Genomic DNA, 144,179 nt, shown 5'->3' on the forward strand with positions numbered 1-144,179 from the left:
CCACATTCAGTGACATGATTGACTAAATATAAAAGTGTTCTTTTAAGATTTATGGATATATGCAATGAAACAATAAACAGTATAAATTCAGGACAGTTACGCCTGCCTGCCAATGAATGTAATTTACAACTACATGGGTCATAATGGGTGTTAGGAAATATCAAAATATTAATAAAATGTTTTAAATGAAATGTACAGTAAATTTTAAAAAATATGACATTTGCCATGACTGCTGGTTGATGGTTTTTTTCCTGCTGTTTTTCTTTTTTTTTTTTTTTTCAGTTCTGTCTGTCAATTACACTAATTTTTATACTATAATTTTACATCCCAGTTTGTAATTTGGCTGAGTTTTGCAGCAGACACAGGACATAGATAGGTTCTATCTTGACATTTTAGTTTAGAGATACTGAATCTTGGCAAATACTATAGTTATTTGTTTATTTGCTTTCAGCATTATAGTGAATATATATCCATATGGCACAGTGAAATGTTTTAAACACCTTTTTCTCTGATAGGCAGCACAATTCAAAATATAATTTTGAAGAAAAACTCAGTATGTTGAACAGTACTATTTCACCATTTGTACCATCTTTTGTGAAAGTTTTTCATCAATAATGCTATTGACTTTCTTTTGCTGAAAAGTGTCCAATGTCTCTTATTGAGAACCTTTAGCAAAATCCCAAAGGAGCCTTGAAGGAGGAACAAGATTTTGACAACTGGACATACATGTTTCAGGATTCCAAAGCTGTATTTTATCTTGGCAGCTGTCCTGATTAGTTTCACTGGAAAATACCTTAGGTTGTATAAGTGAGGAAGAAGAATGTGACTCTGGACTATGCAAGAGCTTTGAATTTATTTATCTATTTACATTTTATTTTATTTTATTTTATTTTATTTTATTTTATTTTATTATTTTATTTTATTTTATTTTATTTTATTTTATTTTATTTTATTTTATTTTATTATTTTATTTTATTTTATTTTATTTTATTTTATTTATTTTATTTTATTTTATTTTATTTTATTTTATTTTATTATTTATTATTTTATTTTAATTTAATTTAATTTAATTTAATTTCATTTCATTTCATTTCATTTCATTTCATTTCATTTTTTTCCCTCTAGGTTTGTGGCTTGCTGGGGGCTTTCACAAACTGTTTTTGTAAAATGTAATATTTCCAAATTTTTAGGAAAAGATATATACACAAAGAGAGGAGAGTGGATTCAACTACCAAAATAAACTTTTTGTTATAATAAATACTTTGATTTGCTTAATCTGTAACCTACAGGGAAATACCATTCAGTCAGTTGTCAGAGTTCACATGATTCTATATGTAATTACCTTGGTATTATAATTGCCCTCTGTAACTGTCTATGCTGGAAATGATGTAAGTTTCTGACCAGGGGGGATGTTTTTACATTATTGCATTATTCATGTTTAAAGCAAGTTGGTGAGGAATATAATTGGAAAGAGAGAAAACAAGGAATTTAGATTAAAGCCCTTTATAGTAAAAGGAATTTGGGTCTGGAAGGTATTTTCTGAATGTCAGAATTTAATTGTTTTGAGGCACATTAGCATATTCTCTATCCTACACATTTATTATTTCTGCTCAGAAAAAAAACACCACCACCACCACCAAAATAAATAAATATATAAATAAAATTTAAAAAAATCAAAAACTAATTGTAATGATTTAGGAAAAAGTCTTGACCTTATGGCCACTTTCTGAAGATAATGCATTTTGAAATGAAATGTAAGTATCATTGGGAGAGACTCTAAACTTATGTATTACAATGCAAAATAACAATAATTTAGAGAATGAGATTATAACACTAATCAGCATGCCATGTAGTTAGATGTGGTTTCACTATGGTTGTGGACTCATTTCTCCTGCTTCTCTGAGGGAAGGGAATCTGCTTCTTCAAATTTCAGAGGAAAGGTAAAATTTGTGAGATTAGAAGTCTGCAAATTCTGCACATCTACACTAGCAGACCTCCCTGTTTTAATTACTTTCAAGTATAGACATAATTTAAAATAGCAATTATTCTGACTTTTTGTCATCTTTTCTATTAAAGTTCATGAAAAGGAATCAAAAAAGGCTTATAAATGATCAACAAAAGTTTCAATACACAAATTAGTAGTTGTTGTACAACAAATTAACATGTAGATTTTCATTTGAAAGTTTACAATCTTGAATTTTCTCCTGCAGTAGCCTAACTTATTTGTACCACACACAGCTTCTGTCAGCTACATAATTCTAAAATCTATCATTCAAATTCTGAAATGTCAAAGATATACATGAATTTCAAAGCACTTAAGCACTGAATCCTGAGAGTTTATTTTTTAAAATTCTGATTTACAGTTTTCTGATGTTTCTTTATAAGCGGAAACAGTTATCCAGTCTTTCAACTATTTTAAAATTAAATGCTGATGACTGTAAAAAATGGATACGGTATTCTAACCACAATAAGACAGAGATATATTTAATGTTAATTAAAGATAACATTTTAGATTTTTTTTTTGTCTCTGTGAAGGAAATAAAGAACACATTAGCTGCTTTAGCAGTCACAGCAAAGAAATCAAGAATTGAGGAGAAGAGGGAGGTAACTGTCATATTTTAAGCTCTATATAAGATTTTGTAATACTAATGATATTGTTCTCATTTATACATCAAATATTTATGTTAAAATAAAACTAATAGTCTGCTCATATAATTTCCTCTTCTTGCAACATGTCCACAGGGGTCTAAATTAACTATTAACATAATTTATTCTTAAAAAAATATATTTTATGGCTTGACTATGAACAGGAGTATATGATACGGAGTATTTAATCTGTGTGGAGTAACTAGAATTGGTCAGAATTATGCTCTGGACATGTTTAAAATAATTGTAAGCTCTCTAAATCTCTCAGGAAGAGGCAGTAGTTTAGAGTTGAAAAAATATCATGGAATTTTATAATAGTTTTAATGCTTTGTGTCTTGGCTGCACTGGTTTAGCCCACAGCATCATTCCTGAATATATTAAGCTACTGAAAGATTTAACGACTGAGTGAAGATTTTAGATTAAATTGTGTTTTATCACATTCATGTGTGTAATTGTGTGAGCATGCACAGCCTTGGTTGCAAAGAAGAGCTCAAAACCACAGCTGAGTCATCAAATGCCTGTCTATTAGGACTTTGGCAAGGTGGTTGGAAAAGAACAGTGTCCTATTCTGAATGAAGTTACCAAATATATTGGTTAGTGTTTTTTGTTTGTTTGTTTTTGTTTTCTCTCTAATTTGCATTGCCGTTTTTTTTTTTTTTAAAGACATTAGCAATGCTGTCCAAAATTGATCATGAGTCTGAGAACTCTTCCAATTCAAAATGGGAATAAGAGAATTCATCGGCTTTTTATCAGCTTTTTTTTTTTTTTTTTTTTTTTTTTTAACAGTACTAGTATGAACTTGTGAAGTGGTCTTTGTTAAATGGTTCTGTACTTGAATCTTCTGTATTGAGAACACTGTCCACCACCTGCACTAGCTGTTGACATAAAACAGCAACATGCTTCTGCTTGGTCTGGGCTGCAAAATGCATGCTCAAATTCTTGCTTGGCTTACTTAGTTACTTCCACAGATATGATCTCTGGAAGAAAACTTGCCTTTGGTTTTACCTGTGAGCATATACTACCATTAGTGTGAATACTTCAATACTTCAAACATGAACTTAAGCCCTACTTTTTTTTTTTTTTTTTTTTGACCAAGAGGGTGGAGCTCTTAGGATCCAGTGGCAAGTCTCTGCTTCTTGTGAATGATTATATTCACTCTGTACGTGAAATAAATTCAAACAGCTCCTGCAACACCCCATTTTATGCCTGGTAGGCTCAGTTTGCAATAGATAATATACTACTAAAGAATTTCAGGAAAGGAGCACCCACTGGATGTCTTTTTTATCAGCCTGTGCTGCATTGCATATCTCTTTTTTATTGCGTGTGCTGAATTGCACTTGGTCCACTGCTGCTATTTTCTGTACTTTGTAAACTCGTTGAAAGGTGTAGAAGAGCAAAAAATAGATGAGAATGTTGCCTTGCTCATTTATTTATTTATTTATTTATTTTCCCTTATGAACACCTGAATGTTCATAAGTGAATGGAAAATGAATGCAAAAGTAGGCTGAGCATGACTGAAAGCAAAACGAAATACCCATAGAAATAGTTTTGGTGTTATTCTCCTAATTCAACACTTCTTCATATGCTTATTGAAAAAATGATGAAGATGCTAATTTCCAGCATTCCCTTTCTGTGATACTCCTTAAAGAAGAAAAAGAAGCAAATGTGCTTGTGATTGTTTTTCATTTATAATATAAAAATAAAAGATAATAATGAAAATATTTATTTGATGTTTTATTCATGAGATAATATTATGAATTGGTTGTTCTAATAATATAGTTATATATCTTTTTGTTTGCTTCCAACAGTTTCCTCTATTTATAGTCAAGAAAAGTAAAATATAAAAATGCAAACAGGAATGATCGATTAGAATAATGGATGTACTGATCAAACTTTCTTCAGAAATTTTGTCTCCACTGTCAACAGCTATAATTATTTTTTATTAAAAGTATATGGCAATAGCAGAAAGAATATCCTTTTGGTGGCTTTTGCATTTTCTTTCAAGTGAAATGTTTGTCAATAAACAATGTTACTTCCCTTTGTTCTTCTTTATTAACTACAAGTGAGTTTTCAGACTTCTAATATTTCATGGTCATTAAAACAATAATTTTTAAGAGGTTTAGAAAAACAAAGCTTTTAACCAAATTTTATTTTCATGTGTCATCCAAAACTTTATTTTCAAAATGATGTCTTATGATTAAAATAAAGGAAAACTTTTTCTTTACCCTAAAGCATTTTTGAAAATAGCATGAACATGAATCATAACTATCAAAATAGAAAGATGGTTAAAAATTTTTTTTTTCCCTCCCCAAAATTCACTTATGAAACAAAACCAGTGTACAGTAACAAATTTGTTTTCCAAGTTGTATTCCTACTATTCATGTGCATGGTCAAGATTCACTTTCTGTTTAAGCTAGTAGAAGATGAATCCATTCATATTCATTGAAATAAGGAGAAGAGAAAAATCAGCCTCATATTTCCACCAAACCTCCTTTAATACTGACATATGATAAAATACAACTCAAGGAAAAAGAAAAAAAAACACACTGAAAAAATGCTTTTTTTTATTGAGGATTTTATTTCCTAATTGTTGCACAGGGCCACTGCACAGCTTGATTTGTTATATTCAAAATAATGCTTATGACATTCAAAAATAAGAGTACCAGAGAAAAAGTGACTTATTATTTCCAGTGACTTAATTAAGAGGAAAGTCTTTTGATTTCTGCAGTTTGCTTTTAATATCCCCCTTATTGATGCAGTACTGAAAATAAGTTATAATGTCATTTTTCCCTGTATCAGTCATAAATAAGCTAAGCAAAAAAATGTGCTGAGAGGAAGGCAGGGAATCATTACAGCATATTAAAAAAAAGAAAATAAAAAAGGGCAGACTTTCTTATAAAATTAATTCAATAGGATTACTTGATTCCTGCAGAACCAGATCTATATGGTCTTAATGAGGGCCCAATATTAAAACCTTTATACTAAATTGTGCCTTACATTATATGTACTTCTTTTAAGAAAATGAAATTACCTTCATGTGAACATACAATTTGACAAAAGCAGGAGTTCTAATACCTGGCTTTAATATCTTGCAGTTTATCCTTTTATCCTAAGGATTTATGGGTTAGAAAAAAACTAGCATCTCGTCATTGCAAGTCATAGCAGATTATAAAATTTTCAATACAAAACTTGTTCAAGATGGCTTCATTTTCCTTTTTGTTTTTAAAAGACAAAGTATCCATGGTCATCTTTTAGCATCTGAAACTCAGTCAAATTGTCTTGGATGAATTAGTTGGAAACATACTTCTTCGGGACATAGTTTATCTTTTGTCCTCCATTTCTCTAATTTAACCTTGAGTAAGTTCTTTTCCATTTTGCTACCTCTTTTCAGGTTAACAAAGTCGTTTCTGTTCTTCTGCCAAATAGTATAAACAATCAGAGAGTGTGTAAGAATGTTGCCATCCTTATGCTTATATTCCAAAATAATGGAAGACTTCCCAGGATATTAATTTCTCCTACCTGAATTGTAAATGAAATTCATAATAGTATAAGTAAATCTGTTTTCAGAAATATTTTATTAATTTCTTCTATTGTAATTTTATTTTAAAAACATAACATGGTAGCATTGACGAGTTCTATGACTTTCCTTTTTCTAAAGATTCTTCTTATTCAACAAGAATCTCAGTTTAAACAGATAATTTAAAAATGCCTATGTGATTAAGTAATGCCTACTGTGTCAATATAGTCCAACAGTTAAGGCAGAGACTCAGATGACCTAGATGTTTTAGTTTAGGCTTGGGCCCACAGTGTGTCTGTAGGCTATTTACTTTTCCTCTCTGAGTCAGCTTTCTCACCTACTGGAATTTATGTGTTCTTCTTTGTGAAATCATTAATAATATACAAGGGAAAGGTATTATGTAAATGATAACTATCTAGTTACAACACTATACAATAGGATAAAGTTACAGAACCACATTTCAGCCTTCTTATTTGTAGTATACAAATGAAAGTATGGTTGTAGTATCCTATCAATCTGTGATTTATTTTCCAATCACACATACAAGATAGATGATCTGGAGGTATTGCTCATAAACCACAAACACATCTGATGAAATATGCTGCAGTGTTTCCCACACTGGCAGTGTTTTGAAATGGCATTTACGAATTGAGACTACACAAAATCAATGCGAGTGAAACAGGAGAAAGAGGAATAATACTCTGATGAATCAGAATTTGTATGGATTCTTCACCATGGTGGAAAGTCTTTAGAACTTCTCCATGGTTTCCATGCTACTAACTGAACAAACAATTTTTTTAACAGTGTCTTGATTTTCTTAATTAAAACTTGGTATCTGTAATTGTGTATATAAGAATATATACACATACATATCTTGGTGACATATAGATATGGTTGAATTTGATTTTTTTAGACATTTCATTACCATAGGAATTATCTGTCAAATTTTTAAGCACAAAAAATAATGTTCATTGAGCTTCATGTCAGTGATTGAAATAGAGTTTCTTTCTCTTGTAGTTCACTCCATATTTTGTCTGATCTGTTAAGGGAAACAGAAGAGAAACTTGTAAAAAACTTTATAGGAAATCCATAAGGAGAGGAGTTACATGAAAAGATTGAATGGCTGTTTCTGTTGGAAGAACAGGATCTTCAGTCCAGACCTCACAGATCTTTATCAACAACTTGAGAACCCAGGCCATAAGTTAAGGTGGCTGCCTTTCTCTTCATGCTGGACCAAAAGATTTATGTCCTCCTCAAGTGACTGTATTACACTATTGAATTCTTTTTTCTTGATTTTTTCCTCCTTAGAGTCCAAACTCCTAAGGTGGAATTCAACCAGCAGATTGTGGTTCATTAAGCTCTGAGTGGTATGATCTCTCTCTTAATTCAGTGAGTCACACACATCTCTCTCTCTCTCTCTCTTTTTTTTTTTTTAAATCCTGTATCTCTTGGAATCTTTCACTGATCAAATTGGTTTTAGCTTTCTAATTCTGTTAGAGAGGAAATGTGGAGGGTCTCTGTGCTGCTTGCATGCTGAAGACACAACACTGCCAAGCAAAAGACACACCCTTTCCAGTGGAGGTTTAGCACAGGCATGTAAAAATCTGCTCATCAGTTCTGACTGGAATGTTATGTGAGTGAAGATTGCATTTGTTTGCTTGCCTTTCAAAAAGGCTAATGAGCTATTATTAGCTTTTCTTGTGAGAGAGGTCATAATGGGAAAAAAAGAAGGGGGAAATTAAATGTTTTGGCACTGATTTCAATATAGTGAGAATGGTGGTTAGATCACAGTACTGCTGGAAGGAAATTCAGGAGGTTACCCAGTCAATGTCCATCCACCTGGATGGCAGGATCAATTATATTTAGATAGAGTCTGATAGATATCTCTACAGCCTAGTCTTAAACACCTTCAGCATTGGAAATGTCAAAACTTCCCCCAAAAGCATGACCCAGGCTTTACCTTAGAGCTCTATCATCAGTATGCATTTGCTAATATTGTATTCTTTGTAATTTAAGAAAATTTCTCTTTTTCACATTCACACAAATATGATATTAGGTTAATTCCTTCCCCTTCTCTGAAGTATTTATTTATGTATTTTGTTCCCTCTCCCCTTGTATCTCAGTTTCTCCCCTTCAGACTAGACTTGTCCATCCATGTATTCAGCATTCCCGAATAAATATTTGTGACTCTTCTGGACTCCCTTCCTCTTACCTTTCTTGAAATATATTGCCTCAAGCTGGACACAAAAAGCTTTCTCTTCATCCTTATCAGTGGTGTCCAAATCAAACTTATGTTTTACTGCTTATTAAGAAAACTACTATATCTATCTCTCAGAGTGATTTCCTAACCAATTATTTCAGATCCTGGATCTATCGATCTGTCTATCCTTTAGTAAGTTCTACTTCTCAATTACTTTTCAGGCCATATCTTCAGTTTGTCACATTAAATTCTGTATTTCAATATATTTGTAATCCTAATTTCATGAGGTCACTGCCTGATCTGTTAATTAAAATATTGAATAGGTACCAGGACATGAATGCACGAGGATAGAGCTCTGCAGAAATCCATTTGCCATTTAGTTCAGAGTGAACAATTAAGAACAGTTCACGGAATATTGCTTTACTCAGTTCTTCACCTACACTACTCATCCAGATCATGTTTTCACGGTTTGCATAAGGATGTTACATGTAAAAAAAAAAAACAAAACGTCTTGAAGATGTCGTTTCATCAGCCAGTTCATTAAGTTCCCATGTTCATCAGGCTAAGATATTCTAGAATCATGAAAATTATTTAAGCTGTCTCTTATTTATTCTTTCCTTCCTTACCTGAGGACAAGATTTTACTCTTTTATCTCTGGTATTATTTATTATAGTCAATTTATCAAAGCTGATCTTTTCAGTGAAACACTGAAAAGAAGTTCTCCTTTTCTGCTCAAACTAATTCCACCCATATTCTGCCTCATGGCATTAATGTTCTCACAGAAGAATTTATTTTGATTCTTCACATCTCTATTTAGTTTGTGTGTGTGTGTGTGTTTACTTTTCTGATTTTATCCATACATAATTTTGTCTTTATCCTTCATGACCTGATCTAGCTTTCACTCTCTGTTAGCTTTCTTCTTGTGTCTGAGGTCCAAAAAGCTAATTGTTTAGCTTTTTTACTAAAACATTTGTCTTTTCTCCATAGTGGGATAACTTGTATTTGTTCCCCAAAGGATGCTTTGTTGAAGAACTGGCTACTCTTTATCTTACCCACCTCCTGACTCAGGTGTCCCATTTTTTAGTTTGTCAAAATCTGCCTGCCTAAGTTAATGGTTATTTTTTCTGCTAATATTTTCCCTCCTGTCTTGAAGAGGTTCCTCTTTTTATTCATTTATTTATTTTTATTTATTAATACTGTTTTCTCTTAAGTCATCTTTCCTCTGCATATTTACTTATTTCATTTTACCAGTTGAGAGTAAAATCTCAAAGGAATTTCCTGTAGATACATTCTGTGTATCTTTTTTATCCTTTATAATATTGCATCAAAAATGGTTTATAACAACGGAAAGAAAGTAATTGTGTTGTTCTGGTTTCCCTCTCTAACATCTGTGTAGGTAGTTAGTATCGCCCATTCTCCCATTCCTGCCTTCTGCAGAATTTGACTACTGATCATAAAAACCTTTGGTCACTTCTTCAGACTGAAGGTTTATAGCATGAACGTTCTTTTATTTTACAGTCACTACTCAGCATTTCATGAGCCTTGTTTCTTTTTACAGTCATAGTGGAGGGACACATTAAAAATTTTCACTATGCCCTGCTAAAAATGGAAACTGACCATATTCAAAATTAAAGCTCTGTTAAACAGAGACAAGGTTCTGAAAAAAAACCCCAAACTATCTTTCTCAATGTAGTTCAATGCCATTTTATTCGTTTATTTATTTATTTCAGTTTCATGTCTCATCTTGAATTTTGCTCATTTATATTATTGCTTACGAGGAATGTGTCTGTTAAAGTAAATGTGCTTTTTATTCTTACTGAAATATATCTAAGGAAAAAAATATTTATTAATTTGATCTTGAAATCTTAATTGGCTAAATGTATTATTTAAATATTCCACTTAGCTCTCACTTGATAGAATTTTGAATTTTATTTCCTATTGCTCTACTCACACTTCGATGTTCTTTCATCTGACAAACTGATTCAACTCAAAAATTCCAATGATTTTTTTTTTCATCATTTAAAATAGGTCAAAGCTTATAAATGTCATAATAACTCACTTGAAATAAATAGCTCAGGTGTTTACTTCTGAGAAAAGGGGAAGGTTAGTTTGCTCTAGTGTATTCTTTTATACTAATAGAATTAGCTAATTGATACCTTCTGTATGTGCAAAGACTACATTAAATGATGGAAAAGATAAAAATCTCCACGTAAATTTCATTTGAAGTAAGACCCTAATGATAATAATGTAAGTTTATAAGCTTGGTTCAAGAATCAAGTACATCGAATGATGCCCTTGATGTAAAAGTGGTGTTAAAGAGAATGAGCTCCATAAAAGATTAGAAAAAAACTCTGTAAAAAAGTTATGGATTTTTTTTTCATTAAAACCAAAACATTTTTTTCCTCCAAAATGTATCAATTGTTTCAAAATATATAGAATATAGCTCATTTAGAAATTGTGTTCAAGATGTATCTGGACAATGCTCTTAGATATATGGTTTAACTCACGCAGTTACCCCGCATTGAACGTACAGGAGTTACTCAGTACTCAAGGAGTTACTCGCAGGGTAACTCTCAGGTTATCCTGCATTGGCAAGAGTTGGACTTGAGGATCCTCATGGATCCTTTCCAACTTAAGATATCCTATGATTATAGAGTTAATTTGCAAAACAATTCAAAAATCCAAGCATCCTTATTTTATACTGATTAGTGGAAAAGCTAATTTTTAGAGAATTTCCCACTTTTAAAAATCATTCTAAATTGCAGACCAGGGCTGGAATTAGAGTTTTCACCACTGTGAACCAAATTAAATTTTCCTGTCCTGGGAATAAGCGAATAGTTCAGTCTGGCTTCTAGAAGTCAAAGAAGGACAAAAAGATTGGGAATTCAGGTTAATCAAAATAGTGGATGCTCTTTAAACAGATAATTAATTACCTATACAGTTAATATGGCATTCTTCCATGACTATCATTTTCTGTTATGTATCTATCAAGAAGATGCCTAGTGTCTTCATTTGTACATTCAGTGATTATACCAGTTCCAGTCATGGTAATGGAATTGTTCAGTTTGATCTACACCGTTTTGAAATGCTGCATTTGGATGTTTCTCTATGATGGTGACAGGCAGCTTACTGTTTAGTTTAATGTTTTATCAGCCTGAAAATTCTGGTGCCATTTTTCAGAAATGCAGTACTAGGCCAGGGGTGAGTGCAGCTACTGAAGGGGCTTGGAATTAGCCAGGTCCCCACCACTGCAACACATGGCCTTGTGATGGGGTGGCCCTGAGCTGGATGGGGAGCTGCTGGGTGTGGTCATCAAGGCATGGGTCGGGCAGGTTGCAACATGGCTAGGAAAATGGCTGGGCTTAGACACATCTCCCCAGAGACTGATATTTAAAAATGAATCACAAAATAACACTATAATGGCATTACTTGTTAAAAAATAAAATAAAATAAGAAAGCTTTGTTTTTTCCTAAACCCTTTGAACTGGAGAAGCCTAAGCCAAAATTGATCAAAACAATATGAGAGTTAACTGCATCATTTTTCAAAACAGATGTCTTCATGAAATCTATTTAGGAATAAGAATGATAATTAGTCTAGCAGAGTAAGTATATATAATTCATGGAATATTGTAGTTCAATTGTTTTATTTTGTAAAGTACTAGATCAACATCCATGGAAACTAAATTTTATTTACAGAGTAGGCCTGACAGTCTGAATTTTCTCACCATTGTTTTAAAAAACATGTTCAGATTTTAGCAAAGGTCCCAGTAGTACTAACAACAAATATCTTCAGTTTCTATACATTAAATATGCATTATCTATGAATATTTCCCCTTCTTCCATAAACTCTATCAGTCTATTAATGTCCCACTCCACTGGTCCGATCTGCCTATCTCTGTGCCTAAATTCACCGTGCTTTAAGCTCCAGCACTTTTTGATGATACTTTAATTGGTGCCTGAATTTGGCAGCATTTTGCATGGCTGTAGATCTCAGTATGCATTAGTGGTGCATAGTGGTTTATATTTGCTCTTTTGGAGGGGCAGATATTATGGTTTCTTAATTGTCTGTCTAGAGAAAAAAGAGAACAGTTGGGGCACAGAGGTAGCACTGACACAGTAGCTTTCATCTAATTAAAGGCTAGGATCAGGAAAATAGAAGTTTTGTTGTTACAGAAGGTCACTGGTAGATGCTGAAAATCCTCACTGAGTTCAGCAGAGGCTTGACCTTATTGCAAGTCCTTCTGTTGGAGCAGCTGACGTGATATGTATGAGACCATGATGGCGGGAAAGGGGAGAAGTTTTTTTTTTTTTTTTTCCTAGAGATGCTGCTCTATCAGAGTCAGATTTCTTTGGTGCAGCAGTTGGCAAAAGTCTGCCTGTTTACAACACTTTTTTGATATTAGAGAGTGACACAATATGTAGAGTTGTCTTTCACATTTTCCTTCTGCTTATTTTACCCCTGCTGTGTGAAAACACAAGCAATTCCATTGCAAACACTCCAGTGTATACAAGACATGAGAAAGGAAGTTAACAACATGTTTTTGGGAACACATGAGAACCCTGTATAACCTTCTTGACATACAAATATGCCTCTTTGTGCAGTATTCCTTCTTTTGCAGAAGTGTGTTGCTTCTTATTTCCATATCTGGAGATAGGACAGGAAAATTATCAGTTTGAAATTACTGGTTTTTTTCAGCACAATTTCAGTGAAGTGATGGGCTTCAGATTTACCCTGTCTCTCCAACTTCTAGCTGTATAACTTAGAGCACTGTTGAGAACCAAACCCTTGAACTGAATTTGGTTGAAAAAGGATGTGCTGGGTGGCCCTTCAAATCATCAGATTCTAACTTCATCCAAAAGCAAGGTTAACATTTAGTTCTCCCAAGTGGCTGAAAAGAACTCTCTGACATTAAGCAATGATATGATGCCTTTAACTGTATGTTCTAAGTTCTTGTTTCATTGTTGATCCTACAAAGACAAAAGAAGTTTTCAAACATAATAATTGTTTTGCACGGTAGCAATAAATTATGAAGAGTTATTTATAATAGCTATGATATCTTTTTTCCCTTGTACCATTTGATGACTAAAGTAAAAGCTCTAATTAAAATGCTACAGATGGAAGATGCTACCTTACTTCTTTTGATCCTTCCGGTGACATAATTTTGTTTTCTATTCAATTTTAATCACAGATAGAGTTATTATGGTTCTGGATGTAGTGCTACGTATCAATTCAATATTGTATAGCATGGACTAATTTTTGTGATGCTAACAGTAATATAGAAATTTTTGTAGTAAATATTTTTTATTTTTATTCAACAAGGGTAAAATGAAGCTAGCTACACAAGAAAGAAATATTGTAAAAGGCTGAAGATAGTTTAAAGATGGGAGAAGGCAAGTTTAGAGAGTTTAAAATCGTGTTTTATACTCATTTAATCTTAATCTCTGTCAACATATATTTCAATATTTATACAATCATATACAACGTGATATAGACTTGTTAAACATAATTTCTGTCTGAGACACTTCCACATTGTAATTTATCCTCTGTTTCTTTACAAAATCTCTAAATTCAATGATGTGGTAGCAACCTTTTTATTCTTTTTAATTTATTTTTTATTTTTTTAACGATACAGATTTTCTTTACTGATTATTTTTTTCAGTAAAATTCAAATTTCCTCAGAGAAAGAACTGGGGGTGGTATAATTGCTCTAACTGATTTTGCTGAGGTAAATTTGAGCTGTTAGTTAAGACTGTGACTAGAAAGACTATCTTCAGGATTTTGTAATTATTTTCTTCTCATCTTAGCAAGTGTACTGTTATATGACTCTTCTAAAATCATGTGCAACTGCTACAACTGCTGTTTCTCATGTTTTTCTTTGGCCATCACCTGAGCTATAAGGTAGTATGACTTCTTTATGTTCCAAAGGTCCAAAAAGTTTTCAAGGGTACCACAAGTTTGAAAATATGAAGACCTTCATATTTTTAACTGAGTTGAAAGTTAAATTTAAGTTTTAACTGAATTGAAAGCCTGGAGGCCAGAAAAGTTGTAATGCCTGCCAAGATTGGTTGAAGATGACTACAAAAGAAGACCTGTCAGATTGAACAAATTTGTATTCCAGACCAATCTTGTTTTGTGCATGTCCTTTTCCAGCACCAATTGTATTCATCCATATGCCATTTTATAGGGCTACATAAACATGGCTACATAGCTGTTGACTCCCTGCTGTGAGTTACTTGAGATGCTCTTTTCTTCCTGAGCCTGCAGCTGTCTCTTGATACCTTCCAGGGATACCTTTAGGGAGGAATTAGTTCTGAAGAAAGAAGTGATGCAAGAGAAGAAGACTGAATATCAAGAATTTATTGGAGCTTTGTGCAACCAGTGTAAGTAGCCAAGAATGGAACTAGAGGAACAGAACAGGAAAAAAGCTTGTCAGATAGAAGAGTGGAAAGTGTTGGAGGCTTGGGAATGTTTGACTTGTTTTTACTCCTGCCTTGTGCCACCCCTACCCCCAACCCCTGCTTTTTCTTTTTCTTTTTTTTTTTTTTTAAATTTTCACGTGCTTTTCAAATGGTTAGCTTTTCCAACATAAGAAATATATGCTCCAGCATTCAGGAGGGGAGAGGGGAGAGTGTGTGTGTGTGGGGGGGGACATGACACAGCAGTGGAGTGGATTTGATTCTCTTTCCAGTTATAGCAGAAAAAAAAATGTTTTGAGCCCTTTCTTTTTTAATACTTGCAGAACAATTTTACAGACTAAAGTGATTTAGACAGAATTCTTGTGAAGGTTCTGAACTTATTCATTTGAGCCCCCTGGGGACTTTAAAACTGTCTCAGCGCTTCTCTGTCAAACTTCTATGTCTTCAGTCCTCTAAGTACGTATACAAAAAAAGCTTATGTTCATTTAACACTGTAATGCGTGGGCCTTATAAGCCTTACATGTGTAGGTGTACATGTGTATTATATATGTATAACTTTAGAAAGTCTCTGAGGGAGTTTCTTTCTCTGAAAGGTCCCTCTGGGGTAAGAGGATGATTTTATTTACAACATCCATTGTCTCTGAAGTTCTTACTGTACTTTTTTTTCCCAATACTGTCAATAATACAATGCTGGTTTCACAGCCATGATACAGACAAAGCTTAATGAGGAGCACTTTGAGAGCACTTTGAGAGCACTCTCCCTTCACAAGAATTTTAATGCAGCCCTAGAGTAATTAATTAAAATTTCTTTTGTTATTCTCCATTTCACTACAAACCAAGAAATTTAAAAGCTATTTACTTGCTTCTGGACTGTTGTGATCTCTTAACTGAATGTCATTCATGATGTCACAAGAAGGAAAGGCTTCATGGACATTTTCATAGAGTTTTTTTTTTTTCTTTTTTAATGGGAGTCTCTGACTGCTAGTCACTTTCTGATTCCTTGAAGTTGCTCGTGGATTGCTGAATGTTTGCAGCCAACCTGTGTTGATCAGAATGTCAAAAGTAAAAGATCCTCTCCAAGAAACTTTTGAGGTGTAGAAAATGCTTTTAGACTTGAGCTATGTTGTATTCCTACAAAAAAACTATCATTGTGAAGGTGGCGGCCAGAAGCAAGGGAAATCACTCTACCTGTGCTGTGCTTACCTTTGTCAGGAATGGACAAGATACATATGTGGAGAGCTGGAAACCCTGAGCTTAATATGTTAGTGAGGCAAACCTACAGTGGTGTCCCATATCAGATAGATGATGATTTCTCCCCCAAAGCACAAAGCCACCTGTGGCTCAGGAAATGTGGGATGCATCTCAGAGAAATGTTTAACTTTCAATTGTAGCTTTAAAGTTGATATTAATACGAACATCTGAATTATATACAAACTTCTGATAGATAAACTCCACTGTGGTTCGTGTGCATACACAAATCTGTACATTGGTCCACGAGCTAGCACACTGGTGTCTCCTGTAGCATAGCTATTCCTCCTCTGTGTGTTTTCAGGATTCTTGACAAATTCTGGCATTTTAATCATGTGCCATATTCCTGTAGCTATGAAACTGGCTTTCCCTAGAAAGCTGAGTCTTTTCACATCGTGTTCTCTGCTCACACTGGAAGCAGATGGACGAATCCTATGGAGAAGAGATATTATCTTCAGCAGTTCTGACACTAAGGTGTCACTTGTTCTTTTTTTCAAATATGAGCTGAGTGCACTGTCATCAGAGGATTCATTGTTGTACCAGATATCAAAGGTCCAACTTTTTAAGAATAAAATATAAATTGAAATAACTAAGTCCAAACTGAGAGCTTGGAAAGGCATAGTGTCAAAATTATAATGCAATTAAACAAAAATGGTGAAGAAATTTAGTTGACCTAACTGTTGTTTATCAAGCTGTAAAATGTGATGCTAAGCAAGTAAAACAACTGCAGTTAGCTAATTAGCTTGTAATTATTTACATATGAGGATATCCAGCTCAGTAACTTTGGTTTCCATCCCTAATCACTTCCACTGCGCACAACTGCTGTAAAATGAAGTCCATGCCACCTAATAAAACCACCCAGGGAAGGGACAAGAAAAATACACCAATCAATAGAGGGAGCTTTTAGCTAAAGGTCAAACAAAATTATACTAGAAACCTTAGGAATTCTTTCAAGCAATTACTAAGAAAATTTGCCTTTTGAACTGATGTTTACTATGTTTTATTTTGCCTTTCTGCAGAACCAATGTAGAGGTCACTTAGAGCAAATTCTGAATGAAAGGCCTTCCCACCCTCTATATTTGTAATAATTTTACTCAGAAAAGTGGCTGACACTTGAGAGGTGGTGGATCATCACTGCAGTCAGATGTACCTAAATAACTTTAATGGTATGTGTTTCTTTGAAAAGCTCTAATACTTTAAAAGCAGTTTATTAAAAACATTGGCTTTCTATGTCTTATTAATCAACTTCAGTTTTTCTGTTACACAATAACATTCTTGTGGACTGATTAGGCTTTTGGACTTTTCATATTCAGCTACATCTTCCTGTGTTTGCTAGGCAAAGCATCGAAAATTCCCCCACCCCTTTTCATTTCCCTTTCTCTTCACAACTAAATTCCTTTCCCAATATCTAAGGGAATTCCTTTCCCACTATCTATCTTACTTTTCTTATGTGAAACATTTGTTTGATGTAGTAGGCTCTACATATGATATGAATTGGAATATATTTCCCTGTCTTGATAAATAAGAATAGCACAGATGAAGACAAGTAGATGCCTGTGAATCAGATGGTAACAATCTTTCTATAATGACTCTTTTGAGGTCCCTTCAAAGCTAGACTGTTCTACGACACTTTTGAGTCTCAGGTCTTCCTGGCATTTGACCACAACAGGTTTTATCTAAGGACGTCAACAGTTTAAAATAAAGCCTTTCCATAAAAGGGTTCTATTTTCTATGAAAATTAGAAAAAACATACTCCAGTAAGGCAGTTGTTACTGCTCACTTGTGATAAAAAAATTACCTTTGTTATCATTGCTTCCTTTGCCTTTAGGAAATTTTATAATAGATTCCTATATATATACTACGTTAATGTTAAAATCTAGAAAATATACCGGTTTGTTCCTTATCTCATCTGAATAATTTTCTGCACAATTGGAACAAAATGACTTGCCATCTTATGTTGCATTTCTCAGACTTTGTTTGAAGATAACTTCGTATGTACCCTACTTGCCTTTTCATAATTTACATGCTTATTTTGACTTATATTTTTTCTTACAGTGTATCCACACTGGATGGTAAAAAGTGAATTGTGGTTTCTGGCTTCTAGATTAAAAATTTGAAAGAAAAAAGAAAAAGGCAAACTCAAAGACATCTTTATGCTAAAATCCATAACTGGATGGTAATACAAATATGAAATGGTGATGAAGTAAGCAGTTCGGTTTTTCACGATTTGCACGTCCTCAGATAAAAACATCCATAATAGCTCATAAAAAATCACTGGACAAGCCTGTGCTTTTTGAATACTGTGTCACTTACTACTAATTGGAATCACCCACAGTATTTTGTCACACAAATGAAAAATGACTTAATGTTATTTTAGTTTCACTCCTGGCACCAAAAATTGTAATTTCACTAGAAAAAAAAAAAAAAAAAAGTATTCAGGCTTTTTTAAAGCACTCTTTCTACCCCTTACCATTTCCTTTTATACCTCAGCATGGCCTCTGAGCTAAGTTTTGAGAAAGTCCTCATCTAGAGAAGAGCATTTGGGGTACTCTTTTACCTATATTTTCCCAAGATGCACATGGGAGTTTTTAAGGCTGCTTTATACTGATGTCCTGGTTCCAGTTAGGACAGAATTAATTTTTGCTCATAGTAGCTGGTAGGGTGCTATGTTTTGGATTAGGATGAGAAGAGCGCTGATAACATGCTGATGTTTTAATTGTTGCAGAGCAGTGTTTACACCAGGCCAAGGACTTTTCAGCTTCTCGCTCTGTCCTGCCAGCGAGCAGGCTAGGGGTGCAGCAGGAGCTGGGAGGGGACAGACCCAGGACAGCTGACCCAAACTGGCCAAAGGGGTATTCCATACCATCTGACGTCAAGCTAAACAATATATAGGGGTGGCTGGCCGGGGTGGGGGGCCGGCTGCTCGGGGATAGGCTGGGCATCGGTCAGCGGATGGTGAGCAATTGCATTGTGCATCACTTGTTTCTTACACATTATTATTATTAATACTATTATCATTATCACTATAATTATTATTGTTATTATTATATTCCTGTCTTAATAAACTGTCTTTATCTCAACTCACCGGCTTCACTTTCCTGTTTCTCTCCCCCATCCCAGAGAGGGAGGGGAGAGGGTGAGTGAACGGCTGTGTGGTGTTTAGCTGCCAGCCGGGTTAAACCACAACAACTGATATGGTATTTTTTATGTTTTTCATGTAGTACAAGGGCTAAAAAGGGTGCAGCACAACACGGGCAGAAAGGGGATTAAAATAGACAACTCTCTCACAGTATACTTAAAGTACTAATGAAAAAATGTCTTTTGGCAGAGCATGATCAGTAGATCACTGATTAGGATATTCACCCCCATGCTCCCAACCCCGCCTGACCCCCCTTTCCCTTCCCTTCCCTTCCCTTCCCTTCCCTTCCCTTCCCTTCCCTTCCCTTCCCTTCCCTTCCCTTCCCTTCCCTTCCCTTCCCTTCCCTTCCCTTCCCTTCCCTTCCCTTCCCTTCCCTTCCCTTCCCTTCCCTTCCCTTCCCTTCCCTTCCCTTCCCTTCCCTTCCCTTCCCTTCCCTTCCCTTCCCTTCCCTTCCCTTCCCTTCCCTTCCCTTCCCTTCCCTTCCCTTCCCTTCCCTTCCCTTCCCTTCCCTTCCCTTCCCTTCCCTTCCCTTCCCTTCCCTTCCCTTCCCTTCCCTTCCCTTCCCTTCCCTTCCCTTCCCTTCCCTTCCCTTCCCTTCCCTTCCCTTCCCTTCCCTTCCCTTCCCTTCCCTTCCCTTCCCTTCCCTTCCCTTCCCTTCCCCCTTCCCTTCCCTTCCCTTCCCTTCCCTTCCCCTTCCCTTCCCCTCCCTTCCCCTCCCTTCCCCTCCCTTCCCTTCCCTTCCCTTCCCTTCCCTTCCCTTCCCTTCCCTTCCCTTCCCTTCCCTTCCCTTCCCTTCCCTTCCCTTCCCTTCCCTTCCCTTCCCTTCCCTTCCCTTCCCTTCCCTTCCCTTCCCTTCCCTTCCCTTCCCTTCCCTTCCCTTCCCTTCCCTTCCCTTCCCTTCCCTTCCCTTCCCTTCCCTTCCCTTCCCTTCCCTTCCCTTCCCTTCCCTTCCCTTCCCTTCCCTTCCCTTCCCTTCCCTTCCCTTCCCTTCCCTTCCCTTCCCTTCCCTTCCCTTCCCTTCCCTTCCCTTCCCTTCCCTTCCCTTCCCTTCCCTTCCCTTCCCTTCCCTTCCCTTCCCTTCCCTTCCCGCTGTGTGATAGCATTAAGAAGGAAGAAATTTAACTTTTCTTTTTGCTAGTGTGTTGAAAATGTGTTATGGAGGGTGCTGAAAATGTTACCATTTTCTGCTGTACTATTAGAATAACAAATATGTTTTTGATGTTCTGTTTACCACTCTATGACATTACATTAACAGATGATGGTGTTGGATTCCAATAAATAAATATTTAAATATGTCTGTCTAAATACTCATACAAGGCTGCTCACAATAGTATCAGAACACCTTACAAAGGCTGTTTCAAGTGAAGCTAATTAAGCAGGTAATTACTTTCAGCTTTGTCAAAATAAAGTGCAATTTGGAATCTGAGTGAGTTTATTAAAAACTCATTGCATTTTACTTTTGAAGTTCTGTTTACTTGGCATTGTTCCCTTACTCATTGATGTCTGCAACTAGTGTTGGGCTTCTCTCACCCAACTGAAGACAAAACTCCCATTACAGTGAGATTGATGGGCTGTTGAAAACTGTGCATTAATTTCCCTATGGGGTAGTTTAGACCAATATCTGAAACTAGGAGATAATGTACTACACCTGATAGAAGTCTGCTGTTCCCATAGATGAAACTGTGATAGTGAATGTTTATCGAGGTTGGGGTTTTGTTAGACTTCCATTTTATTGTAAGCCTTTCAAATATTTTGGCCTTTATACTCTAGTCCTGTAAGAGTATTATATTTTACATAAAAAGCATTTAAGCAGAGGTTTTGAAATCAGTGACATTACAGTGATGACGGACAGGAGTACTAGGCCTGAAAGTATAATTCTACTGGAAGCAGACAGTGAAACACTAACAATTCTCATTATCTCAAGGTAAAAGACGTAGAGGGGGTTACATCTTATAACAGTACTGCACTGCAATTTTATGGCAGAAAACCAGACAGTGCAAATGAAGAACAACTATGCATACTGAGCTTTTCACTGATCTGAAGACAAGCTTTAGTGTTCTCTTCAGATCTGAGTGTATCTAAACCATATAGGCCTTCATTATATTGTTTGTTTGTTTGTTTCATCTTGTGCTCACTTTTACTATAATGGGGAATGGAGTGGAGGTGGAAATAGACTTGAAATTTATAGTTAAACAATTATCTCCTAAAATGTTGTATGAAATCAATGACAGTTAGGTAATGAGTAATTATTTTAGGTTTTGTTTTGCTTTGGAGGCAGTGAAGATGTGCTTTTTCTAGCACTTAGAAGCAATGACATAACTGTCATTTATTCTTGTCTCCAGCATAACCTCCATCTGTAACACATGAAAGTATTTTGACAGCTGAAGAAACACATGGCATCCTTTACAAATTTAAAAGACTTCTCAAGATGTGCCATGGGATACTGACTCTTTTCTTTATTGTATAGAGAAGCAGTCCCAAACAGGACTTGGTTTGTAAGGATGAGGAATGTCTACAGGCTTCTGGAAAGGGCACATTTTTAATTGTAAATAGTAAGCTAAGTCTCTTCATTATATAGATATTGTTGTGTATGTTGTCTTCTGGCCCTGCAAAAAAAGGGGCTGATTTGTATTTTTTCAGGACATCGTTCACTTTGCTTTGACATTGTTTTATGCTCTATGAAATGTATTAATGGTGCAACTGAAGCTTCTTCCTATCACCACAAATCCTTAAACAGCCAGCTCTATTTTCACTCGTCTTCTCACATTTGGTGTAAGAGAAAAAGAAAGATAAAGAGACAGTATAGAAACCTGGTCATTGAGCTAGAGTTACTCTAAGCTAGGCCAGGGGACAAAAGCAAGCAATAATGAATCAGAGATTGTTCTTGATCTTCTGAGTTCTCCTGCCTTCCCAGCCTAAGCCAAACTTAATGGATTGTAATGTTGAGTCCAGTATATTCAAACTTTCATAAACATTTGTGTTACTGCATTTGGTTCTAAATATGATTTCTACATGTTAAATTAATATTATTAAAAGGCAAATACCTATATGCATATCAATACCCATCCTCTGATTAGTTGAATAAATCATGTAACTTAATATATGTAGTATGTGTATAGACACAGTGACAGGAACAAAATGAAACAAGGTACAGAAGCTCTTATATTTGGAACATGACACAAATCTTAAAATACTCAACAGTTTTCAATGATCAAAGAAATGCACTTTATTTATAAGCAGAAATGAAAGAACCATCAATGTAGCAAGAAGGCAACTCTGGATAACTAGTTGCTATGCTATGATAAAAACAAAGCAAAACAAAACAAAACAAAAAAAACAACCCTCAGCACTCAACACTCGGGGGGATTTTTAAATTAACAGCCTGTCTGGTGCTAAATGTTCCAAGTACACCCAATTGCTGAGCAGATCTGTAATAATATGCCATTGATCATAACAATAGGTGATGGCAATATAGTGGTGCAGTGAGTTGTTGAAAAAAGCCATCAGCTGTCAATTGCTTTATTCATATTTTCTAGCTTTTATAGTTCTGTTTGAGACTCTTAGAAACATACTAATTGTTTTTCCTCTACTTTTTTTTTTCCTTATTTGTCAAACTGCTTTCTCTAATCTACTAACTCTCAGTGCAGCTGAATTTAACATTCTGCTTCGTACACATCCTTATCTGTACAGAAAATTCACTGATGTTTCACACATTGCTTTCTTGGTTATTCAGAAACAGTTGTTATTTGTTAAGCTTAAGTAATTTAGCAAAATCTTAAAAGTTAACAATTTACATCATACTCCTAAAATCATTATATTTCAATGAATCTTTGTAGATTGACTGCAGTTGTAAAACTTTAGATTACTCTAGAGTAAATGTATTTTTGGGATCTAAATTAAAGACTTATTGTTTTCTTGAGGTGATGACCTTAGTAGGTTTGCAGGACTGCAATGAATATAATTGGGGAAACAAGTTTCCTTACTATTTCACAAGTAACAGGTTTCTCCCATTGAAGATCAGTAATTCTGATTGCTGCTACTGTATGAATAATCTAGTGCAGGGTAACAGAACTTCCAATGAAGCCATTTTTATTGAATTAATGACTTGACAAGAAAGGTCATGTGGGTCGTGTTTCTACTGAAGGAGCTCATTGCTCCTTAAAGTATCCCAACATAATTAGAATTTTCCTCCTTTAACTATTTGAAAATCTTTTTAAAAGCTTTGACTGAATGCAGTTTTACCTAGTTTTCTTCATTCTTATGCAATTTATGATCTTAGTCTAGCTAAACCTTACTCTCTAATTACATGGATCACGAGGTGGTAGGTCCTAAGAAAACTTCCCTGTTTTTAAAAACCTCTTTTATCCTCATTTGTGGGTTGCTTCATCGTTCCTGCTGATTATCATAATCAAAATAATGTCTGATAGATCCAGATGTGGGCATGATTTGAGCACCACATACTTCCCACATAAGAAAGAAACTATTCAGACTTAGTTTCCTGAATCTATTTCTAAAGACAGTTTGGCTCCCTGCAGAAATATAAGGCTTTCATAATATGGGAGGTATCAAGCCAGAACTTATGTTTTTACTATGTCAAATTTAACTACCCAAGAAAAAGCTTGCGCTATTATTGTTTGGGAAAAAAAAAAAAAAAAAAAAAAAAGCACTCACTACACATCTGTCAAACAGATTGGAATATTTATTTTGAAAAAAACACGGTGTGCTGGATAGCAGTTTACCATGTAGGAACCTCAGTCAGGTCTCTGCTCTTTCTTGATCAATATATGCTCTACTTTGCACAAGGGACTTGCCTGTAAGTCTCTGCCATCTTTGGCCCTGACTCCATGACACTTTCTGTCTGGGTGTGATGAGGACCAGCCAGCTACTCTTGAAGCTCTTGCTTGTTCAGGCATGATTTGCCCTTGGTGAAGCCATGCTGGCTGTACCGGATCACCTCCTTGTCCTGAATGTGCCTCAACATTGCCTCCAAGAGGATTTGTTCCATGATCTTCCCAGACATAGAAGTGAGGCTCACTGGTCTGTAGTTCCCTGGGTCTTCCTTTCTACCCTTTTTAAAAATGGGAGTGATGTTTCCCTTTTTCCAGTCAGCAGGGACTTCACTTGACTGCCATGATTACTCAAATATGATGGAGAGTGGCTTGGTGACTACATCAGACAATTCTCTCAGGACCCTGGGATGCATATCATCAGGGCCTATAGCCTTGCATCTGCTTATTATGACCTCGCTTGTAACAGAAATCGCTCCATATATATGAGGCCTATTTCACCACAAGGTTTGACGAAGACTATGAAAGTTTTCTTTTCCACAGGTGTGGAGCATTCCAGATTTCTTGTTCCATGATGTAACCATGGACTCAGTGGATTTATCTGTAGGATCTTCCTGACACCTGGGAGATCTGGTGACCACAGCAGCTAGAACACTTGCAGGTCCATGTTATCTCAGCCTCTCACAAGACAAATGAGAGCATTTTCTGCTTCATGTACTTCCACTCAGACAAGATCTGTTGTTTTCATCACTATCTCCCTACTCCTTTGTTAGCTTTTATTAGTCTGATAGCCTGCTGGAGTTGGAATTAAAAGTATATGAAATTTGAGCTATCTAGACCAGCAAGAGAGTATCTGCTGCTTTTATTGGATTTTACTGGTGTTATTGCTTATTTTGGTAACCAAACTAAGAAACTTTTATTACTCAGGTAGATATATCTGATGCCCAGCATTAAAATGTGTCCCCTAATCACAGAATCATACAATAGTGGGTTTGGAAGGGACCTTTAAAGTTCTTTGAGTCCAATGAAACATCCCTGCTCAAGAATTCTAAGTGAAAGCGGTCAGTCATGCTGAGGTAGGTCAAATAAGGCATTCAAATTACTGTGAAGAACTACTAAGGCATGTCTAAATTTTCCCCTATACTTGCTTATATCTTGTTTGTAGACCTATAGTAGAAAACGGAATATGCTATAAACATCAACACATTTCCAGAGTTAAGCTGATATGGGCAAGATCAACTTCATCTTGAAAGACAGTGAAAAGGAGATTGTGATCATAAAACCTACTGAACTTAAACATGTACATGAATGGAGAAATTCTTGATTAAGCTCTTGGCTTGTTCATCTGATTATCAAGGTGCAAACATTTTTCCTGTCACGAAAGATAAGACAATGGAACAAGAAGACAGCCATTTTAATGCTATATATTTGATGCTGTTATCCTTTGTTTTTTTCTCTAAATCATCTCTTTCTAACTGATAGAGATTAGAAATTGTTCTATCACCCTTAGTATCCAACCTATATGCAATGAAAGAGAGCATCAAGAAAGTAGGAGTGTTTTCAGGAAGCAATTTGCTCCTGGTATGTATTTTATAACCTCAATGCATTAAACATTCAGTTTCTTGAAAACAAAGAACTTATTTATTGTCTCTATTTTTTTTCCATCCCATATTCCAAGGGCTTAGGCTTCTTGTTATCCTTGATGTCTCTTGCTAAATTTATTTCTAACTGGGCCTTGGCCTTCCTCATTGCACCCCTGCATTCTCTGACAATGTTCCTATATTCCACCCAAGCGGTCTGTCCCTTCTTCCACATCATGTACAGTTTCCTCTTATGTTTAAGTTTTCCCAAGAGCTCCTTGTCCATCTACACAGGTCTCCTGTCCCCCTTGCTCGACTTCTTTCTCATAGGGATGCACCAATCCTGAGCTTGGTGCTTGAATATTAGTAAACTCTCCTGGATTCCCTTTCCCTCTAGGGCCCAGGGGATTCCTCCAATTAGGTCCTTGAAGAGGTCAAAATTATCTCTCCTGAAATCCGGGGTTGCAGTCCTACTTTTTGCCCTGCTTCCTCCTCACAGGATCTTAAATTCCAACATCTTGTGATCACTGCAGCTGAGACTGCCCTCAACCTTCATGTTTACAACTAGACCATCTCTGCTAGTACCGGGTCCAGCAGTGCCTTGTTGGCCCATCTACCACCTGCATCAGGGAGTTATCTGCAACGTTCTGCAGTAACCTCCTGGACTGTTTGTTCTGATCTGTGCTGTCTTCCCACCAAATATTGGGGTGGTTCAAGTCCCCCATAAGAATCATGGCCTGCTAACGTGAGGCAACTTGTAGCTGTCTGTAGAAGGCCTCATCCACTTCCTTTTCCTGATTAGGTGGCCTGTAGTAAACACCCACCACAGTGTCACCTCTGTTGGCCTGCCCTTTAATCCCCTTTATCCATAGGCTCTTGACTTGCACTTCGTCCTCCCCTAGGCAGAGCTCTGTACACATTCCAGTTGCTCACTCTCATAAAGAGCAATGCCACCACCTCGCCTACCTGGCCTGTCCTTCCACAGGCTGCCTGTTGGCCTTCTGCAAGCAAGTGGCAAATAATGTGAGCTGTGGACTTCAAAGTTGGTGTCTGGTTCTAGGATGTCAGCAAAAAATGTTGATCCCTGAGTCACCAGTCTTCATCACTTAATGACTCATATACAAGCTAATATTTATTAATATTTTTCAAACCTCTCAAAATACTTTATAATTTTGGTCTAATTCCAGAAGATGTATTTTCATATGTATAGATACAAGGTTTCTTTGATACCTATAACGATAGATATTTGTTTTGTATCAAATAACAATAGTATAATAATAATAATAATAATAACAATAAGCTATTCAGCAGAGTGTTTCTTGTTTTATCAGAATTCTGCATTGTAAGAACAAGTTCTTGCAGTAAGACTGTCATAAATTATCAATAAATATGTCTGAAAAAAGTGTAGCCTTCTTTTGATGAGAATTTCTGGTCAATAAAGATAGGCTTTCTTTTTGGATACGATGTAAATGTTCCTTAATACTTTTTAATTTTACCAAAATATTAAAAATGGTTGTTCTTTTCTGCTCTGTTTCAGCACAAAGTTTTCTTCAATAACTTTTTAAATAACTTGAATGCCTTTTCTAGAAAGTAATTTAACTCTGAGAGTCAAAGTCAAATGAAATATTCTGAAATCACGGAAACAAAGTGTTACATTTGGATATGGCCTAGTGTAATGAGATATCAATTCTTTATCCTATTCAAGACAGGAGCAGTATTTGAAAAAATGAGCTATCCTGGCATGTGAATATATTTCTAATTGAATAGAGTTCTAAGATCAGAGACCATTTCGTGTGGTTTTTTTTTTACCATGCAATTTAATAAAATACTCTCAATTGGGATTTTCTGAATGCCAGGTTGTTTCATTTGGTCCTGAAGAGCGTACTTCTAAGAACAAACTAGACTAAGGAAAAAAGAATTACCAGTGAAAATTGCTCCTTATTTTCACTGTGATGTCATATACATATGGGTGTGCATGGTACGTATACATGCACACATTCCAATAATAATAATAATAATAAAAACTACTTACAAATTTACATACATAAAAGATTTTTATCTGGCATGACTGACAGAAATGTTACATTTCATTTTTCTGTTAAACGGACACATGATGTCCATTCTTGAATAACTCTGTTGAGGTTACAACAACAAAGAGAATCACCAGCAAGTAACTTTTCATAACAAAGCAATGAAAAAAATATTCTATAGAATAAATAGGTACATGGATGTTTCCTTAACCCTTATTTAACAGGTTGGAAAAAAGCAATATGAAATGAAACATTCCTATACATCCGTTTCACACTTTTTCCCTTTGCACTTTGTACTTTTTAAATGTGAAAACATAGAACAGATGTCTTATGAATTATGTATATGCCATAACAGAAGCTCATTGTCACATGTGTATTATGATACTGAATAATTCATGTGTAATCTGATACATGTGCAGAGGGACTGATCCACTTCTTATTGTAAGAGACATTTAGATGAACAAAATTAACTGAGTTAATTTCGATTTACCCTTGAGATATTTTAAGCATGAAGCATAGTAAGAATTCTGATTCTGTCTTCAGAAGTCACCAGGGATCAGTAGATCTCTTTAATAAAAAACTTAAGGGATTTCTTATGCTTATCCCTAGCATAAGGAATTTTCATGAGCTTTTCTTCAAAAATGGCACATTTTAGAGAAATACTATGTGGGAAAACATGTCAAACATGAGTATAAATAAAAACTGTATGCCAATGTTCTGGGGTGTCCTATGGTTGATAGATATTGAAACAAAGTTAAAGAAATAACAAAGGTCAGGCAACTATTTCTATCAGGAACCTAGAAGAAACTCTAGTAGAAAATTGGGAAGGGTGCTTGGATTCTTATCTGTCAGATATAGGAGAATTTGAAATCGTAATCACCTTCCCTTGGGAAAAAGAGTTGAAACCTCCAATGTAATGGAGAAAGTATTTTAAAGAAAATGCAACCCTGAGGAATAGCTATCTTAATAGAAATTAGATGTTATTAAGCAGATAAATATACAATATTGCATTTGTGTCTGAAAAATTATCAAAAAGAATCTTATAAACTAAGGGCATCTTCAGATAATCAAAAATGATTGTCAGCTGAGTTAAAGAAATCACTTAAATGGTCTCTTGTACTCATGTACTCATTTACTCTGTGATTGTCAATCTTGCTCTTTTTGTAAATAGTTGAATGGAACAGTTGATTTCACTGTGACATTAGACCGGTTTAACTCACTTTTTTACTTAGGAATGTGGACAGTTGTGCTCAGGCATGCAGTGTAATGCAGACACTCATTACAAGATACAGAATAAAATAAAAAGTAAATGATGGGCAGATAATACTTGTTTGTATCTAAATATATTTCAAATATATTTTCAAATATATCTAAATATATTTCAAAGAAGTGGATCTACGAACAAGTTTAATGCCAGCAGTGCAATATAAAAAAAAAAAAAGATAAATTTTACTACAGAATGTAACTTGTAGTACAAACTGTACAGAAATACAATTCATGAATTTATAGTTAACAATCAAATAGTTTTATTTTCTAATATTAAAAATTGCATAAAGAAGATAGTAAGACAGGGACTGACATGAGTATTAACTTTCTAGCCAGTGGCCAGTGTCTATAGCAAAGGCATTTTCCTTTCATTTTATAGAGAATTCCCCAAGATACTTTTTGTTGTTGTTGTTGTTCTGAACACAGAATTTGCTTACAAATATTAAAAGCAAATCATTCAGTTACAAGTGCTTTTGTAAAACTGAGATATTTCATTAAGATTTTGACATATAATAAGAAATAAAGTTTGACTTTATTCTGAAAAGGGAGAGTACAGTACTTTTATAGAATCGGAAGTTTTTTTTTTTTCTTTGAAAACAACCTTTAGCTTCTGTCTGATTTTCAATGCTGATGATTCAATGCTTTCTAAGAGTAACGCCTAATACCTTTTCATATTGAAAAATAAGATCTTCCTAACCCTACTAGTCATTTGCCAAGGCAGAAATGTTTTTGAATAATTTAAAATGTAAATAGTTTTTTCCAAAGGTACTTTCTAAACTTCAAAAGATATAGCACTGTCCCTTTGCGACAGCTGAAATGCAAATATCTCATCATCTCCTTTCATCAGTTTTTGGATTACGGTTTATAGGTATTTGGCAATTTACCGTGGTAATGAAAATGCTGAAGGTTGGGAATGTGCCATGAAATTGCAATGGAATGTATTATAATTGCTTTTAATGGGTATAATAATGACCAAGAATGAAAAATATATTTTGAATCTACTAGAAGTTAGGGCAAAATTATTATTATTATTATTTTCCTCTCTCTTTTCTGCCTGTTTTTCCTTCCAACTCATTTTTGGGATAGGAAACTAATTTGTCTTCCAGCTAGTAATCAGACAGAACTGATTTACTAGCAACGTGCTCCATGCAGTGATGTGAGGCATTATAATGCCAGAAACAGACTTCAGTTGTATCCTTTTGACACATTAATTTTATTATGTTTATATTTTTGCATATTATATTGCTTATTATATTTCAATACTTTTACTTAAATAGTTCCCTCTTTAACCTTCAGTACACCAGTCAGAATTTTACACATATGCTGTAGCATAGGTAAATCAGACTTGAATACATTGATTTACATATTTTCATTTTCTGAGGCTTTTAAAGATTTTTGAGGACAATCAAACTCTTAGCAGTTCCTTTCTTACATTAGCGTTTTTTATGGAAGAACTGTTGCCTGTGGAAGAGCATTCAGACAATGAGAGACGGAAACAATTAGATGCAAAGTCAGGAAAGTACTGGGCTTAGGGTAAAAAGGTCATTTTGTCAGGTGGTACACCAACAAATGATATGTTTTACTTGTTTCTCTCAAACAGTCTTTGACCTCTTGTCCCATACTCTGGTTACCACAGTTTAAATGGCAACATATACAAGCAACAGAATGATTTTCCAGGAAAAAAAACTGCACAGTAATATCACTATTCATAACAATCTAAGGTAAAAATCACAAATTTCACTGTTTTTCTAAGAACACATTATACTTACATACTATGTAGTATATGCTTTATGAAAGAGGCTAAGGGAAGAGAGCTTGAAGAAAAGAAGATTTCTGGGAGAACCTAACAGGCTCTATTCCAATGTCTATGGAGATTTTCAAGAAGACAGTAAGACTCAGAGATGACAAGAGACAAACAACATTGAAACAGGAGAGATTCAGACTGGATATAAGGAAAAAACTGTTTTGTTATGTGACAGTCAGAAAGCTGAAGAGGTTCCTAAAAATGGTAGCAATCTTCATCCTTGGAAGTTTTTAGTACCGTACTGGATAAAGCCCTGAGCAACCCAGTCTGATCTCATAGCTGACCCCATTTTGTGCAGTAGGCTGGAATAGAGATCTTCTGAGGTCCCTTTTGAATTGTCTTTTCCTATGATCCTAAGACTATAGGAAGATTCCTAAGATCATAGGAAATTCCTAAAGCAGGGAACAGATCACAGGAAGTCTCTTCTACAGTAATAATAATATTAATAAACCAAACCAAACAAAATAGAAAGGAATAATATTCTTCTCAAATTTTATCAATTTTGGAATGTTAGTCCAGGGTTACACTACACTAATACAGATTTAACAACATGCCAGATTGTAATTTTTCTGCCTATAGACTTCTTTATTCTTCTCTTAACAGGAAGTCTCATAATAGAACAGCTAACTTGCAAATGCTAAGATTCCAAAAATTATGCCTTTCCATGCCAATTAAGTTTTAAATAATATATTTCAAATAATGGCTAATGTAATTCGTGTGGGAAAGAAAGCTTGTTTTATTTTTCTCCAATTATATTTCATCTTATAAAAGATACTACCTCTCCCTCTAAACCTTGACTTGCTTATATCTCCAGACCATTATTGGTATGGATACAACACCACTAGCACTACTTGTTTCTCCTAAGTTCAAAGACTGTTAGTTATGATCTTGAAACACAAAGATTCAGTTTCAGGGTTTCTGCTTGATTACTTTAATAAAGTATAAGGACATATTTCATTAATCAGTCATATACTAGACAGTGCATAGATTTACATCTGGCATTTTCTATTGCACACCTCAAAAGCAAGTTTTTTTTTTTTTTCTTTTGGTATTCTTGAAAGTACCTTTCTATCTAAGGGGAATTCCAGTTCTCCAAGAGAGGAATTTTGTAATTGAAAGAACAAAACAGAGTTGGCAAGAATGAATAATTAAAAAAACAACAACAACAACAAAAAAAACCACCTTCTCTCCTAATTAGATAGTGTATACTGTCTTCTTAACTTTGTTAAAATTTAGAATTTGCTTTGTGAAGTGTAGGCTAAACAAGGTAGAGTTGCATAAACAGAGAGATGTTATTGCCTGCTACTTCCAGAACATTGGCTGCAAGCCCTGTGTTAAACTGCCTCAGAAGTCTGACCGCATGAAGCTGGGAGAAAAAATGAGGACAGGTAATCTCATTTTTTTCCAACATAACATAACATCTGTGCTTTAAATTGTGGTCAATAACAGGAACAGACTATAAGAGACAGGTCAACTCTAAAGTAGACAATCCCCTTGTTTACTTTATTGTTTTCTGGCGATGAGGGGGGTAGGGGGTAGAGCCTTCCTGACTCAATGGTAGGTTTCAGATCACAACATCTAGAAGCCAACAAATCGAACTATACTTTTGAACCCACTTACACTTCTGGATGGAAAAAGATCCTTTCCTGGCAATAAATTATTCTGTATATTCTATATATATAATAATTTTGTAATGTATATGTAATATGTATCTCTCTCTCTCTATAGATATGTTTGAATACATCATATTAATTTCCAGAGCTGTTTACTTTAAATCTGGACCTGCAAATTGAAATGGAATGTGGGGAATCATACATGAATTCAATTGCCATTAGAGAACGAGTCTGTTTTCTAAATGAGATACTTGTGCAATAATGAAATATGCTGTAATTAACTCTGTTTCTTCAACTCTGATATGATGGAGAGATCCAAATCCTAAACTGGGTTTTTCATAACATCAGAGACAAAAGTCTCTGCATTTTGTGATTTGTTTGGTGGACGCAACACCTTTCTGTTTTCTCTGATATCTTCATCTCATTATGACAAATTAAAGTTTCTTTTGTTGATGCATAAGTGCAAAGGGCAACATCTGCTATGTAGTGTTGAAGCGCATGGAGCACAACACTTGCAGCATCTCCTTTCCAACTCTGCAGTCCATCCTGTCTTATGCATGAGAGTCTAAGGTGGTGGACACCCAGTAGAACCATGTAGTCCAGTAAACCCCATACAGCTGTACTAGTTAACATTTGAAAATAGTCTCAACAGTGGTCTGCTGTTGATTTATCTGCATCCAGTTCAGGTTCAGACATTTTTTTTTCTTCTTCATAACAACAGCAATATGTTTTTTCTGAAAAGGGAAAATAACTCTGCATTTTTATAAGTCACTTTGATATACAGTGACAAAAGGTGATACATAAGAACCTGACTTTATACCAATTATTCCATTAAGTTATTATCATAACAACCTTTGTATTGGATACACAACATAGGTTTTGCTTTTTTTTTTGTACCAAACATTTCTTCTGCATGTATAATTATACAGTGGTTATCTCAGTCTAACTCATATCTAATTATGTAAATAAGTATATATGCCCTCCAACTGCTTTTTGCGTACTGTTCTGACCTAGGAACCATGCCTTTACTTGCTCATATTCATGGCTTAGAAGTTTTGGCCTAAAGCTTCTTTACATGCAGTTTTATAAATAAAGATCTCAGGGAAGTCTTCTTCTTCTTTTTTTAAACATATTTTTACTGCCTTTCAAATATGAATTACTGGCAAATCGAAAGTGATTAAGCTGGCAAGAATATTACAAAGGCTGCAGTAATTTTGTACTAGAATTCAAACACATTTTCTGGAATTTTATAAAAAATGAGATAGAACAAAGGAGAGGTGCATACATTTACTTTAGTTTGGTGGGTAAGAAGCTGGCATGTTAAGACAAATGTTTTTGTTGTGTAAGAACATTTTTTCATTAAAAAATCACACCAAACCAAGCAGTTCCTATGGTCATCTTTTCCACAGACCACTAACTATCTTGCCTGTCTTTATGTGTGCTTCTATATTTTATTTTTTTCCTGTTAAAATGTTAGCAAGTCTAATCTTTTTTTTTTTTTTTCCCTGTGTTTTTCTTTTCTCTTGCCCTCACAGATGAAGGGATGATCCCAGAAAGATCCCAACAAATGATTCTTTCCAAAATTATGTTTCTGAGGAATATTTAACCATACTGAAATAGAAATTTTTGGTTAAAATTTTTCCCAGTTCTAACTATTGGGTATAAAACACAGAAATGTGACATTCCTAGGTGATGAGGTGATGTCTAGCATAATTTGTGTTTACTGATTGAATGAATTAATACCATGCCTTTGTATGGAATCAAGTATTCCCATAAACCTTAACAATTTAAGACAGAGAGGAGTATTTATTATACTTCCAAAGATCACTATACTTGTATGATTACACAATCATAGATGAGGTTGGAAGGTTCTTCTGGGAGCCGTGTAGTTGAACACCCTGTTCAGAGCAGGGTTGACTACAGCAGTTTGCTCATGTTTCTAATAACTCCAAGGATAGAGACTCCAAAACTTCTCTGGGCAACCTGTTCAAGTGTTCAACAGTCCTTACAGGGAAGAGGTCTTTTCTCTTATGTTTAGATGAAATTTCTTGTATTCCAGTTTTTGCCTGTTGCCTCTCTCTCTTTTCCTTTCCCTGGGCACCATGGAGAGGAGGACAAGGAAGTGAGTTCAAAACAAAACAAGTCAAGCAAAGTATTTATTGTAAATCAGATTGTCTATTCAGGTATAGAATAAAAAATTAAATGCTCATTAAATTACAGTCTGTTGTTCAGATAGATCACAAAGAACTGTTAAAAAAAAAAAAGAAAAAAGAAAACAAAACAACAACAAAAAGTATCTCTTGCTCCATCTTACACATGGAGCAGTGTCCTGTGCATTGTAGCATCTGAATACTTACCCAACTGGAATGGCCTGACTCGTGCAATATTTCTATTGAAACAACTGGCAAAATTGTCAGAACTTCCTCCTTCTCTAGAGACATTCTACAGTTTGATTCATCCAAAAAAAAAAAAAATCGGCATCTTATCTAACTGTGTGTGGCCTTGAAGATTTTGATGTGGCGATTAAACAGACAAATAAGAGCAAATTAATTGTCTGAATCATGTAAGGTTTGATACGGGTTTGTAAAATGACAGGTGCTTTTCTTTTGGTTCCAATCCAGAAAGTTTTCAGGTGTTTCATTAAGATTATTGATTTGTTTTCCTTAGTCGCAAAAACCCCACACAAATATTTGGCAGTGCTGAGTCCTTTCTTCAGAATTCCATGCTGAAGTGATTTGTAGTGAAGGTTATGAAAAATGGCATTCTTTTAGATAGATGAAGATTCATTTGTTTCCATACTCCCAGCTTTTTTCTTCAGTCTGTACAATTTCCAGCTGCCTGAGGGGTTGAATGATAAAGTAGGTGATCCTTCTCAGTTATTTTCAATGCCTGTATGTGACACATTGTTTATGATGTTTTCATGGTATTTAGAAGGTCATAAACTATCAAAAGCCACAGTGAAATTTCGCTGTAAAATAATTCACGACAGAACAAAGCTTTTAGAGGATACTCAATTATAAATTAGATAAAAATGGTAAGGCTTATATTGAACTATACTTCTTGTAATTGTGTTTGGCATTGAATTTATTTTAAATTTTTATTGCCTTAGCTTATAGCAAGAATAGGTTTCCTTGAGTTGTCTGAATACTAAGGCACAGTAAGGAAGAAATTATTTTTAATCCAGCTAAGTTTTAAAAGAGGGCTTTTCAAATCAAATAATTTAACAAATGGGAATGCTTGTATCACCTTATGTTGAATAAGAAGCATATCAGACACTTTTTTATAATTTACAAATATGATATATTTCAGAATTGTCAGGGTTCTTCAGTGAAGTCAAGATTCCATGACCCACCTTTTGGTCCAGAAAGTAAGAGAATTGTCTTGGCTAAAAATAAACAATTGTCTATGATAAAACATATGGAAAGGAAAGTATTTAGTGATTCTACTACAGTGTCTTGAAGAGACACACTTCTGCATGTCAACTGCAGCCAGTCAAAATCCAACAGCTAATCAAATTCATCATGAATGGATGTCATTATTGCCTACTTGTAGGTTAGTTTTTTGTTTGTAATGAATTACAATTCAGTGAAAACTGACATGTTTGCTGACAGGTAGAATCTGAACATGGAAATATTTTTTGCCTTTAATAAACTCAGCTAAGCTATTGAACAATTTATCGATCAAACCTTATGAGAAGACTAATGTAATTTTAGAGTAGATTGGTTAATACAGAAACATTTTTCCTTAATTTCCATATATAATTGTACAAGCTGATTATTGATGACAGAAACATGACAGTTGGTCAAAAAAATATCAAAGATCTTAAAGAAATCTGAGCCTAAATCTGAGCCTCTTGACCTACATTATTAAAATTAGGAAAAATATTTATTTTTTTCTTTAGAATAAAAGATGAGAAGCTCCTTTGTTCATGAAAAGCTTGTATACAGAATATGATATGACTTCCTTGTGATTTTTTTTTAGTAAGAAAGACTTCATATACATTGTAGTTCAATCACTTGCTTCTTTTGAAAAAAAAAATTAAAGTAGCAAAACCCAAATAGAAATGAAAATAACAATACTAACACCTCTTTCACTAATTTAGTTTGTCATTTAACCTAGAAAGTTTATTTTCCACAGTTTTGTTGTAGAATTTGTTTCTAGAAATTATAGTGTTTTTTTACTCAATCCTAAGCATAATTTCCTCCCCAAAACACTGAAGCAGGCTAAGAAGCAATGAATGCAATGATGCAATAGATTTTTTTTTTTTAATTTTTTTCTGGAGTTTTAGCTGTGCAGAAGAAGCAGGAAAGAATAGAGAAACTGAAACAAGGTGGCAAACAATCACAAGTTGCAGCCTGAAAAAACACTTAGAGCACAGCCCTGAAATATAGTTTAATAACATATATTCAAAGCTGAGGGCAGATGGAACTGTAAGCCATGCTAACTATGTAACTATGCTTCATGTTTTGATAATCCTATATCTGAAGAAACAAGACTGTACATTTTCTGTTAATGAAAAGGATGATGTAAACCCACCACCTGTTCCCCTTTTCCTCTGGAATAATAATCACATCTGCAATATTAACTAGCTTGTTGAGTCAAGAGAGATAACACTAGTGGTAAATGTGATGGGAAAGGAGAACATAAATTCTGAGACGTGGTTCAAGACTTTTCAAATGAACCACCAGTCTGAAGTCAAGTTTTCAAAACAGCTAGCTGGAAGAGCAAGTCAACAGTCTGCAGCATACCTCAGCTGTGTCCTCAGCTGTTTTTTGAGGACTGTCATAATGTACAGATTAAAAACTATACACTTCAAAACTATACACTTCATTGCTAGTAATCCATTCTATTTTTTTTTTTAATGTAGTTCACCCATTGATCAGTACAACACATAGACACCAAAATTAACTGTGTTTCTTGGAACACAGTGCTTTGTCATAGTGTCTAGTCTTTACTAAAATGTCTTTACTTTTCAAACAAAATAATTAATTTTTTGATGTTGTGACTTTAATACACAATCAGAAACAACATCAGCTCTGTTGATCAGCTCCCTTCTTCCAATGAAATTTTGTTAGATGAGTGAACCATTTGCATGGCAGAAGCATGATTTAACTTAAAAAGAGGCCTCCATATCTAGTTAATCAGACTCTGGAGATTTTCTTCAGGCTAATTACCTGAGGAGCAGAAAGGATTTACTCTTTGATTTTAATGCCTAAAGGGATTTCTGTACATTTTCTCTGCATACAAGGAAAATATATCTATTGCATGTGCAAGGCATAAAAATTATTAAATGAATCTGCAGTATACAACTTTTAAATAATAATTGAACCAATTGAGAAAGAGATCTAAAATTAATTCAATACGATAAAATGTTAGGTAGACAGTTAAAATATTTTGTTATTGTAGGCAGAAGTTTGACCTCCTTTCTCAAGGCTCAAATGAAACAATTGGAAGACTAGATGGAAGGAATCTGTGTACAGAGATCAAGAAGCTGATACATCACTTCTGACTTATTGCTCTATTCTCTTTTATTCCTTTGGATAGTTTACTAATAATGTTACCTTTTTGACAATCAAGCAACTATTCTTTTGTTTCTTTGGGCAGAATTTTAACAAGATTATTTATAATCAGTAGATTATAATCACTTTTACTGGCTACAGAGAAAGAATAGTAATCTCCAAGCTGTAACAACTGAAAATAACACTCCTTCATATGCTAGTGGTTGAGATCTCATGTACAAGGTCTCATATTCAGCTTCAGCAGACAATAAAATATGAAATGAAAATAAAAATGAAAATTGCAGTATATTCCAAGTCCTGAATTGGCTAAAGTGAATCAGTCTAAATATTTTCATGATTTTTCTGCTGTTAACTTGATTTATTTTTCTTCCTCATGCTTCTCTTTTTGCTGCATTTTCATTTTATCATTATCATTATTATTATTATTATTAGGAAAAAGTCATTTTTATACCCTTGTTGAAATTTGACTATTGGTTTGACTGTGATTACTGAACTCCTAATATGTGATTCTTACTTCTTTCTAATACCTTGAGAGCTCAAAGTAGAGGCACCTCCACAGTCACTCATTATTCTTAGTCTGTGGTCTTTTGAGGCAAAGAAAGTAATGGTACTTTGCTTTAGAGAGATTTCATTTGGAGTGAGGCTTGGAGCATGTCTATGCCTCTCTGCTATTATCTTGAAGATTAATAGAGAGCAGAAAACTCCTAGCTAAAAGTATACTCAATACTGTCCCAGATTCTAACGTATTCATTGAAACAGAATGTTTAAGTTACTTGTGTGGGTTCCACTTGCAGTGCTCATTTCCATATGAAATAATTGACATTAAAAAGTACTGCTCACCACAAGATAATGTGGAATAATCCCATGTCTTTCTTTGCATCAGATAGCACTTGTCTTGATTGCTGCAGAACAGCTTCTTCACCTTTGAAAGGGAAAACCTCAGGCTGAAAAATAGTAGCTGGCATACCAGTAAGTGCACTAATAAGTTTTGGCTAATGCTGGTGACAGTGGCCTTGAGAAACGTAGTCACATTTGTAGGATTGATGTCTTCATTACTTTCAACCTGTACAACATAACAATACAATATATTCTCTTCATGACCTTTCAATTATTGATATGTCAGTTGTGCCTTTTTTAAAAATGAAGCTCATAAGCACTTGTGTTCTTCATAATAAAAATTAAGAGTTTTCACGACTAGCTAAAATAGTCGCATGGTTTTATCAGCTACTGTCATCTTGGGTTGACAAAGAAACAGTCTTGATATTGCAATTTTTTGGAATGTTTCTTGGTTTTTGTCCTTTTCAACATGCTCAATGTGTCAGTCAGTACTGTTATGTCCTGTATTCTCTGTTGGAAAATGGACAGTGAGATATGAGGGCTGAGAGAAATAAGAATAGATGTAACCTTCACTGAGTTCATTGGAGTGAAGAATTTGTGATTTTTTGTGTCTTATCTTACCTACATTGACTATTTATCTAGTCAATATTAAAAAAGACAAAAAGAAGGGTAATTGTGTAAAAACACAAAAAATATCACTCAATAAAAAATATAATAAAAAATATATGCTTTAATACTGATCAAAATAGTTCAAAAATTATTTATTTCTGTATTAAAGCAGAAATAATGTGTCCAGAATACAAAGAACATTACAATCTGAACTATTTATAGGCACAAATCATCAATTATCCAATGAAATTATTAACTCTATTATTAACTTAATCTTAGAGAATTGAAGATGACTAATTGTCATATTTTTCCACACAATTAATATGCAAAAGATCTCATAGAGTAAGTATTGTTGAATTTTCTGTTCCTTTTTGTTATACTTGCAAGAAAATATTCTGTGTGGTTACTGAATATAAGTGAACTTAAAAGATATTTAGAAAAATAAATCTAAATTTTAAGCATCTTTCATTTATTTTTATATACAAAGTTGCCATGAAAGTATCTGTGAGTACAAACTGCACTAGATAAAAGTGTAAAAAAAATGTGTCCTTTGCAGTAACAGAAATACAGTTTTGGGTATAATTTGAACCTCTTCTACAGGAAAACTGATTATTCTGCTGATGTAGCTTAAAACTTTATTTGGAACAGCCAAGATAAAAGAGGAAAAGAAGTCTTGTACAGTTTCTGTCCATGCTTCTAAAACAAATCTAAAATGTTAAACAAAGGTACTTTCTATGAATATTTACTTACGAGCTAGTAATTACCACAGAGACAAAATTGTCTAGGCTTTTCTGTCATAATAAACAGCATAGCTGTACATGAGCCAGTCAAGAATTAAAACATAAACTCAATTGCATGCTTGGACATTTTTTCCTAATAATGAGCATGAATATCCACAGATTCCTCATGCTGGAACAATGAGAACTTTACAAGAGGTGGAGTAGGTCCAGCAACAATGGGAATAAGAAGCTGTTTTAGTACATTCTCATCTTGAAACTATACATATTTTTTTCTGCCCTCTTCAGGGAAATACAGAAATGTAAATTAGTAGAACTTATCTTCCAGAATGCTTAGCCTGCTGATGAAGAATATGGCAATGTATGAAATATATCCATATATATACACTCACAAACTTGTATATACATGCATATATATGCATATAAATATGAACACTTGTACATATATAGTATATAAATCCATATACATACTTGAACAGAAGGAAATTATAGTCCTTTAGCTTGACCTCTACGTTTCAGGAAAGAACAGAATTTCTCATGGAATTTTTACTTCTGCAGAATACTCTATAACTTGTTGCTGGCAACAGGTATATCAATTATGTTTGAAAGGCATAAGTTGTAAGTCTGGGAGGCAGAATGAAAACTATTTGACTTTAAATGAAGGCAATTCTTGTTTTCATATACTGGAACTGGAATACAGAAATCCATTCTTTCTGCAGTCTGTTATGCTTTCCATCATCATATATACACTTGAGAAAAGTATGCACTTAAAAATGAATCATGCATAGAAGGGAAAAAAAACAGATTTTCTCACAATAAAACAGAATGCTAATAGAAGAAAAATTATATTTGATAAAATTCATGCTTTCATTTCAAGGAAAAGCAACAGAGCATAACCTAAAGCATTTATGACTCAAATATTTGTTTTGGCAGAAGCATCAGTTCATTTTGCCTTATATCACTATCACAGAACTTTAAACATTTGCCGTATAAGGAATTAATTTGCTCCCCACCCAGAGAACATTTTTAAAACATCTGATGTGATAGAAAATAAAGCATTAGGTAAGGACAAAAATTAATATGAAGGTCTAATATATTTCCACAATGACTTACTACACTATGACAATAGATCTTCCACAGATCTTCCACAGTTTTGCAGAATGTGGGGCAAAAAATGGAATGCTTTGAAATTATGAAGATTTTCTCAGATCATTATCAAGTGGATAGGCTAGAACAGAAAAGAAAAAAAAAGAGAAAAGATCAGAAGAGAATACATTATAATTTATTTTTGTAGGGCACCTCTCATATTTAAGTACCTTGAAGTGCTTTACAAAGTAATGAGTTAACTACTTGTAGCAAAGCAACCATTATGAAAGGAGTAGGTATTATGTGCCAGCATTGCTAACAGGTCCCTACAAGCCTTCTGATTTTCAAGCGTAGTTCTTAGGCTATGTTTTTTGTACCTGGGAGTAATTGCACTTGGAAAGTTGCAGGTGCAAGTAACTCAAAAACAAAACAAAACAAAACAAACAAACAAACAACATCAATAAAACACAACAAAACCACCAAACCCAACATACATTATTTCATTATTTTTTGTAGTTTTTTCTATAAATGTAGCTGTTTCTACAAATTTGCAAAAGCACAAGCTAAACAGTTTAATTATTTGATTTTGTGGATTTTTTTTTTTTTTTTAAAGGTGGAGGAAGGAAGACTAAGGGCAAAGACTAAAATTAAGGGCTTTTGTGAGGTGGCAAAAATGTATTAACCAGAGGGAGGATAAGATTAAGTCTTAAAATTCAATTTGAAATGATTAGAGACTGAGGAAGTTCTGGAAGACTGTAAAAAGTTTAATCTCCTTCAGTTTGCATTCCAAACTTATGCTCAGAAAATGTTGAAAGTCACAGAAGAGATACTGAGGTTCTTGTTCAGGTTTTGATTGGTAAGATTGTCATGATTAAGCATTCTTCATGACATCAAGCTGTGTGGTGCAGCTGGACATGTTGGAGGGAAGGGAAGCCATCCAGAGGGACCTAGACAGGCTTGAGAGGTAGGCCTGTGCGAACCTCATCAGGTTCAACAAGGCCAAGTGTGAGGTCCTGCACCTGGGCCAGGGCAATCCCAAGCACAAATACAGGCTGGGTGCAGAATGGATTGAGACCAGCCCCGAGGAGAATCACCTGGGGGTGCTGGTTTATGGGAAGCTCAACTTGAGCCAGCAATGTGCATGTACAGCCCAGAAAGTGAACCATATCCTAGGCTGCATCAAAAGAAGCATGGCCAGCAGGTTGAGGGAGGTGATTGTCCCTCTCTACTCTGTTCTTGTGAGACCTCATCTGGAGTACTGCATTCAGCCCCCAGCACATGAAGCACATGGACATATTAGAACAAGTCCACAGGAGGGCCATAGAGATCATCAAGGGGCTGGAGTACCTCTCCTATGAAGACAGGCTGAGAGAGTTGTGGTTGTATTCAGCCTGGAGAAGAGAAAGCTCCTCGGAGTACCAGAAAGTACCCGTATCCAGAGGTTAGCAGACCTTAAAATATTCACTCAGAATACCTTCCCTAGGGAAATTTCACTATATCTGTACACAGTAAGTTTTGGATATTAACTAGAGAGACTCATCAAAGAGAGAAGACAATAATAACAATCAACTGACATACAGGTTCTACTTCAGCATTTAAAATATTACCTCTAGGATGACCATTTAAGATGACCAAATGGTTCAGGGAGGTCAGCACATAATATTCTCTAGATACAGTATATTCTAAGTGTAAAGGAGAATGATTATATGTGGCCTAACATCTAAAATTAAAGATGAAATATTGTTATACACTTGTAACTGTTGAGACAAGCATAGAGACAAGGATAGGATTCTCAGGTTTTAGATTTACTGCTTTCAAATACATGTTAATCTTATCTCAAGATGCATTTTTAAAAAATTCATGATTTCTCTAGGATTTGTATACTTGCCACTGTAGTTTTTGTGATAGATTTTACATTTAACTTGAAGTATTACAGAAAAATATTTAATGAAGTTGCCCATCCATATACTACTTTCTTAAGTTTTATAACACTAAGAAGCTTAGTTAAGCACTTCATATTCTTGTGAAATGTTGTTACTTCCACATACACTTTTACCCTTATCAAATATTAGCAGTGATATCTCACTTTTAGTGAAATGAAGTTACCATGAATTAAATTGCTCAGCAGAAGTCTAGGACTTCAACATGTGAAAATGGAAACTGCAGTGAGCACAATAAATTTAAGGTGATTGACTGGGAAAAGGTAGAAGAATACAGGGAAAGTATAATGGGGAAAAGAGAACATGGTAAAGAGAAAAAAAAATACACAGGTTTTCCCATGGAAACATATATATATGATTTTTATCACTACCCCTACTACTAATGATTCTTTCTTTTCAGTTTACTTCTCTAGTGCTAAATGTCATCATAAGTGTCACCAAATCTGATAACTCTAGAGACTAAGGTGTGCAGAGTTTGATGATGTTATTATGAATGCCAGGATGGTATGAATATGGAACCACAGGCTTTCTAATTCTTCAGGAACTTAGTGAGAAGCCAAAAAGTGTTTTCTGCATATATTCTTTCTTTAAGCATTCACTAGAATATACTTTTAAGCTTTCAAAAGAAATTGTACGCTGGTTCTAGAAATCTACGAGACATATAAAACAATAATAGAAAAGAAATCATTCTGTTAGTAAATGCCCTATTTTGACTGATTTTTATAGAACTATTTCTATTGATTGGTGTTTTCATTTACCTTGGAAAGTTGCTTCCAAGTCTAAAATGACTTGTGAAAACAGTTAAACTTCTCCAGCAGATTTTTCTAGTACTGCTGACATTTCTACTTTATGCCATTTCTGTAATTTTCTGCTTTTATTCTCATTCATTACTTTATTCTTATTTTTCTAGTTAAGCTGCTAAATAATACATAACCATTTCCATCCTATTTAATTGTTACTGTTGTTCAGAAAGATACATGAATATCTAATTGTTTTTGTGTTTTACAAAATACCACAAGGATTTGTATTACCAAATGTAATGTTTCATATTCTTTCTATTTTAACAGTTCTGAATCTCTGACTGCTGAGTGATTTTATATTTGCGACTACTGTGTGGATAACAGCTTAATCACATGCTTAAGTAGTACAAAAGGGCCAAATACGCCAATAAATAGGCAATATAATTGCCCTAACAATTAAAATACATTAGTTTTCACATCATCTGTATTCCTGAAATGCTAAGCTCTTCTGATGGCTCAGTGAAGCAATTGCTTTATTATACTGACTAGCAGAACTCTGGAACAGATTCCTGAAGTGAGAGAAGAGATTTGGAGATTACTTTGCAGGTTTAGAGCTGTATATACAAGAACATTCTAGTAATGTCATTTATTATATCATTAAGCAGTAGTGATCAAAATTCAGTGCATTTTCTGAAGAAAAATGAATGATGGAAATAATTAATGGTCTAAGGTGAATGTGAAACCCATTAATGCCAAATGGTCATTAATTCTTTAAGAAATGCCCCAATATAAGATGCTTGTGACTTTCACAACATAAACACAATGTCTGAAAAGAATCAGAAGTATTCTCCCTCCTTCTTTTCTGTCATGATTTCTAGTACATCATGAGATAGTATTAAATTTATATTTTATTTCTGTGAGGATAATTAAATTAAAATTTTAAGGAGGGGATGTTTTATGCACTGTTTTATACATATAAACTAAGATTTTACTGTACTGAATGTCTGTCTTTCATGATGGAGAAAATAAATCCTATAATGAAATCAGAACATTCTTGAAAGTGAGCAATTATATCACGTGAGAGAATAAGAGAGAATGAAGGAAAAATAAAATGAAATAGGTAATACCATGTTTTAAAATATTGCCATATGGCTTCAAAGCAGAAATGAAAAAAAAGTGAGAAGGAAAAAAAAAAGGACATGATGAAAATGGGCAAGAATTTTTAGTGACTTCAGTAGGCCTCTATAGAATTATATCTACTTACATATACATTAATAAATTATTTAGAAAAAACTAATGAAATCCAAGATAAAATATTATAATGTACTGAAAATGAAATAACCAAGAATTCATGAAGAATTCATTAAAATGAAACAAGAAATGAAATATAATTCTGTTCTGTGTCAGAAGTAGTGGAAAAAGGATTCTATTCCATAGGCTGTATATAGTAGTGGGACCTTATCATGCAGTTGAAAGCATTTTAAGAGACTGAAATACATAGCAGACAGAAAGCAAGCATCTGCAAAACATATTATCAGTAAAAATAGAATTAAAATGCGCAAAGTTTAAGTTCTCTGACTCACACTTATTTTCTGCTTCAGGTGCAAATAATTGTCCACAGTCAGGGTTTTTATCCCCTTCCTAGTTCTCAAAACAAGCAATGCAGAAAATGGAGGAAAGGGAAGAAATCCTTAGTACTCTGTTGAAAAATAGAACAAACTCCAGTGAATTACTGCTTTTTCCATATAGATGGACAAGGGGTAAATTAAGAACAGTTGAGAAAAGCAGAGTATTGTACATGTCTGCATCAAAGATATAAGTGGTCACTTAAACATAGTAATCTTCTGGTACTAGACAGTACGAGATCACTTCTTTACTTAGACTACTCCTGAAGGAGTGAAGGTATATTCTACTCCTTATTTAAGTCTAGAATTAAAGTGACAGTTTACTTCTATGTAACTTGAATTCTTCTGATATAGCGATCCATGTTCTTTCATCTTCCTGTCACTGTCACATTTGGAAGAAATAAAGAAACATCTTAAGTCGGTAGTTTTACATATGCCTATATTTTTTCTCCACAATCCAAAAGCCAGTTAAGGCAAAATAAGACTGCTGTTAGTTTAGGATGAGATTCTTTCTTCAAAAATTTAAAATAGCACATGCTTTGCAGTGTTATTATTTTGTTGTTGTTGTTTATTTAATCTGGCAGTACCCAGATCATATAAACAGGAAAAAAATACAGTTTATTTTACAGAAGTAGAGAACTTTTGTCTTTTTAAATGAAACACAAACGAGGTGCTTTTAATTAGAAATTATTTTATGATAAGGGGTTACAAGATAGTAGTAACTCCTGCTGTGAAATAGATTAATGCTAGGTTATCATTTACACTGTTCATACGCTGTTCAGTTTTAGTTATCTGAAACTAATGTATTGAATATTGAAGATCACGTTTTCTTTATTTACCTCTGAGATAAGTTGCAAACATAAGGTGCCAGTGAAAGTGTTCAGAAACTATTAAATGGAATGATTCATTCTGATAGAAACTACTTTCTGCTCTAATTCTTTTGGAGGAACATGCCCATTTTGCTATTATTCTGATAGAAAACTGTTTACTGCTTAGTTTTGTCTAGGCTATTTTCTCAGCAGGAAGGATCATAAGCTTGGCAGGTAAGATGCTGAGAACCTAGAAGCTCATTACAGTGCACTGTAACATACCCATGTTGACTATATAGAAGAAATGGTGAGAGGGTGATCGTGCAGCTGTGCAACTATACCTTGTGATCTAATGATCTTGTGATCTCCTCTCCTCTTACTCTTCAAGCATTGTGCACACAACCTAGACTAACCTCCCAGTCAAACTGTAGGATTTCAAGTTGCTTGTATTAAGGCTGCTTATACTTCACCAAATTTTCAATGTTCATTTTCCTTACCAGCCTGCCAGGTGGTTTGTCCCTGTCTCTGTGAGCAGCCGGGTAGGCAGCATGTCACTCGGTTGCACCATTCCATGGTTCTGATAAGCAAAAGAATCCCTAGGAAAGATTAGCATGATACTAATTTGAGAAACATACCTTTAAATTCCACTTTTCAGTGCTAAATATAGAAATACAATTTATATACATATATATTTTATTTTTGAAAATAAGAAATAAATTTCTTACAAAACAGATGTTTAAATTTCCTATCAGGACAGAATCTGATACATGGTTTGGATATCGTAACAAAAAATATTTATTCACTAATGATATTTTCTCTTATGATGAAATGTGATGATGTAAGGAGAAACAGTCCATAATTTTATTTATACATATATACCTATGGACATATACATGCACAAATTTATATATGTAACTAGAGCAGAGCTCAGATAAAACTTGACAGAAGTGCACTAAATTTAACATTATATTCCTAAAATCATCATCAGTCAATGACTGAATCCTCCCTCTTAATGATTAGCAGATTTTATTCTTACAGTATTGTGTGGGAAGGAGAAGCAATAATCTTCTTTTATAAAGTGGGAAGCAGAAGCAAATGGCCAACTAAAATAATACATATTCACTTTCTCTGGAACTCAGTCAGCAATTTGGCAGCCTTATTCCACAAGTGCAGGAGTAAAATTGAGTTATCACAGTCTAGCAAATTGTCATATATCATCTGAGTTATAACTTTCCAGGAGCAAACTGTCAGCCATCTGTAAGGGCAAAGTAATAGAACTTACCTTAACCTAGAAAGAAAGGAGGTTACACTAATTTTGCATTATTAAACACATGCTATGGGCTAAAAGCACATATGTGAACACTTATACTAGCAGTTATGCAGAGCATTATTTCAGCTGAAGATTTTTTAACTTGGTATATACAGGCTCAAGCCAGTGATTCACAGATGTCCCATGTCATCATCCAGGCAAGAAAAGTTCAACAGGCAGCAATATATTTACTAAAAGAGTAATATTCTGTTACTTTTATTTTGTATATCTATAATTCCTTTCCTTGTGTATGAGTTGAAGAAGTTTGTTTTCTAAAAAAGTTTAGGATTCACAAGTTAAATAACCTTGTGTGTAAATCCCCTCTGGGTCCAGTTCTAGCAAACGTGCTCAAATTATGCCTAATCCACAGTAAAACCACCTGAGTTACGCCCAAAGCAGAGCAACATTATCACTTGAATTCAAAAGCACACTGCTGGAACCCCATCTTCTATGATGATGGACTAGGAATTTCCGAGGACATAGGCTGATGAGTTCAAAACTGTATATTCCACTCCACAGGTCTGTCCCTCCAAGGTAGGGCCACCATTAATTCTTCCATTTTTGAACTGAGAATCTTTGCAGCTTGAGAGCAAGCAGCAAAGAGCCTGAGTTTATAGATTGCTTATTGCAAAGTTGCAGTGACAAAAAAGACAGGTGATATAGTTCATATTCCTGGGTTTCTTTAGACAGTGAGTTCAATGCAGGGCACAAGATGCAGAACCTGAATTCTGTACTGTGGTGAAAGTCTTAATTTTTCCTTCCTGGTCTCGCTCTATGCTGTTCACAGTCTCATCAGTACCACCAAGACTTCCCTCCAGCTCATTGTCCGCAGCAGGTATCTTCTACCTATACTAATCTCTGACTTCATGGGTGACAGTGCAATCCTCACCATGGCTTCAAGGTGTATTTGAAATTGATAAAGAGATTCTCCACTTTCCAAAAGGATAATTTAAAGACTTCAGTCAAGGATGAAGTTTCTGTCTCTGAATACCAGCCTCAAAGTTTTACCTAACTTAGGTAGGTACAACTTAAAAAAAAAAAAAAAGACTAGATTTCAAAAATTGCCTTTTTTTTTTTTCTCCTGATTGCATTAGGTATCACATCATAAAAACTGTTGCAAACCCATTTCTCAAAGAAGTAACTTTTAGTTGTAGTGCCACAAAGAACTTAGATTTCTAACCTATGCTTAATATGACTCAAAGAGCAGATTGGATCTTCCACACACTCTTAAGTAACAAGATATATAATGAATGTATATACCTGCCCTCTATAAATTAGCCATTCCTATTCCTACACTGGCATTGAAGAGTTCAAGGTCTGTTTTTACATAATATATGAATTTCTATCCTTTTATCTTTTTCTTTTCTACCTTCTTTCCTTCTCTTCAAGGATATCTTCAATTTTCTTCATTAAATGAGGCATTCAGGAATGAACTGAATGCTTTTCAATTTAATACTGGCAGGTTAGATTTAAACCTCTGACATTGCTTGCAGGACAACAGAGAACAAAAATAGTGTTTTACTCTACCAGAGTGGAAGCTAAGAGTCAGATGAACATATCATATAATATCATAGTCTGTTCCTAGACTATTCCTCCAACTCTCCCATGAATTGCTGAGCTGAATACAAAAATATGTAGATGATAACCAACTTCTTTAAAGGCTAAAGGAAAATGTTTAACTTAAAATGCATTTTTCTAGCATCTTAAAATTTCCTTTCCTTTCCTTTCCTTTCCTTTCCTTTCCTTTCCTTTCCTTTCCTTTCCTTTCCTTTCCTTTCCTTTCCTTTCCTTTCCTTTCCTTTCCTTTCCTTTCCTTTCCTTTCCTTTCCTTTCCTTTCCTTTCCTTTCCTTTCCTTTCCTTTCCTTTCCTTTCCTTTCCTTTCCTTTCCTTTCCTTTCCTTCCTTCCCTTCCCTTCCCTTCCCTTCCCTTCCCTTCCCTTCCCTTCCCTTCCCTTCCCTTCCCTTCCCTTCCCTTCCCTTCCCTTCCCTTCCCTTCCCTTCCCTTCCCTTCCCTTCCCTTCCCTTCCCTTCCCTTCCCTTCCCTTCCCTTCCCTTCCCTTCCCTTCCCTTCCCTTCCCTTCCCTTCCCTTCCCTTCCCTTCCCTTCCCTTCCCCCTTCCCTTCCCTTCCCTTCCCTTCCCTTCCCTTCCCTTCCCTTCCCTTCCCTTCCCTTCCCTTCCCTTCCCTTCCCTTCCCTTCCCTTCCCTTCCCTTCCCTTCCCTTCCCTTCCCTTCCCTTCCCTTCCCTTCCCTTCCCTTCCCTTCCCTTCCCTTCCCTTCCCTTCCCTTCCCTTCCCTTCCCTTCCCTTCCCTTCCCTTCCCTTCCCCTTCCCCTTCCCCTTCCCCTTCCCCTTCCCTTCCCCTTCCCTTCCCCTTCCCTTCCCCTTCCCTTCCCCTTCCCTTCCCCTTCCCTTCCCCTTCCCTTCCCCTTCCCTTCCCCTTCCCTTCCCCTTCCCTTCCCCTTCCCTTCCCCTTCCCTTCCCCTTCCCTTCCCCTTCCCTTCCCCTTCCCTTCCCCTTCCCTTCCCCTTCCCTTCCCCTTCCTCCCTTCCCTTCCCTTCCCTCTCCAGAACCTTTAATCTAATTCAAAGTTTTGTTCATTCTCTCCACAGAAATACCATATTTTTCATTTTGAGATTGTTTTAAGAGAGATCAACATGCACTTCCTATTAGTAACAGCAGTGTATCATGATGGATAAATAAAATTATATATTATAAAACTTTATTTTGTTTATGATAAATGTTGTTTTATATCTGTAAGTTTTTCTTCTGAGCTGTTATGAGACCAGATGAAGAACCACTACAATCAATTTCAAATATTAGAATACTAATGGAAAATCAAATGCAATGTTTTACCCTGATATAGTTTTGATATATTTAGCTCAACACTCTCTTCTCTCTGTAAAGAATCAAGTTTTTTTTTTTTTTTATTCTGCTTCTTTTTGTGTCACTTCTTCATGACATGATGCAATTGGATAGACATCAAATTCAGATCAAGCCAGTAACTTCTGCCCCTTAACTATCCTTGTTAGAAATGGTATTTAAGTAGTTTATATTTCAAAACTGAATTTCAGTTCAAATATCTGAAGGTCTTTAAAATGGAAAGTGTGAAAAGAAATTATTTTGTATCACATCTCCACGAACTAATTTAATGCAAACAAGACTTTTTTTTTTTTTCTTCTTTCACTCTATTTAATAATTTCTCACAACTGGTTTCTAATTTTGCTAATCTCATGCATTAGAAACATGAACCACTAGCATCAAATTATTAAGTAAACAGATTTAGAAGCCTTTTAGATGTTCTAGAATCATAGAATGATTTGGGTAGGAAGTGACCTTAAAGATCATCTAGTTCCAACACCCCTGCCATAGGCAGGGACAACTCTCACTAAAATAGGTTGCTCAAAGCTCCATTCAACCTGGCCTTGAATACTTCCAGGGATGGGGCATCCACAGATTCTCTGGAAAACTTCTTCCAATGCCTCACCACCCTCTAAATTAAGAATTTATTCCTTGTATCTAATCTAAACCTACCATTTTTCATTTAAAGTTATTACTCCTTGTCCTATCTCTACACTCCCTGAAAAAGTGTCCCTCTCCAGCTTTCCTGATGGCTCCCTTTAGGTACTGGAAGGTCACAGTAAGGTCTCCCCAGAGTCTTTTCTTCTGCAGGCTAAACAACTCAAGCTTCTTCAGCCTGTCTTCATACGAGAGGTGCTCCAGCCCCTTGATCATCTTGACTTATTTTAATATGTCCATGTCCTTCTTGTGCTGGGGGCCCCAGAGCTGAATGCAGTACTCCAGATGAGGTCTCACAAGAACAGAGTAGAGAGGGACAATCACCTCCCTCAACCTGCTGACCACACTTCTTTTGATGCAGCCTAGGATATGGTTCGCTTTCTGGGCTGCACATGCACATTGCTGGCTCAAGTTGAGCTTCCCATAAACCAGCACCCCCAGGTGTTTCTCCTCGGGGCTGGTCTCAATCCATTCTGCACCCAGCCTGTATTTGTGCTTGGGATTGCCCTGGCCCAGGTGCAGGACCTCACACTTGGCCTTGTTGAACCTGATGAGGTTCGCACAGGCCTACCTCTCAAGCCTGTCTAGGTCCCTCTGGATGGCTTCCCTTCCCTCCAACATATCAACTGCACCACACAGCTTGGTGTCATCAGCAAACTTGCTGAGTGTACACTCAATTTCACTGTCCATGTCAAGAACAAAGATGTTAAACAGTGCCAGTCCCATTACAGACTCCTGAGGAAAACCACTTGTTATTAATCTCCAGCTGGACATTGAGCCATTGACCACAACTCTTTGAGCCTGACCATCCTGCCAATTCCTTACCCACCAAATTGTCTACCTGTCAAATCCACGTCTTTCCAGTTCAGAGACAAGGAAGTCATGTGGGACAGTGTCAAATGCTTTGCACAAGTCCAGGTAGATGATGTCAATTGCTCTTCCCCTATGTACCAATGCTGTAACCCCATCATAGAAGGTCACCAGATTTGACAGGCACAATCTGCCCTTTAGTGAAGTCATGTTGGCTGTCACCAATCACTTCTTTATTTTCAATGTGCCTTAGCATAGTTTCCAGGAGAATCTTCTCCATGGTCTTGCCAGGTATAGAGGTGAGACTGAATAGCCTGTAATTCCGTGGGTCTTAGTTTTTTCTCTTTTTGAAAATGGAGGTTATGTTTCCCCTCTTCCAGTCAGTGGGAACTTCACCAGACAGCCACAACTTCTCAAATAAGATGTAGAGAATCTTAGCAGCTACATCTGCCAGTTCTTTCAGGACCTGTGGAGGTATCTCATAAGGTCCCACGGACTTGTGCGCCTTTAGGTTCCTTAGAAGTTCTTGAACCTGATCATCTTCTACACTGGGCATGTCATCATTCTTCCAGTCCCTGCCTTATCACCTTATATCACCTCATTCAATTCCCAAGGGGGAACAGAATAGAGAATATGAAAAAGACAGAAGATACATGACCTGGTTCCTGAGTTTCACCTTAGAAGGGGAGAAATAATCCTCATTATCTGTTACTTCAGAGTTTCTGGACTTTGTGACTTTTGTTTTTTTTTTTTAATGTCAGGACATCACGATGGTTCACTCCGTGTGCTATGTACATTGGACATCCCACTGGCTGTCCTAAAAGTTTACCTAAAATGCTTAATAGAATTTTCTAGAGTACAATGAAAATAAATCTAGAAGTTAACTGAATGATAGGTGGAAAATTATAAAAAAATGGAAATCTAAAATAACAATAAAATGGAAAATTGTAAATTAATATTTTAACTCTAGTCTATTTCTGTTTTTTTTTCCTTTTTTTTTTTTTTAAATTGGCATACGATTTCTACCCTACTTATTTAAAAATAATCTTTTCTAGTCATCCAATTTCTTCACTTCTGTTGCAAATTAAAGAAAAATGGTCAGAAAACAGTTTGTCTCAAAAATACATCTCTTCAGTCATTCTTCATCTTGTAATATCACTATTAGCTTTTTTGCTTGCAACGTTAATCAATTCCTTGCCAACATTTTTTTTTTTTTAAAGTTTGTCTTATTCATTTGGTTGTTATCAACATAAAAACCTGAAACGACAAACTGCACCATTTTTTCCCCAAGTTTATATTATATTGAACAAGCCTGATTTAAATTGTATTGAACAAAATCCAGCCACTAACAGCCCTTAACTATTAGTTAACTAATAGCACTTTCATTAGTGATCAGAGAAAGAGACGTGGGGAATGTTTCTCTAAGTCTCATCTCCTGTTGTTATTTTATATAAGGTATTATTAGTTATGCGTTGAAGAGCTTAGTAGTATTCACTAGTGATTTGGCTCATGAGTTTGATTAAGGTAAATGTTAAGCAATCTAGTTTTTGTTAATATAAATGGAGCAAATTACACCTATAAATACAAGGGCAGTTACACCAGAGACAACATCCAAAATATCTCAAATCAGTTGCAGCAGTGCACTTAAAGGTTTGATTTTTATTTCTCCAATAAACTAATAGGAAAAATGTACATCACCCCAAAACTTGAATAATCTGCATTAGATGGGGACTTCTTTGTAGCGCAGTCAATATACATACTTTTATCAGTGGAATAAGAGTGGGAGAGCATTTAATGTTATCCCAAATCATTGACATTATACATGCAAGTGCTTCAGCAGGCTTGCTCATTCTGTTATAGCAGCAAAGAACAGTCATATTTTTTGTCATCTTCTAGCTCTTCAGCTTGCCTTTATGCTGTTTTCATGTGCTCTGTCATTCCTTTGTCTCTGTTTCTCTACATTCTCTGTTCTATCCAAATGGGAGTTTCAGCAGGTTTATTCTGCTTACTGTCCTCAGAAAGAACATACGGGAGCAAGCAACCAATAGATATTTCATGACTTTGGATTGTATTAATTCCAGTCAGGATTTTCCCGTACAGCAGGGCTACTGAGTAAACAAGAATATCATCTTAGAAGCATACAGAGATTTTCAGAATAGAGGGAGAAGGTTTTTTTTTTTCTCCCCCTTTTCTTTTTTTCAGCTATTAGTGAAATATTAAAAGTACTGTTAAAGTATAATTGTCCTAACAGAAACATTGAAACACAGAAAAAGCCCTATGATATCTAGTTCTGTTGTCTCTAAGAAGTGCTCACCTTTTTTACATCAAAACATAGAATGCTTAAGGCTTTTATGTTCTGGATTTCTCCTTTGCATAGGCTGACTGAATATTGTTACATGAGATTTTTATGTATTTGGTTTAACGTCAAATAAAATAGATTCACCTGGAAGCTACATCTGGTGTATATTACAATCAGAAAATGTAGCAATTTAAACAGTAATTGAATTACAACAACCAAGATCTAGACTAAGGAGTAGAAGCATTTGCTGACTGCTATAATACACTGTAATAAACAAAAAGTAAAGTATAACTGTTTATGTGCTTGAACATTCTAGGACATCTGTCAGGATAAATGTATGTTCAGCATCCAAAGTTTTTCACAGCTGGTTTTAGAACAAAAATGCAAGGGCTACCTGCAGGGTGGTCCATTCCCTACATGTTTGGAAAGGCCTGAAGTTTAACCGAACAAGTAAGCATGTCTCTAGGCTAAATGTAAATAAGATTGCAAATACTGTAAAGAATATAACAGTACGTGCATTCCTTAGGAAATTTAAACCAGTGGAAACACTGAAAACCTCTCTTCTCTGCACAGATAAAAGCGAGCACACTATGTGGTTTATTCCTTATTCCACTGCTCTTTCTAAATGTGTGACAGACAGAATACTGCAAATTGTGAATCAAGTAAATGTGTTAATTCATCTCATTTACTTTAGTATTTAACACCTTCCAAATGGCCATGAATGTGTACTGGTTTGTATACTATTTTGAATAAATCCTGCTAGGGTTGGGGTTTGCACCTATTCCCAAAGGTCTGGCAGTGTTGGCCTGAACCTTACCAACAGGAGTGGCTGCCGTTGCTGGAAAAGTGCAAAGGAAAATGCAGGAGAGAATGCAGCCTGCAATTCCCACTGGAAGGAGAAGGCGCTTAAGTGTACAGTTTGCCTAACTCAATTTAGACTAGGTGAAAAGCACACTAGTTACAGATTTTATTCTTTGTTTCTATATAGTCAGTGAATCTACTGTATGGCAACCCTGTCAGGCATGTTCTCACAAAACTGTGAAGATATTCTAGAATTAAGGTGTCCATTTTGCTGTCTTACAGGGACAAGTATGGGGAATAGCGTTTCTATATCACCTGAATCAGCCTCATAGAAATTTTGGTCTCTTTTGATAGGTGTTAGCCAATATCCTGTACATTACCAATAAAAATATTGTGAAATGCTTCTGTATAGAGAATATGCACTCCAGTCATCATTTAGCTCCTCATTAACTTTGAAATTTCTTGTGTGTGTGATATGACATGATCGTCAAACCATAGCCTGTGCTTGTTGAGATGGCACATTTTATGGAGAGGAAGCTGAAGTCAGAGTAGTTCTGGTATCAAATCCTCAACTTGGAAGTCTGGATAACATTTTGAATTCCTAAGCCACTGCTTTGTTGTCCAGCTAGGGTTTAGGTTATTGCTGGGAGAGATGTAAGCCAAATGAATAAAGCCAGTATTAATTCAAGAAATATGTTATAGCCCAACTATTGTCTGCTGCATAACAAAGAAAAATAAATAGCCACTGAACCATGAACAAATACAGCAAAATAAAAATGTATAATAAAGGAAAATAAAAGAAATATTACATATGCTATGAAAAAATGAAACTGAGTAACTTGTTCTTTTTACTTATTGCCCAGTTTCTGTTGAAAACAAAACAAAACAAAACAAAACAAACAAACAAACAAACAAAACAAAGAAATAGCTGACTTGCCTCATTGTTTTTCTTGGGAGTCAAATCAACTGTGATTTTTTTTTTTTTGTTGTTGTTGTGGTTAAAAGTATAAGTAGTAAGCTCAGACTATTAATACTCTTTTATAGAAAATCCATAATTTTCAAAGTCTCAGAAACTGTTGAAAATATTACTGGCATTTAATTACAGATATTACCTTTCAAAGTGGGAACAAGAATCTGAATTGTATAACAAATAAAACTGCTACAAGGATCCTTGTGTAAATATACAAAATTTCAATGAGTGTGTACTTGTATTTTATAGTACATATCTATAAATTAATATTATGATAGAATAACTCACTAAAAGCTGATGCTTCATGCATTAATGTTATAGTTCATGAGCTTCTACAGGCAAAATCTCTTACTAATTGGCAAAATGTGAGGAAAGATTATTTCCTTTCCCAGAACTGTAAAAAAGCGTGAAATTAGGTCTTTCAGTGTCCACAGTGAATAGACACTGTGATTTTTCTGACAATATATTTTTGGTTATTGAATTAATATTTTTCCCTTCAATTTTTCAAAATTTTAAGTATAATACCCATAAAAAAACACTTTTCAACAATTTCTTAGCTGAAAATTCTCTTGTATATTAGAGGAATTACTTCTTTAGTGATAAACTCCCTTTACACCCATAAATGCTTGTCATTTAACCTTTCAATATGGACATTATATGACAAACTTGTAAAAGCAAACCAAATTGTAAGTCCATTTCTTCCTCTGTGTTGCACAGGATTCTACAACACTGAGACACTGGTTTCTCTTTGCAAAGAATGAAGAAAAACCAGAAATCTCAAAATGCAGCCATTTACCATCTAATATTATTGTTGCTATAATATTAATCAAAGCTGGTTGTGCAAGCTTGCATTCTTCTACTTTTCTCTCCCTTGTGGCTTCAACCTTAGTATTGTCTATCCATAGCAGATCAATCCCAGCCAACTTCAGTGTCAGTGTTCTCATTTGATAGTATGTCAAGAGTAATTTAGCTGAACAATGTAATTTTGAACTTAATATATTATATCCCAGCTAGATCTCCACATGCTTTATTACTGTACAAATAGCTTTATATGGATCAGTTGCACTCATATCAAAAAACAGTTGCTAAAGAAATAGATGATGTAGATGTGGATGGGTTACTTTCAGAAAATTATTAAATAAAAGAACTTGCCATACACATTTATTTTTAATTATCATTGAGTAAAAATACATTTTCTGACTGAATAACTGATATACTTCTTATTTTCTATTCTATAAACATACAAAAGTAAGCATGGGATTAACACTTTTTGGCTATGTTCATGGTTAATGCTTAAATAATAACAGTATTAATATTGGTTTCATTCAGTACCAGGCATTTTGATTGCCATTGAAATCCTTCATAAAGAACAGGAATGATACAGAGCAAAACACTGCAGTTTGCTGACAAATAGTTTTCTCCAAATGCAAAGCCCACGCTGTCCCCAGGATCTTATAGTCAGCAAGACTATTTGCAAAGTGGCTACAATTGGACACATGTAGAAAATTAAATCTGTGTACATAAGATCTGATAAGAGTCATAGCAGGGTCTTGTAACACTGTAATTTATTTTAAATTCTGGTAGTTGCAATGGAAAGTTTTAGTCATATATATATTTATACTTACTTTAGAAAATATTTAAAGTAACAAACAGCTCACTGATTTGGGTTACTTTAAACTTACCAAGTAAAATGTTTCACATTTTTTCCCATAGCCTGTTCTCCAGTAATCTGAAGAAATAAATGTTCCTTAGTAAAGGAACCACAATGAAACAATTCATATGTTTCAAAGACTTAGGATGTCTGCCAGAACTTGCTTTAATGTATATGTTTTGTTAATGTTAAGCATAGGACAAAATATATATGCCTATCCTATGATTATACAGTTTGTCTTTTTAAAATGATTCTTGGGGCTAGGTATTTTCAGAGCTATAGACATGTTTATAAATTAGATTATGAAGTGATGTTATGGATCTAAATTTGCTTAAAGCATAGGACTAGGAGTCATAAGCACACAGACTTGCTCTGACTTCACTAATGACTTGAAGAGAGGAGCCTTTCTTCAGGATTCAGGTTTAAACATTCATGGAAAGAAGAAGGCAATATCATCAGCAGTGAGGAGAGGTCACATAATTAGATATGCTCCCTTCAAACAAATTAGATATGCTCCCTATCTCTTTTAAATTGCAATTATTTCTCCTCTGTATTATAGTTGACCAAGATCCACAGAGTTGCTTTTCTGAAGAAACAAGGACTGAAAACTCGAGCTAACTTCTCCAGCTATGACTCAGCCAAGGATGTTGACAGAAGTCTTACTGTGAGTTATAAATGACCAGGGTTACTTAATGTAAGCCTTCCTTCACAGGTCAGTCTGTTAATGCCAGTTTTATTTTATCTCCTCATTCTTTCCTAATGAGACAAAACAAATAGGAAACGATGATATAACACAAACCTGTTGCTGAACTAATGAGGATGTTGAATCTCCTTAGGATTCCTCTTTTGTTCCATAGACTGTGACATGAACACTGGGATGTGCCAAAGACTGGAGTCATTACAACTTGATTGTATTCTGGGACATCTAAACTCAAAGTGCTTGATACCAGTCTGAGAATTCCTTAAATAAGAGTGACAACACATAGTCTAGGCTTATCTGGGATTTTGAAATATTATGTATGTTTTCACCAATAACAACCATATGACTGGAGCATTGCTGTCAGAAATGAGGTTTGCTACACGTTATGCAAATCACTGTCTAGGCAAACTGCCTTTTAAAAGGGAGGGTGGAAGTACACAGCAGCATGTTGTTTTCCTAAAGGTATCATCAAGCAGAGAAATGCAGTGAACATTTATCTGTATTGATCTCCATTCTCGCTGCATGGTCACTCACCAAAAGCCTCTCCCATTGTCTGAGCCAGACCCTCCTCATAAATGTCATACTCCCCCCTCCATAGATATCAGGATGCCAATAACACACCCACCTCACATTCTTCTTGCTTCGAAAACTAAATTTTCACCCTTAGGACCCAGAGGGTTATCAGGAGGGACAATGAACCGTTTTAACTAGGACAGCAGGATAACACATTTAACTGTATTGTTAACAAAACTTTCCTATGTTAATTTGGACCATGGGTGTTATTATTGCATAATTTGCACTATTAAGTTGTTAGAACATAAATTGGAATAACACGTTAGAGGATAAATCTGTCTTGGCTCTAATTTCAGTGGGGGTTTACACACGACGGTAACCCAAAGACGGTCTTGCATTGTGCTAATGCAGAGTGACCTGGAGGTGTAAAGGCAGTTACTCATAATGAACATTTCGCTGAAGATTTAGTAAAATAAAATCATGACTTTCTCACAGACCCACAGGGGTAGACTCTCACCTGTAGTTAGTGCACCCATACTGTCTCCGCAGTGGTGAAGAAACGATGAAACTGTTCTGTTGTTTCATGTAATGGATATATAGATACACCAATATGCATATATAGTTGTATATATATACACACAGACACACAAACTCTATGTACACAAAACATGGAGGAATGAAAGATAATGGCTCAGTGGTTCCAGTATTGAGCACTGAATTTGTTTAAAAATCTTTAAAATAAAATACTACAGAAAAACAGAGGATATTCTCTGTATCATAAAATATGATTCATGCTGAATGCTTGCTTCTTCTAAAAACAGACTGAAATAGTCACAATCTATATCCTATTTTTCCCTAAAGTCTAATGTTAATTTTATTTTCTTATGAGTCTATATGAATATATATCTGAAATATCAGAAGAGTCTTCTTAAAAAGTGAAGTTGCTTGAAGAGCACTTTAGAACCAAAGGTGTGCATTTCAGATAACAAATGGATTTTTTTTTTTTTTAATTATATGCTAGACTACAGCACAACATGTCCTTTAAAGCAAATGTTGCCTGCAGATCTGAGCAAAGACTCACATTTGGTGGAGTTTACAGAATGAAGTTCCCCAGACACTGAAGTTCTATTTCTCACACATTCTTGTATAGCATCTTGGCATTAACAGATGAGCTTCTCTTGGAGATATTGAGTATACTGCTTGTCTCACAGAACATTTTCATGTACAACTCACTAAGTATGTTCATTTTTTTTTTAGGTGCAACTGTTCAAATACATCATATGCTTCAGCATTTTGACTTTGCAATAAAAAATATGGCCATTAGAGGTATTTCAAGCACTAGTTTGAAATTTTTCCCATGGATTCCAAAATATATAAGTATGTATGTATATATATGTGTGTGTGTATATATATTAATTTATATTCTTGATTTTCCATTTTCTCCATATGTCTATGTAAGCCCTTGAAATTCTTCATGTGTATTTGCATTAAGATGCCAGCTAAAAGAGAATTATTTACAGCTCAGCACCTTACAATAGTACTGACTGGTCTGAAGTTATAGACATCTGTTCACTTTATTGATTAACACATGTACATTTACATATAAGGAACAGATCCACTGTCTGTCACAATGTCAGTTCTAGAAGGTTGTATCAATTGTGCTTACACTATGAAGAAAGTTATCTGTTTCCGTGCTGGAGGTTGCTGTGTCCTTAGCACTGATGGTTGACTTGATACATAGTCATTATGGAACTTCTTTTGCCTATAATCCAATATGAAAAAATATTCTTTTTTTCTTAAACACTGGGTTATAAACTGCAGGAGACTAGGAACTGACTCATGAACACTCCAGAGGTTCCTTCTTGCATAAGTCACATTAGTCAATTAAGAGTCTGTAAATCCTCCTGAAACTAGTATTTGTGGATCACAGACACACAGGCTCTGCAACACAAGATGCTTCCCAAGTATGTACAAAGACAAATGATTTTTAAAAAACTTAGTCCCAAGGGTAACGAAAGAGTTGTTAGCTCAACCACATCATGAGTGAAACCAAATTTGTTTTACCTGAACCTGAGCTCTCACTATAACCAAAATCTGTAGTGTAGTCAAAAAGAGAGCTATCATACCAGTGCAAAGAATAATGTGTATGCTTCAGTGCTGTTGCATCAAATGCAGTAGCCAAAATTTAACCCAATAAAACTGAAAAAGGGAAAGGTGGATTATAACTACAATCTGAGATGCTTCTGAGTCATGGGCTTTTGCTAACTTTGTGGTGAAATATAGCACTTTTAATCTTATCTATGTTTATGACAGCCTCAGCAACACTGAAGACGAATAAACAACATTCACTACAAAATGGATTTCAATATGACAGGGAGAAGAAATATATAAAGTAACTAGAAGGGTGCCTGTGAGTGAGTCAGTTTTACAACTCTAGCATAATAAATTATATTTGTTAGCAAAAGGACTTTCAAAAGACTTTTTTGACCATGCCCTGCATACTACAAGCTACGGATCTGTCCCCTCAGTGTGATGATAGAGGTTTGTCTTTGAAGAAAACAAGACATTAAGCTTGAAATATCAATATATGCCAGTCTTACTCTTTGTAAGGCAGAAGATATGATTTTTAGTGTCATAATGACTGGACGTGTAAGAGTTATCTCTATGTTATATTATCCTGCTTTTGACAGCCAGCAAGCATCTGTGTCCTACAGAAAACCAAAAAGGCGTTTTATTAACAAAGTTTTTCAGATGAAAAAATCTTCTCCCAGCTCTTTAGCACTCCAAGAAAATATATTCTTGAATAATTTCCTGTGTTCGTGAAAGGAATAGGGTGCCAGATACCTGAATGGTATGAGAATAGCACACAGTAGACCATGCAGTCTGAGAGAGACTGTCCCAAAACATTTTAAAATAAAAGCTGAGGCAAATTAAGTGTAGGAAGGAAAATTCTATGAGACTGAATGAATTTATGGGTAGTCAGCATACATAATTTTTCATGGTTTAAATTACAAAATGTTTCTGAATGTTATAGGAAATTACTGAAATGAATGGAAAGAAAAAGTTGTGAGAAGAAAGGGGAGCAAGGCCAGAATACAGGAACAAGTACTAGTCAGGGAATGGCATCATTTATGACAAAAACAAAACCAGAAACAAATGACAACAACAAAAAAGCAACAACAGCAACAACAAAACAAAGCCAAACCAAAACCAAAACGTTATATTTATTATATTATTTGACTGGTTTATGGAAAAGTAGTAGAGGGAGTTGATGGAGCTTACGATCAATCAGCAGAAATTCTAGGAATCTACCCAATAATATTGACATCCAATTTTTCCTGATAATATATCTCCCTTGTTCTTTGTTGCTGCTTGGGACAAGTTTTCTCCTCAGTTGAGGCGGCCGAAGGTACGTGTAAGTGAGGGGTGGAATAGGAAGAGGTTGAGGAATATGTTTTCACAGGATGTATTCCCTGCAGGTATGCAGAAAAGAGAGGAAAGAAAAATGTATTTTGAATACTTTATGTCTTTGTATGTGAAGAGGTACCTGATCTAGAGTTAATTTTGCCCTTTCCCTAAATTTCGGTGCTTGGATTATATTTGCACTTCCCATATGGTTACATTGAAATAAGAAAAATAAATTAATTTGATAAATCACAGTGCAGTCTAGCACAATTTTATGGCAACACTGTCTCTAATGGTTTGTGGGAGCCATTTCTTCTCTTGACTGAATTGGGTGTGTTCCAAAAATGTGCATCCCTCCTGTTTCAACACCTCAGTCCTTCCAAAATGAGATATGATGTAATCATTTTCGATTATAGAATTGTTTCCAAAGTCTTTGACCCTCACAGAAACAAAAATCAGGGAACATTATTTTGCCTGGAAATCTCAAAGGTGTTTCTCTTGCATACTCTGTGTATTCCTCTCAGGGTTAGGATTCTTGCTGCAGTAGAAACACAGCCATATCACTGGTATGCAAAATAACATTTTTTTGTAACAATTAGTAAAATAATCAATACAAATTAGAACAACCGATCTGTTTAATTTCTCTCTTAAAATCTATTAATTTTCTTCAAGCAAAACTGTCCAGAAGCTGTGTGTTAGAGTGTTTAAAACATTTGAATTCAGGGGTAGGCAAATTTTTATATATATTGGATATTTTTGTAATTCTGTGAGTTGGAGATAAGTGCCTCTGACCAGTCTAGGCTAAGCTTCTTTCCTATCATTTCCTACTTTCTAGCTCAGGCAAACAGTAGCAGTCCTGTGAATTCTGTTTGGAGCCTACACAAGTTTACTAATGTGATGGGTTCCCTAAAAGTCAAACTTTGCTCATCTTCTATTTAAAATTTCCTACTGTTACCGTTTGTACCATGCATCATCCCTGTCTTATTGGGTAAATGACCTGCTTTATTTTGTGTTTATTTTGGTTGTTTGCACATAGATTCTATTGCTACTTTGCAATGTTAAGTAGTTTATTAATTATCTTGAATTGTAAACATGCTTTTCAATTTACCCTTTAAAAAGTTGGTGGTATGTGCCTTTATACTACTTCCCTGCAGTCATTGTTTTACCCGCTCCAGTAACAGCCTTTGTATTAATCTGTTCAAAGTTATAACATTTGTTTCAGGTTTTACAGCTTACTATGCATCCCTATAGCGGAATATATAATCATTTGTGAATGGCTATGTTTGTGAAATTTCTTATCTTTACTTCCTGGATAACATTGAATTTATTTGTTTTATATTATTCTGCACAAATAGTAGTCACAATGTGTTTCTGTGTCAATATCCTATGAAAAGGCATCAGAATAATTACTTATATCGAGGCTGTGTGAGATTTTGTCTCACCTTGTCAATAATATGTTTATGTATCTTAGAATGAGATTATAAACTTCTGAGAACAGTAATAAAAATAGTCTTACAAAGCGTATGCTGGTGTTTTTTTGTCACTGTTGTTGTTGTTGTCGTGTCCCTTCTCAGCCCTCCCCCCAGTCTTAAGGACTTACGACTGTAACAACAATATTTCTGGGACTGTAATAGTCAGTGTTCAATATTAACAGTATGGTCAGTAGATGAACAAATAGAGTCACAGATGAGTTGATGTGTTCTGAGTTGACTGTAAAATGTGCACCATTGAAATATATACTTACCATTATAATGGAAAATATGTTCAAAAGAAAAGAAATAAAGAATGAGACTAATTGCCCTGTGCAATCCCCCTGTGACTTTACAACTATCACAGTATTAAAGTTATTGGTCGAAAAAACTTACATTATGAAATGATACTGAACACACTTAGAGTCGATTCTGTAAGTTGTGTTTGCTTGTCCAAAAGATAATATTTAACTGCATTCTTAATTTCTTTGGAAATCTTCATTGAAGAACCTTACATTTGATTTTTATAAAATCATTATGTTTTATATAACATTTTATTTGTTCAGAATGCTGATATAGAAAGACCAGGGGTATGTGGGCAGGATACGTTTTTCTATTTAAAAAGTTGTTTTATTTTCAAGCAAACTTTAAAATGAGGAAGAAGTGTGACTTCTCAGCAGGTATTAATTTATGAAAATTTGAGAAGAGTTTTAAAAAATATAAATTTTCACATTTTTCTTTCATGGGAAAAATCTTTCTTTCTGCATCTCATCTCATCCATTAATTACCCTCAAAGTGAAATAGGTTGACAGAGGAGTGTCATCCTCCTCAGAAAGGGTGTCCTCATGTCCATTAAATGTTTAAGGTTCTTAATTTGCCTAGTCAATGTCTCTTATTCTTTAGCAGAATCAAGTATCAAATGAGTTTCATGGAAGTGTTATGATTACTAAAATTGGACAAATTCTCAGAATAACACTTTCAGGAATTCAGGCATTTCTCTGTGAAGCATTTATGGTCACCACTTCACTTCGAGAAATGTGGATGGTTTTTGAAAATATTTTCTAGCAGTTTAGGCAAAGAATTTCAAGACTAGGTTTGGTATTCCATCTACCATCATTCAGCTCACCATTTGATAAAATGAAAGAGTCCTAACAGCTCTTTGGTTTTCACATCAGATGATACATGATGCCCAAAGGCCTATGCAAGGAAATAGATTGTGAGAAAGCCATGTTTTCTTACACCTGCACAGCAAATGTGCAAGAAATGTATACTTAATATAGCATGATTTGCTAGTTGCATCTACTTCAAGTCTTATTCACAAATAGATCTCTCTGAAGGGCCAAGACAAAGAAAGACAAAGGCCTTTTTCAGTAAAAATCACCAGTCAAAATCTAAAACAGCAATGATTTATGATCAGCATAGACTGAGTTGCTTCACATAAGATATGTACATAAATATCTGTACAGTCAACTGTGTGCCCACAAAGTTTGACTCACATCTGTTATGGTACTATCATCCTCCACTGTAACGCATTTACAATGATGACAATATCCAAATTTTCCCATGTTTCAAGCCAAGTTGTCTTAAATATGTCTTTGTATCTAAGTTTATAAGTAGCACTTTGGAAAAAAGTTGCTTGCCTTGTCCCTTCTCTGTAATGAGCAGATGGAGATAATGAGCATTTATATTCTCTGCTTGTTCTGCTGACTGCAAGAATTTGAATACTGTCTCTACTGAGAAGAAAAACTGTGCGGCTGGTTAATACTCAAACTGTATTGAAATGTGTTGTGCTTACTAGTTTTAATACTATAGTTATACCAGAATGCATTACTTTGGAATTAAAGGAATTATAATAGGCGTTTTGCTTAATTTCTGCAATAGCTGTAAACAAAACATGCATAAATTTAGGGAAATAATATTAATATTATTTATATGTTCTTCATGCTTAAACTAGTTTCTGTTCTTTGTTAAGGAACTCTTCCAAAAAAATGATGAAATTACTTGTATTAATCTGTAATCTTTTGGTACTCTTGCAGTTTTAGCAAGCTACTACAAGCCACGAGTAAATAATATGATCATTTTTACTGAATCTTCTCTGAAGTAAATAATATCACAGGTATATAAAGCAAAATCCACAGATATACTGCTCTTTCCTCAGTTTGTTTGTAATATTGGATTTTCATATTGTAAACAGGAGACTGTAAGGGGACAATGAGAGAGTGGAAATGATTAATAATAGAAATATATATATTAATATGTATTTGCACAAATTATTAAATCCTCTACTGTAATTTCTTAGCAATTATAATCTGTTGCACATTAACTGACTACCAATTATTTGGCTTTCTTCACAAAGAGTAATATTTTGCCCCTATACATATTGAAACTTACCATGTTAATTCCAGACAAACTCTCCAATATGAGAACATCTGGCATTTCAGTCCAGTTCTCCAGAGTTACTGCATGCCTTTTACTTGCTGTAACCTAAAAGTTTTATGAGGAAGCTCACCACTTTATCTTTGAAACCACTAATGAGACACAAAATAGAGTCCTACACAAAATTAATGAGAACATCTTTAGCTGTCATAAATCAGGCATTATTTATTATTATTTACTTTTTTTTGAATATGTTGGTTAGAGCTGTAGTTTGTTCAGGTCTCACATACTGAGGTTTGGGTTCATTCATTTGTTCATTCTTTCTTTCTTAGAAATGCTATATTAGGCAGCATCTGATATATGTGAAGATAAAATGTTGATGTCCTTTTCCCTTTCCTTTACTCCCTTATAATTTCCCCTATTCTCTAAAAGCTGGAAATGAGATATATTTCCATGATTTTTGGTGAATTCTTGTGTTCTATTTATCACCTTATCACCTATATAATTTTATCTTTCTTTTTCACTTTTAAATAATTATTTAGTTCTTTTATTATTATTATTATTATTTTGATTGTGTTTGCTCTTTTTTTCTGGTGTATAAGAATCTCACCTGCCCTTGAGTTCTTAAAGATAATCCCTAATGTTTTTAAAATTGCTTTGACCATCTTTTAAAATTCCGTAGGAAAATTTAACACGTGTTGACTTGACGTTCAGTTCATCTAAATTACTATTTTTAAACTGTTTAGATTATATTTATAGTCCTTCCACTTTACTTCAATTCCTTGTGCTCAATTTAATTGTCAGCTTATATTTGGCTTATATTAATTGTCAGCTTATATTTGGCTACTTTTCTGAAAATCAAATAAAAATATATTTCAGCATTTTTTGAAATTATACATATTTTGAAGTACAAATATATAGGAAAGTGACAACTAATGAGTGTATCCATCCACCTATTTAAAGCAATGAAATATTTTCTAACTTCTTAAATTCCAAGAAATATCAACATTTTAAATTCTGAGAGAAGTCATAGTTTTTAATATAATTTTTCTATTAATCTATTTAATTATACATATCACCAAGAACAGAAGAAGGTAAATTATAAGATAAAAAGTTAGAAGATAAAGAGAATGTAAAAGAAAAATGTGAACAGGACTTGGTCATTTTCCTCCCAAGCTGACCAAAGAGAACACCTCCAAGAATCAGTATTGAATGCTCTAATTTGGAGTTTGCTAATTAATCTGAATGTCAAGCTGAGGAATGAAGCAAACAACTGGTTTCTGTAGCTCTCACAAGCGAATTCTACTATAAGAGCTCCAGCTGAAGGGTGTAAGCCTTACTTACCATTCAAGACTGACATTCAATCCAGTCCCTACTTAGAGTTCTTCCCAGTGGCATGATTAACATCTGTGTTTGCTACTAAATTGATGAACCTCTGTTTAGGTTAAGTTAGGTAAACCACTGTTACCATCAGTGAACTGGTCTGAGAATTCTGCCTCTCTTCAGCTTTCTAAGATATTTCTTCAATGAGCTTTTCCCCCAAAAGTTTCTAATTTGCAACTTACAGGACAAAGAAGTTTTGCTATATCTTGATTAGAATTTTCTTCAGATATGATTTTTTAAAAAAATCCTGAGACATCGTTCCTGTGTAATAATGAGTAACTTTTTCTCTATCTTATTTGAAATACAGTTCTGTCTTTTGTTAAGGGATGTTTTAAGATAGTTACCTTCTCAATGATTCTTTTATTTTAATTATTATCTTGCAATAATGAGGAAATGACAGTGAACTAACGTACTTTTGCACACTGTTTTCTTGTTAAGAATGTCTTTACAGGAACACTGAAGTCTTATGGGAAGAGATTTTGGCTAATTTTCTGAAAGTCAAAGGTACAAAAATCATAATTTGTTAAATTTTCAGTTCAGAGTGTCAGTGTTTACACATGGAAAGTTAACAAGTTGTACTGTTAAGAAGGCTTTCATTCATAGGAGATGGTAAAAAGGTAAAAAGTTACATGCAAGTAGAGGTAAAAGCTTTCAAAATGTTTCAGAGAAAAAGTCCTTAACACGTATCAGAGATTTCAATAATCATACAAGGAATCCCACTGTTAAAATTGGTTATTCCTTTAGGCAGCAGGAATAGAATCACAGAATGGTTGAGGTTGGAAGGCACCTCCAGAGATCATGTAGTCCAATCCCCCTGCTCAAGCAGCGTCAGCTAGAGCATGTTACACAAGATCGCATCCAGGTGGGTTTTGAGTATCTCCAAAGGAGACTCTACAACCTCTCTGGGAAAATAAATTTTCTAGAGAACAGTATTAACAACATCTGCACCTGTCCCAAGTTCATCATCTAAGCAATTATTGATTTTAATATTTAATGCAATCTACTCAGTTCATTTACATCAGAGTAGCTATTGCTTAGTAGCTAAACACCTAAGATGCCGAATATTTAAAACACAAAGTCAGAATCCGAGAACTTTTCCAAGAAACCATGAAAGCTGGCTTGTTTCAGTCTTTGTGCAAGTTGCTTTCATAGGCTCACAATCCCACCTTCAAATCTCCATTTCCTAGTACAGGTTAGAGGGTGTCTAAGAGAAAAACATACCTATCCTAATCCAGGTTTACCACCTCAAAAGTGGAAGTATTAGACCATTCCCTGTTTAATGATATTAACACTAATTTCTTCCATAATACTTCCTTCTTCCCACCTTCTATGACATGATATGTACTCAGCCATGGATTCTTATTGTCTACACAGTTCATCCCACTAGCTTGCTTACTCATGAAAAAGTCAGCCCTACTTCTGGCTTCAGAAAACCTACTAGTACTATGAATAAGCAAAACAACACAATACATAAACAATTAATTTTCTTTATGAAGTCCTTCCTGTGTTCTGGTCTTGTTAATCGTTCAGTCGTAGAATCTATAGAACCCTTTCCTGTTGCCCTGTAGAAACATAGAACGATTTGGGTTGGAAGGGGCCTTAAAGATCATCTAATTACAGCTTCCCTGCCATGGGCAGAGACATCTCCCACTTGACCAGGTTGCTCAGAGCCCCATCCAACCTGGCCTTAAACACCTCCAGGGATGGGGCACCCACAGCATCTCTGGGCAACCTGTTCCAGTGCCTCACCACCCTCTGAGAAAATAATTTCTTCCCAATATCTAATCTAAATCTAACCTTTTTTAGTTTAAAGCCATTACTCTTTGTCCTATCACTACAATTCCTGACAAAGAGTTCCTTCCTAGCTTTCCTGTAGGCCCTCTTTAGGTATTGGAAGGTTATTATAAGATCTGCCTGGTGCCTTCTCTTTTCCAGGCTGAACAACCCCTACTCTCCCAGCCTGTCTTTGTAGGACAGGTCAAATGCCAAAGTACAAGTTTGGGGGACCAAGGGGACAGCTAAGATGTTCAAATGGTCCTTCTCTGATATTATACCATAAAGCAGAAGTAGTCTGCTGGTTAGACTCAAGTCCAGCGCTGCCTTTGCACATCATTCTCTTGCATCATCAACTTCTTGTGCTGGGGTGACGCACTAAATATACTCAAGGTGAAAGTCAGGTTTTGGACTGATGGTGGATTATGTTCAAGGAACACATAGACACCTAGCAACATATTAGGTTTCCAGCTGGATAAATTTTTTACTGGTTTAGTACCTTCATGTGACCATCAGAAATTGAGGTTTCATATGTATTTCCCTGAAGACTGATTTCAAGCTGTCTTCGAAACAGAGAAACAAACAAAATCCTGATGCCATCAGTTTTGTCATTGTGACTGTGATAATTTGAACTGAATTCACTTGTCTTAGGTTAGTTCCTTTAGTATAATTCTCTAAGGAACTGCTTAACATAAGCCTAAAATGGGCACCTGTAGGGCTGTAATACTTGCTCATGTTACTTTTAAAATACTGCAATTGTTTTGCATGTTACTTTTAAAATACTGCAATAAGTTCAGCATGTTGAAAAGACAGAGTATCTTATATGATTTGAAGTATTCATTTCTCACTGTTATGAAAATGGAGATGGAATAGCACCATTTTGCTTTATGTACTATTAACATTTTTTTTTTTCCAGCAAAACAAAATTTAATTTTAAAACACCAGTTTTGTCAAACCTGAAGTGCTTTATATCTGGGTTTCACAAACTTTGACAAATAATCTGGGTTTGGGAAACTTTGTCTTGACTGAGAGAGATCTGTTTAAGACTGTAGGAAGCACTGGATCTCATTTACCAAGACAGTAAAGAAATCTAGTCAACTAATACAAATCCTTTTTTGAGTACTTGTCTTCAAGAAGATAAAGTTATCTGTTTTTAAATAGACCTCTTTTCAGCATTATTCAGCATAAGAAGAAATGCATCCACTTTCTGGATACCTAAAAGCAAAATTCACTCTTATTTTACTTTTATATCATCAAGACTCCTGTATGACTTGATGAGAAAAATCTCTTTTCCATTTTCCACTGGCTACAACCTTCTCCAGGCTCAATGGTAATAGCTGTGGCATTATGCCAAGGAAACTGTCAAGTTCAGCCTGATTGCCATGTTCCATCGAAGAACTATGCTTTCCATTTCACAAAGGAGGCTTTCTGAGTGGTTTTCTCCCTTAAAATGGTTCAGTCCAAGAACAGGGAAGAAACCAAATTTCTACAGTGAAGAGAAATGTCATTTAAGTGCTGTCAAATAATTGCTAAATTATGATCTATTTCACTAATGTATTTTTAACTTTAAGGCAAGTAACTTGCAGTGGGGATTTAAAGATATGTCCCCTAATACTAGCCAAAATAAAACTTTTGCTCTTACAATGTTTATCTCTGGCTGTTAAAGCAGTGAGTTTCCTGTGCTTCATTTCCAGAGTGCTGGAAGAGTTCCTCCTCAATAGCCATCTGCTAAAACATTTTCTATCAAGAAGAAAAGAAAAGGTCTGTTCCAGCCAATTATTTCCCTATTCTTCCTATTTTGATCATCTCCAGAATCATATGGAAGCCATCATTGTTTTAAAGTTAAAATCATCTTTGTAGCAGACAAACCGACTCCGAATATGGATTTTATTTTGGACAACACTACATTAGACATATTTGCTATAATAATCCGTTTCTTGTGCTTAAGTTGCAAGCATTTCTGTGCTAATTAGAATAGAACATATTCTCAGTTGGATGTCTGCCTGACTGGTAGTTTTCAGGATAACAACTGTCCAAGAAGCTTGGGTGCATTGTGAAAAATCAAAGATAGGGAAAGTTTTAGTATATTTTTGTGGTGTGGTAACGTCCTCAACATGGTGGTAACTTATTGACAAGGAAGGAGATTAATACTGGTCTTTTTAGACAACAGTAAATCACCTTACAAATCTTTTAGTGGTCAGTATCTGAAGCACTAGGAATGAAAGCTTTTAAGTGACTGTTCATTTAACATCTCAGTATAGTAAGTATATGAATATGAAAGTGTGGATAATTTCACATTTATATTTGTGAATGTTTGATTTTTCCCAAGATAATGGAGATTATTTTGCAGCAATTCCAGACTGGTAATAACATTTCATAGTTCATTTTTTTCCCACATGTATTCCAAGATTTTTTCTTCTACAGGACGTGACAGAAACCCATGAGGTGGTTAGTCGCCAGATGTATTCTTGGTTTTAACTCAGGATCCATCTCTGATTCATTTTCTGACTTTGCTGATGTGAAGATAATATTTCAGGCAGTTCATATACTAACCAAATAAAAAGTTGTATCTTATTGACTGCCAAATGGTCAGCTAGAATGTCGTTTCTGTCTTAATCAATTGCAAACAAGCAGAAAAATCATCTGGGCTCAAAGGGCTCAAACCTGGATCAATAAAGAGCATCAAAATTATGTTACTAGCATTACTTCTTTCTGAAATGGGATTTGGGTATGAGATATTTTAAAGAATTATTAAAAAAACATGGACTCATGGATATAGCAACAACAAAGACGTGATAATTGCTTCTTAAGTGTTTGAAAAGTATTTTTTGCTTTGCTTAAATCTCAGTTACATGACTGATATGAAAATGCTATGATTAAACACTACATGAATTTGAGTTAAGTAGAAACTGAATACAGACCAAAATGGGCTGCACCTTTTAGCTAAGTTAGGATAACATGCTGCTTGATTAGTTCTTAACGAGACCAAGATTTTGGCATTATGTTTATAATAGCTTTCCCAACCTGAAGGGGATGAATGCAGAAAAGTCTAGCACTTCCCCTGAACAGTTGGATGGGAAGTAAGGGACAGGGAAGTGCATATAGGAAATTAATTAGTTTGGCGGGCTCTCAGGGGATAATCTTTTTACAGTGTATAATGTATTTTGTGGCCTGGCACTGTTCTCCATCTGTTTGCTCTATGTGCATTCATTTGGGTAGTGAACCTTTTAGAACATTTCATAGATATATATATAATTGGGAGGGAGATTTATTTTGCAGATGGTTTAAAACAGATCTTGAGGATAGTTTAACCACGTTAATAGTTAAGATTTATTTCCTTTGTGATTCCAGTCTCCAGGCAATAGTAATCAACTAACTTGGAGCCTTGTTATGATCTTGGAGGAAAATAGGCTTGCCTACCTTCTCCCATCACAAATAACAATACTTTATTTCAAACTTACTCTTGCTACCCAAGTTTCTTACTCCTAACTAGGATCTGTGGTCTGTCTCAGTTTCTTACAGGAGGGAGGAATTGTCCATTATGAAACAGGCTAAACTACACTTTGCTATTGTTCAGCAGAAAACCATCACAATGTCTTTTTTATTACTGGATGCTTTAGCTCTTTAACTCACTCCAATGCTCCAACTAGAAAGTGAAAATGGGGATGGTGTTATTTCTAGTTGCTGGAATTATATTGACTACATTTTAAAATGTGATATTTAGAACCACTTATAAGTTTTGAACATAAAGTTTTTGAAAATTTTGAAGTCTCGTTCAGAGAATAAAATTTAGGCTAAATTTTGACTAGACTAAACCAATGGGAGAACAGAGAAGAAAGCAATCTAAACTATAAATATTTATTTTATTTCAACATTATCAGAAACATTAGTTATTCTCTCATATCCTGATACCAGAATATAGACTAAAACTTTCCTTCCCACTTGACAGAAGGACAATGGGGAAAGGATCATTGTATCTAAAAATACATGAAAATGAAAAGGCAATTAAGAAAACATAATTCTGAGTCACATGCTACAACCATTGCATGGAAAGAGGAATCCATGCAAACATTTACACAGAGAGCAGCTTCAAACAAGTTTTGTTGAGAACAAAAATATAAACAAATTAGAAACAGAAACATGCATTCAAATGACTGGATGGACCACATTATTCACTCGTGAGATCCTATAGCCTTTACTTTTAGAGTGTATTTGCAATGGGTTTTTCTTAAACTTGGGTATCCATTAGAGCTGGCGTAGTTTTGAAAGAACCCACAAGCATAAATCAAAGTACATTCTACGTTATTATCTTTTCATGTTTTCTGTCTCTCAGTTCAGTTCAAATTAAGTTTCATTGTAGCTTTTGTTAGCACTTAGAAGTACCAGCCAAATTATGTCAAATGTTTTCCGAAGATAATTTTGCTTCCTTCTTTGTTGAACTACATGATCCTAATTGTAACTATTGCAGTGCCTGAGTATTATTTTCATCTGAGATTGCTGAGGATTATGAGGTCCTGAAATGCAGAAAGACCTGATGACTTCTAACTGCAACTTCTAATTTCATCTAGACCAAGAATGAAAACAACAGGTTTGCCATAATATGTTAAATTAATTTTACCCACTTGTATATTGTACAGATTTAAATGGCTAAAATTTGTTCACAGTTACCTAATTAATTTCAAATGTATAGATAGCATTGTTGTGAAGCCATGCTGACTTAATTTTCAACTTGCTTTTAAAAGAAAGAAGTACATGAAACACATGCTGTTCACTATTATTTTTCAGGCACTGTTTATAATGACATATTTCAGCAAAGAGTATAGCCATTTTCTGTAAAATACTTGTGATGAATAGATCTGCCTCCAATCCATGTATGGCATTGTTTAAAGGGAGTAGAAGTTTTGTGGAACAGAAAATACATAAATAGAATTAGTCCTACTGGATATTATCAAAGAAAAATAAACATGGTTGAAAAATGAATTTGAATATCAGCCTCAAATTTTCCATTCCATGGGAAAAAAAAAAAATAAAAAAAAAATAAAAACATTACAGCTTAGCATTTCCATGCACATTCTATGCAATTAATTATTTTTTACAATATATGAATTTTAATTCATTTTACCCATCAACTTATTTATAGAAAAAAATCCAGAAGAGAAATATGTTCTGGCAGACTAATTTTAAAGAATGTTCCAGCAATGTTTTTCTTTCTATTTTCTTTTTTTCTTTTTATTTTTTCTTATGATGTCATTACATCAGATGGTCAAGTACAGATTATACATGCCCGTAACTAAAGTACCTTGGAAAATATAAGCTGTCATTAAATAAGTGCAGTTGTGTGCCAAAGTTTCAAGTGTCTATCAGATTCTGAAGTAGATATAAACACAGAGTAATAAATACCATTTTGTGTTTGCTGCTTTATAGTCAGTCCTATAGAACTGTACCAAACTTCATTTATACAGACACCCTTAAGTTCTGTAGGAGAGATTCAGATCTCAGTTACAGCAATACACATCCAACATAACTCCATTGTCTTCTGTTGGATTTCTTCCAAAGAAACTGAGATCAGGGTCTGTCTGGCTGGTTTTGTATGATAGCCCTGGCAGTGTTAACCTCCCCTGATGTTTACTGCTGGCTCCTGCAGCGCTTCAGAAATTCTTACAGTGTCTTTAGGAGGGTAATAAATACAGGGGCCTGAACAGTTCTGAAGCTCTGTAGGTGCTGATAGGCTATGGGAAAAAGAGTTGTCTGGTATCTTCTTGCCTCAGGATATAGTTGCATTTGTCAGATAAGTACCAAAGAATCATATACTTATTTTAGCCTACTCTGAAATTTCATTCACTTGCTGATGACAATCCATGATTACCTGTTGGTTGAACAGTGAGGAACAATGATTCAGTCTGCTGAAAGTAACTTGAGTTTGTCTTAATTCATGCCTCCTTTTAAACCTCCCTCCAAAATGGAAAAAAAAAAAAGAACAAAAACAACAAAACCAAAAAAACACCACAGCAACAACAGCAAAAAAAGAACAGCAAAAAACATGTATTTGAACAATCTACAGAATCTTAGTAATATCATTTAACACTTTATCAGAGAATGTGGTTTGATGTCACCTGCATTATTTCAGGTGCGATCTTTGTCATTTTACAAACAGTTCCATAATGTAGTTGAAAAGTGTTTATCAATTTGTTTACTCAATTAGTTTCTTCATATTAGTAGCCTATCACTAGTAAAACAGTGTTGAATTTTAATAAATAATATCTTTATCAGCTTTTACTTTACCCGCTAATTAACTTTCACACTCCCTGACACCTCTTCCTTTTTTTTACCATAGCTATATTTCTGTGATCCTGTTTGCTGTTTAGTTCATGGGCTGAATCCAAAAAGGGTTGTAGAAATGAACATGTTACTGTTCCTTCAAAATAGGTATTGAGATGTAGGATTGTATGCCATACAATCCATGCATATCAAGAGAAACAAAGAAACAAACAACAACACAAATTAAAAAAAAAAAAAAAACACCACCAGCAACAACAAAAAACAAGCAAAACCTCACTCTTTTTAAAGCATTTGTCTTATTATGTTAAGATCAGCAGTGTGCCAGCATGCTGTGCAGAGAAAAGCAGGTTCATAACCAGCCGGCAAGACCACATTGAACCATATCGTCTACACTCATCATTGTACATTGTACTTACAGCCAGGTGACTACAGGACTGGGATTAAGCAGTTAGGCAGGGAGAGAGCAGTCTTGAATTGTGAATTTAGAATTCTTTCAACCAATGATTCTTCAGCAAAAAATATGTAAGCAGCCGTTGGAGTTGTCCATCCCAGATGACACCATAATGGTAACTGTGCTCTTAGGTGATAAGTTTGGTTCTGTTTACATTGATGAAGACAAAAAACCCTGATTACTTATTCCAAAGTATTATAACCAGTTTTGTTTTGTTTTGTTTTGTTTTGTTTTGGTTTGGTTTGCTGTGCTTTTGGTTTGCTTTGTTTTTAACTTCTAGTAAAAGACAATTAGTGTGCCATAGCATTTCAGAGATTGGAGTGCAAAACCACTGTAAAAGTATAAATAAAGTCTTAAAATGAGAAAGAAAAATGCATATGTTCCAAAACAAGGAAGCAAACAAAATTAGGGTAAGTAGTAAGAAACCACTTAAAATTTCATCCTACTTTGGTTGCAGAATGAAAACTGCTGTGGCAATACAAAATGATTGTGTGATTTTTTTTTTTCTTCTGTAAAGATTTGGTGAGTTACCAGTTACAAAAGCTGAGAGGCACTGTTTTGGCAACTACACTACAGAACAGAAAGGAAAGTCCTCCTCATTTTATTAGCATGTAAACAGTATTGCTCAACTGTAGTTAAATAAAACAGAGTCATTTGGCTAACATATGTTTACTGAACAAGCAATTGTCTATATCTACCCAGGCGGATGTTCTCAGCAGGGAATGAGGCATCCTCGATTCTGTATCTAGAAAGTAGCTTCGAATCACTTTTTTCTACATTTCTGATCTTGTCACGTGTTAAGCATCTTTGGAGCATGACTACTGCATTAGACTTCACAGGGGATTTATATGTCTATTGTTCAAATGTCTTGCACTTAATTGAGACTGTTCTGGGCATGACAAAATATTGTGCTTGGACAGCATACTGTATTGCCAGCACAGGGGAGTTCAGTGGTCAGTTTGGGCATGCCCTGAAGGAGGCGGTTTGTTTCAGCTAAATACAAAGAAAGAGATATAAAGTCCATCTAAATCTCTCTTTTAGTTCCAGACACTGTCCTGACATCAGTGAGGTATGTGCTGTTTCCATTGACAGGCCACAAACAACCTGCTGGACAATGGAGTACAATTGTTTTTTACACTTTCGGAATACAGACATGGGTGCATGGGTGTCAATCCATGTATCTTTTTTTTTTTTTTTTCCAAAACTCTCCGGAGATTCAAAGAAGATAAAATATGAGGTATGTAATTCAAAACCTTGCAATTCCATCTGCTTCCACCAGACTTAAACCTTCAATGTTTTTTCAAAAGAAGGTAACTTTTTATTTAGGCATGTTGAACTATTTTTATTTATATATATATACATTTCTATTAGCACCCTTGTCTGCTTGAATATAGTTATCTAAGCACTCTTACTGTATTTATAAAATCTGTTTTATTGACATATTTGACTTTATTACATCCCTAGTGTTCTCTTTGGTTTTCCTTATGTGGTTGTTCAAGAGTTGTGAGTAGTGTTGAAACAGCCATTTTGAGTTCTTTGGTGAATAAAACTTTGCCTCCGTCTTTAGCGGCAATACCGGTTGTTCTCTGGATACCCAGTGCCTTGAGCTGGTGGAAGGGGATGGGGAGCAGGATGTGGCCTTCGTTATCCATGAGGAAATGGTTGGCGACCTGCTACGGAGCTTGGATGTGCGCAAGTCGATGGGGCCGGATGGGATGCACCCGAGGGTACTGAAAGAACTGGCGGAGGAGCTGGCCGAGCTGCTTTCCATCATTTATCGGCAGTCCTGGCTATCAGGGGACGTCCCAGTTGACTGGTGGCTAGCCAATGTGACGCCCATCTATAAGAAGGGCCACAGGGCAGACCCGGGGAACTATAGGCCTGTCAGTTTGACCTCAGTGCCAGGAAAGCTCATGGAGCAGATTATCTTGAGGGTCATCACGCGGCACTTGCAGGGCAAGCAGGCGATCAGGCCCAGTCAGCATGGGTTTATGAAAGGCAGGTCCTGCTTGACGAACCTGATCTCCTTCTATGACCAAGTGACGCGCTTGGTGGATGAGGGAAAGGCTGTGGATGTGGTTTACCTTGACCTCAGTAAGGCTTTTGACACAGTTCCCCACAACATTCTCCTCAAGAAACTGGCTGCTCGGGGCTTGGACTGGCGTACGTTTCGCTGGGTTAGAAACTGGCTGGATGGCCGGGCCCAGAGAGTTGTGGTGAATGGAGTCAAATCTGGTTGGAGGCCGGTTACTAGTGGAGTCCCCCAGGGCTCGGTACTGGGGCCGGTCCTCTTTAATATCTTTATCGATGATCTGGATGAGGGCGTCCAGTGCACCCTCAGTAAGTTTGCAGATGACACCAAGCTAAGTGCGTGTGTCGATCTGCTCGAGGGCAGGAATGCTCTGCAGGAGGATCTGGATAGGCTGGACCGATCAGCTGAGGTCAACTGTATGAAGTTCAACAAGGCCAAGTGCCGGGTCCTGCACCTGGGGCGCAACAACCCCAAGCAGAGCTACAGGCTGGGAGATGAGTGGCTGGAAAGCTGCCTGGCCGAGAAGGACCTGGGAGTATTGGTTGATAGTCGGCTGAATATGAGCCAGCAGTGTGCCCAGGTGGCCAAGAAGGCCAACAGCATCCTGGCCTGTATAAGAAGCAGTGTGGCCAGCAGGTCTAAGGAAGTGATTGTGCCCCTGTACTCGGCTCTGGTGAGGCCGCACCTTGAGTACTGTGTTCAGTTTTGGGCCCCTCGCTACAGGAAGGACATGGACGTGCTCGAGCGAGTCCAGAGAAGGGCGACCAAGCTGGTGAGGGGTCTGGAGAACAAGTCTTATGAGGAGCGGCTGAGGGAGCTGGGGTTGTTCAGCCTGGAGAAGAGGAGGCTCAGGGGCGACCTTATCGCTCTCTACAGTTACCTTAAAGGAGGCTGTAAAGAGGTGGGGGTTGGTCTGTTCTCCTACGTGCCTGGTGACAGGACGAGGGGGAATGGGCGAAAGTTGCGACAGGGGAGTTTTAGGTTGGATGTTAGGAAGTACTTCTTCACCGAAAGGGTTATTAAGCATTGGAACGGGCTGCCCAGGGAGGTGGTGGAGTCACCATCCCTGGAGGTCTTTAAAAGACGTTTAGATGTAGAGCTTAGCGATATGGTTTAGTGGAGTACTTAGTGTTAGGTCGGAGGTTGGACTCGATGATCTTGAGGTCTCTTCCAACCTAGAAATCTGTGATACTGTGATACTGTGTAAAAATAACTTTCTGTAGCAAGTAGTTATGCCAAATGCAAATGCAGAGTACCATAGCTTTGTTGAAGAATTTAGATAATTTGAAACTGTTTGTCAACAGAGAAGTCAAAATATGTATAGATCTAAATGCCATTTAAGTAGCACATAATATGTTTTATGCAAGAACAGAATGATGAATTGTTAAATATAAAATTGAATTTTCTAGCTTTTTTCATTTCATGGCACAACCCTACTACTTTTCCAGCTTAATTATCTTTCCATGTGGTAATTTGTTCCATGTGGCTTTAACAACTATGTGTACTGGAGATAGGGGAGTTTGCTGATAATCATGAGGCTTTGTTTCAGATTTCATCTAATTTTCCTTCACGCTTTTTTATTTTTTAAAATATTTCTTTAATCGGTGTCTTCCAAGCACCATGACTAGCACACAAGGACTTTGAAAAAATGCAGTGCTGTTTATCATGAGAGATAAGATGCTGAGAAACAATGAGGAAGATGGGAAATCATATTAAATTAAAAGACCTGGAGGACCTTTAGACTGAGGTGTTCCCTTTAGCTGTTTATCTTAAAACAACTTGTGCTTCAACAAAAATACAATTTGAATTTCAACAATAGAATGCAAATGGGCTTATGAAATGTAAAAACAGTACTGGTTTGTGATGATTATTATCTTAAGTTTTAAAAATTTTACTAGCTGCATTAATTTTGTGAAAGAAAAGGGTGGACCACTGAAAACCAAAATCTCTGCTACCAGAAATGCAACAAGTAATCTAAAAGAGTGAAAACCTAGAAAAACTAGTCATCCATATTATTATATAACATTTAGTATGTAATAGCGTATATATTATTATTACTATTTTCTTTTATAATCACGGAGGTCTTTTGTTTCTGTCTAGTGATGTGAGTATAACCTATCCATTACACTTACTGAATAAACAAATAAATAAATAAATCCATCTAAACTTGCTTTCCTGACCTAATATGAAATCCCCAAATATAAGAGCATGTTATGCAATGCTCTTAGTAATTACACTTGTGTGTCAGTAAATGGATTCTTAGCAACCAAATACCTTTCGTTATTTGTTAATGCTTGAGTTCTGGAGCGGATCCTTTGAGAAGAAGGTTGCAATGTACCAAAACATGTAATGTTGCCCCCAAGACAGTATAATATTAGATTAAAATATATCTACTTCATTTTTCACCTTTCATGAGACACCAAATGTACAATCACAACAGACCTACATTTCTGAAATAGTATTTTATTGTTGTCATCTTTCCATTTACAAGTAGAAACTAGTCATACATATAATTATATTGAGACTGTTTTGTTGACATTACCTAGAGGGAAAAACATTTGAATCAAGTCATCCTATTTATTTTGAACTTTCAGATAGCAGCTAAATAAAAGAACCTTAAGACTATGCTTACATATGTCCGTATGTATGTGCATGTGTATATATATATATGTATATATATATTCTTACATAATTACATATTATATATACATTTTCTGCATATGCTAGTAATTTCAAAATTATAGTGTAAAGATATATGTTATACATCATATTTCATTACTTTATTTTTTGGCCTGCAGATAAAATCTTGTTCCTTAATGCTTAAGTACTATTTTGCAGAAGTCAGGCAATGAGACTGCTAGCGCAGTCCTCTGGGGACTCTTTCAAGCTTATTTTTGTATACTCAGGTACATCTCAGTTCCATAAGGACTTCTGCAGTTACTTGACTTTATATGCTGTGGTACTTGTTTCCACTTAGTACAAAAAGCATGAAGTCAGATGAACTGTTTCTGACTTATGAATATGTCAAAATCTATGTTAAAAAGGATCCTTACTTGGTCATTATTTTCTGCTTTTCTTGTCTTCTCAGTCCTGTCTGTTTGTTTTTCCACATTATATTCCATCTCTTCAACAGTTATCTTTATTTGCCACTCCTGAATATTTGGAACCACAATGGAGATTTATTTTATTCTATTTCATTTGCACACTTTGAGTCTCCTGTTCTTTCACTTTCTATCTATTCAGTCATTAAATGCTTTTGTAACAACTCTAAGTTTGCCATAAGTTGTATAACATGTTTACATGATTTTGATTTATTGTTATATATGAAGGTATTGCATCCATTTTCCACAGAAGACTAACCAACTACTATCTTTATTTATTTATTTATTTATTTATTTATTCTGTGAAATTCTATTTCTTAAGAAAAAGTTTTCTTAAGAAAAATAAGTCTTAAGGAAAGATCCTAAGGCTCTTCCCCAAAACTACTTTCACCTCAGAAATGACTAATGTCTTCCATGTTCAAAAGAACCATGTATCTTAAGGAAACTTGAGGGGTGATATCTCAGATGAGATAAATCGCAATACCCTTACTAAAGTTAAAAGGAGATGAGATTCTTGTCCTTCCTTTTTTTGAGCAGGAAGCTAATGCAGAAAATGCAAACATAACTCAAAACTTATTTTCATCCCATTGCCTTTGTCTCCCTTTGTGTCAAATGCAATGTTCTTTTTCTAAATTTTAAGATTCTATTTAGCCACTTGGGTATCTGTAATCAGCTTTAATTTTGCTCTGTAGCACATATAACATATTCGTTTTGATTGCTCCAAAAATTTAAATACTCAAAGGGATCTTAGAGAAAAATTTAGTGATTTGAAAACTCACCCAGAGATAAAAATACTATTTTTTTTTCCAAGCATTTTACTAGGGAAAAAAGAAATCACTAAAAGTGTTGAGTAAACTATTTAACAGATATTGCTCAAACAGCTCTAATTGTCAATGCCAAAATGCTACCAAGTTAATTTGTCTCTGATATTCTTGTTCTTCACAAGAATAATGTCTTACAGATGCAGGATTTTTTTTTTCCTAATAAATTTTCTCAAAATTGTGTCTATTAGTCATACTAATAACTTTCTCTGGCTGACAGCTTGAAAAAAGCAAAGCTTTATGGCACTTTCTTACGAAGGAACCTTCTTAAAAAAACTTGTAGCACTAGTTAATCTCAATCTATTTTTCAGAGGATTTTCTGTTAATAAAATTAAAAAGCTAAGCTTGGGTAACAGATAGGAAGCTAGATGAATCTTTGTCAAGATGGGAAAAATATTTTTAAGTAAGATTAAAAATCAGAACAACGTATAACAGAACAAATATACAATTATAAAACAGGCTAGAGTTTTTATATGCCTCATGTAGCTCACAAGGAAGTCAACAGAAAGATAATTCCACACTGCAATGAGAGCTGAATCTTACCAAATATACAGTGGGTGGAAGTAGGGATGTGTATCCTTTTTTAAGAGTACAATGAGATTTACATGTGACTTTCTCTTTCTTCATGGAGATTATGCTGGTTTACTGGAAAAAGTCATCAAAGTAAGCTCATCAGATGGCTACACAAAAGAACATATTATTACTTAGCTTTTTAATGTGGCAAGATAATGAGCAATCTGAATTCAGCTAGAGTTTAGAAAGAGCTCTGAACATGAAACAAAAGTTACAGATTTAACTTTTCTCTAAATTCATGCATTGCCAATAGAGGTGTTTTTTTAATTTTTATTTATATTTTTAGTTTTATTTTTAGTTTTATTTTTTTCATCTCCCAATAAGGTATATAAGGTATAAAGAGTCATTTTCCCAACAAAAGTTTTGTCTTCTAATAAAAATTAAACTGATATCACAGTGAAGATGAAACTCCTATCTTTTGCTCAAATGCTCTGTTTTACTTACTATCACTCAAGTTTACACACGTGACCCTCATTTTTCAGGCATGCAGAGTTTCACACTTGCACACAGAAAAAAATTCCTTTCACTCTTTTTGTTGCTGTTTTGTTTTTTACTTTCCTTAAGTGTATTCTCACAGAAAATAAATACAGGTTAGTATCCATCCTTCTGCACTATGTGCAAAAGAAAGTGACATTTGATCCTCTTGTTTTTGTTTAGGTATATGGGTTGACATGAGCCTTTTGTATTTAGGGAGAGTACTATTGTAGTAAGCAGAAGTGAATGACACTAATGTATATAAATATAAGTACATAAATATATAAAAATGCACATAAATATGAGAATTATAAAGGATTTCCCAGGCCTGATAATCTGCTCCAATATTTATTTGTTTATTTATTTATTTATTATTATGGCAAGCAGTTTGTAATTAAACACATACAGCTCTTGCTAGCTGTACCTATGGCTCTGGCAACAATTTCGGCTGAATAGCTCAGCTGTGAGATAGGACAATCAAAATTTGCTTTTGATGGTGTTTTGGGTAAGGCTGACCTCCATCAACAGTATGCCTGTATGCTGATTCCACGTATTACAGATGTTTAGATACATATACTTTCCTTATTTAAAAAATATTCTCCAAACTATGGTATTAGTATCTCATAATACTGTGACTGGCGTCAACTATGACACCATTTTTAACAGGATTTACCTCTCAATCTGTTCTGTTCAGCATATAGTACATTAAATGGCAGCCAAGTAGTTCTCCAGTTTCTCTGTAATATCATGAGTTAATTCCACTTCAGTGATCAGACAAGGTAGACATAATACCAATTTATTTTAAAAGCTATTTATATAATACAACATTCAGACTATATTAATAATCCCAGTTCATTATACTTAAAGAGTCCCTACTATATCTTCATGTAGCTTTATCTTGACAACTTTTAATTTGTGGCAGCAGCATAAGAAGGCTTTAATTTCTGGAAAGTTAGCTGTCATTAACAGGTAACAATTTGAATTTGCTTGATGCTCAGACAAGATAACTGGAGTTTTGAATTTTATCTTATTAGTAATTTTTCCCTATGCAGTGTCTCATGTTTAGTCCTTTAATTGGAAAAAAAAAAAGACTTTGATATTTGCCGAATAATGATCTATTTTTTTTATATTGTTAAATCATTAACCAGTTATATTGAAGTAGATTTTATGATTTAGTTTAGTTTAATAGGACCAAAAATAATACAAAGGCAATATCTGTTTTGAACATATTTTTCTTATTGCATGCTATGTTGGAAGTATATCTTTTTGATCTAGTGCAAGAATCAAACAAAGCAATATATTCTTCAGTTTACCTGACCTTTACTTACTTATTGATGAGGTGTTCTCAGTATCCTTTCTGAGACTGTAATCAGAAAGAAAACTGAAATAATAGTATTACTTTTGCCAAGATGTCAATCTCAAAGCCTATTACAAATTTTACATAGGAATCACTTTGTTTTTGAGTTAAACAGTCTAAAAGAGTGTCTCTAAAAGAGTTAGTAAGATAAAAGTCAAAATACTGTACAAGTATGCGTCACGCACACTCTTTTCACATTGGATCACAGGCCCCAGTCCTTCAGCTGACAAATGGTCTAAACTACATGTGGTTTCTATGTATTTTGTAATCCACAATGGATTTCTCTTCTCCAAAAAGTTTTTCTTCTCTTTCTTTCTTTTCTTTCTTTCTTTCTTTCTTTCTTTCTTTCTTTCTTTCTTTCTTTCTTTCTTTCTTTCTTTCTTTCTTTCTTTCTTTCTTTCTTTCTTTCTTTCTTTCTTTCTTTCTTTCTTTCTTTCTTTCTTTTTCTTTCTTTCTTTCCTTTTCTTTCTTTCTTTCCTTTTCTTTTTCTTTCTTTCTTTCTTTCTTTCTCTTTCTTTCTTTCTTTCTTTCTCTTTCTTTCTTTCTTTCTTTCTTTCTTTCTTTCTTTCTTTCTTTCTCTTTCTTTCTTTCTTTCTTTCTTTCTTGCAGATATGCTTTTCTAAATAGCTCTGATCATCTAATCATCTAGTTTGTCTGATCATCTAGCTCGTCTGATCATATAGTTCGTCTAAAGATTCTCTAGTAGGCTTCTTGCTTGTACCATTCCTGTAGAAGGGTTTATTATTAATTTTGATTACTGTTGCTAGCTATTTCTCAAATATTTATGAAATAATATTCCTCAGCTTAATGTAGGCAGTGAGAATTTTGTATTATAATACAATGAAGGTAAAATTGAACATTCTTATTAAGAGAACTTTCTCAAGGAGGATTCACCTTCACAGAGTGTGTTAGAAGTTTAATATTGCATGCCACTGCAAGGCTGTTGTGTAAAATATTCAGATATTTCTTAATTTACTTACTTATTTTGATTCTTACTATTCCTGAATTCCAAACAATTTGACTACTTTTTCCCGTTGCCAAAGCATACTAACTTGAATAAGATGTTCCAGGTGCAGCTGAAAGAGAAACTTTGGGAAACAATAGTCTCTTACTCTGTCTCATGATGACATTCATTTTGCTGCCAATTCATGTGGCAAACTTATCTGATGAGATGTTACGTGCAGATCTTTTCCAAAATTTCCAGACTTCTTTTTTTGCATTGCATATGTACACACATATATATAGAAACATCTCAAATTATTTTTTTCCTATGTGTATTATTTTCATCTCTTAAAATTATTCTGCACCATATGGAAACACTGATTAGTCAGTACTGTTGTCTGAAAGTGCTGCCTTCTGAAGAAACTAAGAGGCATCCTGATAGATGCCTCATTTGGAAAAGAGTTTCAGAATCCATCTATTGACCTATCACTTTATTGTGTCTTTCTTATTGGGTTTATCACAGGCACACCATGCAAAGCTAGCCTGCAAAGTGGTTTTAGGTTTGTGAAAATGTAGCATGACTCTAATCTTGTATAGACAATTCTTTCTAAGGTTATTCTACTCTCACTGTTATGTGGTGAAAACATCTGAGATCATGTTTATTTATTTACTTCTCTTCTCTTGCTGCAGGCTGTCTGCTTGCAGATATATTTTATCAAAAGCTGGCTTTACATTTACGTTTTAGAGTAAACCTTTAAGAGGAGAAGGAGGGGAAAAAAAACACAACTTCAGCCTTAAAAATAAACTGGCAAAAATGTTAGTAAACCTACTATGGGAGAAATGCTCACCAAAATGGATGTACTAACTTTTCCACTGTCTCTGTATGTCCTCCAGAGTGTCATTTTTAGAAACCATAACTGGTAATTTACTTCAGCTACAGCTACCAATCACCAGTATGCGGGAGAAAACCATGGTAGGATTGACAAACATATTCTTTATGGCATGTCAGATTTTCTAAACAAAACAGCCATAAACATATGCTCTCTCTTATGAGTTTGAAAATAACATTTCTCGGTGACAGAGAAAAAAAGAAAAAATACTGAACTTTAGTGGACCAAAAATATGTGGCACGTCTTGTTTTGTTCTTTGTACACATTTGTCAAATGGTGCCACATTCAAAACCCACCATCCTTAATAGGAAACTATGTACACAACCCTTACTTTGTTCAATGTTACTATTAGACTTGTCAGCAGTGGAAGCTTGTGGGGGTGGAAAGAATTCAGTCTTTGCTGTTTTGCAGGACTGTTTATCTCAGAAGAAAGTGCTAACACAAATCTTCTGCTTCCTCTTTGTGTGTCTATGTGTGTTTGTATGTGGACAGGGATGCACATATATTTGAAACAGTGGGGAGCAGAGCTGTTCAGAACCTGCTTTCCTGGACTATAGCTTAGCATATAGGTAGCTGATTAGATAAACTATATGGACTTGCTGGACCACAAGTACAGTTGAGAGACTCATCTCTAATAATGTTGTATTGATATAGGTGTTTACTTGGCTACTACCAGTTGAAGAGTGCCACATTCAGGCTTATGGGTGGGAGATGATCACAGGGACTTCATGTATGTGCAAGCAATAGGAAGATCCTCTGAATAACAGCCAAATGAGAAAAGTAGTAAAAAGGACAGAAAAGGGTGCAAGGAAGGAAATACCTGGATTATGGTGGCAATCACAAAACATTAACTTGACATTGATTTAAAATATGTGGTTATCCATAGCTTTTAATTAATATTGCATATAAATCATTGAAAATCATTGTGTCAGGGCATATAATGGTTTAAAAAGAGCTTTCCCCAGAAGAAAAGTATTCTGAAATAATCAGATCTATCTGGGCATGCAAGGGATAATATATTTGAACAGCATTTTTCTACAATGTTATGTAAAGTCCCATAAAAGCCATTTTCCATCTTTTCTTTTCTTTTCTTTTCTTTTCTTTTCTTTTTCCTTTCCTTTCCTTTCCTTTCCTTTCCTTTCCTTTCCTTTCCTTTCCTTTCCTTTCCTTTCCTTTCCTTTCCTTTCCTTTCCTTTCCTTTCCTTTCCTTCCCTTCCCTTCCCTTCCCTTCCCTTCCTTCCCTTCCCTTCCCTTCCCCCTTCCCTTCCCTTCCCTTCCCTTCCCTTCCCTTCCCTTCCCTTCCCTTCCCTTCCCTTCCCTTCCCTTCCCTTCCCTTCCCTTCCCTTCCCTTCCCTTCCCTTCCCTTCCCCCTTCCCTTCCCTTCCCTTCCCTTCCCTTCCCTTCCCTTCCCTTCCCTTCCCTTCCCTTCCCTTCCCTTCCCTTCCCTTCCCTTCCCCCTTCCCTTCCCTTCCCTTCCCTTCCCTTCCCTTCCCTTCCCTTCCCTTCCCTTCCCTTCCCTTCCCTTCCCTTCCCTTCCCTTCCCTTCCCTTCCCTTCCCTTCCCTTCCCTTCCCTTCCCTTCCCTTCCCTTCCCTTCCCTTCCCTTCCCTTCCCTTCCCTTCCCTTCCCTTCCCTTCCCTTCCCTTCCCTTCCCTTCCCTTCCCTTCCCTTCCCTTCCCTTCCCTTCCCTTCCCTTCCCTTCCCTTCCCTTCCCTTCCCTTCCCTTCCCTTCCCTTCCCTTCCCTTCCCTTCCCTTCCCTTCCCTTCCCTTCCCTTCCCTTCCCTTCCCTTCCCTTCCCTTCCCTTCCCTTCCCTTCCCTTCCCTTCCTTTCCTTTCCTTTCCTTTTTTTTCTTACCTTTTAATTTTCTGTTCTTATACTGAAAGCTTCAGATAGCCTCTTGCCTCCCCTCAATTGAAAAAGCAGTGAACTGCTTCCCTGGGAGTTAGAAAGCAATGTTCTATGATGTTTTGAGTTTTCAGGAAAATAAAAATTGTAGGCTCCTGAAGGAACAAAATTTGCAATTTGAGGCAGGCTCATCCAGTTCCTTTAGGGAGACCTTGGGCTTTAAGTGGATTTTTAAGCTGGGTTTTGAATAGGCAAAAATAAGGCATTAGGCCACATTAATTGATGGGTTAATAAAGCTCATTTCCACTGATAATTGATAACACTAGAACTTACTTTTCTCCATAGTGAATTTAACTTCTAACAATCTGCTGGCTTTAAAACACACAATAATTTTTCCAAACCTAGAAGGAATTCATGGATTTATCAGGATATAAGACAGTCTCGTAAAGATCACTGTAGTGTACACATAGACATAACAGGCTCTTACAGGCAATCCATTTTCAAAGTTTATTTCTGAGAGAAATCTTTTTTTTTTTTTTTTTAACCATTAAAAGCAAATTGTGTAGTTGTTCTCCAACATATAAGAAACTCAGTAATAGCTATTCAGTAAAAGAAATTCAGTAAAGAAATTAAGCCTATGTTCTGTTAGAAGATAATTTTATTTTAGATTTCAGCACTGCATTGCTACTGAAATAATGACCCTTCTTTCTCTTTTGTAACTGTTCTTGATGGGATTTGGGAAGGGGAAGAGATTTTGTGAAACACTAACTTCCAGTCAATCCATAGTTTTCCTACCTGAAATATGTATTATTTATTAGCAGAGCTATCTTCTGATGTACAACCCACGGAAAGCTTCAGAAGTGGGGGACAGTGCATTGTGCTATATCCCTAGAAATAAATCTCATTTATTACTTAAGGGGAACTTAAGTAATTGACAAGCCAAGGGGTTATTAGATATTTGGGAGGTTAAATCAAGTTATATGTCATAAACACTTTGTAGACTCTGTCATTAGATATAGCAAACACTGAATTGCTTTTAGCAACAGAACAGCTGCCCTACAATATCTGAAGTCTAAGCAAGAAATACATTTACATTTTGGAACCGCTTTAACGTTCTTCACTGTGTTGATTAATAACTAAGAAGTACGGGAAATTATCTGGAATAAAGACATCACTGTACCAATTCAGAATGTTGACAAAATAAGTAGTGAGTTTTTTCCTCAAAACACAGGGACTGATTTTGTCTACACCTCTCTTCTCAACCCACCCGCCTCTCCCCCTCCTTACATTTTTATAACAGCGATGACTATAAATAAGTTGCAGGAAAATTACTTCTCTACTGTTTCACAATACTTCTCTTATCTAGCAGGCACAGCTGTCACATACCCAAATGCTTTTATTTATGTTGTCTATGGCTGGAAATATTAATGCTTATGTCGTTTAATGGAAAAATATTTATTATCAAAGTACATAGTCAATTTTAACTAGCTTACTAATTTTCTTATTTATTTTTATTTTATTTTTTTGTCCTGCAAGAGGTAAGGATTGATTATTTCATCCAATCCACCAGAATGTCTTCTTTCTTCTCTCTCTCTATCATACTGATGACTATCACTGGATTAACTGGCAGATGCATGCTCTAAAATGTACATGTACATGAAAATTTCACCTTATTTTCTAGTTCTTTTGTTGCTATTTGTGCAGTTATATGAAGCCTTAGACTACTGTAACGCATAAGGAAAAGTGTCTAGAGTTGCGCCTTGTCAAAACTAATGGTTAAAGCTTCTAAGCAAACAAAACATCATTTTTCAGTAAAAAGTTGTTCAAGAAAAATGGAAGTTTTATATTCCTATATAGTTTATATTTAAGTGAATGTAATCAGTAAAATGAGGTTTCTCGGTTTCACATTTAGTCCTCTTATGTTTTTAGTTTTACAATACCATATATATAGGTTTACAGTTCTACAATATAACATTTAGAAACTTGCTGAATTTGTAATTTAGAAACTACAAAATCCACTTAACACTTTCTGAATATTTTAATGTGATTATCTGTGCCTAAAGTGTGTTATATTCTTGTTCTTTTTAGTAGTTGTCTTTATCCAGGTTTGAATTTTTTTTTCTTCAGTTTTTTTTTTTCTCAGAATGAAAAATCATCTCTAGTTATGAATTTAAAAAATTACTTGAAAAACAACTTAATCAAATTGTTTAAACAAGATAATGAAGCTCTTTCAATGGTGTGAGGGGAATCAAATAGATTGCACCAAACTTGAACACCATAGGGAAAATTAATTTTTATTATTGTTGTGAAGTTTAAGGTTACGTTCAGCTCCTGTTAACAAGTTCTCCATTATCTCTACAGAAAAGACCAACAAAATCTGACAATATTTTAAAATCTACAAAATTCCATGCAAAGCTATTAGGAGTTTTGTATCACTACAGATAATACAAAACTATCATTTGTTGGTTACACATCTGGAAGCCAGGAAACTCTTGTTAATATACCTTGTGACAGCCATTAATTATTTTATCATTTTTCCTTGGAAAACAAGTCTTGTCTTGTAGCTAACTACTTCATCCCAAAAAGAGTTCTTGTGGATGAAATAATATACAGTATCTGGCTTATGATTAAGGTACAGAGCTGGCTTTTTTCAAGCAGAGTAGGGGCATACATTGTACGAAATTCCATTAAAATGATTCAGTAGAAGGTTCCACGTGTAAAACTGCAGCATTTACAAAGACAATACATATAATCTTTGAAGAACTCTGTCAGCAATACATGGATTTGTGTAATGACCTTACTGTCAAAATGACCGAATGATTTCCAGAAGTGCAGTAAGCATCATAAACAGCGTATGTCTCATCTAATTTGACTCATTTTCTGCAACACACAAAAAATACTCTGTTTGGTAAGATTTAATTACTTATTCATATTTTGTTATAATCTGTTATATAATATTGCAGAGGCCTTAGAGCCAGATATCTCTGATGAGCCTCAGTTTGTATAGGAGCTCATTCCACATTACTGGACTGGTCAGTGGGATATTGACTTTATTATGAGGAGATACTGTGTGTTGAATAAATACGATGTCCTCTGTCTTAAGAAGAGTGGAAGAAATTATGACCAACATTATGCATGGTTAAAGGGGTTTTGTTGATACTGTTGTTTTTTCTTTTCTATCTTTAAAATAGGGATATAATACGCAATAAGTTAATGTAAAGATCATTTTGTGAGAAGGTAGAAAAGCTCAATTATATTAAAAAGATGCCTTTATTTTGTCAAAAGGAGTTGCAGTAGCTGTTTTAAAAAAAAAAAGCAATGAACAACATAAATATGTTTGCACTGTACATTAGAGTCTATCTATTCCTTCATTATAGGAGTATTTTTTAAATGAAAAGCCTTTTGAGGAAAAGGATTACTGATAAAATTGCAGGTGTCACAGACCCATATGATAATTTATAAGATGAGTCAAACCTACAAAGTTATCTAAAAATGTGAAACAGAAATGACATACTATAAGACTTTTATAAATAAAATAAATAAAATAAAATAAAATGAAACCTTAAGGTACTTGTTTCCAAAATGTGTCTTAAAAAGGAAATTGTTTAAAATGTTTCCTTGTTTCCCTGTATGTAAAAATGAAGTTAGCAAAAATGATCACAGAGATTTATCCATGAATCTGTCATAGTATAAATAATTCTTTATAATTTCTTCAGTGTATGAAATTCATATCAAGCCATATTTTATATAGACTAATGTGCTGCAAATCACTTTACCTTCTTCCCACACATGACAGAATGAACTTTGAGTTGGATAGGTAAATATTGTTCTATATTCATTAATCCCCCAAGCTTTAGAAGAAGAAGGAAATTGAACTGGTGTCACACAGCTGCTGTCAAGATCTCATACAGTCTTGGCATGTTCAGAAGTGCAGTATTGGGGATGCTGTGCCAGTTGTATTGGGTTTGCGTGGCAAGGTTTTGGTAGTGGTTTTGCAGGGGTGGCCATTGTGAGAAGAATCCAGAAGCTGCCCCATGTTAGATAAGGACCAATTTCAGCTGGCTCCAAAGGGACCCACCACTATGCAGAGCTGAGCCTATAAGCGATGTTGTTTGAGCCTTTGTGACAGCATATTTAAGAAAGGGGAAAAAAAACAACTGCTGCGCAACAGCAGTTGAGACAGGGAGGAGTGAGAAACAGCCCTGCAGGCTTCAAGGTCAGTGCAGCAGCAGGGCAGGAGGTGCTTCGGGCACAGAGCAGAAGTCCCCTGCAGCCTGCGGAGAGGCCCCTGGTGGAGCAGGCTGTCCCTCTGCAGCCCATGGGTCCCACATGGAGCAGATCTCCATGCTGCAGCCCGTGGAGGAGCCCCCGGTGGAGCAGGTGGATGTGGCCTGGAGGAGGCTGTGGCCCATGGAGAGTCCCTGCAGGGGTAGGCCTTGGGCCAGAGCTGCAGCCCGTGGAGAGGAGCCCGTGGAGAGGAGCAGGGGGTCTGGGGGGAGCTGCTGCCTGTGGGGGACCTCTGCTGGAGCAGTTTGCTCCTGGGAGATGGACCCCGTGGTACGGAGCCATGTGGGAGCAGTTCCTAAGAGCTGCTGCCTGCAGGCAACCCCCGCAGGATCAGTTCAGGAAGGCCGGCGTCCTGTGGGAGGGACCCCGTGTGGAGCAGGGGCAGAGCGACCATGAATGAGCGGCGGAGACGAAGCCTCAGGGACTGACCGCAGGCCCCATTCCGTTCCCCTGCACCGTGGGGGGTGGGGGGAGGAGGAGGAGGGAGTGGAAGAGGGTGGATGGGGTGGTGGTATTTTTAGTTTGTTTTCTTTGTTTCTCACATCTCTAGCTTGTTAGTAATAGGTATTAAATTACATTAATCTCCCTATGCTGAGTCAGTTTTGCCTGTGACAGTACTTGGTGAGTGATCTCCCTGTCTTTACCTCAACCCTTGAGCCCTTTTTATCACATTTTCTCTCCCTTTCTCTTTGAGGAGGGGGGAGTGAGAGAGCAGTTGTGGTGGAGCTCAGCTGCCCATCTGGGTAAAACCACCAGACCAGGGTATTCCTGAAGTCAAAGGATGAAAAGCCATTGAGCTGCAGTGAGAGGTGGGAATGTTCTTTCAGTCTGTTTGAACCAGCTTACACTCAGTGCACATTTTTCTTTAGGACATTTTCTCTGCCCCTTCATACTTTCCAATTTATTAAAGCTCATTCTTTCTACTAAGAATTTAAGCCTGCTTGTAGTTATACTGCCTATAACATGGATTTTTCTGCCTTAAATTAAACTTAAACCTTATATCTTCTACTATGTTATGCTCAAAAGGCAACCACTGATGTAAAACTTCTGTCTGATAAACTACTGATGTTTCACCCAAGTACTTTTTTTTCCCAGCATTTTCCTTCCTTTTTTTTCTTTTTTCTTTTTTTTTCTTTTTCCTTTTTTCTTTTTTCTTTTTTCTTTTTTTTTCTGTTTTTTTTTTCCTTTCTTTCTTTTTTCTTTTTTCTTTTTACTATTTTTAGGTTTTATTTCCCCATTTTTATAATTAATTATTGAAGCTGGATGAAAAATGCATTTCTTCAGGGGGAGGAGCGAGGAGAAAGCTCATTTGACTTGTTTCTAACCTAACTTGCAGATGAAATGCATTCTTAGCTGTACCACTTTCTTAAACTTCCAAGGGATCTGTTTCCTTCAACAGAAAGGAAATGAAAGCTTTGACTTTTTGTATGTCTATTTGAAATGGTCCTTTTAACTTTTTCTTTCTGTAGGCAAAAAGAGTAATTACAAAGAACTGTACAGAGAGCAGCCCATCCCTGACTTAAAAAAAAAAAAATGCTTTCCATCTTAATCACACTTTTTTCTCTACAAATTCTAGTTCTCTGTAGTCACACAAGAATATAAGGTTAGCTGCCATCCCGTACTAACCAATAATAGAATAATTTAGTTTAGAGGGACCTCTTGAAACCACCTAGCCTACCTCCTGCTTCTTTTAATGACACTGCTCACTAGCTAGTCAATCTTTAGCCTGCATCATTGCACTGCGTTGTTAGATCCTAGGTACAAGTTTTTGCACTTCGTTGAACTTTCTGAGTTCCTGATTGCCAGTTGTTTCAGTTTGATGATGTCCCTCCAAGACCTTGCTAGTAGGGTGGGAATAGTCCAACTCACATTCAGACTGTTGATGAATAACATTCAACAATAACAGCCCCGTTGCAAATGTTGAGGAGCACCACTTACAGCTGGCCTCCAATAGACATTAGCTAAAGGGTGGTATAGGTAGTGATGTTGAAAGCCTTGCTAAGGTCAAGAAAAACAACATCTACTGCTCTTCTCTTGTCATTTTATCAGTGAAGGAAATAAGGCTGGCCAAGCACCTTTTGCCCTTGGTAAGACCATGCTGGCTATTCCCAATCACCTTCCTACTCTGTCTGTGCCCAGAAAAGACTTTCAGGAGGATTTGCTTCACAAGTTTCCTGGGGACTGACATTAAGCTGACCAGCCAGTAGGTACACAGATCTTTCTCCTTTTTTGAAGACGAGTGTAGCTATTTTTATTTTTATTTCTTTTCCAGTCACTGGGTACCTCTCTTGGTTGCATAACACTTCAAAGGTGTTAGCAAGCAGCCTCCCAACATCAGCCAGGTCTTTCAGGATTCTTAGCCATCTTCCTGCTGGCTACATGAATTGTCCATTTTACTCAATAAACCCCTAACCTCTCCTCTGCTAAGGGTAGCACTTTCCCAGAATCTGCCAATTGGTGCAGAGAACTGGGATGCCTGAAAACAGACGTTTCCAGACCGAGGGTTAGGAGGCAAAGTTCCTCAGCCTTTGCCTCACTGCCTGCCATTTCCCTGAACAAGCCAAGTATCTGGAGCCTAGAGACTTCATCCTGCTCATCATTCTTCCTCACTCTCTCAGGATCTTAGTACTGTGTTTTGGTCAGTCCAAACAGGGTTGGCAATTACTGTCGCATCCTTGATCAGGTATTCCTTATTTACCTGCAGCAGAAGAGTACTTCTAGTTCTGTCCACCATCCATGCCAAAATATCATCCCCACTTCATTCCAGAAATCTCTGGGATTGCTTGCACCCCACTGCCCATCTAGCAGCCGGAATAAAAAGTTCCTTCTTGAACCTGCTAAAGGAAGAGAGGAAAGAAACATAATTCACCAATGTTCATCTCAGCATTAGCATAAAGTTCAAAGCTAAAGCCAAAGCAAATTTGTTTGTCCAATGGTTACTTCCACATTCTTATCAAAGCCCAGTGTATTTAATCATAACAGGTGAAACTTCCTCTGTATAGCTTCACATTTTATTCTTTGTTATAACTCAGTAACAGCAGCAGGAGAAACTCAGACAGATGTGTTTAAACTTTTGTGTGACAGTACCATGCAGAGTATTCTAAGGACTTAGTCCCCAAAGGCTATAAAAGGGGACTTTTTCGAGAGGTTGTGTCTGCTTTCTTGCCTGCTTTCCAGTTTTCATTATTGGAAATGCTCTTTGGAAAGGGAGAGCAACCTAACCTTCTTCACATTATTGCAATTAAGGATCTGGCAGCTTCTTCAGTACAGATTTAGTGTTCTTGGCAGTGTACTATAAATGTATGAAAGAACTGACCATCCTTGAAAAGCACTGTGAATTACAGGGGGAAAAAAACACAGACAGATAGGAAAAAAAAAAAAAAAGGAATACCTCATTCAGTACTGCACTCACTGTCTTGGAGACAAAAACTAACCATGGGATTAAAGGTCTTCCAAGCTGAGGTTCTTCCATACAGAAGGTGTTTAGCTATGTCTCCAGTAAACAATAAACCTTTACAAATCCTTTCCAAGTTAGTAAATTACATGAATATGTATAAATTACACTTGTATTTCAGTACTGGTAAAAATATTCAAAGTAGACATATGAAAAAATAACTATATTTAGCCCTTTGCAATTAGAGCTCAAAAAACTTTAGCAAGTTTTTCGTTTTCCCTGAAGATCTTTCAGTGCACCAACAAAGCTAAACTGAAAAAATGTTCTTTCAATTTGAAATTTGTAATAAAAATAAATTCTCCACTGTTTTTAACCATAATGCAATAATTTCATTTTAAGTATCCTTTTAAATGTTTCTCAGTCTCACTATTTGTATACTTCTAACTTTTCTTTTTTTCATTGCTTTATTTCTTCCAAGTATTTTTTTTTGTAAGTAACCTAATTCTTTCCAAAAGGAGTAAAGCAAATTTTAAAAGAAAAAAGTATTTCCAACAGAAGAAAATCATCAGTATAAATTCCATGCAGGTAGCTGCCAAGATATGAAGTTCAAACTCCATATGGATGTAAAATTACCATATATTCATATGTCTCCTTTGGAATAGAAGATATTTTCTTTTAATGGAAAATTCTTTACTGAACAAGATTAATAGTTATTCCATTCTATGGAAGGAAAAAAATAAAAAATAAAAACCAACAAAAGTTAATATTCCTTTTCTGAGACCTTCTTGAATCAAGTAACATAAGTGTCAAGGAATAAATATGCACGAAAATGCTTTCGATAAAGGCCATTGTCCAAATTCTTGACCTTACTTATATACTGAAACTAATAAAATAACCCTATTAAGCATATCATCTACTTAGTCTGGTCTGACAGAGAACTGATGAGTAAGAAAATTATGATTACTTACTTCTGATTAACAAAAATTAACAATTCATTATTATGAAAGTAATAATGAAAATTTTATTTCTTTTAGTACATTTTTCCAGACAAAAACTTCAACAAAAAGAAGTGAAATGACTTAATGTAGGAATGCTGGTAATGGTGGTTATTGTACTTATTTAGGTGCAATCTCAAGACACCTGAAGCTGGTATTGCATTTTTAAAGATGTCATGTATGTTAAATTGTGGAAATACAAAATTGGAGCACCCAAAGAACTGCATCATTATACTCCAGTGATATAAAATAACTATATTCCTCCAGTTAGAAGAAAACCAAGAAAGTGCCTGTGGTCCAGATCATACTGATTAGATTTTAAAGAAAAAATAAAAATCTCCCTATCTTTCCTTTTTGTAATACAATTCAGAAATCAATAGGGTTCAGTTTGGTTCAAAAGGAAAAGTTATTTTGTTCAAGAGGAGAACTGCGATAAAACCTGCACCATCTTGAGACCATGCTTAAAGACTTGTGATGATCAAATAGCTAAAAAGAGTTTTGTTTTTTTTTTTTTTTAATCAGTATTCCAGTTGCAGCATTTTGAAATAACTTTACTGCAGATTTTTTTTTTATCTTGGAGGCAAAAACTTTTCAGTCACACCTGTATCTTTTGGCAGAGTGTGGCAAAGTAGTTTTCCCTGAGAAGATGCACATTCTTTAAGTTCTTTATTTTTTTAGTAGAAAGCTACTCAGAAGAGAAAATTTTGATAGAAGCTTTAAATGAGCAGTGTGAGAGAGAAGTTGTATTTTAGTGTTTGAGATAGTATATTTTTCTTGGTTCACTACTAGATGCAAACTGTTCTGCTTGTAACATGATAATCACCATATTATGCATAGTAAAATCTGTACTCATCAATATCAGTTTATAACTGTTTCTATTTAAAAATTCATTGCATGCTCAATTTCTCCAAGAATTCCAGTCTTCTCTATTGAAATTCAGACTGTATCATGTGACCAACACTGTAACTAGCCTGTTCTTTAAAACAGCAAGGTGGCTTACAAAACAAGTAATTAAGAAAAAAAAAAGAAAGAAAAAAAAGACTTTCTATTCATTTTCTGAATTTTGAATCCTTCAGTTAAGTTGAACCTATGCCTTCAGTCATTTCTCTGTGACCAGAACAGGTAGATGCTATGACTTGCATATTTACAGAAAACAACCAGCATATACATTGTTGAACACCCTGTCTGCACGAGTAGCTATTTTACAATGACTGTACATGGCCTTTTTACAACAGCCCCTCCCATGACACCCTTACTGTTAGATGAATCCACTTTGATTAACCTGATGTGCCTTTGGGGAATAAAGATGTCCATGTGCATGGTCAACATAAAATCCAAAGGTTTTCAGGGAGAGGTAATAGTTAATCAGAATAACTAGCACAATCAGGAGAAAAAAATGCACAGTAACAACTCTTGACCCCTGTCCCCTGACACAAGCTTCTTTTAGGATGTCCTGGAAGTATTTCTAAGAAAAATTGTTGTTCTCATAACAGATACCACCTTTCTTGGCAATTTAATCCCCTTAAACTGCCTCAACCATGACTGCGTCAACAGTACTGTAAAACTGCCATATAATATCATAAACAACATAGAATTATTTATGTGTTTAAAGACCAGCCACAGTTATTCACTGTAGATTCAATTTGACTTCACCATATAGACATGCTCTTCCTTCTTGAGGAAATGAAGATGAGTTCCTCAGCCACTGCAAACATGAGACACATTAAAGCTCTTAATCAGAAAACAAAAATGGAAGAAAAAACGTTTAGAAATAATTGTTTTCCACAAAAATACATGCTCTTTCCTGGCATAGTTATGTGCTATGTCAGAAGTGTGAGTGAATTTCTGGACAGTGAGGCAATGTCAGAATGAAAGTGGCTTTAACTACCTTAAGTTAGACTTTATTTTGCTCAGGCTTAGAGTATATACACGGATAGATACAGTAGATCATCTAATGAATTGCTATCTATTTGTGTTTTGGAGCCCTGCAAAAATTAGAAATCTTAAAAGCAGTCTTCAAAATGACTACTCAATTTCACCGTGCAAAATTTATCATTAGTTTTGAACTCAGCAAGACAAAAAATGGTTGTATATAATTTCATAGTAGTTGGTTTGCTTGCTTATTTGATGACATATTTCAGCGTACCAAATAAATCGTATCAAAATTTCTTCATTCAGATCACAAAACTGTTTGATAACTCTTCTTTCTTTGCACAGACTATTAACTGTCCTATTCTTCCTTGTAGTGACCGTCTGTCCCTTAATTTATGACTACCTAGTATCCCTGTAGCAAAAGTTAAGATTGCTTATATGGAAAAAAATAATAACAGAAATGTACTTAAACTATCTAGCTAAAGTTAGATGTTGGCCACTATAGTTAAGCAGCTGGAAGTAAGCAACAGAGCCAGTCATATTCAGTCTGAGCCAAAGCTATTGAGTCAATATACAGATTCTCATTAAGTTCAGCTGGCTTTTCAGATCTGTGCTCCATATGTATGCCAGTTTGAAAACTAAAAGTATTCTGTGAACATACCTTATATTTGCATTGTTTAACTTATATTAATAATTTGTGCACAGTTTCTGAACTTCCATATATAAATGTGTAGGAAATATATGCTTTCATTGAAGGTTGAATTACTAAATTAGAAGTAAAATAATTCATGGTGTACTAGTCATGAAGTTTTCAATTAGGAAGAACATAAAGGCTATAAAAATCAGAAAACTATAGATGAAAACTGAAAGAGACTAGCTATTAGTGAGGTAGATACTGCATATTCTAGGTCCAGATGTAGAATAGCTCTGGCATTTATTTCCTCCAACTCTGCTGTTGCAGTGAAAATCTAAATCTTAATAATTTATTTTAATCCTCATGTGTATATCCTACATATGTATACACATATATATGGGTGTGTGTAAATATATACAATGCTTTGGAATTGTACTTTTGTAAAACTGTGTGTTTAGTGTAGGTGACTAGAAATACCAAACATATTCAAAAGGGATTTAGATAATACTATCAAGCTAATTTTTTATAGAAATATTTTTTCACTTTTCATTAGAAAAACTTAGCTTGCCAATCTCCAGAGATATGTGAGAACTTGAATGAGAAAGTGGTGTATTAATACAGCAAGCCACTTTAGTCCTCTATATATGTAAAAAATCACATGCACACAAAAACATTTCCTTCCCACTGTCAATATAAATCAGATTTTTAAAATTGATTAAACAGTTATTTCTATCTGTTCCATCTTTCCATTTCTACATACAGTGCTATTATCTAGAAAACACAAGATTGAATGGAAGGATGGGAATAACTCTCCTAAATCAATGTTGATTTAAGACAACTATAGCAAGGATTGTTTTGGTATTTCTTGAAATGAAATAGTTTGTCTGTTAAAGGTAGTGTAACAACATAAATAATCTGTCAAATCACACTGCATTCTGAAATCTCTCAATCACAGCATAAAAAGTAGATTAAAGTGATATAAAATTTTTCTTGAAACTTTAGTTCTGAATAGCCTGATTTCTTTTTGCGCTTCAATTAGAGCTTAAAATTTCAGTGTGTGTATATACAGTTAATAATCTAAAGTAGGTTATAAGTTAAATGGCATATTCTATTGCATTAACAAAGTTAATATTTTAATGCATGTTTTAATCATTTTAATTACTTTTAAAAATCATAACAACAACCAAAACAAGACAAAACTTTACAGTATTTGGTGATGACAATAAAAATATATGGAGAGGAAGAGGGAAAAAAAGAACATCCCTTCAAAGGGTTTCAGTCAGTTGCACGATGAAGCTGTCACCTCATTTAGGAATTTTGCTTTTGATGTTTGTGTATTAATTTCTGCAGGGTTCATGATTTGTATAGCCTGCCTGAACACAAAATATCTGTTACTGAGTATGGAGAAGCTCGCATTCTTCATGTAATTGAGTTTTCAGATTTGTCCAATACCTTGTTCCATGATCAAAACAGGAGTTTTAGTCGAAGAACCTCCCTCTAGTGTAGCTATTTTTCATCACCAATTAATTTGTTCTGTGCAGCTATGAAGAAAATGTCATTGTAACACTCACAGGAAAACTACAGCTGTGTGGTATTGTCAAGACAGTTTGATTTTGTGGAATTGTATAACTGTATATCCAGCTGGTAAAACCATCTTGAGTACAAGGTACAGAAGTAGAAACAGCAAGAAGCGTTACTTCTCTTGGGCAATGTGGGAAATGGGAATCCCTGAAAAGAAGAAAAGAACATGGGAAGACCCTTGCACAAGATGATTGGAAGGGACTTGGTCAGTGATTCACCCAGTAAGCTTTTATAACATAATCAGTTCCCAGTATTATAACCAGCTTCCAAGCTCTAGACTGGAAGTTTAATAATTTTCTCATTTTATGTAAAGAACACCAGAAAATTGTCTGTCATGGGGTAACTTCATGCTGAGTAGTCTTCCCTGCACTGTTAATCAGTGATTGGCACCTGGGTTTTAACCCCCAGGTTAATCCGGCTCCCTAAGCCACTGTTATCAGTCTTTGTCCTGTATGTTTATTGTGTTTTTAATAGAAGTGTACCAGTTAAAGCATTTGTTGCAACCTCTAGAATTTAAAGGTAAAGGACAGCTTGGTTATTATTGCACTAGATATTCCTTATGCATTTGTGTCCAAACATCAGAGCTGACTTCAGGCATAAGCCAAGAAGTTCCCTAGGGTGGCACACTGAGAGTGGTGAAATTATGGCTTGATGTGAGTGGAAAAGAAGAAATCCTCCAGGTCTCATGGCGGCAGCTCCTCATCTGTTCTTGGCTTGTGCTGGCTTACATGGCAGAACTGTTTTTCAAGACACTTGTTTGGGTGACGAGGCCAGGGCAAACTCCCTTCTGTCAGGAGGAAAATTGTGGCTATGCTGATGGCATCCACTTTCATTTGGTATCTTCTACTCTTGGACACCTTCTGCTGTAGAGTATGTATGGAGGCAAGTATTGGGAAAGGGATAATAGTGGGGTATTATCAGTATCAGTATATCAGTTTATCAGTACTCAGGTACTGATAAATTTGGTTTCTTTTTTATCTTTTTTATACTTTATCCTTTAAAATGAATATGAGTTAGTGTATATTTTATTGAGGAAATAAATTATTCTGGTTTTCTTGGTGAATTTGGATTATTATTTACGTGAACTGATTATCTCTTTTTTTCACTCCCTTTTAGTTATTATGTTTTAAAATTGTGTCTTAAAACTGCAATTTGAGTTTGTCACTTTATATGAAACTGTCAAAATGTAGTAATTCTGAGAAAAATTTGTATTACATGCAGTAGATATTAGGAATATCCTTATTTACTACAGTTCCTGAATTGGGAAGAAAAAAAAAAGAAAAAAAAAAAGAAAAAAAAAAGAAGAAGAAAAGAAAGGTGTTTCGAAACAATCTTGTTATTCTTTTTCACATAAAGAAATTACTACCTTTCTTTCAGGACACAGTTTTAATGAAAAAAACAGAGGTTGTCCTAAGCCTGTATGACTGCTTTGCATCTTTTGTCCTATCAATATCTTTTTTTTTCAATATCTCTTGTTTGTTTGTTTGTTTAAATTAAGAATAGCTAATGTTGCCCTTTCAAATTATGAACTTTTTTTTTTTTTCCCCAATAGTATCACACATAACTGAGTACCAGGAAGTATTTTTGAAAGGTCTTTGATGAATTTGTGCCAGGGGAGGTTCAGGTTGGAAATTAGAAGACATTTATTCTCAGAAACAGTAGTCAGGCTTTGGAACGGGTTGCCCAGGGAAGTGGTTGCATCACCAACCAGTGGGTGTTCAAGGACAGGTTCGACCTGATGCTTAGGGACATGGTTTAGCAGGTGACATTGGTAGTAGGGTGATGGTTGGACCAGATGATCTTAGAGGTCTTTTCCAACCTTAATGATTCTATGATTCCGTGAATTAATTGTCATTTCAAATACATGCAGCTCTGAAATGCCTGTAGAAACAGTGAGCATTCTTCTGGTAAGCAAGTAATGTATGTAAATTAATCAAAGAAAGGAAAAACACTGAAATGCAATTCAGATGCCAAACACAAAGTTTCAGTGGGGAACACTACACTGCTCACAGATAAAATGATTCCAGACAATCTTCAAATTGATGATTTCTGTTAAAAGTAACCGATCTCCTTTAGAATACTAAAACGTTTACTTTAGAACTCTGATTCAGCTCTGAAGTCTTCTAGTGTATGATCATTTCAAGAATACTAACTTTCTTAATGTGCTGAAGACATTTGGAGAACAGAGGTAGTGATTTCTTAAGTTCAGCTCATCCATAGTTAAATATTTCTCTCACCTGTTTGGAATGAAAAATATAAGTGCACAAGGAAAACATACTCTCTTTAGTACACTGAGATGAACATCATCATAGTTTAACTTCTTTTTTTTTTTTTCTCTTCCCAAAATAGCAGTAAAAGCACATTACGTTCAAGGAAAAAAAAAAAAAGGTCTTGTGCTGCATGTGGTTGAAATGAATGGCCAGCTTTCCAAGACTGACAAATCTTGGTATTTCTCCTTTACTTTTAATTAAAGGTATTTTGGTATCACTGTGGGCTCTGATGAAGTGAAATGTACACTGTTCAACATGCCTTGAAAATGAAAAGCTTGCAATCTACAAAAATACTATATGACATCTATTTTGCTTCTTAGACCATGCAGCCATCTATTTTTCTTCAAAATGTGACCTTCCTTTTACCCCAGTTCTTTGCAACTGTTTGGAAAATCAATGGCAAGTTTATAATAACCATCGTGAAGCTTTACATGCTGTGGAGAAGAAAACACTTTGATAAGCAAATGGATTTCAATGTCAGCCTTCTAAGCAGTTGTTACAGACAAATGATTTGAAAGATTATTGAAAATATACTAACTGTCTTTTAAGAAAGATACTTTGCTGCCCATGCAAGGCACAGGAAATTGAATCAGCTGTAGTGACGAATGGACTTTGCCATCATTGCAGTGCATGACCCCATAGTAAAATAAAATCAGTGTCCAACTGTCCAATGTGTATAGACCTTGCTGAACTTTTCAACCAAAACAATTATATTTCTTCTTTTCTATTTTATTCTTTATTTTCCAGCATAAAACTTTGTGACCTTTTCTGTCAGAGCAATCCATTGAAAATGGCAGTATGAAAGTGCTTGGCCAATAAAGAACCATCAGATCAAGACTGTAATAAATCTTGTCCCTTTCTTCTTGTTTACTAAGTCAAATCTCTGTGTTATTATTTTTAACACAGCGAAACAAAAATTTAATCAATGATCAAAAGCTGGGCAACTAAAGAAATGCCAAGATAGAGTAGGTATATTATTGCTCTGTTAGCTTAATGATTTTGGATTCTGTTAGAATGTTGTATGGCAATTCAAAAACTATAATTGTATGCTATAGTTAATACCACTTTCAATTACTTCTAATGGAAGAGGACATATCAGGTGGAAGCAGCTGCAAAGAGTAAAGACAGTAATTAACTAGATATATTGTAAAACAGAAATCATTCACTGCTAATTCTAAAAGCTGTAGGAGCTGCTACTGATGGTGGTGGTGGTGGTGGTGGTGGTGGTGGTGGGTGTTCATAAGAAACACCAAATATACAACTGAAATCAGTTTCATTAAGTGTTTCATTCAACTAACTACCAAACTTACAGACACACATAAAAAACTGGAGATGGCAACTGCTGCAGATACACTATGGACAAGTTTCTTCTGTGTTTTCACATTCAGTTTGCTTACTGGAAAAGGTAATAGGGATACATAGATGAAAGAGGGCTGAAGTTCTTGTGAAGTCTATCTAGCTATTTGGTATATTTGTGGGACATCAGTCCCACAGATTTATATTTCAAGGGCCCTTTTCTTCCAAGACAATTGTGTTTGATGAAGATCAGCTGTTATCTCTGGAAACACTAGGTGATATTCCTGGGCTCTGTCTTCTCTCATGTTCTTCCTCCTTGAGACTTGAGTACCAGATTTCTCTAGCCCCTCCAATTATTTAAATAACATGAATTCCCGCTGTGTCTTGGCAGTCCTTTTTTTTTTTTTTTTTTTTTTTTTTAAGTAACATTCTCATTGCAGGCAAATGTGAAGGAAAGAAAAGAACACAGACTTGGCCAAGTAATATGTTACTCACAGAGATCTCCTTCATGAAAGTGTGCAGTGTTCTGAAAAGCCCTCTGTGACTCTATATCTTGTCACCCCAAATCCTCAGAAAAAACACTTGCAAGAATTTTCATGGATTTATATTTTACACATGCATGTTTTTGCAGAAAAAAAGCCACACGTAATTCATTTGTGAAGGTAAAAGATAGAAAGACAATCTTGTTAATTCATTATCTTCTGATTTCTACCATTGAAGAAGACTTCTTTGATTGTTGTCAAAGACATTCTCCTGTTGTTCATATTTACATTTAGATTATAATTTTGTATTTGTCTGATTTGCATACAAGAGGCCAGGAGCAATCAGCAATCAGTGTGAAAAAACATGTTGTATAAATTTGTATTGGCATCTCTGGCATCTCTGTTTTTATACATGATTTTTTTTTTTTTTTCCAGGAAGAATGTGAATACCACAAATAGATGAGTGAAAAACTAAGTTGAAATCACAATGTCTGCAGGGTGAGTTTGACAGAAGCTTTTCATATGAGCTGGAAAACTGTTAAATTTGGATATGAAAAGGCATTATTATTTGTACCAAATAAAATTATTTAAAACCCAGGTGAGTGTCCAAATAATTCCTGGTTTTAGTAAGTGCAATCTAAGTGCCTTCCTCAAGTTAAAAAAAAAATGTTTCACAGATGATTTTGTGTGATTGCATGGGAATTCTTTAAATAATTTAAAAGCTTAAAAGCTGTTTTCTTTACCAGAAACAATTATTTTCTTTATGACAAATGTAACTTTCAGAAAACCTTAAATAAATTAATAAATTAATAATAAAATAAATAAATTAATAATTTTAAAATGTAGTTTGCATGGTCTTGAGATAGAATTGCAATGTGAATACTCCGGGTATTACATTTGAGCTTTAGCAGATCATATTGGATGGAACTATAGAAATACTTTCCCTGAGAAAGTATTTTCTCTAGTTTATGCTTTTGTACAATTTAATTTTATGGTGATGATTTTAAATCTATACAATTAAATCTGTATTTTTGTACCAGAGCAAACATTTTCAAAAAGGCGTATCCAAATAGTCATCTCATAGTAGCTGAGTAAATATTCTTGGTGGCTATGTTACAATGAATGCCTAGAAGCAATCATATCAACAATGTGTGAATTTTGGCTTCTTTTACTTGCCTCTGGAAAATGTATCAGCAGGTGTTTTGCATATTGTTTTTCTGTTTAGTAATAAAAATATTTTATTGGAATTTTAATGTTTCATTGGAAAGGTTGAACAATTGGTGAATTATAATAGTCTAAATAAATTAACTGTAACCTTTTTGCCTTCATTATTTAAGACATTTTGAACATTGTTCACATTTTACAGTTTATATTGAGAATTGGGTCAAGTGTCATCTGATTTTAAATGGAATCACTTTCCCTAAATTCATTTGAAGTTAACATCAACAGCAATGCTGATTACTTCCAGATGAGATTCTCTTTCGAAATCGTGTTCTGAGGAATCTGGGTTCTGCAAAATGGTCCATATAGAATGACACATAGATCTAAGTCAAGCAATACAATAACTTTATTCTGTTTCTGGTGCCACTACTGCAGTAGTGGCATTATATTTAGTTTTAGTGGGACTCATGAGTGAAATCCTCAAGCCAGAAATTTGAGGCACAGCACCCATTTGCAGAAGTGTAATTCATAAGCTAGATGTCTCTAGGAGACATGTACACTACATCAGCAGATCTGGGTATGAGGCTCAACACCTCAGGCTAAACAGGCAACAGAAAACTCTGAAGAGAGATACTCAGGAAATTTTCCCTCTCTCTTAGATTTGAGCACCTAAACCTATGTCTGAATGAGGTGCTTTGTGAAACTGGCATGCATAATCCGTAACTGTTTTTAAAACAGATGAGAAAGTGAAAAAAAATGCCTATTCATCTAATCCTTATAGGCCTGGGGCTTTTAAACATTCACTGTTGATAGTTTCACATATGCCCAAGAAAGTTAAATAAAGCTTTTATCCACTGGAGACAGTTCTTCAGACCTGTTAAATCCTACATGGGGAAAGAGAAAGACCATTGGAAAAGGGTCCTTTTTCTAGGGCCTGGAGCAATGAATTTGCAAGTTTCATTACTGAAAACATAGACGGTTTCCAAAACTTAGAGTACTGCAGCTCTGTATTCAGCTCTTTTCCTTAATCAGAACAACAGAAGGAAAATGAAGTATGTAACGAGCAAAAAGCCCCAAATGATCAAAAACTCAATAGAAAATGTAAATTGCCAGTTGTCAGAATTTTTGGTGCCTAAAAGAAGTTGTTCATATTTATTTTTGTAACATTGCAGAAAATCCGTAGCAACTTACATTTACGTTTCCTTGTTTAACTATCCTTGTAATTTTATTTCTTGTCTATTTTTGTCTGGCCACACATATAGGAAGATTTTCCATGTGTTTTACTTACAACTTTTTGACACAAAGTAGATGTAACCGTGATGCAAAGAAATTAGAAGAGAAAAACACAGATTTTAAGACATTAGATCAATGAGGATTATGTTATACCTCAGAGCACAAAGCTTGAGTTGTCTCCTTCTGTAATGATGATTATACCAGGACCAATAACCATTTGGAACTTGCCTTTCTTAACTAAAATCATATTTGCATTTTGCTGTCTGAAAAGTAACTATTAGACTGCTGGAAACTGGTCTGTGAAAGTGACCTTGAGATGTGAACTTTCTGTCAGAGGAGAGTTGTGAGTCTTGATAAGAACAGGCATTGCTAGTCAATCTTGTTCCAGTATTTGCTTTCAGAAATTATATGATATTTAAATTTGTTCTTATTAATACCTATAAGACTAACATGAATTCATAATATTTATTAAATATTTATATATTAAATATTTCAAAAGTATAAATATATACTTCAAAATAAACATGCAAACGAAATAGCTTGTACTATGGCTAATATGGTATGTACCCTATGCAAAGTTTTTTCTATTCTATCATGCCGTCACAAATAGATCTAACCTCAAATACCATTCTCAATTTATCTATCAGTGATGGATGAATCTATATCCTATTAGGCCTATGTTTTAGTGCCTGTCTTAGTGCATACAAAATCTCTGTGAAATATTGTCAGTTTTATATTATTAAAGGGCAAGTTATAGTAATTAATTTTGTGTAGGTATTTTTTTCCAGTTGAAACTTTGACATTTGCACCTTCAGAAAATCACCAGGACAGGTGATAATCGCTACTCTGAAATAGCTCAGAGAAGCTGTTTGGAAGGTTCCCAAGAAGAACTGAAGACAGACATCATGTGGTGGCCAAATGAGCGTTTTGACATTAGTTATTGGCTCACTTCGGAAACAGCTGAGAAGAAGCCAAAGACTTGGCTAGATTATGCTGTTTCCAATATGAGCTGGAGGATGATGCGAAACAAATGCAGACCTTCCTTTGAAAAATCAATTGTGATCTTTTAAAGGAAAACACATTTTTCTACACAGCTATAATATATATAATATATAATATATATTATATATATATATAATATAATATATATAATATAGCAGTTTATTGGTGAATATTTTTGTTCTGTAAAATCTGGTTTTGAAAGATTGATACATACAGTACATAGCATAAAACACTTAATATTAAGGACTAAAAAGAGCCTTTGGGGAAAGAAACTTGAAAGACATCCAGTATGAATTGAAGTTTGTTTTCGTTTGATAAAGTCCTAAGGCTGTCAATACTTTGTTGAAAGTATTGCTGCTTCCTTTAGTGAAATATTGCAATAGAGTAAAATGCTTGAATTAAAGACTTCAGACTACTGAAGGTAGTCTCCTCTGTAATACAGTAACATGCATCACACTATTAAAATGAACTAGCACCCCTTGAAAGGTTGCCAAATTAGAATAAAAAGTACAGGAAAAGAAGTGGATTAAACATTGAAGGACAGAGTTCAAAGAATAAATCTGCATGTTTTGAAAATGTCTATTTTTAATGTTTTAAAGAATAACTAAGATGATAATAGCTTAATGATGATCTTTTAAGAAAATGGAGATCTTTAAGAAAAAATGATGAAGCTGAGGAAAAAGAGACCATCTTTTTTTTCTTATTCCCATAAGGTTTTTTGGACACATAAGCCATGTGATAATGTTTCAGTTCACTTTTTGGCTGAATGCACTTTTAAAAGTTGATGCCCATATTTAAAAAGGCTAGGGTGCTTTGCTTTGCTGTGCTTGCTAGGGTGGTCCAAGTATGTCCAGTTGCATTACCTTTTAGTGAGGAATAATTGTAGAAATTCTTTATTATAGAACCCCAATGGTTGGGGGTGGAAGGGACCTTAAAGATTATCTACTTCCAATCCCCTGTCATGAGCATGGACACCTCCCACTAGATCAGGCTTCTCAAAGCCCTGTCCAACCTGGCCTTGAACACCTCCAGGGATGGGGCATCCACAGATTCTCTGGGCAACTTGTTTCAGTGCCTCACCACACTCTAAATGAAGAATTTATTCCTAATATATAATCTAAATCTACTCTCATTTAGATTAAAATCATTACTCCTTGTCCTATTTCTACACTCCCTGACAAAGATTTCCTTCCTGTAGCGGAAGGACACTGTAAAGTCACTCTGGAGCCTTCTCTTCTGCAGGCTAAACAACCACAACTCGCTCAGTGTGTCTTTGTAGGAAAGGCGGTCCAGCACTTTGGTCATCTTCATGGCTCTCCTCTGGACTTATTTTAATATGTCCATGTCCTTCTTGTGCTGGGTGCCCCAGAGCTGAATGCAGTACTCCAGATGAGGTCTCACAAGAACAGAGTAGAGAGGGACAATCACCTCCCTCAACCTGCTGGCCACGCTTCTTTTGATGCAGCCCAGGATATGGTTCGCTTTCTGGGCTGCACATGGACATTGCTGGCTCAAGTTGAGCTTCTCATAAACCAGCACCCCCAGGTGTTTCTCCTCGGGGCTGGTCTCAATCCATTCTGCACCCAGCCTGTATTTGTGCTTGGGATTGCCCTGGCCCAGGTGCAGGACCTCACACTTGGCCTTGTTCAACCTGATGAGGTTCGCACAGGCCTACTTCTCAAGCCTGTCTAGGTCACTCTGGATGGTTGATTTTTCTTCCCTCCAACATGTGAACCACGCCACACAGCTTGGTGTGATTGGCAAACTTGCTGAGTGTACACTCAATTTCACTGTCCATGTCAAGAACAAAGATGTTAAACAGTGCCAGTCCCAGTACAGACTCCTGAGGAAAACCATTTGTTACTTATCTACAACTAGACATTGAGCCATTGACCACAACTCTTTGAGCCTGACCATCCTGCAATTCCTTACCCATCAAGTAGTCCATCTGTCAAATCCACGTCTTTCCAGTTCAGAGACAAGGAAGTCATGTGGGACAGTGTCAAATGCTTTGCACAAGTCCAGGTAGATGATGTCAGTTGCTCTTCCCCTATGTACCAATGCTGTAACCCCATCATAGAAGGTCACCAGATTTGACAGGCACAATCTGCCCTTTAGTGAAGTCATGTTGGCTGTCACCAATCACTTCTTTATTTTCAATGTGCCTTAGCATAGTTTCCAGGAGAATCTTTTCCATGATCTTGCCAAGTATAGAGGTGAAACTGACTGGCCTGTAATTCCATGGGTCTTAGTTTTTTCTCTTTTTGAAAATGGAGGTTATGTTTCCCCTCTTCCAGTCAGTGGGAACTTCACTGGTCTGCCATGACTTCTCAAATATGATGTAGAGTGGCTTATCTTCTGAATATTCCTGAGAATTAAATTTATATGGAAAAAAATAGCAATTAAGTACCATAAATGTGTTCCAAAAAATCATCATGAAAAGTATTTGGTGATATTCACCCAGCTCTAATGAAGAGAAATATAACACATGTTCTATGAGATGAAACAAAATCTGAAAAGAATAATGTTACTTTTTTTTTTTTTTTCTCTGAAATTCACACTTTATCCTCTGTACTCTCATTTCCTTTGGGAAATAATGAAATTTTAAACTTAGACAGGAATTTTTGAAAGTATGTCAAAGAAAATAATAAGAGAAAATTAATTATTTATAAAGTCACAGACCCCACCAAATTAATGGAATTTTAAAGGAAAACTGGGCTTGCAAAATTGTTCCCTATAGAGATTTGCTTTCATATTTGCATAGATGATGACACTTAGAGCAAGAAAATGGACAGATTGCACTTTTATCCTGATATTTAGCCTTGCAACATTTACATGCCTGAACAGAATTCCTCAGACACTAACAGCTGGTTTTTAAAGATGAAGTTTAATTATTTATAGACTTAAGCTGTAAAATCAATGGGGAGAGGAAAGAAGTAAACCAAACCATAGGCTTTCACAAAATGTCTTTCTAATGTGGCTTTGCCTGTTTGATTGCCCCAGAAGTTTTTATAGTAAAGAGCCGTAGGCAAGCATAGTCCCCATACATCAGGGATTTAAAAATTAACCGTAATACCTTTCCCCTTGTTATTTCCTGCTATGGTGAAAAAGATTTCATCCTGTTGGTTATTCTTCAGGTTTTTTTATAAGGCAATTCTGCTAGAGCTTGTTAAATTCTATAGAATGGTTTTCACTATTATTATTATTATTTTAAAATTGAAAGTTACATCCATCACACATTTGCATCTCTTCTTTGTTATTGCTCTTCTCCTCTTCTGGTCTGTGTGGTAAAATCTATTTGCTTTTCATAGCTTTTGAGTCAGAAACTTTCCTGTATAAGAGCTGAACAGAAAGAAGAGACAGGTTGCTACAAAACCTGATAGCAATCGTAGCAACTAGAGATCAAATTGATCTGAGTGAGGTGAGAAAATACAGATTTTCTGAGTTTAAACAATGATCTTTTCATCTTGCACAAGGGGGGTTCAAACTCTTCTATTTGACTTAGAGGTGGAAAAGGATACAGTGCAGAAATCTGAGGTCAAGATACTTAACCTTGAGCTCAGGTACTGCTGATGAGGCTGCAAGGTTGATACTTGGCCTGTGCTAAACAGATGAAAGCTTAGGGGAACTTTATTTCAGAAAGAACAGCAGAATAAATGTGGCTACATGTGAGATGTTAAGTGGAGTATTGCCAGAGAAAATGTATTTAGATAGGTATGAGTAGAAACTGAAACAGGCAGTGGCTTGTGATGAGGCCATTACCATAAAATAAAATAAAATAAAATAAAATAAGCACAAACAGAAAACAAAACAAAACAAAACAAAACAAAGAAAGATGTATTTATTCTAAGGGAGGAAAATGTGATGAGCATTCCCAGCATGTGAGGCAAGCAATTTATCTTAGGTTTCTGCTAGGCACCACCATTCCTGGCAGGCTGTGAAGTACAAACAGAGAACGTCACGACTCCCCTTGAGAAGAAATTCTGCTCAGGTTTAATCATGCTGCTAGCTTCAGAGTCCCACGTGTTTGTAGCAGTGTATCAGGTGGAGAAAAGCATCAAGTTAGTAATTGCAGAAAATATTTTTTATGAATTTGACCCTTTCCCTCTGTTTTATGAACTGTTCTCTCTTTTCTTTGTGTGTATTTATTTTGACTGTTTACTGGAGGGTGCATATAGAAAAGGTCAGATTTCCTCTTGGGAAAATTTCTGAGTGAGATAAGTAGGAAACTTTTTTTTCCAGTGATTGCAAGATTCAACCTTTAAAAAATACAGGATGACAAACATCAGGGAATAAATACCATCTCCAGAAACAGAGTTGTGTTTACGAGCAGCTAACCACTTCTCCTGGGTAGGAGAACTGATGGTACTGGAGTCTAGAGTCTCCTGTTTGATCTGTGTTAAGTAGTAAAAATATTGGCACACTTAACACTATTTCATGCTATTCCTTCTTTTGGTAAATTTGTTCCTCACAGAGCAGAAGAGAACGGGTGAGTATTTTTGCTTTATTTTAGTGCAAAGGCAAGCCAGGTACCTTAAATTAGTCTGCACTAATATAATTGACTTTACGCTGAAGATGATCAGGAAAAACTTACTTTTCACTCCACGACCAGAACTCTGTGGAGTGGAACCTCCGGAAGTGGCTGGTGATGAGATTTTAGGGGTAGTAAGAGTTTCAAACACTCCAGTTAGAAGAGTGTCTCTTGCCACTTGTCTAGCTGAAGGAAGTTTGGCACTCAGAGAAAATCTGGCCAAATTCTTTTATTTATATGGAATTTTTTAACTCTTTAAAATCCAGATGTATAGTAAATCAGTAAAGAAAAGACTAGTACATCGTTCTTTGTGTTCCCATTTACAAGAAGTAAATCTGTGACATGGTTCCATATGTCCAGCAAATACAGAATTTGCTAAATGGGTTCATAGTGCAGTAAACCTGGTCACCACTGCAATCTGAAGGAGAACTTAGTGCTTATATTATCTTGGGACATTTGTCATATAGTAGAAGAAAACTGGAAGTTTTTGTTGAGCATCGTTGTTCAATGTCTCATTACACTTATAGTTTTCTGCTAAACTGAGTAATCAGTTTGAATACTGAAAGCCTATTCATCACATTAGAAGTTCTATTATGTTTGGAGGAAACAAACTATATTCCATTTAGAAGTAAGCTTTCTCATCCAAGGAATAAATCAATTTCATGTTTTTAGCATCTGAAAAGGTAAACTTTTCTAAACATACTAAACTGAAGCAATCATCTCAAACACCAGAACACAAAATTAAGCATTAAATTCACTTCCGTTTTGAAACATAAAACAAAATTCTTTGCAATTATAAAAAATATAAATTTATTTATACATGCTCATTTAAACAAAAAGTACTTACTGATTTTTTATTTAGAACATGTTTTTCTTAGTAGAAAAGCTTCCAAAATAGGGTGGTGTCAGGTGACTATAGCCTTATATAAAGGGATATCACCTATTTTTAAATATATGCCTGCTTAAATGTTTTTAAAAAAATGATAGGGAAAGCTATTTAAGTAATATTTTTCTATTTTTTCCTTTATTAAATATATACTTTTATAAATATTTGCCCCCAGTGGTACTTTTTCTTTCTGTTCTGATTAGTATACAACTAGTCCTAGATTTATGCTGAATTGATTGATACAACTCTATTAGTATATTTGATTAAAAAAAAAAAAGAGGAAAGAAAAGAAAGAACAAGGCAGTCTTATGTTAGAGAAGGTAATGAAGAGGATATAATTGCTTGCTACAAAGATATTGGCAGTGTTTTTAAAGGCAGTTTTTAACCTAAGACAGAGACAGTCTTTATGGATATGGAATACACATGTGAAAACATAATGCTTCATGTAAGTTAAGGTAGTAAACTTAATATCAGAAACCGGAACTAAACTAAACATTGTAAGGAATAGGAAAAGAACCCTTTTAAATGAATAGAAGGTATTCTAGTTAATCAGATTCTGACCACAGTGAAAAAGTGTTGTAGTCCACAGAAAATGGATCTCTAAACAAGGATGAATCTGGCACAAACACTTCCCACTGATATTTGTGGATTGGTATAGACTTCACTGTAAAGCCAGAAATTTACTACAGTGATATGAAAAACAAATTCTGTATTTGCAAATATTAGCTTAGTTTTAAAATGAAATGTTATCCTCTGCGTATATGCCCATTTCATGATTTCTTTCTGCCAGCATTCCAGTAATATTTTCTTCCATGAGAATAATCACAGAAAATGAGTCAGCTTTTTTATACCCCCCGTCATGAGAAAATCCCACAGCCATTGATAACTCTTTTGAGAGCCAAAACAGTTTTTTATTCCTATTTTACCACACAGAAAATGGAAACATGACTTACTGAGGGTTACCTAACAAGTTTGTGGTTACCCCTAGAATAGGAACCAGAGCTCACCAGAGTTTACAAGTAATTTTTTGATTTTCAGCTCCACAGGAAAAAATAAAATAAAAAAAAATGCTAGCTTCTTCTCCATTGTCACAAACAAGCAAGATTTGCACTGAATAATTATATATATATATATATATATATTCTAAAACAAACCCTTTTATCTGAAAAAGAAACAGAATGCATGCTGAATGAAAATGTTCTGACTCTTGTTTTGGGACACTTGCAAAATAAACAGGATCTGTAGCCTTCCTTCCCTTTCCCCTCACCATTAAGGCCCTCAAAAAACAAGCTTACATTCAATTCCAGTTCAAACCCTGCTTGGAGGGATTCAAATATCCTCATTCCAATCAGTAAGATGGTACCTTAGGTACATAGGTACAATAACATTCTGGATGAGAACCATTCACCATCTTCCTGTGACACTATTTAAATTGATATAGATCAGGAAGCATTCACTGTAGAGGGATCTTCATTGTCCAAATTAGCATGGAAAATTCTTTCGTATGTTTATGAACTGAACAAAAAAATAGTTGTTTTGTTGTTCCTCCAGTAAATAAGAGGAATTATGGAGTTAGGATTATGAACGTAACAGAATAGTGGATATATCTAATTTCAGATAGGTTCTGTTCTGCCCATTTGTCAGATTAGTTATTACAACTAATTGCTGTTAGGAGACTAATTTTTTTCCTATTACTTTTGGAAGGGAGTTGTGGGAGGATAAAGAAACTCCTTCAGTACAGATAAAAATAAATTTGGAAACATTAATCATTATTTTTCAAATTAGAATCTTGATGCTTAGAAAACTCTTGGAATAGATATTATACTACCTTATTAAAGCAAACCAGACCCTGCACAGAGTTTGGGACACTTTCTAGAACATTACTGCTTTGAAATAAGGTTGGGTAATGGAGCTGTATCAGATCAACCAAATTCTTCTCAGTGGTGTGCTCAGTGAATTCTCTGTGATCTGTGCTCAGTCTACTTAAGCGAGTTTCCTTTGTGTGGTGCATAGGGGTACTCAGAAGGGAGATTTCAATCCCAGGCATGCTCCCTGTGCAAAGACTATGACTTTTATCCTAGCATTTGTCTAGGATCTATTCTTTTATATATGTTGGAACTCCAAATCCTCCCATCTTTATATTGGTTCATTGGTCCAATATGAAAATAACCAATGCACAAAAAGTAACAAACTCCTGTAGCTAACGATTTAATTTTATACGTTTCTTTTAGCAATTTCAATGGTAAGTAGAACAATAATATTAGACTCTAATAAGACATGAAAAATATGAAGAAATTGAGAATAAGGGGAAAATAAGCACGAGGCAAATTATTCAATCGTAAGAGTTCTTTTACTATTCATCCTAGCAGCAGTCTCATGAAAGGCAATTCTCCTTTAATACAAATTATACTAAATTAGTTTATCTCCTTTTTATCTTCAGTTCACTGGTTCCAGTATTTGCGTACAAAAAATTTGGCCTAATTATGCTGTAATATTGGTTTGAAGAGGAACATAAGGATGAGTACTATGGAAGAAAAAGTATATTCCCTGAAATCTTTAGAATCCCTACACAATCTCATAAAATTTTGATTTAAAACAGTATGTGGGAAAAGAAAATGAGGATGTAGACAAAGTCTGTTTTACTCTGATCTCCAGTAATTTACCCAAAATAGTGGCAGAGTCAGGCTGTGATTTAACCAGCAAAACATCTTTCATTTATGTTCCCTTTCTCGCATATCAGGCTTTTTGTTTGCTTCCTTTCAGAAAAGTTTAGATGCTGTGAGTCATATAAGTTCCTTGATTGTAAATACTGTAATGAGAAATCAAGTTTTTCTGAAACATGTTTAAAGAATTAAGTAGATAATTTCTTGCCTATCCTGAGGACTCTGCATGCTGTTTGAAAACACCTATTTTCAGCTCTCTTCAACCAATTTATAAAAATTGTTTGGTCTGGAATTATAAAAGCAGATCATAACTAAATAACAAGAAAGGCTTGTTAACAATGTAAGGCTCTGCAGGAGGATCTGGATAGGCTGGAGCGATGGGCTGAGGTCAACTGCATGAAGTTCAACAAGGCCAAGTGCCGGGTCCTGCACCTGGGCTGCAACAACCCCAAGCAGAGCTACAGGCTGGGAGATGAGTGGCTGGAAAGCTGCCTGGCCGAGAGGGACCTGGGAGTATTGGTTGATAGTCGGCTGAATATGAGCCAGCAGTGTGCTCAGGTGGCCAAGAAGGCCAACGGCATCCTGGCCTGTATAAGAAGCAGTGTGGCCAGCAGGTCGAGGGAAGTGATTGTGCCCCTGTACTCGGCTCTGGTGAGGCCGCACCTCGAGTACTGTGTTCAGTTTTGGGCCCCTCGCTACAGGAAGGACATGGACGTGCTCGAGCGAGTCCAGAGAAGGGCGACCAAGCTGGTGAGGGGTCTGGAGAACAAGTCTTACGAGGAGCGGCTGAGGGAGCTGGGCTTGTTCAGCCTGGAGAAGAGGAGGCTCAGGGGCGACCTCATCGCTCTCTACAGTTACCTGAAAGGAGGCTGTAGAGAGGTGGGGGTTGGTCTATTCTCCCACGTGCCTAGTGACAGGACGAGGGGGAATGGGCTAAAGTTGCGACAGGGGAGTTTTAGGTTGGATGTTAGGAAGTACTTCTTTACCGAAAGGGTTATTAAGCATTGGAACGGGCTGCCCAGGGAGGTGGTGGAGTCACCATCCCTGGAGGTCTTTAAAAGACGTTTAGATGTAGAGCTTAGGGATATGGTTTAGTGGAGTACTTAGTGTTAGGTCGGAGGTTGGACTCGATGATCTTGAGGTCTCTTCCAACCTAGAGAAATCTGTGAATCTGTGAATCTGTGAAATTTGAGGATGCTTTGTGCACTTGCAAAGGTCATTTATTCTTCTTTATCATGATGGAAAAGATGGAAAACCCTGCATTCTCCCTAAAAACATAGGTTTTCAAACTCCTGACCTGAATAGATGTATTATAGTAACTTGTGAAGACACATGATGCTTTGAATGATCAAATGCTAGAAAATAATTACAGCTCAGTGTGTAAACTGACAGTGCATTTTTTTCTTAGAAATAAAAAAAGCCAGCTCAGGCATTGGCCCCCAAGCCTGGGAGGTGCGCATGAAGGGAGAGCTCAGGGCCCTGACACGTATTTAGGAGGATGCTGGAAAATTCACCTACTGAAAAATATTACGCGTAGCTCTATCACTGAAGGTCTGTTTCCACACCTCCTCTACGCTGGCTGTGCAGCTGGGCATGGCCTTAGCAATCCCCATTGTTACCTCTTGGTTGCTGACCTGTAGTACCAGCATGAAAGGTTAAGAAATAAAACAGGCTCTGAACATGCTTTTTGCTGCAGCAAACCCTGCAGTTATAGGCTATGCAATAAAACAGGAGGTGAGCAAAACTGACTGGTGGCAGTAACCAGGAAGATATTTAGAAAGGCACAATAACCAAAGAAAGAAAATAAGGGCAAAACAGGAGGTCTGATCTTACAAAGTAGTATTTGTCTGGTTCACATGTCAATAGCTACTAAATCATAGATTCATCCTGGGCTGTACTCTGTAGATTTAATGTGTCATAAACAACTCTGTTACATATTATTTCTCCTCCACACTGTGCTTCATTTCTTTGGCCAACCTCACTCTTCAACTGAGATATGCCATCTGTTGTAGATATCCTTTCCAGCCTGCAAAATGTGATACTGGCTTGTAAGACTGACATTTTCTTACATATTTGTCTCATATTTGGGTAACACATAATAATATATATGATTTAATACAGATCTAATCACAGACATAATCATAAAACTTACCTGGGTGTGCTCAATACTGTGGAGCATGATCACATCAGCTGATTAAAAAACAAACAAAAAAAAAATCTGAAAGAAAAACAAGGAAGAAATTGGGAAAAAAAAAAGTCAGAACAAATGAACTTTAGAAAAGTACAATGGAAAATCTACTGTTTTACACAAAATGAAAAGATATGGAAGGGGTTTTTTTTAATTATTATTTTCAGTTCAATTCATTTAAATTCAAATAATGCTTAATACACTCAAACCTTTGGCTAATATGCTCTCACATATTTGACTATAACTTAAATATATATATATATTTCTTACATTACAGACATGCATTTGTGAGCACTGCTTGGGATGCCTTCTGAAAACCATTTGTATTCATAACATTTCTCTAGATTAGATTCCTGAATGAATTTGTTTGCAGATCAGGACATAGAACTCTCCTTTTTATTTTCCATATTAGTCATACCTTTCTTCTTCTCTTCCATGTGTCTAAAATTCTGTTTAAGGTTGTAGGACTGGTTTTATCCTCCTAGTTTGTTCAACCCTACAGCATCCTATTCTCTAATGTTCCCAGTTCTGCCCACACAAATGTATAGCTGGCAATACATTTTTATGTCCATCATTTTCAGTACGGAAGAGGCCCTCTAGTGTATTTTCTTCTTTAAGGACCTCATACTTCACCAGTTCAGATGTTATGTTGAGCATCAGATTTGAAAATACATTCCTGAATAATGTGACATGAATAACTAGCCTAAGTTGTGTGTTAAGCTGCTTTAAAATCAGGTTTCCTCCATCAGCCCAAAATCATTATTCAAGGACCCTGTATGATCTTACAGGCAACCAGGAGAAAGAAGAGAGCTTAGGATTCCTTCTCTACACAACATGTAGAATAAATGGGACAAGTGAAGTCTGTGACTAATTCTGGGATCTCAGTGTGAGAATAGGTGACATTTTCTAGTAGCCAGAATGGAGCTTCAAATTCTGACACACCTGCTGTTAAACCATGCTGTTGCCATAGTCTCTTTAGAAGTGGCTGTAATGATTGGGCTGCAATGTACACCATTTTCAGGGGCTTGTTTCACCATCCTGTTAAGCTCCTTTAATTTCTCTGTTGTTCAGAAAGCATAATGCCATCAGTTCGGGAGATGGAATTTCTTAATCCTTACTTTGGTATATATTTATTGATAAAAAAAAACAGGCAAGACAATCTTTGATTACATTTATTTCTTAGCATAGCTGCTTGTAAAGGTTTTTACTACAATTCTTCATACCTAATCATTAGTATTCTCTTTAGCTCATACATATATATATAGGCAAGGGACAGCAACTTAGCATAGCTGACCGATTAAGCACAGAGCTTTACATCAAATTCAAGGAACTTGTTACTATTCACTATTCATAGCATTTAAAAAATAAAATAAATAAATAAATAATGTGAAAGATATCTCTACTTTCCTTAAAAAAAAAAAAAAAAAAAGGCAAGTAAGAACAGAGTTTGAAAGGTTTCTTATATGGTTTTTGATCCTATATATTGAATTAATCATTACAATAAATGATTAATGCATTAAAATTTCACATGCATAAGGAAAGTCATATTAAACAAGAGAAAGAAAGAACCTCAACAGTTTCCAAGCCTAGCTATACATGGACACAATATTCAGAAAACAGAGGGAAAAATGACGACAGGTATGAGTTTTCATATTTAAAAGGAATCCAGAATTATTCCTGAAATGCAATGCTACTCAGTGAGAGGAAGCATTTCAGACTCCATCCTTTAGTGTTTGTGAAAGTGATAGTAATAACCCTGTATTGAAAGGCTGTCTTGTCTTCATGCACATAGGCCTGTACTGACACCTCAAAGGAGGAATTAGGAATTGAGTTGAAAGCAGGCGGTCTTTTTCTCCTCTGAGGGTTGCTAGAGCATCTGGACAGACATGCAAGACAAGTTAGCTGTTCCGCAAATGAAAGTTCAAAGTAACTTATACCTCCCATGGGGGAGAAAAGAGCAGTGATACTCTGAGCCATTGCCTGCTCTTCAGGTGGTACAGCTATGTGCCACTCCTCATGACAGGCAGATCACAAATTTACAGTTTAGCTCATACAAATGCATCATGAGAAACATCACTGCAAAATTCTTCAAGCTGTCTTGTGTGGTCTTCTTCTAAGGGAATCAAACTGCAAAAATGATTCATTTTGCCTTGATAAATCTGTCTTTGGCTTCCCCAAAGAGACTGCCAAAATTCTTATCAGCTGGGATTTCAGCTTTTATTATACAGCCATTTCTTAATGGCTCAAGGACTCGACCAATATTAACAGCTCCTTCACACAAAACTAGTTGTAGGTATAAAATATTTCAAAATATTTCATATTTATACAAAATATATTTGTATTTAAATACAGTTTCTTTATTTACCTCAATAAACAAGTTAATAGATTTTAAAGGGAGTATGGTGGTTAACCTGGTTATGTACACTTGAAAGCCATGCTAAATAATGATACAAGAATAGATCACTTTGAAAATGAGTCCTTTATTTGCCTGTAAGGCCAAATTTCTGCTATATATATTTTTTTTTTTCTTGGTTCCATCTGCTTGAAATCTGTCCTTCTAAAAGAAATATGTATTGGTGAATAAATGGTATGACACAAGAAAAAAAAGGGAAAAATGAGGAAAACTTTCTAGGAATTTAGGCTAACCTTTTTGTCTTAACTGTGCTGTCATTGTCTCTGGTTATGAAGGATGCACATTAACGTCACAAACATCTGGCACAAATGCTGAAAAAACAATCAGAGAAAAAGTTTAAGATACATAGACAAGACCACTTGACTAGATACTTAGATTTTAATAATAATACAACAGAAGTCAGTTGCATTCTTGCTAAAAATCGTCAATGCACATGAAATCACATACATTTTTAATTAAGACATTTTAGATGGCAAACATTTAATCTACTTGGAAGCATATGGAATATTAATTAATAAATGGATGTTTTGTCTTATTTAAATTTTTAAATTATATTCTTCCATCGGATAGTGGATAACAATTTTGCACATTGTGTGAGTCTATATATATTTATTTTCTGTCCTTATTTTTTGAAAGTGCAATGGGATATTTTATAAGGAATACAAATATTTTAAATCTTTTTTGTTGTTTTTCCTTTTTACTTTTTATACTGTGCATATCTAGCATTCAGAAAGCACAGTCTTCAAACCATATTTTCACAGAACATTCTTTGATGCGTCTGTAAATATTTGTGAGAATATTAATTTCTTTGGGCTAAATTCCAAATCTTTAAGGGCCAATTGAGCAGTTGTGAACAGATTTTCATATTTTGATATTCAAATTCATAAACAAGGGCTGGCTTTTGTGCATACAAATAGATAACATTTACAAGAAGATCCTCTAAAAGCCTGGCCTAAGATACTTCATGAAATAGTTTTGATATTTAGTTCAGTGGGTGTAAGGCTATTTAATGCAAATCCTCTCCCATTCAAGAGGGAAAGATAAAATATAGCTATGCATATAACAAGTGTTTAATGTGAACAGATATTGCATTGTAGCTAATTTAAAAACAAAATGATAGACAACAAGCAGATTAGAGTAGGGATCATATTAAAGTTAGAAAAAATTCTAATACTGGATTTTAAACATTTTTAAATTCATCAATATTCATTTTTTGAAATTATAATTTCTGAAGTAACCAAATGAAATACTTCATTTTCAACAATTCTAAATAAATTGCACAACAATCTCAGGCTAATCTTGACATGGCAAAATCTGAAAAGTTAAGTACTATTTTTCTATTTCTTCTAATCTTGCTTAAGATTTTTCATATAAATAAGTATAATCTCCATTAGTTTCTCATTTGGAAAAAACAAACAAACAAAAAAACACCTAAAATACAATTATGATTTAGTTTATAACTTTTCATGAGTAATGCTTTGTACTCTTGATTGTTGTCAGGTTAGAGCCAGCCTGAGTCAGGAATGAACTAATAATTCAGTCTGAATATATCTCATTTTCATGTAAGTTTCTGTCTAGCTATGTCATTAAAGTAGTTTTATAGTAATGTGGCATATAACATTCATGAGAAGTAAGGAAATGTTATTGTCAGTGCTAATTTAATTGATTGCTGATAGATACCAAAATATATAGCGTTATAAACAATACCTTAGATTGTTATTATGGTTTACAAAACTATGGAGCATTGAGTCATCTCTTCTTTCCCTCTAGATTTTCTATTATATTTGAATATCTATTTAATTTACTAAACTAGTATATTGGCTATCATTAGGACAGAAAACCTTGTAAGAAGGGAAATGAAATCAAAAGCAGGAATAATATTTCAAGAAAAGGATATGCTCTTCATTGATTTTCTGTGTCTTATACTTCTTTGAGAAGTGCTGACCATATGAAATGTGTATAAAATACACAGCAATCTGAGACCATTGTGATGATGGTAAAAATGCAGGTAAATATTTTCTTGAATATATAGCCTTAAAAGTTGACTCACAAAGAAGCATTTTAGTTGTCACTTTGAATCTCTTGTATTTTCTTCATGGTTTTGTTGAACTTTGCATTTATGGGTGAGATTTGCAGTGGAGAAAAAATGCCTTTTTGTATACTAGAAGTATATAATCCCTGACCTGGGATTACAGAAGAGAAATGACTGTATGGCAATATGGTACTTTCTTCAAACCATTCTGCTGTGGCAAGTAGCTAGGTTACATTGCACCTTTTACATTGTAAAACCACTGAAGAAGGGCAGTATAACATTCTGCTTATAGAACAGGGCAGATTGTGGATTCCTTTCTTGCTTTTACCATGTCTCAATACATCCAAGAAGCAGATTTTTACTTCTTTCTTTCTTTTTGGATTATATTACCAAAAGGGAGAGAGGGATATGAAGTAGAATTTAGACTCTGCTTTGGGAACCTTGCCCTATTTTAGCCTTTCCAATGACAATAAGAGACCCATTCATACTCTCCAAAGTACATTATTTTAATTATTCTTCTTTAGAATTGCAGACATGGTATGAGCATTTTTATTTTTTTTTCCTCAATACTCATGAGATTTAAGTACAGTATATACTGATCCTTCTGTTACACTAATGAATAGTTATACATATATCTTGGCCTGTAAATTGAAGATTGAGTTTTCACTCCTTGCAGAGGGAGGGTTCAACTATTCCAATAAAACTGAATTCATGATTCCCTTTTTTAATGGTAGCACATATAAAATCCTGTTCATTTAGCCAGGCTGTCTTGAACATCTTTTTCTTCCTATTCGAAAAACACAATTCAACCTGAGACAATGGAAATAATCTCCCATTGGGCACCCTATTTTAGGTTCTGCACTTTCTTCTCTCTGCTGTTGGAAATCTCTTGATTATAGGGAATCTCATTATTATTTTATATGTTATCATGGTACTAAACTTGCATTAAGCATCCCAACTGACACCAAGAACATGCTCTTCAGAGCCTTAAAAGATACTCTGAAGGTTGATTGAAGGAACCTCGAAGATGTCTGAGCTTTTGTTACTCAGTGTGAGCATGATCTGCTGTACCTTTTAATAGTAACAGGTCTGTCAGATGCAGCTAACTTCATTGTCCTTGCTTTAATTAGAAAGAGGCATTTGATAATGATGTTTAATCTTCCATGTCTTGTCTTGTTACATTTTTACACACCAGTACTGAGGCCTTCTTTTAGGAGGCAAAAGATACAAATCTTCCTTCAAAGATCTTATAATCCAATTGTAAAGGAAGAAAAAGAAAGTGGATAACATACAGAAGATAGAACAAACAGTAAAAATGATTTGATTATGGTGAAAGACTGCAAGGTGATAATGGAATTTGAAACAAATTATTATTTTTATATCATACATGATTTTGTTTCAGACGTGAAATTTTGTGGAGCACTGACCTTTAAAATAGATAGATAGATAGATAGATAGATAGATAGATAGATAGATAGATAGATAGAAAGACAGACAAATAACTTCAATTTCTTTGATTTCAGACCATTGTTTTCAAATAACATGGCAGGGTGAAGCACAGCATGAGTTCTGAAAAATATTGGCTCAGGATTATCAAGAAGAGTTTACACTGGTCCCATCCAATTGATCTATCTTAAATTTAAATGTGTAATGTGTTAAATGCATCTACTGTGCAATTCCATTTGAACACCTGCACTACTAGAAAACAAAAATGGTAGACAAAAAAAAAAAAGACTGCAGAGACTCCATTGATGGACTATGCTTATGAGTGTGGGACTAATTGTGCAACTGAAGATATTTTCCAAATACATGTAGAAATATCACAACCAATGTTTTTCAGATGTGTAAGCAGGGATGTATCTATGGGATGGGCTCACATGCAGGGATTTACATTAAGCTGATATGTTGCTACTACTATAAAACTTAATCTGGCACTTACATGAGTTTTTCCTCATGACAGTAGCACTCAGTTTACACTCACCACTACTTTGTCAGCACTTCTATTTTAAGCCTTTATTTCAGTGACTTATAAATCAGACTCACAATTTCATTCCACCTCTATGCTGGACCTGTACAATCTCAATTGATGAGTTAATGTTCTCCTTCATAGTTTCAAAAAAAAAAAAAAAAAAATAATAAAAAAAATCTCCTTCCAGAAGTCTATACTTTATCTGTTTTCTGTGCCTGTACAAACAGTGGAATGTTCCTTTTGATACCTTGAATATAAAAAGCACTTAACTGAATCTGTTTCACAATGCATTCACATAAAATAATGAAACAATTTAGAAAGGCACTGTTATATTTTTTTTTATTGGGAGAAGAAACTACACTACAGTCATTGAGGTATCTTCAGTTTGTGTAGACTTATCTGAACTATTTAAAACCCCTCAAGGTAATTTTCTGCTAGCAGCAATATAATGTCAGCACTGAACTCAATATGACTGCAAAAATTACTAAAGTCCTAGATAGTTTTCCTGTGGGCTGAATTCTATTTCATTGTGCTGATAATCCCAGTAGTCCCTGACCTGGGAACTTGGAAACTTCTAGGATATATCTACAGGCACTGCAAGAAGAAATATGCTCTGTAGGACACATTCAAAAACCTCACTTACATGCCTGAAGCCCTGTGACTTTAAGGAATTTGTGTCCTTCATCGAAGGTTAAAATAAAGGAATAAACAACAACAACATGAGGGAGAAGTATCAAAATTAACTTGAACAATATGACTAAATAAAGCCAAGGCTACTGCTACTTCCTTAATTTATTTTCTCTAGGGAAAACAAAGGTATACAATGGAAACATTGCAAAGCATTTTGTGGCTTGGCTCTGTGGCTTGGAATCTGGACTGCATTTGAGTACATTGATCACCATTTGTTTCCCTTATTGAACAAATTATTCATAAGTTAAATAAAAATAACAACGCCTTTGTGTGTTTGGTGTGTGTGTGTGTTTAAAAAAAAAAAGATAAAAACAACTAAAAGTAGTTTTGCTAAATAATGGTGAGAGACAAAACAATTCAATGTACAAGTATTGACAATTCAAGAAAAAGTAGAAGTGAATATTTATTTTTTTTTGTCCAAGTACAGTTTAAGTAGCCTTATTGAAAAGTCAAGGAACCCATAGCAGTACAATGCAGTGTCTTTAAAATTAGCTTGAATTTGTTAATTTGTGAGTAAAACATATGTGTATATATATATACATAATATATATATGTATTTGCAACCATAAGCCACTACAGATATAATCTAGAAGCTAAAATATAAGACAAGTTTTCTGAAATAAGAACCAGCTGTATGGATTCTGGAAACAGAGTTTAATTCTCAGAGTGATGAATAAACCATGTAAGATTCTGGCTTGCTTTATGCAAAAGTTGCCTTTGGAATTGCAGAAGCAGTAAGAAAGTAATATTTTGGTTATATTTATAGAGGCTCTTTACCTCAAATAAAAAGGGATTATTTCGGCCAATTTTGCAGTGATTACAAAACTTCAGTGTTGGAAATATGTATAGCTAGGTGTGTAAGACTGAAGACTGGAAGTAACCTAGCAATAGTGTAGCAGCATGACCTAGTTTGTCTCCTTAGAAAAGGGGAAAAGAGAACTAAATCAGTCCTTAGAAATTTTAGCAAGACACACATATGATGCTTTTGGAAGCTAAACTAACATGATTAATGAAATCTACCTGGTTTTGCAATGCAGAAGGGCTGTATAGCTATACTCTAAAATATTTCAATTCTATTTTCTTTAAAATGTTATTCACTTTTAATTGTTTTTGTTCATATGAACATGTTTATTTGGATACAAACATATCTGCTTCATTGACGCTAGATCCACAATTTAACAAAAATTATTTGGTAGTGAATAATATTTCTTGAAATCCAAGTGTTTTTGTTTGTTTGTTTGTTTGTTTTTTGGTGGTGGTGGCATTTTTTTATTATTTTTTCCCTTTCATGTTGCAGACAATGGCTAGCGTACTTTGACTTTCTAGTTAGTTTTGTGATTCTGTGGTTAGTTTTCCTGTTTCCATTACCTGGTTCAAAGAATGGACAGCTCACAGACCGACAGCTTAATTTTGATACAGTTCCTATTCATTAGCTCAAAGTTATAACAGCGCTTGTTTGAACTGTGCTTTAATTAATGAGGTAACAAAACCATGTCTAAAACAACATCACCTCCTCACTGACAGTAAACATACAAAGGTAAGTACTGTAATTATTTCCTTGATACATCCCTATAAAACATGCAGGTTTCAGGTTCATGATAGGGATATGTAGACTTGGTTACCTTCATGCACAACCAGTGGAGGAAAAATCTATGTCTATGATTTAGTTAGTGCTGTGTTTACAGCTAGTCCCATCCATATTCTGGCAGCCTGAGACATTTTATTGTTGGTAGATGGTTTGTTATCACCTTCTGGTGATGCAGCAATATGAGGGTAAATGAGGGTCTAACATTTATCAATAGTACTGATATTAGGGTCAGAAATAGTGACTTTTCCTCCCCGTGATATAACCACAGCATGCAGGATTACCAATTAATCTTTGCAGTAATTTGTATGTGTGTTAGGCTGGTATGCAGAAACAAATGATTGCATTACTCCAAAGGGAACGCATATGCTTTACATAATTACAGGTGCGAGCATATTTTGTTATGATATAATCAAATAAATAAAAAAAGGAAGGAAGGAAGGAAGGAAGGAAGGAAGGAAGGAAGGAAGGAAGGAAGGAAGGAAGGAAGGAAGGAAGGAAGGAAGGAAGGAAGGAAGGAAGGAAGGAAGAAAAAGAAAGAAAAAGAAAAGAAATAATTGTTACAACAGTAACGTGTTAAAAGCGTCATAAGTCTCAAAAGACAGAAAGGCTTACTTACTACTTGCATTCCTGAGCTATCTAATTGAAAGTTAATTCTTTAATTGTTGCTGTGCTTAGTTACCTAGCCCAAATAGAGGTATTCCTCAGTAGTAGTTCTATGTATTCTGATCTTAAAGGCTGTAAAATAAAATCAGGTGTGAAGTAGATACTGTAGTTTGATTCTTTACAGAAGAGTAGTCATTATCCCCACCAGTACAGTGAGAATTTTTATCTTTGTATTTTGTGCTCTCAAACTGTTGCCACCTATTCCTCTATAACATGCCATAGTATTGCCATGCAATAGCTAGCACATTTTTGTACTCACTGGCACTCTGCCTGGGGTGGACTGTGACTTGGCATTCAAATCACCTGCTGATGGAAATGTAGTCTGGCAGCATAATTGGAAGAAAAACATTTGTGTTGTTGCCCTTCTCTGTACAAAACTAACATAACCAACCTGATTCCTTCCCCCCCCCCCCCCCAAAAAAAAAGTTTGCAGAGAGAATATATTTAGAAACACTCTGAAATAGCTGTCTTTAATTTTATATTATTTTATTTTTGAGGACAAAAAACTTTCTTTCTTAATCTATCTGGATCTTAGATAAAGTGGAAGCAATGAGCACAGGTTTGAAAACAAATGACGGGTGCTTAGTTGGGGCATGCACTTCCGGAATTGTCACTTTCCCCTCAAATGAGGAAAGGTTGTGGAGTCTTCCTCCTTGGAAATCTGCAAAAGATGTCTGGACATGGTTCTGGGCAACTTGCTCTAGGTGGCCCTGCTTGAGCCAGGTGGTTGAACCAGGTGACCTCCACTGTTCTGTGATTCTGTGAAAAGAAAGTCCTTTTTTTCTTCAACGAATATGTACTATGGCATCCAACAATCCCAAAATATTTTGTTTGTGTGAAACCCTCTCTGTGAGTGACATTCTTGATTCATGTCATGTTTTATTTTACTTGTATGAATAGCTCTTTTGGAAAGAAACATGCCTGCTTTTAAATGTGTATTTTTATTTTAAAAAATCAGTATTAATATTTATAGTTAAAATTTGGTGTTACAGTTTATACTTTTACTGTGTACATCTTTTATTATGTACAGCTGTACATGGAACTGTCAGAGAATTAATTTATTGCAAGTTATGTAGAGTCATATGTGCATGTGTTCATTTTCCATTTTCTCTATCATAACTTCCAGAATCGGTAAATGCGGGGGGGGGGGGGGGGGGGGGGGGGGGGGGGAGTTCAAGGTTGTAGCTTCAATAATGTCTCAATCAGAAATATTTAATTAATTTAATCTGAAGGGTTCAGGATTATTTTACTAGGTTTTACAAGTTACTCCCTCTAAAACAAAATTTGCAGAATCTTAAATCAAGCCAACTTAGGAAGGAATAAGTGAGGAATTAGTGTAGCTTAAGTGATTTAAAAGATAAAGTAACATTAAAAAGAGATTAAATCCAGAAACTAAAAAATTTGGATATTTTAACTGGCAAGTTCAAACAGATAACGATCCTAGCTAAGCAAGGATTTACATAGATCAGTAGAGTTGATTTTCTATTAGTCTTGAAAGACTAGAGAATGGGAGTAAATCTAATGTTTGACAGTACTAAAAATAACTGATTATCAGCCACATTCCCTGTAGATTCTCAACTGCTTTCATTACACATCTAATTAAGAAAAGTTATAAGGATCTGTCATGTATTGTTCTTTCCTTCATCATCTCACCATTAAGAGAAGTATGCAGTTTGGAGTACCTTACTTTAGTTGGCTTACTGGAGGATTTTATTTATTTATTTATTCTTTTTACATTTGTTTTATAAATGTAAGTGGGGAAGAGGGCGATACATAGAAAATTCCCCTTAGATCTCAGGGATGTAATGGTATTTGGAAAGTTCTGGTTTCTAGAGGAATTATTAGAAATGAACATTTCATAGATTGTAAATATTTGTCTGATATCCATTCTAAGCAATGTAACATTGGTGAGAATAGACTTGAGGCAAGAGTATCAAAGCCAATTGGCATTGGTTTATGGAAAATTGAATTCATTAAAATCAACTTGAAACTACAGGTTTGGTTGATAAAGATAATAACGTTTTAATGCACTTGGATTTTTGTACTGCTTCATATAAAATTACACTTTAAGAAGCAGAGTGCATAATAAATAGATTTTAAAAATGTAAGTTTTATCTGGGGGTGAAAATGGGAAGTCATCCTCTAATGTAATTTGTGTACGTACTGTATGGTCCTGAGATCAAATCTTGGTTATAAGCTATTCAACATTTTCATCAAAAAATAGTTTGAAGAATCAAAGCAGAACCAAATAAAAACATAAACTCATTATTGACTATGCCTACAAATTACAAAAAAAAAAAAAAAGTATAAAATAAGGAAGCAGATGACCACTGATATAGAATAAACAGTTCTGGAGGGATACAAGAAGACAGTATGCATTTTTTCTAAAGGCAGATATAAAGCCTTGTGCATGGGAACAAAGAATCATAATTGAAGGGTGGATACTGTATTTTGGAAAGCCATGACTTTGATAAAACTTAATGACTAATCAGCTGTTCATGATTTTTTACTCTGATATGCTGATAAATTAAATGTTGGATTAATTCACATGATAATATAGCAGATGGTATGTACTTGGCACTGCTGATTATTGCTGGATCTTGGAGTTCAGTTCTGATTTCTGTTGCTAAGAAGGATATTGAAGTAATTTTGGAATGCAAAGAAGAACCATGAAAATGATCAAAGGATTGCAAATTATGCCTAATTAAATATGCTTTATTGAACAACACAGGGAACACAGCTTCTCTTGCTTCTCATAGTTAAAAAAAGGGAGTGGGTAATTTTGTTACAGATTGGGAATACTGACATAGAAAACAGAATCAGGGGTCTTAGTATATCAAATTATAACAAGGTCAACAGCCTCAAAAATAATCTGATTTTAAATAAGGCACTTTACTTTCCCCTAGAAAACAGAGAGTACTTTATCTCTGAAAATAATTTTAAAAGGCATTACATTCCTTCTGCAAGTTTCTATCTCAAGACTGGGTGTTTTTTCCAAAAGTTATATTTTATTTCTGACTGGATTTGTTTCAGGTAAGTCTCCTGACATATGTTATCTATGAGTTTAAGCTGGGTGGTATGAGTACAAGGACTGGTCCAACCATGACAGGAAAATGCCATTGTAATTGCAATGGGATTTCTTTCAAATATTTTTTTCAGCTTCAGTGGGAAAAATTAATCAGTGGATGAAACGAATTAAGAAATTAACATTGAAGAAGCATCTTTTTCTTCAGGAATAGCCTGCCACATTAGTCTTGGTTACCTGCTGGAGAGGAGCTCTGCAGAGAAGGACCTGGGAGTCCTGGTGGACGACAGGTTAACCATGAGCCAGCAGTGTATCCTGGTGGCCAAGAAGGCCAATGGGATCCTGGCATGCATTAGAAGGATCGTGGCCAGCAGGTCCAAGGGAGGTGATCCTCCCCCTCTACTTTGCCCTGGTCAGGCCTCACCTGGAGTACTGTGTCCAGTTCTGGGCTCCCCACTACAAAAAAAAGACAGGGATCTCCTGGAAAGAGTCCAGTGGAGGGACGCAAAGATGATACGGGGTCTGAAGCATCTTTCCTATGAGGAGAAAAGAAGACTGAGAGGGGATCTTATTAATATTTACAAATATCTCAAGTGTGGGAGACAGAGGGATTTGGCCAACCTCTTTTCAGTGGTTTGTGGGGACAGGACAAGGGGCAATGGCCACAGAATGGATCACAGGAAGTTCCATACCAACATGAGAAAGAACTTCACAATAAGGATGACAGAGCACTGGAACAGGCTGCCCAGGGTGGTTGCAGAGTCTCTTCTCTGGAGATATTCAAGGCCCGTCTGGATGCCTACCTGGGCAACCTGCTCTAGGGAACCTGCTTTGGCACGGGCGTTGGACCTGATGATCTCTTGAGGTTCCTTTCAAGCCCTACAATTCTGTGATTCTGTGTTTCTATGATATCTGCATGAGATAATCCATACTTTATTATTGTTGCAGTAGAATTTTGAAGCAGTCATGTAGGTGGCAGTCAGAAAAGCCAAGGATCAGCAGGAATTTATTAAGAAATAGCATCAGCTACAAAGATGTCTGAGGACTTAAGGAAATTATGTAAAAGAACATAAAATGGTTTATCTACTATCACACATCTAGTCTGCAACAAAACCAAATTAAAAAAAATAAAAATAAAATAGGAATGGTGTTCTTCAGATACTCTGAGAAAAATTTTATAATTTCTTTGAGAAGAATCCAGAAGCTGCCCCATGTTAGACAAGGGCCAGTTTTAGCCGGCTCCAAAGGAACCCTGCTGCTGCCCAGAGCCGAGCCAATAAGCGAGGTAGGATGGGCCACTGGAAAAGCAGACTTAAGAAAGGGGAAAAAACAAACAAAAAAAACAGCAGTTGAGAGAGGGAGGAGTAAGAAACGGCCCTTCAGGCCCTAAGATCAGTGCAGAAGGAGAGCAGGAGGTGCTTCAGGCACACAGCAGAAGTCCCCTGCAGCCTATGGGGAGGCCCCTGGTGGAGCAGGCTGTCCCCCTGCAGCCCTTGGGTCCCACATGGAGCAGATCTCCACGCTGCAGCCCATGGAGGAGCCCCCGGTGGAGCAGGTGGGTGTGGCCTGGAGGAGGCTGTGGCCTGTTTAGAACCCCTGCCAGTGCAGATTCCAGGCTGGACCTGTAGCCTGTGGAGAGGAGCAGGTGGATCTGCTGCCTGTGGGGGACTTGTGTTGGAGCAATTTGCTCCTGACAGAAGGACCCCTTAGTACGGACCCATGTTGGAGCAGTTCTTGAACAGCTGCTGCCTGTGGGAAGCCCACAGGGGCTGTTTGGGAAGGATGTCATCCTGTGGGACGGACCCCATGTTGGAGCAGGGGCAGAGAGTGACAGTGAAGGAGTGGTGGAGACAAAGCCCCTATTCCCCTTTCCCCTGTGCCACTCGGGGGGAGGAGGTGGAAGATGGTAGATGGGGGGGAAGGTTTTTTAGTTTGTTTTCTTTGTCACTTCTCTAGCTTGTTAGGTAATAAATTACATTAATCTCCCTATGCTGAGTCAGTTTTGGCCATGATAATAACTGCTAAGTGATCTCCCTGCCCTTAATTCAACCCTTGAGCCCTTTTCATTGTATTTTCTTGCTCTTTCTGTTTGAGGAGTGAGAGAGCAGCTGTGGTCAAGCTCAGCTGCCCAGCTGAGTAAAAGCAGATTAATGGGGAAGAAACAATGGAGAAAATGTGACTATGGGAATATTTCTCCATAATCTCTAGATTCTGTTAGGCCCCAGAATTTTTTGATCCCAGAGTAAACTTTTTATGAGGCCGCACCTCGAGTACTGTATTCAGTTTTGGGACCTTCAGTACAAAAAGGACATTGAGGCCCTGGAACATGTCATGAGAAAGGCTACGACGCTGGTGAAGGGCCTAGAAAACAAGTCCTGTGAGGAGCAGCTGAGGGAACTGGGGTTGTTTAGTCTGGAAAGAGGAGGCTCAGGGGAGACCTTATGGCTCTACAGCTACCTTAAAGGAAGGTGTGGGGAGCTGGGGGTTGGCCTCTTCTCACAGATAACTAGCAATAGGACTAGAAGAAATGGCCTCTAGTTGCACCAAGGGAGGTTCAGGTTGGAAATTAGGAGACATTTCTTCTCAGAAACAGGAGTCAGGCATTGGAACAGGTTGCCCAGGGAGGTGGTGGAGTCACTGTCCCTGGGGGTGTTTAAGGAAAGGCTGGACGTGGTGCTTAGGGACATGGTTTAGCGGATGAGGTTGGTAGTAGGGTGATGGTTGGACCAGATGATCTTGGAGGTCTTTTCTAACCCTAATGATTCTGTGATTAATGCCATGGACTAGTGCATTCCATACAATCTCCCTGTTCATTTTTTTCTGAATGGCAAATAAATCTTGTCTGTACAAATTTTTCAGTATTTAGAACTGTGATAACAATAATCTCACATAACTGCACTCATGAAATTTGCATGAATCGGCTGAATCAAACATAATTATATTAATGTAGTTTCAATTTGAAGTGTCTTTCCAACTTAAATGGCTAGAAAATTATAATGTAGTATTAGTTAATAACAAAGAATTTTAAAGACTAAATTATAAGGCTAAATTTTGATAAATAAAATAATACTTTTAAAAATTACTTTCTGCTTTTCTTCTCTTACAGCTCACTGAATCAAGTACATGCATAAATTGAAGTTTAGAATTTTGATATCAGAAAGAAGAAAAATAGAATACTAGTATAATAATGATTCCAAATATTAGGCTTTTTTTTAAGTAAGGACCAAAAGTCAAAATATTCCATGATTAAATATTGTCTGCAGACAAGACAGTTCTACTGTCACTTAATGAGAAGAAATAAATGCCCAGATAAGCTCCCTCCCCCCCAATAGTTTAAATGGGCAAGTTACAAAAGACTATGAAAAAGAAAATGTAATTGTCTGGATTCATATTCCTGAAAGAATTCATTACATTACCCTTTACAATTGGTCGAATCTGTTTCTGTGATGTATGAATTAAATCTGTATATGAACATATATAATTTTTCTGTGTACTGTTGTCATATGATTTGCAATAGGTGTCATTAAGGACAGTGAAGGACAAAATTACAAATTCTAATTTCATTCTAAAAATCATCCTTTGAAAAAAAAAATTTCCTTCTGAACCTATTTAGCTTTTCAATTTTGTTTCTAAATGCATCGTGGACTGTTGCAACTTTTTATAATGATCTAAAATATTTACATGTCTTATCTATATACATTCCTTCTTCATCATTCGTAAAGAAAAATATCTATGTAGTTTAAAAAGTGTGTTACTTTACAGTACTCTTGGCTGCAAAGTGTGCTGCCTGCAAGGGTATCTACCTAATATTGCTACCCTCAATTTACTTCATGAGTAACTCACTGAGGAATTTTTTTTCCTCCCTTTGAAATCTGTGTATCACTGAAACTCAGTGACTGAAATCATCTTGATTGTTCTTAGGCAAAATAATTAGCTATAAACACACACGCATGTACTTCTGTAATTTACTTCATTCTAGTGTCTATGCCTGTTATTTGTTTAATGTCTATCATGTAGCTATGTACATATATTGTATATTTAGCTATTTTACCAACTAATTTGAGGTTTTAGAGTGTCACTGAATTGCTAAGCATCCTATGGAAATATAAATTGTTCTTTAGTCTTTGTTTCTGTACAACATCAGTTCTACAGCTCCTCGTGTCCCCAGAACATTTTATCCAAAAGAGAAGGAAAGAAAGACTAAATTAGGACGGTTCAAATAAATATTGACTTTCAAAGCAATTAATTTTGAGCACTGAAGGTATTTATCCTCCATAATATGAATGTTTCATATGCAGAGTTATACTGTTTTATATAAACATATTTTATTAAAAATAGCATAAAGAAAAAGTAATACAAATCAGCTTTGTACTTATGTGAATACTAATTCAGGCAAGATCGGAAGTGAGTTCTGATCATTCATTTTATAAATGGACAGTGCCTCTGTTGGCCAAGGAGTGAGAGACTTTGCAAAATATTCAGCCCCTGCCAACAGGTTCAGCAAATGTTATTGTCATCTGTTCTAATGTTTGCCTACTTCTCCAGCAGAAAGCGTGAGCATTTTGGTCTGTACCTTAACTAGGATACTGTACAGGAAAATTATGTTAATAAAGGTCAATTGAAAGCTGTTCCTGAAAACAAAAATTATTTTCCAGTCCATTGCAGATTTTTCATGTAGTTAGTTTACATCAGAGGAACTGATAAATATACTTTTTTTTTTTTTTTTTTGTCAGCTTGCAATCAGGGAAGTATCTGCCCTGCAAATTTTTTCATCTTTGCATTTCTCTACAGTTATGGCTTTGAGTATTATTTATTTATTTAATTATTTATTTTGTCGTGCCCCCCCCCCCCCCCCCCCCCCCCCAGCTTTTTCTTTTGGTATAGAGAGTAGAATTGTATTCTTTTTCTTCTTGTGAAAGGAAAAGTTGTCAAGCAATTGACTGTTTGGTCTTGCTGTCAAAATGTGAAGAACTTGACATGACTAAATGACAGAAATAAAATAGCGGTTCTGAGACACATATTAAAGACTTAAAACACTTATTTTCAGTTGCAAGAAAAGCTATTAAATCAAACTGCAGCTTTTATAGCTGAAGGACTTGAAGAGTGGAAAGGATGAGAACACTTGCAAGAAATGGATATTTTATCTGCTGCTTACAAGAGAGACATGTACCCCTACTGAGCCTTATCCTTTATACTTCATTGCACTGTCTTTGGGAATGTCATTTTTGTTATCAAATAATGTTCAGCATATGCACATTTTAAATCATGTTATTAAATGCTAAGCTAAAAAGTGGCTCTTCAGGTAAGGACACTTGACTTTTGTTTAAGACAAAAGAAAAGAATTATTCGGAGGACCATAAAATTTTATTATTTTATTATTTCATTCCTGGCTCTTTTGTCCAGTGACCAGCAATTTAGGGAACAAATCCTCCAACATTTCTTTATGAATCAAAAAGAACTTTTTCAGTGTAAGTAGTCCAGATGCCGTTGAAATGTGATTTCTTCTACACCATTCAACACACTCAGGCAAGGTAAAAACACAGGCCCTGCAGAGGACACCTGAAGATAGAGGATAGCCATATTCTAAGAACTCTTCTGCTGAATGTACATTTTGATGTTTTCTCCCTTATCATGGCTTCGAGGTACCAAACTTTAATGAAGGAGGAAGGAAGACTCAGGCATGCAGCCGAATAACATCGAGCTCCTATAAAAGGAGTTAGGTGCTTTGGCAGTATTTAAACGGGATTGAGGCCCATGTAACTAAAACTGCTGGCTTTAAAACACCCCTGGCATTTAGCAAGCTAGATGCCTAGTCTCCATGTGTACCTAAGTTTTCTAGACATGGTTTGCATTTTCTTACTGTATGATCAAGTGAATGTCCGTCTAAGAAGTCCATCTGTGGGGAGTCTCTTTCTGGCAAATTCCAGGCATGTAACTAAGGTTTTGATTCTGTGCTAAGAAATGGATGATCTAATCCTTTTTTTAAATCTAGCTCTGAATGGCTTTCCAAGGTTACACAGTAGAATCACAAAACAAATTTTCCTGGTAGTTTCAGCCTGAAAAGTTATTTTCATTTAACATTGCAGGCAGAGTTATGTGGCATTACTGCAATCTTACAGCTGAGAAGTTCCACTCATGATATGAATGGATTTTTCTGATTTTCCCAAATTTACAGAGGTTTTCTTAATGCCATAGTCTTTGCCACTCAAACATTTGGGCTAATATGCGTTAATGTGTCTTACATTTCATTGTATTATTACAGGCACCTCACTGGCTAAAACTGCCTGTTTGTAGACAGGAACTCTCAGGAACAGCTGAAAATTAGGATTTCTGATTATGTCTATTTATTTTTCATTTCTGAAAACAGAATATCAATTACCATGTTAAGTCAATTTCAAAATATCTAGTATTTAGTAATTTTATCTAGTATCTAGTCGCCTTTTTTTTTTTTTAAGAATATTATTGTGTAATGTCAAAATGTGCAGAATATGCAGACTTAGAAAAGATATTAAAATAGTCAATTAATCCCTCATATTAAGTATGTAAAATTTAGGGTTCAGACATAATTATTTCTATGGTCGAAAGAAGAAGGTAAAGAAATCCACTTACGTTCTCAAGCTTTTACACATTAAAAGTAATAAAGAGCAAAGGTGTAGATGACAATGAGTGTGTGTGCGTACATGTGCTAGTTCTGAATGCAGTGAAAGAGAAAAGGAGTATTGCACTCTGTCATGATATGCAGTCAGAATATGAACATGGATCTGGAGTTTCAGAAGTATTCCCACGTCTCAGAGTTTCATAGAACTAATGGATTCTGCCTATTTTAAATCTTTTTTTTTTTTTTTCTCACTTCTTACCCTCTTGCAAGTAAGGTGTTCTGAAGTAATAGTTCCTTTAAGATAACCACCCTGAGACTCCTTGTTGAGACATCATGGATTGATGTTTAGAACAGACAGTAATTGTGGGAGCAGCAGAAACACTTCTGTACTGACTTTCTAAATACTTATTAATATTTACATATTTCTATAAAATTCATATTTGCTCTCAGAAAAAGTAAGTCTTATAACATTTGTGTGCAACATTAGGATATTTTGGCCTTAAAGACATGCAGAAACAATTGCTTCTCCTTAGATTTATTTATTTATTTATTTATCTAGCTGACATATTTTGTCATGTTCAAACAGAAGCACTTAGGCAAATATCAGTCCAAACCACCTCATGCAAGCTTACCACAATTTTGCCACACAATGTAAAAATGACCATTTTCCCCTGCAGAATCATAGAATGGCCAAGTTTTTCTCACAAATAGTTGAACAAAAATGAAACAAACAAAATTATATGTTCTACAGAAAGAGAAAATTATATGTGCTTTTTTTTGCAGGCATACGATTAGTTCTGTAAGAAGTTCATTTGTGTTGGTAAACTGTTACGGCTTCTTAAAATATTTTGTTTGTCTGTTTTCATTATTTCTGAATCTCTGTTGGGTATCAATGAACTCTTTTCATAAAATACGTAATTTGGTTCTATCTCTTACCTCGATAGCTAAATGCTTGTCTGTTCTTGCCTATGTCACAGCAGTAACTTTGCTCTTTGCTCTTTCTAAATAAATGAATGAAATACTGAGTTTGAAGCAGAGTAGGGTATTTTAGCTAAATATATAAATTTATGAGCATTCTGAGACTACTGACATTTTCATAAAAATCCAAACACTTAATATTTGTTAATATATATTTTCCTGTTGGAAATGAACATAAAGTGAATATAAATATATATATATATATATATTTTCAACAACATCAGTCGAGAACCTTGGAAACCAAAGTCCTTTATGCATATTAGTCACACTTTTCTGATTCTGACCAGCAAAGCCAAAAAATTTGTGTGTCAGTTAAAGTAAACAAATAGTTTTATTGGTTGTGAAGTGTTTAAATCATGAGTAAACACTCCTGTGTTTAAAGTTATGCATTTAAGTGTTTTACTTGATTATAGTTTTAACACTCTTCCGCTTTTAGTCTTCAGGCTGAAAGACCCAAAATATTTGCTGTATTTTTTTCTATATTGCTTTTTGTTCTACCACTATAAATTGGACTGAGAGTCCCATTCCACAAAACTGCATCTATCTAAATGCAGGGTTTTCTATGACTTTTAAGAGGGAGGGTGGCTTTCATTTAAACACAATTTAATAAGTAATGATGAATGGTGGAAAGATCTGGTGGAAAGCCTCGCTCTCATTCTAGTCTGCCAAACATAGCATGTAAAACTTCTTCTATAACAGTTTTCTCTGGTTTGCTTTGCACATGTGGCTAATTTCAGAGTGGTTGAAATTCAAACAGCAGGCAATTAGCAAATGTAAATTTCTTATACTGTAGTCTGATAACATTGCCTTTTATTCTAGTGTTTGATTAGAGGTTGAGAAAAGGATATATTAACCATTTTTGTGTTCTTGTGAATCATAATCTAAATGAAGTGCATAGTGTAAATAGAATACACTTGTAGACAGGCTATATATACACTTTGGATTTAATATGTGGATCAAATCTCAGAACAGTGTTAATTCTGTGTTGAATGTGAATTTCTCACATTCTTTATTCTCCTAGCCGTGATTTTCTAGTGGAATGAAAAGTTAGGCTCAAAACCAAATGCTCTATTCTTTTTTATTTATTTATTTATTTATTTATTTATTTGTGTGTGGATTTTACTGCTCAGACATGTATGCACTGGAAAATTTGAAAGTAAGAACAATGATTTCTAATGTACTCTTTGTCAATGAGTTAAGGAAGATTTAATGAAAGTCTCTGTACTATTCGTTTACCTGTCATGTTAAACCACTATAGTATTTTCTCTTGGTGACTACAAAATTGAGAATTATGAAGCATACTCTTCATCTCAGTAATTTTAAAACAAAAAATTTCCAGCATTTATTTCATGGATGGAACTTATAAAAGTAATGAGGTGGAGTATGAATCCTAAAGCAGTTACTTTTTCCATTACTGCATTAGAGGTTTTTGAATTTCTAGTGGGTCGTGCTCTTAGTTAGACTTGTGGTGGAAGTTGTAAATGTGAAAAACATGTTTCACAAATTTTATGTTTGTGTGTGTGTGTTTTTTTTTTTCTTTTTTCTTATTTCCTAAAAGTGATCTTTGCTACTTGTGGCTGCATGGTTCTTTTTGTTCTTCTGTTTTTGGAATTATTTTTTCTCCCATTGTAATCTGAAATTATGTATGTTCTTGTTTCTAAACTATCAGTTGATTTTTGTGAAAAAAAAATTTACTTTTTTCTCTCCTGTTGTTGTGAACAGAGATGTATCAGCATATCCATCCTTTTCTTTAAACTTCTTCAATATGCTTTACTAATGGCTGTATTATTTGGATTTCTAAATAAGTAGCGAGAGCAACTGCCTCCTGCCTAAGAATTTTCCATGTTTCACATTCTTAATTCTGGTAGTACAGAATTATTCATTTTGACAGCTTTTTTATAGGCTTTGAAATACCTCTGATATGATGGCTAGTCACATCTGTATTTATCAAATGTGTGTAACGTATTACACAGAAGGATAAGGACAGCTATAAAGGTACCATTATTTTTGCATACAAACAGATAGCCCTGTGAGGAGTGGACATTCTTTTGGTTATTATGAACAGCAAAATGTTAATAAATGGTGCATATACAAAAGATCTAGTGTAATAAAAAGAGGCATGTGTATGGTCAAGCTGTCAGATACTCAGAAATCAGATGTATTTCAAAAGCAATATTTTAATCATACTTAGCCATCTTTAAGAAAAGTTCTGAATCTTTGCACTTTCTGTCATGCAGTCAGCATATCCAATTTAAATGTGATCATAAATGTGATCATTAGGATATTTTTTTTCTCCTTTCTGGTCAACAAAGAAACTTTAGACTGTATCTCAAAATCTGTGAAGACACTTCATAGGGCCTGAAAATAAGGCAAAACTATACTAACTGACCATGTATAACAGGACTGAAAAATCAGTGATGATTTTGGGATGTAAATACAGTACTATCAGAGATGAAAAAGCACTGTTGAGCGTGGCAAGTAAAGAAATGACTGAAACTACTATGATGGATTAGCCACATTGGGGGCGGTATTAAAGCACTGAAAAAAGAAAAAGAGGAGTGGAAGAGACAAAAAGGTAGGTCAGAGCTAATTATACTTTTCTCAATTCTTTTATGATTTTTATTTTTACCTTAGTATTTGCATGAGTCTTCAGTGAGAATTCAGAAATGAAGAGTGATCCTAAGAGTCAGTGGCATAAAAAAAAAAATGTAACAGACCGCTAAGAATTTTTTACAGTGGCACATGCCAACAATGAGACATGTGGTTAAATGAAGACTACAGCATTATTAGCAACAGTGAATCAGCAGAACAGATCTTAAATATCCCTCAGTTATTAAAAACAAATATAATCTAGATTCAAATTATCGGGCTTTTATGTAGCTTGACAGACCTCATTTACTTACTGGCTGAGGGAAGCTGTACAGATGCATCCTCAAGCATCCTAACAAATGAGTAGTGTCTGCAGCCTAATCTCCTGCTGTTTATCCTTATACAAACATTAGAGACATACATCAGAAGAAACTTCTGAAACTTCTGCCATTGCAGAAATCGTTGTGTCTATTTACTCATGTTATATGAGGAGTATGCAACCCATTGATGAGTGGAAGAAAAGAAGTAATATCTAGAGTTGGATGACAAATGGAACACAGCAAACATTGTCTCACAAAGATGTAAAGGGAACAGGCAGGTAGTTTGGAGCCCCATTTAATCTGGTCACAGATTCAAGGGTTGTTTGCCCAAGGTGCCACTCAAAACTGAGTGCCCAGTGACAGCAGAAGTTATTAATCTCCATATGCAAGGCAGGTCTATAGCTATGGAAGCAAATATAAAAGACAGAGTAGCATGTCTAACTATCCAAACTTTATTGTTACTCAGGAGTGCATCATTATGAGAAGACGCTGGGAATGGCAGAAAAACAAGCTGTTGGGCAGTATAGCAATCTCATCTCTGAACTAAAAATGAAATTCCTAAGAGCTCATAGAAATACTTTCCCTTGGGATTCTCAGGAAGAAGCAGACTAATTTCCTTTTTACCAGCCAGTATCTTTTGATTAGCACCAGTCCATGCTTACCTTTGGGGAGTTCCACACATGCCGTGAAAACCTAACAGAACCCTCATGACAAGAGTGCAATTTATTTAATATTTCTGTCCCTTCCTGAAAGTTAAATAGATATTTACAGTTAGCATTTGTTCATTGAGCATAAGAAAGTTGTGTATGCAACCATAATTTAAAGATGTGGGGAAAATAGAAATTATTGCATTGACAATCCCTGATTATTTTTCAGCTGTTTTTTTCAGTCCATCACAGTGAAAAGACAAAAACCTTTCAGATTACCGCTGTGTTTCTTTAAGACTGAAACAAATAAAACCAAACCTTGGAAACCAAACACAAATCCTTGAAAAAGGAAAGTTTTAGTGACTCTGTAATGCTAATGAAAGGGATAGGTAAGGCACTTTACAGCTGACATCACTCAGCAGTATTTCCTGAAGGGTTTCACACAGCATCATCCTGGGAACGTATTAATATAAAAGTTATATTGATATTTGAATTGTTTGGCTGATATTATTATAACACATTCATTGAATAAGAAATTTAGCTAACAGTGACAAATGCTGTACTTGAGGGAAGATTTAAAATAAGGGATAGAAACATGGAACTGAAACCATTCGTCTCAACACATGAAAAACTAGTATTAGAGTTTCAAGTGCTCTGAGGCCACATGACACTCATATTGTACACTTTACGATAAACCATCAAATTTTTGAGTAGCAAAATCCATGTAGAAGGCTAAAATAGCTCAAATAACAGGTATAGCTATTAAAAAAGAAATATGCTGAAGTTGCTTATGGCAGCAACGATAGATTTCCAGAACTTTATTGTTACCATAAGCCACAGCAATTTAGAAGAGCCGTCAAGCTATTCAAGCACTATGTATGATGAAAGACTTTCACACTGCAGTGTTGTGATGATGGCAGTGCAGATGAGGATTTTATGGCAATTCAGGGCTTTCTCCTGAGATGTCTCAGGCTTGATTGTAGCAGTAGTTTTGACAAAAGTGCTCACAGAGGGTTGATTTCTGTACAAGGAATGCTGGTTAAATCAATACTAAAGATTGCATGCTGTCAGAAGAATGCAAAGAGGACGTAAAGAAGTACGCATCCTTGGTCTCAGTTGTGGAAGTCTAAAAACGATGATCAGCTGGAACTGTTAAACAAAACTGAACATTAATTTCATACAAAATATGGTGTTGCACCAGGCCAGATCAAGGGTGTTTCTTATGAAAGTTTTTGACGAAGTATTGGAACAAGTGCTACCAATCAGAAGATACATTTCTTGTCTGATGGAAAAGAAATTGACATAAAATTTATAAAATTAAACATTATTAATTACATGCAATTAACATGAACGTCCTTAAAAAAAAAAAAAAAAAAAAAAGTAAAGCAAACTGAAAACAATGAGAAGTCATGTATGGTGCCCACACTGGAGACTGGAGCAGGTTTTCTGGCAGGAATGGATGGTCTGGCCTATGGAGGACCCACACTGGAGCATTGTGTTTCTGAAGGATTGTACCGTGTTCAATGGACCTATGTTGGAGCACTTGTGGAAGAGCTGCAGCCTGTGAGAACTTCCAAAGGAGAGACTCTATGCTAGAGCAGAGGAAAAGTGTGACAAAGGAATGTTAGAGACGAAGTGTATGAACTGACCGCAACCGCCGTTACCTAGCCCCCTTCCAGGGGGAGGCAGAGAAGAGACAGAAGAGTTGGGAATGAAGGTGTGAAGCTGAACTTGGAAAGAACCAGAAGTGGGGAAAGGTATTTTTAGTTTCGTTTTCACTTTACACTATCTTACTCTATTTTTAATATGCAATACATTAAATGAATCTTTCCCAAGATGTCTGTTTTGCTTATGACAGTAATTGGTGAGTGATCTCCCTGTCCTTATCCTGACCCATAAACTTTTTCTGTATATTCCCCCTGCCCCTGCCCTCATGAGGAGGGGGAGTGAGAGAGAAATTTGGTGGGCACTTACCAGACAGAAAAGGTTAACCCACTACACACACAATGTGGGAATACAACTATCTGCACTTGACCACACATGTGCCTGTGCAATATAAGATAAGCAGTGCAAACAACTATACTGGTTTATAAAGGGAAATTCTATAAGGAATTGGGAAGGAAATTTGCCTCTAGTTGTGGAGGAAATCCGTGAAGAAATATTAACAGAGCTCTACAGTTCCTGGAAAACTTTAATTTTCTCTGTTGTTCTCAAAGATTGTGTGATTACTAGAAACCAACTTCTCTTTTAACCTTATGCCATTAACAAAAAATGTATATATATAAAAAAATAACAACTGTAC

The sequence above is a fragment of the Anser cygnoides genome, chromosome 4 (assembly GCF_040182565.1).
Source record: "Anser cygnoides isolate HZ-2024a breed goose chromosome 4, Taihu_goose_T2T_genome, whole genome shotgun sequence".
Taxonomy (NCBI): Eukaryota; Metazoa; Chordata; class Aves; order Anseriformes; family Anatidae; genus Anser; species Anser cygnoides.